The sequence below is a fragment of the Adiantum capillus-veneris genome, chromosome 1 (assembly GCF_014529385.1).
Source record: "Adiantum capillus-veneris isolate H3 chromosome 1, ASM1452938v2, whole genome shotgun sequence".
NCBI lineage: Eukaryota > Viridiplantae > Streptophyta > Polypodiopsida > Polypodiales > Pteridaceae > Adiantum > Adiantum capillus-veneris.
Genome location: NC_140931.1, coordinates 80,485,109 through 80,629,287, shown reverse-complemented (window position 1 = coordinate 80,629,287; position 144,179 = coordinate 80,485,109). Strand labels below are relative to the sequence as shown.

Below are 144,179 nucleotides of genomic sequence, written 5' to 3'. Positions count from 1 at the left end.
TGAAAGAAAATTAGCCAAGTCTACTAAGATGTCGGTTGATGGAAAACCTAACCATATTTTGATTTTCCAGCAAACGAGCATTTCCACCCTCGCAAAATCTTTCTGCTACAAGTCAAATCTGACCGAACTCTTCACCTTTTATTTAAAGACCTCAACATGGCGTCGAAAGTCAACAAATACAACGGGACTGGTTTCCACACTTGGCAGATCAAAGTTAAAGGCTATTTGATGCGCAAAAACCTATGGAACGTGGTCAAGCCTCTCGCAGCTGACGAATCTTGCACATCCGCTGCAGTTACAAGGACATTATCTGTTGAGCTACAAAGGAAAGACGAACAAGCTTTTGGTATCATTCTAACCTCCTTAGAAGACGATTTCATTCATTATTTGGACAATGTCGATTCTTCAAGTGCTGCCTGGATAGAGTTAGAGAAGCTTTTCAATGCCAAAGCTAAGTATTCAAAAATGAGTTTAAAAATGGAATTATATTCCATCCGCATGCGTGAAGATGAAAAAATTACAACTTTAGCTAATAGACTGAAGAGTATTAAAACTCAACTTGTTTATGTCGAAGCTCCAGTACCAGAGGAAGATCTCATAGCCATTTTGTTAAAAAGTTTGACTGACAAATTTCATCAGATTGTTACTCTTTTAAAAGAGAAAGATCCGTTGCCCTCCTTGGATGGTATCATCAATTCATTGCAGGAAGAAGAACGCAGGGTACCTAGTACCAATTCTACTATTTTTCCCAGTGCATATACAGTCTCGAATGCCGTATCCCCCACCAGTTGTTCAGATACTTCCAGTGCATATGCAGTCACTAAATGTGTTGCTACAGCAGCTTCATCTCAACCATTCAATAGAACCAGATCTTGTGCCATTTGTGGGCGCAACAATCATCAGACGAAAGACTGTTTCAAGAAGAATCCTTGTGTTCACTGTGGTAAAACAAATCATCCGTCAAATAGGTGCTTTCAAAAGGGTAAAACTCAAATTCATGTGGTTGAGGGAGACACTGAATCTCCAATATATTCTGTTGACGAGGAAACTTTTTAGATCAACTCTTTTCATGTTGTTTAGTCAAAATAAATTGTACGGGCTATAGACATTGCCACACATGAGTGGTAAGACCTCCCAATTTATCAGTTTTTGTTCTCAAGTCCTATTTTTGTCCTACTTCTCATGATGTTACTGGGTACACCTTAAACCCAAGGTTTGGCAGTGAACCAAAAACTCCATTTTTCGTAGCTAACTTTTTTTGACCTAGACCCTATCTGTTCAAGGGGGGGTTACTGACCTAGCACCAGGTTATGGATACACCAAAAATCCTTGGTTGTGAGAAAACCTAAAACTCACGGTTGACGAGTACAGCAAAAAATCGAGGTATCATGAGTTGCTTGTACAGTTCGGGCTTGAGGGGGGGATTGTTGGGTTCAAGCCCTTTGTCGGTCAGCCCGTGAGAACAAGTCTCAAGGCATGCAGCTATAGAACATCAGTTAGTGGAGTTTGCATGAGCAAAAGGTGTGGTTGATATCACCTTTCAAAACTATGTAAAGACTTCTGTTTAAGGGAATTAAGTGTAGCGTGTTATTTTGCTTTGGCTTGTGTCGACTTCTTCTTCTTCTTCTCTCTCTCTCTCTCTCTCTCTCTCTCTCTCTCTCTCTCTCTCTCTCTCTCTCTCTCTCTCTCTCTCTCCTGCACGCTCTGCACCACCATGGCTCCCTAGCCTCCTTCACAACAAGAAGGGGGGAATGTTTGCTGACATCCATCATTCACTTGCTCCCCTCTTAACCTTCCTCCCTGACCTCTCAATCTCCCAATCTTAGGAAATGTATATATATAGCCCTATACTCAAGAAAACAAAAATCAAAAAGTAAAAGAGCAAGAGCCACCAAACAAAATCTTGAAACCTACAAATTCTAGTACATGACCCAAAAATCATAATAACATGTTATTCACAAGGACACGACCTTTTGGCATGACCCTTATAATATTTGCACAGTAACCAAAATCTATTTGTGTGTACAGATATGGCTAGTACTTTAGAGTCATCCACTCCTACCTTGGGTGAGATGTACCCTCTTTACTTTTCACAAGTGTTTCACATAGTCTACCCGGTGCTTGCCTGTGAATGGGATTTGGTAGATACACTAGCATGAGGGAAAAATTTTGAGGAATTATAATGGATGATATGTCTCTTGAACATGACTGGTCCCTACTTAGTAGAGAACTTCTCTCTGATTGCACAAGCTTACCCTTTTTAGCAAGATGACTATACATGCCTAGTGACATTCTTAGTGAACATATGTGCATCTAACAATGAGGAAGATTTACATGATTACATGGATGGCACGTATGGTCTCACTAAGATGGCTTTATTTTTCTTGATGTTGACGAGGATAGGGGTTTAGACTTAGGACTACCCGTCCATCTATATATTATCCTATTCCCTTGACCCTCTAGGGGGGTGCAAATACTTAGGTTAGGGTTCTTTATGTTGTTTTGATTTTGTTGAATAAAGGTTGGTGCCTCTTCCCATGATGTGCCTCCTAGAGGTATTCCTTGTGTTTTCTAGTGTGTACAAGAAAGTATTGCAGTAGTTGGAATTTTGAACTTCATGCAATCTTTGTCTAATTCACTCTTCGAATCGAGCGCGATCATCAACACGAACAGGTGTTTCTTGTCCATTATCATTGCCTCTTGTCTTTGTTAGCATCCATGTTTTTCTACTTTAATTGTGATTGGTAGCACAATATTCAGCACATTTTCTTAGTATTGAACATTAGATTCATTATAATTTTATATCATAGTCCCTTGTCTAGGTTTATGAATCAAGAAGTCTGACTAAGCTAGTTTGACCAAGATAGACATTAGAGATCTTCTTTTAATACCATGGGAAATGCCTTCCTAATTGTCAATGGTTACTTTAGGTTCTTAATCCGATATTATGAAGGATTATGTGCAATGTACTAGTGCTTTCTAGTGGGCTTAATTCCTCTTGATTTTTAGCTTAAGTATAAAGGGAGTTTACTATTGTGATGAACCTGGGGAGGGTAATAGTGTCAATAAGACCCCCCAAAGTTACAAAATTAAAATGCAGTGAAAAACAAACAAACAAGAAAACAAAGGCCAAAAATGTAAAATCTTAAGCTGGAAGATAGATCTCAGCCTGATTTGGTACTTCACTCACATGTATTGCCTATGGTACTAGAGCCCTAGAGGTTCCCAGCATGGGTGCTTTTCCTTGAGAAGAAAAAAGCCCACGGCATACAAAATAAGCACACATGTCAAAAATTGAATCAATGTGGAGAACACTTGGGGGGTCAAACAAAGGGAATAATTAAGGGGATGATTTCATATGCAACTCCTTTTATCATAGCTTAACTAGAAGGTCTTCTAGGTATAGCCTCTAGTCAGTCCTCAGACATGAAATACTTTGCTCTCACAATTATACAGCTTAATTGACCAGAGAGAATTGAGAAGCTTGCCCATGGTATTAATAGTTGACCTCTAGTGCCTCTCAATTGTTAAACTAGAGACTCTAGACTTGTTTATTTTTTGACCTTTACAAGTGCTTATACGTTTGATTATATTACAGTTTAATGTTTACTGTTGAAAAATTATTTAATATTATGTTACCAATCAATCTATGTGCCTATTAAGTGCATATTATTTTTAATTACATATGTTCTATAAGAGAAACTATTGTTCCATTTTTTATTGATTTTGCAATGTTTAAAGAAAGCTAAATACATTCAATCTCAGATGCTCTTCCACCTCGATGAACGGGCTTCACCTCACTAGCTTCCGAGGACGAAATCTACATTAGGAAGGGGAGCATGTTAACTGCTTACGGACACCCTATCACCTTTGACGGATGCCTTATCACTTTATTTGAGTCATGGACCGGATTTTTCGGTCCTATAGGTGCTTAAGTGATCGCCGATGAGAGGTGCACCACTTATCTTATTTTTGTATTATTTTTGCTATGACCAGCCAGATTCATATAAAAGGTCCAATTTGACCTAAAATCCTCATTCTGGAGGTGCATGCTAAAGAAGTTCTCTTGCTCTACCTCTACCTTCTTCTCCATCGTGTGCTCACGTGTGTGTGTGTGTGTGTGTGTGTGTGTGTGTGTGTGTGTGTGTGTGTGTGTGTGTGTGTGTGCGCGCACGCTTGAGAGAGAGAGAGAGAGAGAGAGAGAGAGAGAGAGAGTGATCGAGCATTGCAACGGCATCAACGGTGGCGAGGTGGTTGAGCGCGACGGCGACGACGGTGGCTCCTTCTTTGCGGCACGGAATTCTTCACGACGGCAAGCATAGAGTGGTAAGTGACACACCATTGGCCCCTTTGAGCTTACTAGGATAGTCTAGTTGTGTGCTTACAGCCATTTGTGGCTCGGACATAGTGTTCGGTAAGTCCCCAACCTCCGACACGTGCGGTAGAAACGCACATGTGGTGGCAGAGGAATGAGATGGGAGAGAGAGTGACCAAGGGAGATTGTATGGATTACCATTCATATAAGCAGTGGAGAACCTGCACACCTCACCATTCAGAGCAAAAGAAAGAAACAACCATATAATATACAAGGATTTTATTGCCAATGAGAGGCATAACAAAGAAAGTAGGTTACAAAAAGGGAAAAGGTATAATGGGTGGAGGAGGTCAAGAGAGAATGGAGGAGACCATGGGATGCATCGTCAATAGATGGGAGTTGATGGTAAGGAGTAACGTGAGAGTGGCCTTCAGTCTTGTCGATATTGAATGTTGATTCCTCCATTGTAAGCGCAAGAGGGTGTGTGTGTTGATGGTGATGGAAGGGTAGAGTGTGCACTATGTTTTACATGCTTTATAGCTCGTCCTATGTGTGTGCATCATGTGTTGCATTCCCTCAATGAGTATCGTGTGTGTGTGTGTGTGTGTGTGTGTGTGTGTGTGTGTGTGTGTGTGTGTGTGTGTGTGTGTGTGTGTGTAAGTATGAAAAATCCCTTCATAATTGAACCATACTTAGATAATTGTATTAAATAATATATTAAATAACAATATTTTAAAACAAAATGTCATAAAGCTCAATTAATATTTCATATACAGCAATACAACATTCTGTATCTAATGGATAATACAGTTATTTAGATCAGAAATTTGATCTCTGATCATTACAAATTGATATCTTAATGTTGTATCTCTGTGTGTCCACCCTATGGAATGAGCTTCCACTACATCTACATGGAGAAGGATCCAGCCTGTTACCTCCATCTATACAAAAACACTCAGTTAGAACTGGCTATGTTTGTGCGTTTTGCAGGTGTTGACACTGGATCCAGTTGTCATCCATATCACACCTGTAGACCTAGTTTACCGCTTACCCTTAGGATTGACTGTTAAGTTGAGAATATAAGTAATGTAACCTCTAATTGTAGAGTCATGTGTATCCCAATATTCACCAAGTAGACTCAAAGTAGTGCTAGTAACTACTACCATGCATGATACATAAATTGACCTAATTCTCCGTAGGTACCTATCTATGTGTTTGTATGCCAAAAACAAGGGGTTTATCATTTAAGAGTGTTTACAGCCTACTAGATGTTATGCATCCCATGGCAACAAGTGATATTTTATAGTCATGATTATGAAAACAATTTTAAATTTATGAATTACATAAACCCCGAATCTATCTCCAGCCCCTATCAGTCTCAGAGTTTCAAGAAGCTTACTTTCAGCATTTGTCTTACAAACAATATAAGCAATTCTATCAAAAATCAGACAGCATTTCGTTTCTATTCTTAACGATTTTTCAAAAATTTCAGCAATCGCCATCTTCAAGGAGACCCTCATGGGAGGTTTAGGCATTCAACAACATAGATGTTATTCCTTTATCTCATACCATGGCAAAAAAAACCTCATGTTTTACCAGTTTCGAGTTGTAACTTCCACTTTAAACGTCAAACCTTTTTTTGTACGATTATAGACCAGAAATCTTCTTTAAAGACTACAAGTTCAATGAGATACAAATGTTCATGTTCAACCAATTTCAATATACTATTTATGTTCACTATGCTAATGGTTAATGAGAAATAGAACCATTAGCTGCACAACCCAATGAAAGCAAGGCTACTAGAGCAATTTAACCAATGTTTGGACAGAGTCTTGATCGTATACCAGGCAATTTTCCAAAAAAATAGTATATGCCATCTCACAAAGAGCCCCTCCATAAGAGTTTTGAAGCTTCGACTTAACTCAGTCCAACATGATTGTTTTAGGAGCAAAAGTACCAATTAGGTCTATACGAAGAACAAAGTATCAAGATTTGCAACTGTACACCAATTTTTGATGAGCTATCTCTCCCAGCTTAAAAAATACCAACATAACATCCTCTATTCCAAATGCATGAGCACATGCTTACCAATTACCACAAGGTTTGAGACATGGTTTATGAAGTCTTATCATCACCCGTACGCTACCAATCTCAAAGTCCATAAGGTGTTTACTGATAGCTTGCAAAAACCATAATTATTATACAGAATACATTATATGTATGTTGACTTCTTATTATTATGCTGCCTAAACCATTGTTTTTGGTTACAAAATGATCAAAGTACCGAATTATCACAACAATTCTAAGTAGGTGAAAACACCTACCTGATGTATTTTCCCCTAAGAGCATCTCCCATGGCAACTAGTGTGAGTGTTATGCCAAAGACCATGATGATACTCCAATACGATCAATCATTCCTTAGGTGAACGAGCTTCAATAAGGGTGGAATTCCTTGATGATCATGCCTGGAAGTGTGTGTGTGTGTGTGTGTGTGTGTGTGTGTGCGTGTGTGTGCGTGTGTGGTCAGTAACCTTATGTGCAAGGAGCCAGGGTGGGCTTGACATGTACGGCATGTGAAAAAATTCGAGGTCCTGCACTATTCCTATCCAAGGCAAGTGGCGAAATACTATGTTGGGTTCATAGTGTTTTTAAATGTCATTCTAGATGACCACCGGGACCTAGCGGAGAAGGCAGAGAGTAGTCAGCCTCGAGTCAATGGCGACGAGTTGGTGAATCCACAAAATGTTGTTTTACTTGTATCAGAAGGTGTTCAGCTACAAGAGGAATCCTTGCCAACAAATATGCTCCCTATCATCCCCATCGGTAATCATCATAATGTAATGCTTAATGACATCATGGAACTATTGACTTCAGAGAGAATTGTTGCCTTGATATAGTTGCTCAAAATCTACTAGAGGATGGCAGTATAATCGACCTTGATGATGATAAGTACTCTATCATGGATGCTCATGTAATAAGAGCTGAGTTTTTGGAGCAAATAGAGGTATAAGCAATGATTTACAAGGATGTAGTTGCATGTGCCATGACGCTCCCAATAGAGTCAGAGTTCAAGGTGATACATGAAAGGGTTGGAATCACAGAGTTGGGGAGAACTACCTCATCAACGACGGTGTAGCTAAAATTGTTCTGTGCTACAAAGAGCACACTACAAGGTTGTATGGGCTCTCGATGGTGTAGCTAAAGTTTTTCGGTGCTATAAAGAGCACACTACATGGTTGTATGGGCTCTCAAAGGCATGCTAAAGTGGTTGAGCAGCTATGAAGATCAAGAACAGACGAGGAGCAGTGGATATGTATACTTTATGTGGTTTTTAGAGCCAAAATTCTCATCCAAGGTTCCTATCAAAAGAGGATAGTTGAAGTGAAAAGTGCAAAATGGGACTGCTAAAGTTGATCCTTAGTATGCTCTACAGGCTAGTCTAGACGGCTCCTCAGACGGAGCTACAGTGTGAAAGTTGGGAGCTTGAAGTTCAAAGAGGTTTGCAAATCCATACTAGACTAATCAATTGTAGATGGTGGGTCAAAGATGAAGTGAATGCATGGGCTTGAAGTGCTTGTTTTATGATGCATGTCGATCTTTTCGAATGGGCAATCGGAGTTCAAACGGCCAAGATATGAGCGGTTGAAATTTTATCGAGAGCGAGTTCTACTGTGGATTGGTTGCCTTGATCGATGTTCCATTTGGGGGGTTTTTAGCCTTTCCTAGGTTTGTATGGAAGTTATGCGGTATGTGAAGGCCATAGAAATCAAGGGCATGTCAATCAAACTTTGGGTCATGAAAATTTTGGAGGTTGACGTCAATGGTAGATGCAAGGCGGGTGGTGCCAAATGATTTTTGGCAATTTTGGTGGCCTCAGTTGGAGGGCTCAAGAAAGTCAAAATGCGGAAAGGGCTAGCAGGTTTGAGGCTTGGCATGGCTTTTTGACTTGACCAGGCCAATGAGCAAGTAATAGCTAGGCTATGAAAATGGAGTGGAAAAAAACTTTTGTATATATGTATGTATTGTGGGGTTTTAAGGGCTTGTGAGCTTGGAGCTTGTGGCAGGTTCTGGCATCTCCACGGAGGAGTCTCTGATTGCTCATATTTGAAGGTGAAGTGGTTTCCGAGCTGTTAAAGGAAAACAGGTGGTGTTAAAGATGGTGTGGTTGGGTTTTCCAATTTTCAGTGGGGTGGAAGATGCAAAAACCTGGTTGTAGGATTTCGGTATGTTCGTAGAGAGAAGGTTGTCAAGAGATGAAGGTGCAATTCAAGATTTTTTGCTCTTGGTTCATGGAAAAGCAAAGAGATGGTACGACAGATTGCGTGATGAAGAAAAGACGGATTGAGTGACTTTAGAAGCAACTTTTTGACGCTAATATATGCCAGATGTGCAGCTACATGAAGTAAAGCAAAATTTGGATGGCCTAAAGAAATTCTTAGATGGGGATTTTCAAGTGTTCGGGTGGAAATTTGAAGCTCTTTGGGGTCAGCGTGATAGAGGTAACTGCTGCACAATATGGTGATTTTTTGAAGTTGAGAAAATTCATGGATTGCTCGCATGAGGTTTGAGATAAGGTCTAAGTGGATGGGTCTGTGATGTATGTTGAAGCGGTTAATTTGGCAAGAGACCAAACCATGAAGATTTTGAAGAAACGGCAAGCTAGGTAGGGTATGCCAAGTGCGGTGGTGGCTAGGCAAGTCGATGCAGTGGAAGTGAGCCAAGGTTGGCGCAAAGGGATGTGCCGGTGAAGAGGAGCCAAGGGTTCTATGGCTGCAAAGAGATGGAGTGGTTTCTATGCCCAAGATGTGAGTTAGGGAAGTTCCTACTGTGAATGAAGTGTAAGCGATTCTAGATTGGGTAGAAGAAGATGCATGGGCAAATCCAAGTATAGTTGGTCAATCTCCATTGATGTGTTCTAGGAATCAGAAAGTGAGTGTTTTAGATGATTTGCAGTGGTGAAGCTAGAGGAAATCCATGATCTTGAGATAGAAGAAAAGGTTGAAGCAAATGATATCAGTTCTATGGATCCAGATACACCTTGAGAAATCAATTCATCCTACTTGAGGTACGAGAAATGTGATCTTTTGCATGTAGATAAGGATGTGAAAGACATATTTAAGGAGCAAGAAGAAGTGCATACCAATGTGCTAGGTAAAATCCAAGTGGAGTAATGTGGGCCTACAAGGATGGACATGCAGGTAAAGATATTGTGTGGTGCCATGTTGATGGCTATGCTTGTGAAGGTTTCTATGGAATGTGCCACAGTGTTGTAGCATGTATGGAGTTCTGCCATGAAAGATAGAGCAAACTTGGCTAAGGAAGAAGGCCAGGGTAGTGCCATAGAGTTTGAGTCTCTCTCTCCTTTGGCTAGAAATGAAGTTGAAGAGCAGGTAGATGGAGTCGACAAGGTAGAGGTGTTGGTTGACCTTCATGAGCCGGTTGATGAAGAAGGGCTTGATGATGCTCGGATTGAGTGCATTACAGATGTGGAGGCAAGCATGGATCCAAAGGTGGAGGAGTTTCCAATGCAGCATGTATGCTCCATTTTTCATGAGAGCAATTCCATGATGTGGCTTTTGTTTCAAAAGAGGTACATGAGTCATGGTTGAAAGGTATGCTTGTGAGTGCAGCAGTGCAATGGATTATCCGATGGATATGGGGTTCTCTAGAGGAGATCTTTGCTTTATATGGTTAGGAGGGACAGATGTGTTGGTGGAGTCAAATGTGTTTATTGGATAGGATGGTGTGTACGATGGTGCTCGTTTTGAAGCACAAAGGAGTCCATGTGATATTCAGAGAGGTGCAAAAGTGTTATTGGCTTATTGTGTCCATGGATGGCTATGTGCTTTGGTACGACACTCTTTGAGATTTTTGCATATGAATGGAAGCAAGCAAAGCCAAGTGGTTGATCCAAGAGGTTATACTATGCAGGGGTTTGGTCAACCCACTTGAGGATTGGCAATAGTATGTAGGAGTAGGGCTTTGTACATATGATAGTTGTTTTTTGGTTTGCTCATAGTGTTTACTAGTTCTGCAGTTTCTAGGCGAATAAAGGCTTTTAGTGGTTGAACATGAATGTTCAACAAGGGGATTGTTCAATGATGGTGCAGCTAAATTTGGTTGGTGCTACAAAGAGCACAATGCAAGGTTTTGTTGGCTCTCAAGGGCATGCCAAAGTGGTTGAGCAGATGAAGATCAAGAGCAGGTGAGGAGCAGTGGATATGTATGCTTCATGTGGTTTTCAGGGCCAAAATGCTCAACCAAGTTTCCTATCAGAGGAGGATGGGTGAAGTGTGCAAAGTGAAAAAATGGGAGTGCCAAAGGTGTCACTTAGTGTGGCCTACATGGTGGTCCATACGATTTCTCAAAGGGAGCTACGATGTGCAAGTTACGACGGCTAGAAGTTTGAAGCAATTTGTATGTCCATACCAGATTAGGCGGTTGTAGATGGGAGGTTAGAGCTATGAGTGAATGGGTCTAAAATGCTACTCTTACAGTGCATGTCGGTCCTTTTGGATCATCAATCGGAGTTCAAATAGCCAAGATATGATCCGTTGAAGTTTCATAGATGTCACTTATGTGTCGGTTTGTTTGCCTCAGCAGAAGTGCCATCTGGAGCTTCTGTAGCCTGCCATGGTTTTTATGGAAGCTATGTAGCATGCGAAGGCCATAGGAATTGACAGCACATCAATCAACTTCTGAATCGCAAAGATATTAAAGCCTGAAGTCGGTGTCAATTGTCATCAGTATGGTGACAAGTGATTTTTGGTAGTTTTGGTGGCCTCGGTTTAGGGGCTTTGCTAGGATGCTTATGGCCTAAATCGAGAAAAGTGAAAAGTTCATCGGGCTTTGCTTCTTCATGATCAAGGAATGGTTTCATTTCAAAAGTGGTACAAAAAGGTGATTTGTTTTTGGAATCTGTGGGAGATATTGTGGAGCTAGTGGAGTTGGACCACCCTGAGCTACCACGTGTTGGCTAAAAGTCCCATATATTGGTGCATGGGATCAAGGAGCCAAGTATGTGTGCTGGAAGTGACCTATTGTATAAGCAATGTGATGGAGAGAGAGGCGTGACTTTTAGCTCATTGGCTATGGCATATGTGCTCATGGGCGCTAACTTGCACACAGCGGTAGTGCCAATGGCCTTGTTTGTTGTTGGCGGTAGTTTAAGGCAATTTTTTTGTTGCTGGCAAAGTTGTTCAGTAGTGTACTGATGTGGCAAGCCTATAGGGTGTAATGGAAATGGCCTATGAACTTTGCAAATAGTGGAATTAAGATAACTAGAGTGAGCATTTTTGTGAGACTACTTTGAGAACATAGATGATGAACTTCATTAACGCTAGCAACATAGCCATAGTACTTAATTAACTTGGCATGAACAATACTTTTGCAAGAGAGAGTGTTTAGAGAACTTGACAATAGTTGAGGACTGGACTTATGTGGAGTTGGTCCCCCCTCCAATAGGATTTTGTATTATAGATTCTCCCATCAAGAGAGACTTGAGAGATTCTCCCATCAAGAGAGACTTGTTCCTTGTGACCTAGGTGATGCAATGAATATGGAAAGCTACGAGCATAACATAGACTTTGTAGAAAGCATTAACCATCCCCAGCCTCGGTGCCAAGGCCTCAAACACCTAGAGAGATAGCGGGGAATGAGGATAGGGAAGAGGAAGAAGAAACATTCATAGAAGAAACAAATAGTTCCTCACTTATCATCACTCTTCGTGCTTAGCATACATAGGTGTATTTGCAGCCTCATGTGAGCCTGGCATGATAGTCATGGGTATGAGAGTAGTGAAGAGAAGGATATGCAGTGAGGCAGGTTGAAAATTGTGAGGGCAGAGCCTACAAGGAGGGATGATGTAGGCAGCGAGGCAAGATCTGTATATATAATTATAGCTTTGTGTGTGCACTCACACAAGCTTGTGGATGGGTGTGTGTGTGTGTGTGTGTGCGCGCGCGCGCGTGCGCGCACGCATCCGAATCCATTGTGAGAATGGGATTACCTTATTTGAGAGCGAGTGCTTACGTGAGTGTCCCCTCAAGTAAGGCCAATTGTACACGAGTATGCAAGCATGCACAAACCAGAGCAGGCATGCATGCAGCTTTGAAGAATAGATAGCAGTGGGAGGGGCAACTTTTTACAATGCAAGGAGGCCAAGGAGTGTAGGTATACCTTAAATTCTACTAAGTGGGAAAACTAAGTAATGCTAGAGGGATTTTGAGCTAGAAATAGACTTGTTGAGTGTAACCACTTGCCACACTTTGTACACCAGCTAACAATGTACAAATGTGTGTGTGTGGGTCCCCACAAAGGCAAGCCACCAATTTTCTAAATGTGGGTCATACTTTCAAGGCACCACCAACTTTGTTGGCTTACCTGTATACAATGTTTTTCCAATTAGAGAAATCCAAAGCAAGTCACGAAAGAGAGGAAGCGACAGCGTCTGATGGTGAGCTTAGAAAGTTTTGGATCTTCTTTTGTATTTTCAGACTCGAGAAAATCCAAATTTTTATGTTTAGGTCGATATGTGAAGATAGTCTAAGGTTTATGTGGATAAGAAAGTGTTGGTATCAAGTAGTCTAAAATGCTCGGATGCACACGGGTGGGTTAGAGCATTATAGCTATCTCAAGAAGGCGGGAACCAATGGTCTCTTGCATATATAAGTGTCTATTAGCAGACTTTGAGGTGGAGGTAAAGGCACCCTATACTCAGAGGGCCACTAAAATGTATGATAATATGGCCACTATCTGCTATCTGGAATGTGTGTGTGTGTGTGTGTGTGTGTGTGTGTGTGTGTGTGTGTGTGTGTGTGTGTGTGTGTGTGTGTGTGTGTGTGTGTGTGTGTGGTTATTGTCTAGTCATATAGAATCCAACTCTGCTTTTTTGGGGGGAACAAGAGGAACAACGCCAAAGAAGATATGTAAAATAGATTTTTTCGGTTTAGATGAAGATGGAGTGCCAGCAAGGGTTGAGAGGGCTTCTTGCTCTTGTGGATCAAGGAGATCTAAAAGAGGGTTGATCACATTTTCAGCTTGTCTTATTTCTAAAGGCAAGATACGGATGTTATTAATAAAATATAATTTGTTTACAATAGTAGGAAGGGATGAGAAATAAAAGTCCAAGTTAGAACTATCATGAGTATGAATGAAAGGAACATTAAGTAGAAAATTCTCAAATAGAGAGAGAAGGCTAGAAGGGTCTTTCCTAGAAGAAGCAAGAAGAGAAATCCAATCATTAATACAGGCAATGTTTAGCATAGATAAGGAACCACTAGCTAAAGCCTCCGATCCAAATTCTAGAAGACATTTATGAAACTCAAGTGCCTTAAAACACGAGAGAATACATTGTGTGGTTGTAGGTAGAATAGGTATTCTCTGATTGCTAGTATATCCCAGTTTGGTTAGGGAGGAGATCCATTCTACCTGATAAGAGTAAATATTTATTAGTATTTTGTACATCACTTGGATATTAGTATAATTTAATTATATAGGATCACTTGACCAAGAGTGATCAGGGAAACAGTATGGTGTGTGTGTGTTTATTATAAAAATCCCCTTTGATAAACAAACTGTATAATTTAATTAAACTAAACACCAATACACTAAAACAATATAGATATATGTATCAATGTCTTCATTCATAACAATGCTCAAAAGTACATCATTTTGATACAAAGGTTGTGGCGACGAATCCTCTACAGAGTAAGACTGAAGTTTATACCTGCCACCATCCAACAATACAGATGTATTAACACACATAAACATTGTGGGTAGATAGGTACAAGGCAACATAAGCCGCTTGTTATCACTGGCAATCCCATAAAACATCCACCGCACACTCAATTGTTAGTAGAACATTAGTTATTTAGGGTAATGTACAACATTTTTGGCTTTTCGGGCAAGAAATGGTCTAGTCATATACAAGGTTATGCCATTTGTATCGTGAATAACTACCAAGGGGTTTGGTTCCTGTTTGTTACGTTCTAAAAATGTTTTCTCATTGGTAATTGCCATCCTGACAGGATCAGTACACACACGCATTCTAGTAATACTTTTGTAATTGCATTCCATGTCCTTACCTTGAACCTGAAATACATATCTATTTATGAGATATTGGCAACAAATGGAAAGTGTAACATAGTTAAAAAAATTAGTCCCACTTACCATACCATAATGAGTATGTCAACCCTATTTGAGTTTTGGGTGAGAAGCCTACTTTTTTTTATGTGTGTTAAACAATTAGTTATAATACCTATCACAATGACATGGTAAAAGATTTTTCTTTTTTATGAGATTTAAAGAAATCCTTGATAAAGAGACATGTAATTAGTATGCAAAAAAAAGACCAGAATTCATAAGTCATCTACTGCCATATACATTTTAATATGAATCCACATACACCATCCACAAAATGCTACTATCATAACGACGCAATTTCAATAAAAGTTATTCAATTCCAGTAAAGTTATTGTCAAAACAAATCTTGTACCATGCCAAAAATCTGAAAATTTTGCCAGCATTTTGTTTGTTTCTTGAGTCTATTTCAAAAGAAACCGTATATCAACATTATGCCATCACGTATACTGTCCGATTTGAAAAGGACATATCTTTTTACTGACCCATCAAGTACCATTCAGTAGGTTCTTTATCTATCCCTAAGTATACCATGTTCGGAGTTTTAAAGGTACTTAAATTATGCCCGAGATAACATGCTATTTACGTTATCCACAATAATTGTGTTATGCTCTCAAACCACATTATTTACCTAATCCTTAGAATAATGCAATACAACATTACAATTTTACAATGTGTTTGGGTTAGAAACAAAAGATAAGCATTTTTGTATGCTTTGAAAAAAAACCAGTATAACAAAGCAGAATGAGGCAAAAATAGCATCAATGTACCTAAGTTTACTTAACCATTGAATCTAAATAATCCCAGTAGGTATGACAACCTACCTGATTAGTTGACGACGTATGTTAATGCAAAGTAGGATGCAGTACAGCCTTTCGTTGCTAAATCAGCAGGGGTACTACGTCTTCCCGAGAGATAAGGATCTCAAGTAGACAAAAAACCTTGCGACTGCTGATGTATGTGAGTGTGAGTGAGTGTGTGTACTCTAGCTTATTGATTAGGAGTACTCTCGTTGCCACAGCCGACATACAAAGCGGCAGAGTTATATCCTACAGCAAAGGTAAGCTTGCGAGTGTGGTTAAGTATGAAAAATCCCCTCATAATTGAACCATACTTAGACAATTGTATTAGATAATATATTAAATTACAATATCTTAAAACAAGATGTCATAAATCATTTCATATACACCAATACAACATTGTGTATTTAATGGATAATACAATCATTTAGATCAACAATTCGATCTTTGATCACTACAATATAATATCTTAATGTTGTATCTTATGTGCCCATGCTTTGGGATGAGCTTCCACTACATCTACATGTAGAAGGATCCAGCTGGTACATTGAACGATCTTCCGTTACTGCTGCAGTTTTCGTTGTAATCCCAAGGAAAGAATCTCTTACCTGTCACCATCCAAGAAACACAAGCCCGTCAGAACTGGCATTACTTGGAAAGACAGGTGTCAACGGCTCCCTCCCCTTGTTATTGGTGTCAAAAATTACAGCAAAAACTAACAACATAACATAAATCGAATATTATGTTAAAAAGATTGAGCAATTTATTTCCGATACTGTTTTACATCTTTTAATTCTAGGAAAAATTGGACAGCATCTCCTTTGTAAATTGGATCAGTTTTCAAAATGTCCAGTCTAATGCCATCTCCTCTGAGACCCCCACTTGAGGATTAAGGCTCTTTTAACCATCATTGGATTAATTTCAAAGCAATTTACAACCCTTTGTTTCAAAAATTATGCATTTATTCATCGAGAAAGGATAGCATGAAACAACCCTGTGAATTCACCACTATATACGTACCTTTACCAAAAGTGAGCTCCTGCACAAAAGTACAATTTAAGAAAATTGGTTTTTACTAGTATCTGCAGTAAGTCGTATTGCATCCTTCTTTAACCATGTTTACAACTATGCATCTGTTCTTACTAGCCTTGAACACAAGATAAGTTAGTTCCAAGCTAATAAAGCTGGGTAAGGTAGCCTTGAAATGATTCCCTGCTTCTGGTATTAAAGATCTCTAAAAAGAAAAAATTGGGCAGCATCTCCTTTCTAAAACAGACAATATTTCAAGTTTCCAATCAATGCCATCTCTGCTGAGACCCTCACATGAGGTTTAAGGCTCTAGCAACCAATACATATGTGTTATTTTCTAGTCAAAAAAATCCAGCATGCCAAACTTGGTCATGCCAAATTCTGAAGTCTACAAACAATTCTCTTTATGATGCAGTAAACTAGCCATGTATGTTCAATCATCAGTTAGACCAGTCTTGAAGAGTCAACAAAGCCCAATGGTCATACCTATTATGCTAATGCTAATCATTCCACTTCCATACATTTATTATTACTATTGTCAAGTCCCAAGAGCAAGTAAATATCTCTGACCACTATATACTTACCTTCATCAAGAGTGTGTTCCTGCATAAAAAGATAGAAGTAAACGAGCTTTATGTCCAAGACACGTTTATGTAAAATTATTGTTGCTGGAATTTCAATCAGCAATAGGGTAGCACTTAACATTAACCCAAATCTCTCCATCTTGAGTCCTATATATATCACTATTGAAGTCCCAGAATATTGGAGTTTTATCTATGCGATACCACCGATTCTCAATTCGAAACTACATCCAGCCAAAGTGTACCGTCTAAAAGTTAGAACCACTGAATAATCATATCAAAAGTATGAGATATACACTAGGTATATATCGTATGGTTAGTATGTTTCGGCATTTTTCTACTCTGTTTTACGACTTACATACGATTCTGGATGCCATTACTTAAAGTATTGTATGTAGGTCATAGCATGTATAAAAACCAAGTAGTGACATCAAAGCAGACATCATAAAAATGTCCTATGCAAGCATGAATGAATATAGATCCAATTAATCAGTTAAAAACCATTTACCGCAAAAGGTTTACTAATATCAGTATCCATTATAAATTGCATGTAAATTAGCCATGAAACCCAATCTTAAGCGCAGCTTTTAAGCTCAAATTTAACCAAAGTTTGACTGAGTAGGTGCAACGGCACCTACCTGTACCGTTTTCGTCAATAGAACAGTCGATTGTATTGTCCCGAGTAGTCCATGGAGTTACTGATAGTTGTTGAGTTGCAGATGCCAGTGATCACTAATGCAGGTATGGATACTCCATAGAATAGAAGACTAAGAATGATATGTCCAGCATGCCTAGTATGAGGCTCGTTTCCCAAGCTAGATTCAGAAAGTGTGTGTGTGTGTGCGTGTCCATGATAAGGTCCGAGTGTGAGAGTGTGTGTGTGTGTGTGTGTGTGTGTGTGTGTGTAGCGCCCTGTGATAGCCACGCAGAAGAAGCGAACGATGGAGCATAAGCATACCTGTATACAGAGAGCCTCCCAATGAGCAATAACCGTGAGTGATTCAGATGGAGATAAGGTGTGTGGGGAGAGAGAGATCCTTTGTTGTGCGTGTGTGTGCATGCGTGTATACGGACGCTCGCTCACACGATAGAACGAGACCCATAAGGGTTTGTGAGTATGCAAAGAAATCCAACGAGTTCATATAAATGAACCTTGATACAAAAAATAGAGGGTCCATTATGAAGCACCCACCTTTGTTGACTGGGGATAAGGATTGCCTGGGGATGGCTTGATACTTATCTGCGCAAGATAACGTGTGTGAGGTAGCGATCTTCCAGTGCATGTGAGTAGAGGGGAGGCTTTTGAGAGCAAGCTCCAAATAAAGGGAGAAGTACCCGTCAGATGCAAACCGACAATAGACAAGGGAATGTTCATGCATGTGTTCCACCGCCTTTAAAAGCTCCTACACCACCCACATGAGATTAGGTGTGAAGAGGGTCACTGAAAATCCATTTAAAGCATGTATGCCAACCATGGCAAGGAGTGAGCAAATTATATTTACCTATTGTTATCCACCCACCAGAAAGCTAGGTAGGTGAAGCTAGATTGATGAACCGTACCAAGGTGAGGGAGGTCAACCAAGGATGCCTTCATACAAAGATCAACCAGGGATGCCTTCCCGCAGTATTCTTGATGAGGTGGATTCAAAACCTTAGCCAAAAGATTAACAATGTATCAGTGGATATGTAGATCCAATGGTTTTATTATGATCCTAAAACACACACATTATTATTAACTAGGTAGTGACTCGAGCAGGGCCGAAATAGAGAATAGTATCTATATTTAATAAGCAAGGTGTGTGTGGGTGTGGTAGAGATTTGGTACCATGAGCAATAACATGTGGTCTTCTCTTGAGACTCGGTGAAACTTTTCTAGAGAATAGCAGCTCTAGGTTGGCACACCAGAAAGGGAAGCTGTCAGCTAAGGGTCAACCAAAAACATGCCAGCTAGATAAGTGTGTGTGTGTGTGTGTGTGGGAGAGTATACCTCCCAAGCTAGTCCCCCTCCCTTCTTTGGTCGACCCCCTCTTCTAGCACAAGCCTGCACCTGATTCGACCTCCTCAAGCCTGCTGGCCAATTACATGATTAGTGCATATAAGAAGAAGATACTAGAAAGGTTTGCAATGCAAAAGGTTTCTACATCTTTGGTTGGTCACTTTAAACTAACCAAGGTTATGTGTCCAAAGACACAAGAGGAGATGGCCTATATGTCTAAAGTGTCATATGCTACAGTGGTAGGTTCTCTTATGTATGCTATGGTCTAGACAAGGCCAGACATTGCACATGCAGTGGGAGTTGTAAGTAGGTTCATGGACAACCCATGGAAAGAGCACTGGCAAGCTGTGAAGTGGATACTTAGGTATTTGAAAGGGACAACAATAAATGCTTTGTATTTTGGAAGAACTGATATTTTTCTTCAAGGGTATGCTGATGCAGATATGGCAGGTGACAAAGATACTCAAAGGAGCACTACTTAGCTATGTCTTCACAATTGGAGGCACAGCAGTAAGTTGGGCTTCAAAACTGTAGAAACTGGTCTCACTTTCTACCACAAAATCAGAGTATGTAGCAATGACAGAGGCAAGCAAAGAAATTTTGTGGCTTCACAGATTCTTAGAAGAGCTTGGATTCAAACAAGACAATTGTGTCTTGTACAGTGGTAGCCAAAGAGCTATCCATCTTGCAAAGAACTCGGTCTTTCATTCAATGACAAAGCACACTGAGGTGAGATATCACTTCATACGCACTCTTTTGGAAGAGGGATAGCTAAAGCTAGGAAAGGTGCATACAAGTGAAAATATCTTGTAGACATGTTTACAAAGGTGGTCAACAAGGAGAAGTTGATCTTTTGCTCATCTTCAATTGGCATTCGAGGATAAGAAGTTAGGATGGAAAGCAGTCATAGGTTTGGTTTGGAGATCGGTCTCCAAGTGGGATATTGCTAAGTATGGAGTCTGATTTACCCCTTGTAACTTTCTGTATTAAAAACTCACATTTGTAAGGCCCCCGTTATGAGGAGAAGCCATCGTGCATGAAGAAAAATCACTTGCCAAAAACCAAAATTTTCACGGCCAGTCTCGAGCAAAGCTCCAAACTGACTTCGCCGAAATATTATGGCCGGACGGCGGTCGGAAAGTGGTCAAAAAACGGCCATTCGGTTGGCCGGTTGGCCAGTGGGCTGGTAGTCAATGGCCGGGGTCGGTGGCCAATTTCAAAAGCGGACTTGTCTTCTCAAGGGCGGCCACACATGGGCGGATTGGAGGGTCCAATTTGGACTTATCAACACAAGGGCGGCTACACACGATTGCCTCTCATGAGAGAGGGAAGCCCTTTTGGCCTATAAAAGGAGGCCTCTTTTGCACAAGAAAACGGCTTGTGAAGCATTGTGGTGCATTGTGAAGTTGATGTGAGGTGATGAGAGTGAAGCAAGGGGGGATCTCCAAAAGGTATAATCCCATTGTAACTTACTTCTTGTTTGAAGTACTAAAGCCATTGAGTGGTTGCTTTCCCGTGGACATAGCCCACATTGGATGAACCACGTACATCGTGTGCTCTCTCTCTCTCTCTCTCTCTCTCTCTCTCTCTCTCTCGTGTGTGAAAATTATCTCTCTCCATTAAGTAATCTACTCAATCATCTACTTAGCTACGTCATATTTCCTAGCAAAAGGGACGGCTTTGACATGGTTCCAACCACTGAACAAAGATGATTTTCCAAACATGGTACAACTCCTATAAGAATTCACAGAGGAGTGCTCCAAAAGGGAGATCAAGCACAACACGGTATCACACATCTATGTTTTCAGACAAAAAGTGAACTAGAAAGTGAAGGAATCTTTGCTTCCCTTCAAACAGTACATAGGGAGATGTCCTGTGAGATAGCTACCGCAAGATGAGAATATCAATTTTCTTCATAGAGGGATTGAGAAATGAGACTCTCAAGAAGGACTTGCATTTAAAAGCATGCACAATGTTTGATCAAGTAACTATAGAAGCTCTATATCTAGGTGACAATTGTACGGCCTACGGAGAGGTGATTGAAGATATAAACAATGCGACTAGTAGCACCTCTTCCCCAAAGAGCAAATTTGCAACAAAGTGAGATGTTCAACCTTCTAGGGAGCCAAGCATTGATCAAGTGGTCAAGGCGGTGATTAGAAGAATAAACCAGGGCTACAAATTGAACCCAAATTTATGACAATCTCAAATGAGAAGGTGTGATACTTGTGGAGGGGATCGTCCCACCCCATGGTGTAACACTCAACTTGAACCGTAACGTATGCTAGGGCAACAATTGCCTCTTATGAATGATGGTAGAGTATTAGTCAACTATACTCAACCAGCATATGTGCCACAACCAATGAAAAATCTTACTCCATGAACAAAAACACCTTAATGTTCATAGCCAATCAAGAGTATGATTCAAAGACCATTCTTACTAGGCAAGAATATCCATTTGTGGTACCACGAGCTAAGCAACAGCCAGGGTCATGCTATGAGTGTGGAGGCAACCATTGGCCAAGAGATTGTCCTCATCAGGCAAAGAATGTAGGGATCTGAAGATACTGTCTCGAATGTGGTCTTACGCACTTGATTCTTAATTGTCCAAAACACCCAAACAACAAGGGGAAGAAAAAATTAATGTTGTACGAGTAATGCCTTCTTCAAGAAAATCCAAGGTAGAACCCACAATTTCTATCAAGGTGATGACTCGAGCTCAAGCACAAGAAGCTCCAATAGTGCACTCAGCCTATTCAGATGAAAGTTGAGAGCATATTAGTGAGGACGGGAAGAAAATTGTGGAAAGATAAAAAAGACAAAATGAAAGCAAAAAGGTTGAAAGAGAAAACAGCTCTAGAAACCGAGCTGCAACAAGCCAAAGAGATGTTGAAACAAAAAAAGGAGAACAAGGAACGAGAGGAAAAAGAAAAATCTCCAAAATTTTATCAGGAGGTTCAGTCTTGGTTGAAAAGTTAATGAGCAATTAGATGCCATGTTGCAAGCTTACAAAGCTAGACTGAAACGCATTCAGACATTAGAACAAAGATTGTCGATGTATCTACATCCAGAAGTTGAAACCAAACGAATGCAAATGTGCAAACAGCTCATAGAGACAACTCAAGCTCTAATGTAGCCAAAAATATTAAATGTTCTCAACAAGTAGTGCATGTACCTAAAAAGGAGGACGAGAGCGTGCATAAAGAAAAAAAAAGAGCAAACCAACTAAATCAAGGAATGCAAATCCATTTGATACGAGGGTAGTGGCAAACACTACGGATGAGGTGAAGTCTCATGAGATGCAATTAGTACCTAAAGTGGACAAGCCATGGCCACAATCCTTTTGGGAAACAAAATGAATGGATGGTAGTGCCATGTTACAGTCAGGTCCTATCCTTGAGATCAACATGGATTACAAGTTCTATCTTGGAGATATACGATCTTTATACGGGGACACCGAGTTTATAGCATTTGAAGAAAGAAAACCACACTCTTTACAGACTTTTCCATCCTTCAAGAAGAACATGAAACGAAATGGAGGTTAGAGTGATACCATCCTAGTGGAAAGCCACACCAAAAATGATGGGTTCTAAAAGCTTGCATGAATTGATATCTTCTCATCTAGAATGCAAGACTACTCTCAGAGTTGCTAAGGATTAAACCGCATCTATGGGGCTAAATGGGAAAAAATTGAAAAGAATGGGAGTGAGAATTCCTCATCAAGACATCCCCTTAGATAACAACATGGGATAAAACACACTTCGAGAGACCAAAAACAAAGCCTATAGCAGTGAATAAGGTAGGTGACTATTGTGAAGGTGAAGAAGAGAACACCACTTTACCACTAGAGTACAAAGGGGTAAAAATAGCAGTCATACTTGATAGTGAGGCTAGAATAGTCATTGTTATAAAGGGAATCTTGGAGAAATGGGGAAGACCAGCTATGAGCAAAATGTGCATGAAGTTGAAACTAGCATACATAGATGTGGAGAGACCCCTAAGGATGCTGGAAAGAATTATTGTATCCTCTTGCGGAATAGAGTATGAGCACACTTTTGCTATAGTTGACTTTTGAAAAGGCAACAAATTTGAGGTTATTTGGCCATTCATGCATCAGCTCAAAATGGTTCAAAGATTGGGGTTATGACCACCTCTACTTGTGACATAAGGGTGTCACAACAAGGGTCAGCACAAAGGACCATAGTTACATAGATGTAAATCAAAGCCTAGTACAAGACTTCGATGTAACTACAAATTCTAGAACATAATTGCCTACTTGGATGATGAAGCCATCACATGTTTGGATGTGTAAAGTGTCAGAATGTGGAAGCTTGAGAAAGGAAGATTGTATCTTAGAGCAATTGATAGAAGATGAGTACTATGGAAAGGAGCCATTTTTGGAGGAGTTATTTGAACCCTTGGATGGGAGAAGATATTGGCGACTCTAGATGTGTACATAAATGAAATAACTCTTACGACATTTTGCAATGAGAATAGCTATGACATAGCTCCCTGTTTTACAATAAAGGTATTGAAAGAAGCTAATGAAAATTCTGAGTGTGAAAGCAAAAAACGTGAGGCAAGCAGGTATGTCATGGATCGCCATGCAAAAGAACAAACAAAGGAAGAAGCGTGACTACGAGAATATGTCATTATTGGCATACCTAAAGATTTGACAATAGTTGTTTCAAAGAAATTGACTCCTGAAAAAACACAATTGAAATCAAATGAAGAAGCAATGGTTCCAAGTTTCACATTAAATGCTCAAGATCAGTAGAAGAACAAGAATCAGGCAGAAGATCGATTATCTTCTACAATGATCATATTCAGCATATGTGGAGAAACAGGACTTAGAATCACATGTTTAGCTATGATCGATTCTTATACAACAAAGTATGTAATGACTTATAGCATGTGGACAATGATGTGAAAGCGATCAATCACAGAGCTAGAAGAGACAATGTACATAAGTTCCAAAATGCCAATTCCTAGCTTTGATGTGATAGAAGTCGTTCTCAAGTTAAGTATTGGAGAGTTCAAGGGCACTTTCTACATAATCGACTCCCATCACATCAAAGAGAGATTGGTCTTGACTAAAACCTGGACAAACGTCTTCCTTCGACAACAACAAAAAGCTTCAACAACAACACCATCAAAAGCCTCAGAATCTATGCAAAGAAGAAGCATCCAACCATCACGGAAAAAAAATAAATCTAAGGTAAACGCCGAAGTAGATCAACCTCGCAAGTTTGATTTACCTTCAACAAATCTCCATCAAACTTCCCATGAAGCCTCTACATCAAAATCCACACCATCGACAATGTAATGGAAACCTAAGAAAAAGGTCTATCAACCAAAGTTTCCATCACAAAAAAGCCTCCAAAAGAAGCCGAAGAGAGTCAACCAAGCGTTGGTATCCAAAGATCACATCAAAGTCAAAGATCCGATTTTCATACATAAAGCACAAGTTCAACCTCAACAACAAAAGGTAATGGGGTGGATAGCATCAAATGTGTCAATCCTTGCTCAAGGCTACTTCCAAGGAAACACCAATGTTTGGGCCAAAAATCCTAAAGTAATAGCGTGAACCTACTTACCTCAAGCACAGAGTTCTACAAAGAGAAAGCCGAGCTATCAATGGAAGACAGCCACCTCAACATGGAGAAAGAACAACCACAAGAGGTAGAAGCAAAGAGCAAAGAAACAATCAATGTAGCAAGTATGGATACCAAAGTCAAACTTCAACCAAGCTACCCAACACAGACAGGTGCAGCAGCGGATGATCCCAATCTGGCTACTCAAAGCACAAGGATTTAATGAATGTAACTCTCAAATTTGGTTACCAAAGATAGTAGCTTGACCTAGTATAACCAAGATCGATCATGTAGCACAAGGCTCCACCCAACAACAAGCATTTGTAGCAACTAGCAGAGTGAGATATGAGTAGAGAAACTTCTACATCAAAAACACTTCTTAGAAACGTGGAAGCTATTGCAACATCCTTTGATATCACATGTGCTACATCTATTTATTGAAGCACCGATCAACTCCATCTTTTACACCATATGCTTTTGTTTGATAAATTTTTCATATGCATATAGAGTGTCCCATAATTGGCACTTGCATTATGCACTCTTTCTTTGTTTCTCCCAGGCACTCACCTTGCATGACAGGTACTTAAACTCTAGCTGCTTAACTCCAATAAAAGTGTATACCAAAGGCACTTTTTTCCCATCGGGTTTTTTTTTCATTTGGTCATCCAGGTTTCATACCCTATTCTAGAAACTCTCAACACTATCTTCTTATATATATTCCTTCTACATAATCAATAAGGAAATGGCTACCCATCATAATCATCAACGAATCAGAGAACAACTGTAGGTCTCCACTACTTGTCAAGTGTAAGTCTTACCAACAAAAACGCTTCATCAACCAATGGCCAATTGGCGAATAACATACAAAGACAACAGACAAACAATGACAACTTTAGCAAGAGAGCTATTAACAAAAAACATAAGGAGCTCAACAGTACTTAAGTTAGTGAAGTATTGTAGGATACCAAGAGCAGGTCCATCATCAAGTCAATGACAACGGCAAACACATCAAACACCATCTTCATGGCCAAAAGTGACAGCAAATAGAAAAATGAGCAACAAGATGCAAAGTTGTCTTGACATTTGACGTCCTACACACACATCAACTAGAACACAATATATATGAATCACTCAAGGAAGGGGGAAGCGACATCAACAACAAAGTACTTTCAAAGCTAAAGACCAGTGTTGAGGACATAACTGCAGAAAACCCTAACAACACAATTTCACAAAGTCGTATCAAGGGAGGACACGAGCTAGGAAGGGGGGAATGTTGGCAGATTGGCTAAACGGGCCCACTTGGCCAAACACTAGCCGAACACCACTTGTACTTTGTTATTTTTTCAAGCTAGTGTAAAAGAGAACACATACAAGATGGTTGTTTGTCAGATGTAAAAAATTTTGTAGAATACACAAAATTCTTCAAAGGAGGGTCAAAAGTCCAACCGAAAGTCAGTCCATTTAACCTGTATGTACTGCCAAACCCTTGTTGAAAATCATAGTGTATTAAACATTTTGGTGTAAATAGATCAACAATGTGATTCGTAAAATGGCAATAAACAATTCGCTTCTTTAGATAATCTTCTTTGCACAGAAACATCTTTCCAGAAGTAGTTCGATTGATCTAAAAGAGCAATATAATCAAGAGTTAAACATTTTCTTGATAGGGAGATTCTTTCCTCTTCCTTTGACATAGCTTCTAGCTTTATTACGTCCTTCAGAGTACCCAGGTGTAGAAGAGGGGGATAAAAAGGAGGTGATAGAGTGTGAAGCGAAACTAGTTAGCAGAGGTCTTTTAAGGGTGGGAGACTCCTTTGCATCAAGTGAAGGTTTGAGAAGGGATAAAATATGTTTGATCCCTTTAGAAGCACTAAGATTTGAAAGTAAATGACTAGGTGCATCTAATTTCAACTCCTTTAGAGCCTCATACATGAAATTCCTGAAGTGAAGATATGCAATTTGGGCTCGCACAACTTCCTTAGCTTGATCACCAAGCCATGAACAAATCATAGGTAGAAAATGCTCCTCTGTGTGTGATGGGAAGAGGTCCTTCATTTCCTTAAATGGCAATTTGCCTAGGAGGGAGGAAAGGAAAACATTTAGAGAATTTCGAAACCATATCAAGTAGAGATGTTTCACTTGACAAGCTGAGTCCTTGTTGAAAGCATTTAACTGCTTCCAAAGCCGCGTCATCCCTATAGAAAAGGCCTTTTGGAGCCTTAGCAGGATCAAACAATTTAGTGGTAGCAAAACAAGAAGTAAGGCCACAAAGTTTCCTGATAAAGTTGGATAGGTCGGCTCCCTTAGACGAGAACTGTAACAGATCCGATTTATGACTCATTTATTTGCATCTCTGAAATTCAAGCAAGACTAGTTGAAGCTATCTCCTTCTTAATAATTCGACTTTTCAACCCGACACGTAAGCTTTCGCTGCCCCACGTAGCGGATTTTCCAATGCGGTAAGCTGCCAAGGAGAACCTCGAGGCAATTGCGTGCGAACACCTCTGAATCGGCACTTACACCTACGGCAGACAACTCGCAATGCAGGAAGCAATGAAGAAGACCGGCGAGCAGCAGCCTTCGACGACGGTATGCAATCTGCCAAACATGCGTGATCTTTTAGGACAAGATAATCACATCTTGCATGCATAGAGTCATGAAACGTTTACATTGGGTGGACTCATGTCAAGTGCTGTGCAGCGAAGTGCGCGATTGCTAGAAGTTTGGATGAGTCTTCTTAGCTTTTTGAAGTCTTTCTTGAGCTCTGACTTGTTTGTAAACTTATCAAGATGAACGAGAAGGAGCTATGTTTTCTACGATTGATGGTGAGGTGAAGTCGTGACGTGAAATATAAATTTAAGTTGCAGCTTTAGCTTATAGATACCTTTTAGGCAGTTCATGACTCTATATGCAAATTGTAATCATCTTGTTTGAAAAAAGAGCCTCAATGTCAATAATCATTATAGTTGTTGCAATTATTGATAATTCAGATAAAAGGGCTTTTATAGATGTGTTTGGTGGGTATGGTGAAGGGAGTTCGAATGTGAAGTTTGGGATACCTTTGTTGATATAACATGATGTACAAAAAACTTGCTGGTAATTGAAAGGCCTGACTTTGTGAGAGGTTACCTGTTGTTGCTTCATTTAGGGCACTGGCATGTTCATTGTTTGTTTGTGATGACCGCTCATCTTACATGGCACAGAGACTTTTGGTTCCAATTGGTTATTGAGAAGGATTAGTGGATGGGCAACAATTTGTCTAGGGGACATCCACACTAAGGAGCACTAGCATGGCAAAGCTTTTTTTGGCATGCTTGGTGCCTCAAGGTTGCCTTGCCACTACTGAGTAGCAAGCTCTTCTCTTGTAGTTCTGTCTAGTGCTCGTTTTGGTCTAATCAAGGTTAATGATCCTGGTCCAGTGCTCGGCCAAGCAAGCCAACATGGCCTAAGTTGGTTGTCACAAATTGCTGACGTGTCAAGCTATTGAAGACCTGAACCAACCTGCAGATTGCGACCAAGGGGCCTAAACCCTAGAAGCTGCAGAGTTCCCACGAGGGCAATTTATACCAACTGATGGGACCCGGTCCAATGGGGCCCAAGTTCCTAAGGTTAATTATAAAATAAAGCAGGACCACACACACTAAAATCATTGTGTGGAGAATTGCTGACGTGGCAACAATTGTATGGTAGTCCCGGATTTCGCATTGATAAAACTTACAGACAAGTTCCACTTTCTGTGCTGCAGCCTGCCACGTGGCAACAATATGGATTTCCGCGTTTGGCATTGCAAGATGATGCCGTGGTAGTGTACGGAATTCTCTGCTGGCAGCTTTTGGGTCAGATGCTTTTGGACCAGACGCTTTTAGAAGTACCGCTTTTCATGTAAACTACTTTTGGGCATAGGGACTTTAAATATGTGCCATGGGCTCATTCTCTTGCACGCTTCTGCATAGAAGTGCAAAGGACGGAGTACGGGCGTTGTACGGAGTTGAAGCAATATAAAGAAATACCGAAAGGGGCACCAAGGTTTGGGGCCAGCGCTCTCTTGGGGTGGAACTTCATCACTCCGCGTCTCGTGTGTCATGCATCTCTTTTAGTTCCGTTGTTATTTGAAGTGCTTAAAGTTGTTCAGTCTGTTCTTTTCCGTTGGCACGTGCTGCCTCCTGTTACACTGGTCTATTGCACCCTCCCAATGCGGGGGTTCTTCGAAGGCATAAATGGTTTTCCAGTTTTGGAACCCTCTTGCATAAATGGTTTGTATACGCGTTTCGATAGATGTTATTACACTACGGTGGGCATGTGGCATGACAAGAAAGTAGGTCTAGGTTACGGGAATCCAATGAGCCATTTCCATTCCACGCATCGATCGGATTCCCGGGTGGCAGATGTGCGACAATTTCACCCAAACTGGAACCCCCTGACCTAATTTATCAATAAATCATTATTATGATTTATTTGTTGGGTCTGGTGGATAGTTTTCCCTAACTAAGCCTAAGGGAGTAATAACTCAAAAATCAGCCCTATAAAAGAGACCAAGCTGCCAGCATTTTCATCAGATTGGAGTAGCGCCAGAATTTTGCCAATGTTTTTGCGAACAGATCAGCCTCAGCGTTTTTGCAGCCCATCAGCCAGCGTTTTCAGATTCCCACCCTAGCGTTTGCAGTCTGTAGCAGATCAGCTAGCGTTTATCGTCAGAACACGGCTCGGATCTGCTCTCGTAGTTTCCATGACGTGGTCCGGTACTTCGGCAGCCATTGAGCCGCCCATCGGCCATTCCCTCGCTTTCATCAAGTGCTCACATTGCTGTCCCTCATCGCTGTCATCGAGATCTACGTTTTCAGCCCTGCTTTACGCGACAGATCTGTTGTGTGTTTCGTCACAGATTTGGGTTTTCGCAGCCAGTTTTCAGCCCTTCATTCCTCTCAATCGGGAGCGCAAATCAGCCCTAGATCTACCCTTGGTGGCCATCCGCAATCTCACATCGAGAAGGATCCAAAGGAGCATCAAATTTGCCCCGGAGGTGCCTCGTCTTGAGGAGTTACCACATCGAAAGTCATCATTCGAGTTAGTAGAGTCTGCACTTGAGGTATTGCATTGTGTGTACATTCCATTTACGCAATCTAAAGCAAATACCATATCGGCAACGGTGTGGGGGGCCCTTGAGAGGGTTGGTTGGGATCCCATCGAGTGTCGCTCTCTTCGTCTCTCTCTTTCTCTCTCCTTGCATTCTCTCATTCCCTCTCTTCGGGAAAACTAAAAGGAACCATCATTCAAGCAAATAGGAATCACTAAGCAAGGAAAGAAAGAAAGGATTTTGTGAAAGTGTAAAACTAGATCTTCACTATTTCAATTCTGTTGCACTTGACATTAGTATCAGATCTTCGAAGATTTTGCACTAATCCGCTAATCCCTAAAAAGTTTATTCTCTCTCATGTTTTTGGTTGTGTTGGTAGCCCTTTGGTGTATACTCCTCCCACTCTTGGAACGGTAGGCCTACCATTGTGTGTAGATTCGTAGCGTCGGAAAATAGCAACCAATTGTATACCGTGTGTTGCATGTGGGGTGTGCTGACGAGGGGGTAGATAAGTCTCCCAAAAATTAGTCTGCGACTATCCTTGAACCAAGAGGAGAAATTGTTGCATGGTCAGGGCTTGTAGCGGTATGGAGACCTCCGCCAATCAAGAACGCGAGCAAGTTCCACCTATGGATCCCCCATGAGCCCTCCCCTACCCCTCCCTTTTTGCCACCAAATCTCATGGATGCTATGATGCGCATGATGATGTGGCATGACGAAGCTCGACGACAACAGCGTTTGGAAGCGGAGGAGGCACGTTGTGTCGAGCGTACGGAAGCGGCGGAGTGAGAGGAACGTCGATTGGCGGATAAAGCTGAAGCTCGTAGACAGGAGTGCGAGATAGATGTTGAGGCTCATCAACGGGAGCGTGCGGAAGCGGCGGAACGGTGAGGAACGTCGCTTGGTGGCCGACGTCGAGGCATGTAGGCAAGAAAGGGCAACCATGCATGATGTCGTTACCACCGTGGTGGTGCAATCCGATTCTTTAGAGCTTGATTATGAAAAGCTTGCCATGACCATTGCGGAGGTGACAATTGCTACACAGACAATCAATGAACCAATTCTTGAGAAGATCACGTTCAATAAGTATGACAATAAGATGGACGCTATTGTCATTTATTCTTGGTTGCATCAATTTACATCTTATTTTGCGGTTGTTAAAAAGTCTGATAATAGCAAAGTTCTCTTGGCTTCCATGCATCTCACGGGTGATGCCATCACTTGGAAGGATTAGTGGATGGAGAAGCAGGAGGAAGCCCACAAGGCTGCCATTCCGAGTCTCTCCTCGTTTCCCCTCTCGAGCTTAGTTGGGAGGAGTTCGAGGAGGATCTCAAGGCTCGCTTCTTACCTCCACAATACTTGAAGCGATTGAAAGAGGATTTTTGGGCTTTATCTCAACAAGGTAAACTTGTGATGTCGTATGCTAACCGCGTGTCGTCGTTAGGTGGACAATTGCGGAAATTGGATGAGAAAAGGTGTCAGGTGTAGCGGAAGTGTTTATGGATTTAGCTCGGATCTAGTACTCTGCACAAACACAAGGGACACTTTACTTTACTTGAAAGAACTGAACTGAACTGAAGGAAAGAGAGAGATAAGAGAGCGAAAAGAGACGACACAGGGATGTCGGGTCCCAACCCTCAAGGGCCCCCTTGCTGTGCTAGCAAAGTAAGTACTTTCTTTATTCTTGCACAATGCTGATACGATGATGCTAAATGCTAAGAGGTACTGATGCTAAGGGTACTAATGGTGTGTACTGGCTACTGATGGGTCTATGGATGATGTCGACAACGAGGTACTACTGGGGTCTATCTCGATGACGATGACGACGACGACGCTGCCGGTCGGGTGCCTGCCTCCTTGTGTCCCTACTTCTTCTGCTTCTTGCTACTAACGCTAGACCTTACTTTATAGGTACTTGCAACTGGTTGAGCAAGCTCCCTTCAGCCCTCACGATTCTGAAAAATAAATAAGTTACTAATAAAATAAACAACTTATTAGAGATGGTTCACATGTTGTCACAAAACTGGGTTCACATGGTGAAAAATGCTCATGCTGTGCAAGAGAGGGTATGCAACTGTGACCAGCCTGTTAGAGGCTCACAAAGGTGTCAAGCTTAGTCCTAAGCTACTGGATCATGCTAGACTGTGGCAGAACATGTCCACGTAGCGCAAGTGAAGTGCGCACGTGACATCCCCCCTGTTGAAGGTGAGGCACAACTGTTGAACTTCTATCTGTACTTCTGATGCTGACTGGTTCTGATGCATGTGGATGCATAACCAATGAAGATTCCTCCATACGGGTGGGTACTACAGATGTAGATATGGTGCGACATAACACCTAGCATACGAGTTATCAGGTAGCCTTATTATTGTCGTAGAATAGAAGCCTTTGTGCTGACTCTGCCTTGCGAGCAAGTACGAGTGGGTGAAGATGAAAGGTAAGGGTGTAACAGACTTGGACACTCCAAGTCAAGAATCTACCACGACAGCACAAATAACCACTTCAAAACAGTTCACAGTTCACAATTGATTCGACACTGAAAGACTGGCGTCCCTTTCGGTATTTCTTTTTGTATTAATCTGAGTTCAAAGTACAAGAGTGCGGGTAGGCACTCACACTCAGACTCTGCGTCCAGATGCTCTGAGTTGTGAGTGGCCTACCCACTTATTTAAAGAGTACAAGGGTTGCCAAAAGCAGAGCCCCAAAAGCTGAAAATCAAAAGCTTAAGTAAAAGCTTTGAAAAATAAAGCAAAAGTTCTTTCTCTCTCTTTCTTTCAATAAAGCAAAGAGCCTTTTCTTCTCTCTCTCTCTTGCTTGAATGAAATAAAGCAAAGTGGCTTTCTCTCTCTCTTGCTTGAATGAAATAAAGCAAAGTGGCTTTCTCTCTTTTCCCATTGCGTGGAAAAGCAATGCCAAAAGCTGAAATGAAAAACAGTCCACGCAAAAGCAAAAGCAAAAGCAATGCCAAAAAATCACGCTGGTGTCCGTACTATAGGCCACGTGTCAGCCTGCCACGTCAACAAATCAAGGTTAGGGGTTAGAGTTAGGACAGAATTAGGATTTATGATTTTAGGGTTAGGGTTTTAGTAGAATTAGGGTTTCGGGCAGAATTAGGTTTTTTGATTTTAGGGTTAGGGTTTCAGCAGAATTAGGGTTTTGGGCAAAATTAGGGTTTTTGATTTTAGGGTTAGGGTTTTAGTAGAATTAGGGTTTCGGGCAGCCACGTCATCACTTTGTGACATACCCCCCTCTTGAAAGCATTGTAATCGCTCTCGATTACGCCTACAGAACAGACAGAAGCCATAAACTATCTTAGCAGACATTGACTGTTAGTATCTACGCACTAGGAACACACATCTAGCACATGTACCAATCGACAGTCATAGCACACGACATCACAGGACATCACTAGACATCACAGGACATCACTAGACATCACAGGACATCACATGAAAAATCAACATTAATTCGTATCTTAGACCATGGTTTATTGGCAATGTAGCTAGCAATTGCATCTAGATCCAGTCGGGACCTTATTGATGTCCGATTGACTAACCCCTATTGCAACCATGTCTATTTGAGATCAATTAAACCTAAATACTGCAGCCATTTCATGTATCAGTTCCTGCACTTACAAACAAGTTAAGAACAAATCAGTTTCATATTCCGGGATTCCATTTCATAAAGTCATCCAGCAGAATGCTGTCAGCTCTCAGTATCCTTGAACTCAAAGAGACATCAGTGACTCTAGTATTAAGAAATCGAGGTATCTGTTGACAAAGGAGCGGAGTAACTCCCTCTTGTGCAAACCCACTGCACCAAATCTCCGGCCAAGCTGAATTCTGGGTTCCATTTGGAGTAGACTATGCTAAACCAAAAGCTTCAAGGTAAAGATTCACATTCCGAGGAATATTTGCTAGGTCTTCCTCCTCAATTCGCTTCGCATCCAATGCGAAGTAGGTCTTGAATTTAACCAAGAACCGTCAGTTCGCTTTAACTTCTTACTTTCTTTCTGTGCCAATTTCTGTTCTGGAACAAGTATCTGCTCGTTTTCGTCCAATTCGAGTTGTTCATCGCCTTCAAAAGGCTTCAAGAGACTCACATTAAAAACATTGTGAATCCTCCAAGTATTCTGGCAGCTTCAGTCCAAAGGAGACATCTTTTATCTTTTTGGAAAATCTGGAAAGGTCCACACTATCTCATGCTAAGCTTTCAAAGAAGCTGCTCCTTTCTCTTTTTTTTCTTTCTCAGGCATGCCTTCCCATAAAGTAAGAGCACCAAATCATTCTCCTTCAATTTCAAATCGCGGCGATGGCGAACTTCTGCCTTTTTTATCTTTCTTGAAATTTCTGCAAAGCCTTCCGGACCAAGTCCCTCGTGAACTGGTCAGCTTCAAAGAAAAATCTTATGTTTCGCGCTAAGGAAGGGTAGAACCTTCGTAGCAAATACAAAAATCTCAAATGGCATCTTCCCCAGCAAAGAGTCAAACGTGTTTCTGTAGGCATATTCCATCAAAGGTAAAACCTTTCCCAAGTAATCTTCTGATCCAACCAAGAAGACTTCAACAAAGCCAGTACCACTCAATTTGCAATCTCTGATTGCCCGTCAGTCTGTGGGTGGAACGATGACGAGAACTACAACCACGTGCCTATGTTCTCCCAAATAGCCGTCCAAAACAAACTCGTGAACCTGGGGTCCTGTTGGAGACAATCGTCTCAAGCATGCCATGTAATCTGAAGACCTGGGCAATAAACAATCGTGCCCATGCTGTGTTCTTGGGAGATGAAATCCATTGGAATACTTTCCCAAGGCGGGTGGGTATGGGTAAAAAGACTATAACAATCCTTGTGCTTTATGCCTGTCAAACTTGACCTTCTAGCATACCAAGCAACTGCGCACAAACTCGTCCACATTCTTCTCGAGTCTCGGCCAAAAGACGTATCTCTCTACCCCTTTCAAGGTGGTAGCAATGCCGTGGTGACCCGTAAATTGCAGACTGTGGCATTCAGTTAGAACCTTTTCTCTCAACGGTTGCGTAACGCACAACATGGTTTTCCTCATCTAGTAGCCATTCCAAATGGAATAGTCCGCTACTGTCTCCCCTTCCTGTATTCAATTGAATACATGTGCAAGATCTGTTCTGTGGCGTACTGACCGACCATATCCTCGAAGTTCCTATGATGTATCGCGGAAATAGCCAGAACCAACGGCTTTCGGGACAAAGTATTTGCCACCAATTTCTTCTGTCCCTGCACATGGACAATCCGGAAGTAAATTGTGACAAGATGTTTGCCCACCGCATCTGCTTTTCCGATAGTTACTTCCATGACAAGAAGTAGCATAAACTCCCATTATCTGTGAAAAACCGTAAAATCGGCTCCGAGTAGGTAATGTCGCCACTGAATAAGAGCTTGGATAGCCACCAAAATCTCTCTCTCACATATTTGTACTGTCAATTTCGGCCTTGAAAACAATCGGCTTTCATAGGCAATGACATTGGCCTTTTTGCATTAAGACTGCATCCAGACTACGACCACAAGTATCACAATATACTTCAAACGACTTCTGCAAATCTGGCAAAGTCAAAAATTGGTCCTGTAGTCAAATTCTGTATCAATTCTTGAAAGGCAGTCACTACTGTGGGTCCCCACAAGAAAGGGACTCCTTTCTGTGTCAAGATATGCAAAGGGGAAGCAACCTCTACAAACTTTCGAATGAACCGCCTGTAGTACGAACACAGTCCCAAGAAGCTTCCAACTTCCTGGACATTCTTCAAATTGGGCCAATCACAGATAGTCTCTATCTTGGCCAGATCCATTTGCACTCCTGCTGCAAACTGGTCCTGTAGTCAAATTCTGTTTCAATTCCTAAAAGGCAGTCACTATTGTGGGTCCCCACGAGAAAGGGACTCCTTTGTGTGTCAAGATATGCAAAGGGGAAGCAACCTCTACAAACTTTCGAATGAACTGCCTGTAGTACGAACACAGTCCCAAGAAGCTTCCAACTTCCTGGACATTCTTCAAATTGGGCCAATCACGGATAGTCTCTATCTTGGCCAGATTCATTTGCACTCCTGCTGCTGAGACAAAGTGTCCCAAAAAGTGTATCTCTGGTAGGAGAAATTCACTTTTCTTTGCATTAATCACTAACTTGTGATCTCGTAATGCCTGAAAGACCTGAAGCAGATGATCTCTATGTTCTGCCTCATTCTTGGAGAAAAGAAAGATATCGTCAAAGAAAGTGCCAACAAATAGCCTGTACTCTCGAAAAATCCTGTCCATCCTGATGATATCCACTCTTCAAATCAAGCCTGCTAAAACACGAGGATCCCTGTAATCTGTCGAGTATATCATCGATCCTAGAAATCGGAAATGTGTTCTTAATGGTGATTTTGTTGAGAGCGCTATAATTGATGCACATTCTCCAAGATCCGTCTTTTTTTTTTTTTTCAAAACCAACAACATTGGAGTGCAATACGGTGAAATACTAGGCTGGACAAGACCCTTTTCCAAGAGGTCTTTCACTTGGTTCGTAATCTCTTCATTTTATGCTCGGCTCACACGGTAAGGTGGCCGGTTCGGTGGTGTGCTTCCAGGTATCAGATCAATGGTATGATCTTCAGGATGAGCAGGTCGTAACTCGCCTGGCAGGCCCTCTGAAAAGCAATCGGCATGAGTGTGGAGAAAATCTTGGCGTTCTTTTGTTCAAGTCAAAACATATTCGACCTTTATCCATCGTTCAGTTCTCTCCCCAAAAAAAATGAGTAAAGAAATTGAAGTTCATCAAGTACAATCTCTGAGTCCTTCATTTGTCAAAGTCGCTTTCTCGGCCCGGTAGTCAACCACGGCATTGTTCTTGTGGTACCAAGGGATTTTGAGTAGAACGCCACTCCGCGTGCCGTGAACACCCCTGTCATTGCAAACGAAGTTTGCCAATGCTCGGTGTAATGGCAACATCCCGTCCGGGTACCGCTCGAACTACCTCCACCTGTGGACTCAGCCTGTCGGGCGTAATTTTAAATCGAGCCGCCAATTCAAGAAGTTGGCCTTGGCTCCCTCAAAAGAGCTACCTGATCTTTCCCTTTGCCCGAAAAGCGGCAAAGTTATACTTCCATTCATTTGATTCGGTTCGGGTGCCACGCAATGTGGTACCAATTCTGCTTGTTATCTGCCTTTTCTGCCACGTCTCTCAGCTGCTTTAGAACTTTCTGGCCTTTCTTCATCCTGTTCATTCGGTGCCTTGTTAGGGCACTTCGCGGAGATATGTTCAGCTTCCCCGCATCCAAAGCACTTCCCCTCCCTGATGAAGCGAGCTCGCTCCTGAGGGGTAAGGTTGGGTCGTGCATCATTTTTTTTCTGGGTTGCTCTTCCTCTTTCTACTTTCATTTGTCGAAGTCTTTGCGGCTCTTTCTGTCATGATCTCATCGGTGGGGTAGGTCAAACTGCCAGAGTGAATGGCAAAACCCCGCTTTGCATGACTTATCAACTCCTGAATAGAAGCTAACTTCTTTTCCAAGCAGTGATCTCGGATCTTTGTAGGAAGACCCAAGGTAAACCGCTCAATCTGCTCCTTGACCGAGATCTTCTTAAATGAAGAGGCGGGTAGAAAAGAGCTCCAGAATCTCTCGCAATAAGTGTCCACTGTGTCCTTCTTGGTCGTCCGAAGATGGTTCCAAGCAGTTCGAATATCCCGTTCATACTCTCAAGTCAACCAAGAAGAAATAAAAAGCCTCTTGAATTTCAGCCATTTAACTGTGTAACAAACTGTTGACGTGTCAAAGCCTAAAGAATAGAGTCAACTTACAGAAGCCGGTTGAGGGGCCTAAACCCTAAGAAGAACAAGTAACAGAAGAAGTCCTACCAACTTATGGGGACCCCGTTCGATGGGGCCCCAAGGGACATAAAGGAAGAAAAATAAAGCAGCATCCGGACACACGCAAAAACTGATGATGTGGCAGATTTTCGAAAATTACGTTGGCATGATGACGTGGCAGGCTGTACGGATTTGCGCAGGTTGCTGACGTGGCAGGCTGTACGGATTTTCGTAAATTACGCTGGCAGCTTTTGGCATTGCTTTTTGGACCAGAAGCTTTTGAGTTTTGAAGGCTTTTCACTATAACTGCTTTTCAGGCCAAGGGCCTTTAAATATGAGTTTAGGGCTCATTCTCTGGCATCTTCCTGGAGAAGGTGCAGAGTTTGGAGTACCGGCTTGTACAGTGTTGATGCAATATAAAGAAATACTGAAAGGGGCGCCAAGGTTTGGGGCCAATACTCGCGTGTCGTCTCTTTCTTTCAGTACAGTTGTTATTGAAGTGCTAAACATATGCTCTTTTCTATCAGCACGTGGTACCCGTTTTGTGACAGTGGTATCAGAGCATCAGGCGTGTGCTTTTTTGAAAGCATACCGGTCCTACAAAAGAGCAGTATCAAAGTGTCAGGCGTGTGCTTTTCTGAAAGCATACCGGTCCTACAAAAGAGCAGACAGAGCTATTGAATTTTGATTTGAGGTATCTTTGCCCTCTAACCCGGACTTATCAGCCACTCCCACCCTTACTTCATCGCGCATCGGGCGCGCTCCCGTCTTCACCGCTTATGTCTTACAGGGCATAAGCCATTAAGATGACTTGCAAGAGAAGGATCCAAGATTTGTTTCGAGTCACTGTTTGTCTCAGAAGGAGAGCCATGCAGATGTTGATGTCTACAGTTACCAAGCCGCACACTTCCAAGGACTTGGCAAGCTTTCAAGAAAATTTTTGCCCGAAGTTATATGGTTTCTGATATCTTCCTTCGGAGTGCAACTTCTGGCAGAGTGGGGTATCTTGAAATGCTTGCCATGGAAACCCTAGCAGATTATATCTTGAAATTTCTCGACATCTCTCAGTAGATGTCTCTTCTCGAGTTGATAACCTTGGTGGTTCAGTGCGATTGCTATCTTGGGACTACCATCGCCGCCAAAGAAACACTGTCTGTCCAAGAGCTGATGGACCATGCTGTGCTCAGCTACGACCTTATGGAAGAAACCTAACCCTAATTTTTGGTGCAGGTTTCAAGATGGAAAGTCAGTCGACTTTTCGAGCTCGATTGATGTCGAGATTGCTTTTTATGCTTGAAATCTATTTGAGAACTCGTTTGGTGATCCTGTTTGGAATTTGTTTGAAATGTATGGTATCTGTTTTGAACCTGTTTTGGTGCCGATTTGAATTGTTCGACTCTGGTTTGATACTGGTTTCAATGATTGGTGATTTTAAATACTGTTTTGGTATTGTTTGAACCTCGGAACGACGTAGGTCGATGCCTGGGGAGTGTTTGGTTGTATGCTTGAACCTCCAAGCAACGCAGACTGCGGTCTGGGGAGCGTTTGGTTGTACAGTCCTCTGAGCTCATGGCCCGGACCTTTTTAGGCTATTTGCGGGGGGAGTGACGAGGTAGTCGTTTAGTAGCTTCATACCGCAGACTGTTTGTCTCGGGGGAGTGCTCAGTGGCGGCGTTTGTTGTGTCTTGTAACATGCATATGTGAGCATTTGTGTTGCATTGTGATATGCCAATTACGGAATATTCCTAATTGGATGAGATTTCTTGGGTATGTAATTTTAGTGCATCAAGACACCCGTGGAAGATCAGTACGGTCTCGGTGTGCTGGCTAATTTTACTACACCGGAATATCAAGAGTTTCGATCTGGACGAAAGGAGAAGCTAACTCCTTGATCAAAACAGCCGAGAGGAGAAGCTAACTCCTTGATAAAAAAAGAGCAGAAAGGAGAAGCTAACTCCGTAATAAAAAGAGCAAATTGATTGTCCCTCAGAATTTTTTTTTTGAGCTAACTTGAGTTGTTTTGCAGATATGCTGTAATTGCGGACGATTACTCTCTTTCAAGAAGGGGAGATGTAACAAATTGCTATCCGTGTCAAAGCCTAATAAATGGAGTCAACTTACAGAAGCCGGCCGAGGGGCCTAAACCCTAAGAAGAACAAGTAATAGAAGAAGAAGTCCTACCAACTTATGGAGACCCCGTTCGTTGGGGCCCCAAGGGACATAAAGGAAGAAAAATAAAGCAGCATCCGGACACACGCAAAAACTGATGACGTGGCAGAGTTCTGAAAATTACGCTGGCATGATGACGTGGCAATCTGTACGGATTTCCGCGTTTTGCGCTAGTTGATGACGTGGCAGGTTGTACGGATTTCCGTAAATTACGTTGGCAGCTTTTGGCATTGCTTTTTGGACCAGAAGCTTTTGAGTTTTGAAGGCTTTTCACTATAACTGCTTTTTAGGCCAAGGGTCTTTAAATATGAGGTTAGGGCTCATTCTTTGGCATGCTTCTTGGAGAAGGTGCAGAGTCTGGAGTATCGGCTTGTACAATGTTGATGCAATATAAAGAAATACAAAAAGGGGTGCCAAGTTTTGGGGCCAATACTCTCTGGGGTGGAATTCCGCCACTCTGTGTCGTTTCTCTCTTTCAGTTCAATTGTTATTGAAGTGCTAAAAGTTTGTTCTTTTCTATTGGCATGTGGTGCCCGTCTTGTGACAGTGGTGCTGTCTTTCTTAATAGAAGCGTGGACCACCAAGTTCGAGCATTTCCCTTAAAGTAAGAGGTAGCTCTCCGAATCTTAGAGTGCTTTGAGTAATGCCCTCCCGCGAAAGCGATGTCAAACTGCTGTACAAAAGACAAAGCCTTCGAAGCATCTCTATAACCAGAAAATGTGTCAAATTTAATTGACTGTCCACCTTCCTTAAACTCTTGGACTTTCTTGATTTTGTCTTCCAGAAAGTCAAACTGGTTGGCTTTGTAAAAATTCTTTTTCTTTGCATAAAAGTTGATGTCGTCAGAGTCTGAACTGTCTGTAGATGAGTTCTCTGTAGAACTGTCACTCACGGGGCGAGATTTTGGCTTCTTTTCCTTTTTCTTGCCCTTCCGAAGCATTGCTTCTTGCTTCGCTTTTTTGCCTTTTCTATCTTCTTCTCAAATCAGATGAGCTAGAAGAATTGTCAGAAGAAGAAGAAGAAGAACTGGGCACTCCTTCGAATCGAACACGCTTCTTCTGTTTCTTTGCCTTTTCAAAAGTCGTCTGATTTTCCAAATAACCCGGGAAGTCAGTGCCTTTCTTCTACTTTTTGCCGTGCTTTTTTGCTTTGTTCTGTGCGTCAAAAAGCTGAGCAATTCGTGCATCCACCACCTCTTTTAATTCCTTCTCTGTGTGCTTCTTGGGAACAGGAGGTTTCTTGAGAGCGGGTTTTGGGGGTGGTGTTGTGGTTTTCTGCCCCACTGCGTATGCACCTCCTCCAAAGAGGTCTTGCTCATATATTTTGCCATTTTCGGGTCCTTGGCAAAATTAAGGAACATCTTTGTTGCATCGCCGATCAACTGTCGGTGCTCCATCTCTTAACGCTCCGCCTGAGTAGGCTGAGGCGGGCCATACTCCTTGCTTGAATCTTCGTTGTTATCCCTTCTCGCATCTCCGGATGCAATGATTCTTGCCAGAAGCCATAGGTGCCGCGGAAAAAAAATTGGGATCGGATTTCCCGTAGAAGAGAAATCGGCCATGCTCTGATACCACTATAACAGACTTGGACACTCCAAGTCAAGAATCTACCACGACAGCACAAATAACCACTTCAAAATAGTTCACAGTTCACAATTGATTTGACACTGGCCCGGCGGAATTCCGTGCCTAGAGGTATTGGCCCGAAAGACTTGCGTCCCTTTCGGTATTTCTTTTTGTATTAATCTGAGTTCAAAGTACAAGAGTCCGGGTAGGCGCTCACACTCAGACTCTGCATCCAGATGCTCTGAGTTGTGAGTGGCCTACCCACTTATTTAAAGAGTACAAGGGTTGCCAAAAGCAGAGCCCCAAAAGCTGAAAATCAAAAGCTTAAGTAAAAGCTTTGAAAAATAAAGCAAAAGTTATTTCTCTCTCTTTCTTTTAATAAAGCAAAGAGCCTTTTCTTCTCTCTCTCTCTCTCTCTCTTGCTTAAATGAAATAAAGCAAAGAGGCTTTCTCTCTTTTCCCATTGCGTGGAAAAGCAATGCCAAAAGCTGAAATAAAAAACAGCCCACGCAAAAGCAAAAGCAAAAGCAATGCCAAAAATCTGCCCAGCTTTCCGTAAATCACGCTGGTGTCCGTACAGCAGGCCACGTGTCAGCTCGCCATGTCAGCAAATCAAGGTTAGGGTTAGGGTTAGGGCAGAATTAGGTTTTTTGATTTTAGGGTTAGGGTTTCAGCAAAATTAGGATTTCTGATTTTAGGGTTAGGGTTTTAGCAGAATTAGGGTTTCGGGCAGCCACGTCATCACTTTGTGACAAAGGGTGCTCGGAGGTAATTCGAAGGGTTTCTTGTCGACGGAAGTGGATGCACGCTACATGCGAATGCGAATGCAGAAGAGGTTAGGGATCCTGTGACCTGTCTCCAACTCCTTCCATGTCCGCATAAGAGGCAAGTAGATCCTGGTACTCAAGATTTGAATTGTTGTGTATTCGATGTTGATCTTCCTTCAAAGACATGGCAATGAAGATGGAGCTAATTGTGAGAGTGCGCGTATGTGGAAGCATGAGAGAGAGAGAGAGAGAGAGAGAGAGAGAGAGAGAGAGAGAGAGAGAGAGAGAGAGCAAACGCTAGTGTAGGGAAAGGGGGGGCGATGAGCCCCCCTGACTACCAGAGCATAAGACTTGTCAATACAACGTATGATCTATATCTGTGATGTGTACCCCCCCTGCCCCCAAATATATGAGTGTCCAAGTGGGCGGCCGGCCCCAAACTCGAGTAGCCGGACAAGGTACAACCTAGACTATGGGTGGCCAACCCGGCAACACTAGTTGTACAAGGAAGTGCCCTAGACCTGTGTGAAGCAGCAGAGTGGTGTAAAAATAACACCCGCTCTCAACACGTGATGTTGAACAAACCGCGTGAAACCGAAGGTGTGAGGCAAAGGATGAAGATGTCTGCTACGATGTTGAATGAAGGAAACTCCGTGAGTGTAGCAGCAGTCTGGGGTGTCCCAACCTTCAAGAGATCTCCATGGTAAAGTGCCATCACGAGCAGTGTAGCAAACTGCTGTACTCCGCCGACACAGGGTGAAAAGACTGTGGGAAGGTCCCGAACTGAGTGTGAAAACAACTGCTTGTCGTGAAAGAAGTGCCAATAGACCTGCAAGTGTCCTGCCCAAAAGGAGCTGGTGTGTGTAGTCAAAACTTCTGGAGAAAATGGGGAAGCCCAGGAACCGTCATGAGAATGACCGGAAGCCTGTCAATCTTGTAATCCAGTGTGGCCAAGTGGCTAAGCTGTGTAAAACTTTGGGAAGGCAAGATGTAGCTATCTGCACCGTAAACGTCCTCCGAAACAAGGAAAGCCAGACTAAGCAATCAGCACTGTAGAAGCTACCGTAAGCTGCAACAGTCATCGTGAGACCGCACGGATCACCACCGGATGGTGTCCTATTAATAGGTAGGGTAATCCAAGATGAGGGGAAAGCTAGACTCAACAGTCTGCGCTATGAAGGGCCTCTTAGAAGAGGTGTGGTGAGACCAAGCTGTCTGCACCGTAATCAGCCTGTATGAAGAAGGGAAGCCAAACTGAGCAGTCTGCACTGTGAAGATCCTCTGAGAAGAGAAAAGGCCAGACAAATCTGTCTGCGCCATCTTGCCTGTATCTCCTGCCTCCAATCCTCTGGTGTCAACCAAAACAGAATCCACACAACACCACCAAACCGCGTCTCGGTGTTGCTCTCAATGTGGACGAGTTGGGAGTGGCCTACTGCCTAGGTCCGGGGATAAGTCTGCTGGAAGGTTACCGAGGGTGAGTGTAAGCAACTCAGAAGGTAGCAATCCAAATGATTAGGAGTGTAGAAGAGCAACTGCACTACCATCCAAGCCAAAAGCTCCGGGTGACTCCGGATGATGTCCCATAATGATGCCTGATCTCCCGCATTGTGCAGGTAAACTCTCCAAGAGAGTCCAAAGTATTGAAGTCCCACTCCAGTCTGTAGATCCAAGCAATGAACCTGTCCAAGAAGAGATCCAAGATCCTCTTCGTAGATGCTCCTGTGTAAGCAAGTGATTTGATGTGTCGAGGTCAAGTGGTAACACCCAAGATGGTGGTGTTTTCTCTGGGAATGTTGGAATCCCATATGCCATGAGCATGGCCATATCTTGTGTGAACTCCTTTGAAGAGTGCATAGGTGTGTCCATAGCAAACCACAAGTCACCACCCCCTCTAGAGTGCACAACCCCCAAATGATGGCTGGAATGAACGGATCTTCCAAGGATTGTACGCCCGTTGATGCTCAAGTCTATGTCGAAGATACCGTGTACTGCAGCAGTCACCGAGAGACCGCATGGGCCAAAGAGCTACGTCGAGGAGCCAAAGCAGCGGTCATCTATGGCAACCCCACATCAAGAAACCGGGGTATTTCTGACAGGTTTAGTGAAGGTTTTGTCAAGGTCAATTCTGTGCTTTCCCAAGATCATCATTCCTCTACACACCCTCCCCATCGACCTATGGACATTGTCTCCGACCAACTGCATGATGCCTAGGTAACATTTTTTCTCAATCGGATAAAGAGAAGCCAAAACAAGGCGACTTCTTGTTGCCCTCCCAAGGTATGGTGGTCTTTTTGTTTACCAGTTCTCTTTGTTCGTAAGAGAACAAACTCATTTCAATTTTTTATGAATTTCAGGGCACTCAAGACAAGGATGGTCAAATTCCGGAAGCCGAGACCTCACATGGCCGTTCCTTTGGAGCGTCTACAGCAGGCACAACGAGTTTCCAAAGTGGACCCAACGAGTTGCTGCCACAAGGGTGGACTTCCAAGGAGCAATCCAAAAGAGGAACCGCTACAGATCATTGTTCCCGTCGAAGTCATTAAGCCAAAGCGTTTTCCAATGCTTCAATTTTAATTTGGCAATAAGAAGGAAGCAAAGCAACATTTCCTCAAATTCAAGGATCAAGGGACACATGAGCATCTTGGTTGGACGAGGAGTCGACTACCCAGATTTGCTAGACTCATACAAGGAGCCTATGCAGATCGGTATCTGTACCTCACCTTAAGCTGGAGGAAATGTCACGTGTACATGGCTCTATGTGCCACATAGACATGCTTCATTGACTTCTAGAGCCAGTTTTTCCCTTCTTCCTAGATCGGAGTTTCTAGAAGGCTAGGAGGATTAATATCGGCAATTTTGTGAGCCTGTTCGCAAGACGTGCATGTCCGAACAAATCCATCAGATTAGGTTTTCCAGTTTTAGAACCCTCGTGCATAAATGTTTTGTATACGCGTATTGATAGATGTTATTGCACTATGGTGGGCATCTGGCTTGACTATGTGCCAATATCTGTTCAGGAACAAGAATCTCATCTAATTCTTCCACTTCGGGCTGTTCCTCATCGAGCATATTCTCTGGCACATCACCAACAAAGGACCTTAGAAGGCTGACATGAAAAGCATTATGTATTTTCCAGCCTTTTGGTAGCTTCAACCTGTAAGATACATTTCTGATCTTTTTTGAAATTTGAAAAGAACCATAATATCGCATGAGCTTTGGAAACAAACGTTCCTTGCCTCTTCTTTTTATTAACCTGACCTTTTCAAAGCGCAAAAGTACCCAATCACCAAGTGAAAATACAAGTTCACGACGATGACGATCAACAGCTTTCTTTTGCTTAATCTGAGTCTTCTCAAGAGCAATATTTATCTTCCTGTATGCTTCATCCATATCTTGCACATACTTGTCTGCCTCAAATATCTTATCCTTGGTTTGCAAAATGGATGGGACTTTCTTCCCTCCTTCCACTATCTCAAATGATGCCTTGCCGGTTGACGTATGCACAGTGTTATTGTAAGCATATTCAACCAATGGGAGATGGTGTTACCAAGTTGCCTTGACACATAAACATTTGAGCAGATATAGGACAATAGAATTTGCCTCTTCTGATTGTCCATCAGTTTGTGGATGAAAGGAAGATGGGAAGTTTAGCGTAGTGCCCATGTTCTCAAACAATGCCTTCCAGAAAAGACTCATCATATGTGGATCATTGTCACTGACAATTGACGGAGGCATCCCGTGATACTTAAAGATATTGCTCATGAGTATCTTGACCATGTGTTCTGGCTTTATCTTCTTCCTAATAGGAATGAAATGGGCCTGCTTACTGTACCTACAAATGATAGTCCAAATCTCATCATTGCCTGTTTGCATTCTTTGGAAGATCAAAGATAAAGTCTATCGCTATGCTTTTCCATGGCCTATCAGGGATCGACAATGGCTGCAACAATTCCGATTGCTTTTGCTTGTCAAATTTGACTTTTTGGCATACTAAGCATGATGTTACAAATGTGTCAACATCTTGACGCAAAGCTGGCCAATAGAAGAATGCCTCAACCCCTTTCATTGTCACATCAATTCCACTATGCCCAACATATGGTGGAGCATGACTTTCCATCAAAACCTTTGGCCGCAACTGTTTAGTAACGCATAACTTTCCATGCATCATGAGAAAGTCATTCTTAAGCATATAGTGCTCATGATGTTGCTTATCATCAAGCTGATCGTAGATCCTTGCAAAATTTGAATCTTCAGTATATTGTGTCTTCATTTTGTCTAGTTCACAATGATACGGAATTGACACTATTGAAATTTGGGGCTTGCGTGACAACGCATTAGCCACCACGTTCTTTTCCCCTCGCACATGCACAATTTGAAAATGAAACATTGATAAGATGTTTGCCCATCACATGTGTTTCTCAAACAACTTTGTTGTGTGAGAAAGTATCGCAAGGTTTGATGATCTATTTGGACAACAAAATCAGCCCCTAGTAGATAACATTTCCAACTATTGAGAGCGTGAATTACTGCCAGCAATTCTTTCTCATAAACTTGCTAGTTCCTTTCGGTCTTTAAAAGACTTCTGCTCTCATATGCAACCACTCGGCCATTCTGCATTAGAAGTGCACCAAGACTGTGGCCACATGCATCACACTGCAATCACAAAAGGTTTCAAAAGATCTGGCAAAATGATTACCAGATCTGAAGTCAGCTTCTCTTTCAAATGTGTGAAGGCTAAAATTTCCATGGTTGTCCACTTGAAAGTAACTCCTTTCCTTTGCAGTGCATGGAGTGGAGAAGCAATCTCATCAAAATTTCGGATAAACCTCCTGTAATAGGAACATAAGTCTAGAAAGCTTCAAATGTCATGTACGGACTTCAAGTCAAGCCATGACCTAATTGCTTCCACTTTGGTGGGATCCATGCGTACCCCATCCTTTGAAACAATGTGCCCAAGGAACTGTATCTCTTCCAAAAAGAATTCACTCTTTTTTGCAGTAATGAGTAGCATGTTCTTGTGTAGGTCAAGTGATCCTATGCTTCTCTTCGGACTTTTGAGTAGACAATCATGTCATCAAAGAAGGTACCCAGGAAGTTTCTATGTGGTCTAAAAATTATGTCCATCATGCTATTAAACGTGGCAGGAGCATTTGTGAGACCAAATGGCATGACAAGAAACTCATAGAGACCAAATGATGTCTTGAACCCAGTCTTATGGACATCTTTAGGTACCCATTCTTTAGGTCTATCCTTGGTCTTATGGTACCCACTCTTTAGGTCTATCCTTGGTCTTAGGTACCCACTCTTTAGGTCTATCCTTGAAAACAATGACGCTCCCTCGAGACGATCAAGAATGTCATTTATCCTCGGTATGGGGAACCTGTTCTTGATGGTATTTTTATTCAAGGCGCGATAGTCAATGCACATGCGCTTTATCCATCCTTCTTCTGCACTAGGAGTATAGACGAACACAAAGGGGATGAACTGGGCTGAATCAACCCCTTCTCTAAAAGCTCGTTGACCTGACTCATAATCTCTTTCTGTTGGGCTGCATAACCTTGTACGGTGGTCTATTCGGTGGACTAGAACCTAGCACAAGATCTATGGTATGAGCCTCAGGTCTCTTAGGAGGTAACCCCCCTGGCAAAGAGTCCGAAAAACAATCATTGAAACCACTCAAAAAAGTTGACCTGTCTTTATCCAAGGTAGACAAATTAGATACAACTTCATATACTTCTTTTGCAAAGATCAAGTACGCAGAAAGATGATTCTTTATTATAGATGAAATAGCAGAAGTAGAACCAATTGGAACGGACTCGCCTTTAAGCTTTACATCAAGGACATGAGTCTTTCCTCTATGTACAAGGGTAATTTTTTGGTTGTAAGTATCCACCATAGTATGCAACTTGTAACGCCATGGGATACTTAATAACACATCACAGTCCTCAAGTGCCATAATATGAAACTCTTCAGCATCCACATAACTTTGAATGTGCAAACGAAGCTTCCCCAAAATGGGAGTAACAGGCTCTGAATGACCTGGGCATGCCAAACCTGTTGCACTTGTCATACCCATTTCCTTTGCACGAATACCTAGCTTTGATGCCAATTCTGGTGATATGAAATTTGCACAGGCTCCTGGATCAAAGAAAACTAGCACTGTTTAGTCTCTAACTTTGCCCCAAGCTTTGCATAGTTTTGTGGCATTTATGTTTGGCTGGTCACCAACCAAATCTTGGACAAGTCTTGCACTCGGCTTTGGCTTCTTTCCTTTATGCTCCAATTTGTCATCCTTATACTTCTTCTGTGGGCATTCATTAGCAAAATGTCCCTCCTCTTCACAAATGTAGCATTTCTTGGCCTCTCTTAGAGCTTTCCTTTCTTCAAAAGATTTACAAAAAAAATGCCTTTTCTGTCCTTGTCCTCGCCCAAAAGAAGATTTAGATTGCTTCTTGGATGTGTCAGCTTCATTAGTGGAAGGTTTCTTTGTGGGAGGTACAGAAGGCTTTGCTGTAGCATTGCCCTTAGCTAAAAACCGTTTACATTGTAAGCCATGCCGGTGCAAAAAATTGTTTGAATTGGACCCACGTTGGGGCTTGACTCTGATTCAACAATGCGGTCCACCATTGAAGCGCATTCCCTTTCAAGAAAGTGTCAACCTTGGGTATCTTCGAAGACTCATTCTAACACTCGCATCACCTGTTTTACCTGTCATATCTGCATTTTGGGCATATGAGTGCGAAAAACCAGCCATACCAAATTGTGTTCCAGGCACTCTAAATTGACCATAGGCACCCTGAAAACCTGGTCGGACACCCATGTTCATGTACGTATGATTACCCATGCCTGTTTGCATTGTCCCGAACACATTCCTTGGCATATAACCTGTGGAAGGTCCATCCATAGCTTGGAACACTGAACCACCTCCAAAATAACCAGGATACGTAGTAGGTAAGGGAACGGTCTGGCGCATAGCCTGTTCATTACTCCCTTGACCATTCACAAACAGTTCTTGTCCAGCTAAAGCAAATTGCTTGGGATTAATGGACACTGCTGATTGCTCAACCACATGGGCTTTCCCTCGAGCATCACGAGTCCTTTGTGCATTGGAAATCTCCTTTTCCTGCTACTCAGTCATGCCCTGTGTCGGAGCGTGAAAACCTGTGCCGGAGCCTATAATTCTTGTGTAGGAGTCTGCAAGAACTCCTTCATCCTTGGGTTGTTAGCCAACTGTTGAAACATTCCATGCAACTACGCAGTTGAGCTCTCAACAACTTGTTTTCTTCTTGAAGAGTTGAAGGAACTTTCTCTGTGCCGCGTGAGGAAGATCCCTCTTCAGGTACTTGGTCTCTTTTCTCTGCCATAACGACAAGCTCCGTGTTGCTTTCACTCACAACAATCCACACTGCACTTTTTGAGCAAAAAGTGACTATCCCGTCGATGGAACCATATAACCGGCCTGTACATAGTAGAGGGCGGTACTATTTCAGTTACCTGTTAACTTTACATAGAGCACTGGGAAGAAAAGAGAACACGATTGCGTCTAGCGACTAGTTGGGAACTGAAGAGGTTGGAGATTGGTTTACGGTGTGGACAGTCGTCGCAATTGCCTCAGCCCATAAGGACTTAGGTAAATCTCGATGCTCAAGCATGGTCCGTGCCATTTGTACCATTGTCCTATTCTTCCGCTCCACAACTCCATTCTCTGAAGGTGAAATGGTATTCGCAAGCTCTCGCTTGATACCATGGTCCGAACAAAACTGAATAAAAGCATTTAAAGTAAACTCCCCACCTTTGTCCGATCAAATTATCTTCAACACTTTGATTGCTTTCCTTCTCCACAAAAGTACGCCAGTTCTTGAAAAATTGCACGTCGAGACATCAGGGTGCAATACGTGCTACACAAGAGGGGAGCCACTCCATTCCTCTGTCACAAATTGCCAAGAATGAGAATAAATGAACCAATTTGTCTTCAACATTTTGGGGGTGTTGACTGCATTGACAATACTCTACCGAGTGACTTTATATGATATGCACATAGATTGTTTTACCATGATACGTGACGTTATGGTTGGACTTTCTTAAAGTTGATTCATGTACTCTTGAAAATGTGTTTTCATTTGAGTATATGCGTGAGATGAAATGTATGCAACATTTTATCTCGATTCACCGGTTATGTGATCTGAATCTTGAAATGACGAAATAAAGTACATAAAGACAACCGTTAGAGATCAGAGCGATCTGGATGTCATTGATAAATAATTCATAACGACTACGATTCATGTCTTAGATCTTGATAGGGATAATGGCGAATGTGATTGTGATTTCAGTGACCGGTGTTCTTTGGGCTAATGCATGGTTTGAGTGGTGAAATTGCATGTATGCATCAGTGCCTACCGAGCTGGTTTACTCTTTACAATGTATTTTGCAAGCATAATCGAGGACGATTTTTCTTCTCATAGGGGAGGGGGGGGGGGTATGTCACAAGGTGATGACGATGCTACACCCGACCCAAATGGAGAGAAAAGTAACTCTATGGACGGGCTTGTTGAGATAGCACTTGAAAAACGCGTCGCCACGAATTGCGGGCTAATGACGTGGCAGTGTGGCGTGCTTTTTCAGCATGAGTTATGAAAGCAGTTAACTCGCAAAGCTTTTTGGGCCATTGTTTTTAAACAGATATGTTTAAGGCCATGTGTCTCTCAATGTGAGCCTAGCGGGTCACTTCTAGCATATCAGTGCATGATTGCACTAGTTGCAGAGTGTCTCCCTGGCAGTTGTACTCTGTGATTTTTATTGGCACCTGACTTATGGGCCAGCGCATTTGGGAGTGGAACTCCGCCACTCCATCTCTCTCCAAAGTTCAATTGTTATCAGTTTTTTAAGTTCAATCATGTCTTTGCTGTGGATTTTCGCCTTACCAGTGGCTTGCTGGTTACAACTTACAATACCACAAAGGGTCAACACTTCATTCCACCTAGAAGTCCTTGCGCACTCCTCCCCCGCCCCCTCCTCACCTTTCCCCTTGCCTAATGCATCTCCTTCCAGACTTGCTTGTTCTTCCTCTTGCTTTTGCTACACCTTTACCTAATCTTGCTTGATAGGCCTTGCTATAGAAGTTTGTGTGAATTGGTGTAAATGTGTAAATAGTATTCATAGTAGTTAATGTGTAAATAGGATATTATGGAAAAATTACTCCATAAGTTATTTCTTAAAAAAAAAGGATAAACGTAGAAGGTTATGCGAAACACATTTGTGAAATCAAAACCCCATTTTTTGTAAAGCATGCATGCAATCTCTCCCTCAAGATAGAGCACTTGAAAATTGTATGACAAAAAGAAAAACACAGATAGAGCACTAACCTTATGAGTAATGTCTTCACTTGAAAATTGTATGACAAAAAGCAAAACACAAGTTAAAATTTTTGTACTAAGCAAACTTAAAAAAATTATAAAAAACATAGATAGTTCATGGTTTGCGTGAGTGCCATACGGAAGTATGGTGGAGAGTCGGCACAGTGTCTCTTCAAAATTATAAGAAATGGAAGCCGTGCCCCTGCCCCTTAGTCCATTTCCCACAACATAGTCATGGTATTGAAGAACACGTTAACGAACATGAATTTCTCTTATATAATTTGATATTCAAGTCCATGCCAGGGCCATGTGAATTTCTCTCTTGTAATTTCGTATTCAAAAAACAAAGTTTGAACAATGATTTTTTCTTTTGTTTTTAAACAGGAGAAGATCAAGCTGTATTCTTTTTGTCGCAGCTCATGCTCGTGGCGGGTCAGAATTGCTCTTGCTTACAAAGGTTTTTATCACCCCTCATGTAGTGCATATTATTACTCAAGGCATTCTTTTGCTTTATTAGATCTCGAGGCTAAGAGTTTGGTTCCTAGGCAAATACTCAACAGTACAAAATATAGCTGTGAAAGCATAAGCGTACTTGAAATTGTGTCAGTCTTAGTGTCTAGCAGTCAGTACGAAGCCTTGCATATTTCAGCCAAATTTGGCATTTTATAATGGGCTTCTTGTTCATTATAAGAATGAGAAAACGAGTGTGGCTTTAAAGCAGTTGGGGCAATAGTTTCCATTAGAGGGGTTGGATGCTCTGATTGGCTATTTATTCATAAATTGAAGTGGGCAGCATTCAGTAAGTTGTCAAATCTATACTAAGTGGTTCTTTCCTTGCAGGAATACCCTATGAGTACGTCGCGGTTGATTTAGCCAGTGGAGAACAATTTAGTGAAGGTTTTCATTTTATTCATTGTCGTGAATTGTGCAAATTTTGTTTCTATTTCATAGTTCGCTCACGTTTAGGCAAATATGATTTGTTGTAGATTTCAAAAAGCTAAATGCATTTTCCACAGTTCCAGTGCTGGTCGACAATGACATAGTCATTGCAGACTCATTCGCTATATTGGAGGTGTGTATAATGTACAAAGAAAGATTTGTTGTTTGTTTTCTGAGTGAAGCTTCTAGTACATTAGTGCTTGTGAACGCACACATTCTCTCTCTCTCTCTCTCTCTCTCTCTCTCTCTCTCTCTCTCCCCCCCCCCCCCCCCCCCGGCCGGGCCCCGCGAGAGCTATGGAGGTCATTGAGGCCATACTGCAAAGACCCTCGATAGAGCTCATGGGATAATCACCATTGTATACTTCATGAGCCTCATATGATTTACCCCTTCCCATATGGTTTGAGATGATGTATTGTGTGATGCTGATGATGAGGATGTAGGCTTACATACCTACCACTCTAAGTACTTGCATTCATTTTACTTTTATGTTCCCCAGACATTGGACTAGAGTCACATATTGATGTAACCTTTTGGTCTCCTAGGTCATTTTGGCCTTTTGAAGACATAAATATAACATCTCTCTCTCTCTCTCTCTCTCTCTCTCTCTCTCTCTCTCTCTCTCTCTCTCTCTCTCTCTCTCTCTCTCTCTCTAAGCGCCCCATGCTATTATAGAGTGCTTTTTTTTATGCATTTACTTCGTAAAACTTGGAAATTATATAGCAAACACCAAAGAGATAATAGATAGACAATGAGGGTTGAAGGACACCCCCCCCCCCCGCCCCCCCGCCCCTAAATTAAAAAAAAAACCCCACCCGAAGAATGTATTTTTTGCTCAATCCAAGTTCCTTAGGATTTGAGCTCAGTTACAATCGACCTGAGAGCGAGTTTAGGTAGACTGAAACTCACAGATCGTGCAAGATGTGCATGAGTGCACATGCATTAAAAAAAATTACAAACATAAGTAGAGTTTAGGTAGACTGAAACTCACAGATCATGCAAGATGTACATGAGTGCACATGCATAAAAAAAAACTACAAACATAAGTAGAGCCTCCCAATTTGTACAAAATCAGCTCATCCTTGTGATATAGTAGTGGTTCATCTTTGTGGTTGCATCCATGCTGAGAGGGAGAGCTCATGGCTTCAAGAGAAAGCTGAATTTTTCAGATTTTTAGGTCTGCTGCTGTAAAAAAAGCAAGGTAGAGAGAGAGAGAGAGAGAGAGAGAGAGAGAGAGAGAGAGGGAGAGAGAGATTGATTTTTTAACGTCTATGAAAGGCCGAAGTTGGCCTATGAGACAAATCAAAGTACATGAGGTGGGTGTCCTCTATGTATCCGTAAAGGATAAAAGGTACAAAAGTAAAGGTGACTATCCTGTATGATGACTGGGGCAGGAAAGTGATACAAGGGTGTGGATGGAGCTCCAAAACTGAGGAAAAGATGCAATCCTATATGCTGGGATAGAATGTACAATCATAAGATGAAATGCTATCCTATCTCTAGCTCCATCCAATATCATAATCAGGGTGTAGTACAAGATGCATGGGCGGGTAGGGTGTGAACAGTCCTCGTAAGATGGCTGCTGGATCTGCAAAAGCTTGGAGGCATCTCTTCACTAAAGATCTATAGTAGTGCTCCTGGATCTCCTGGATCTCGTTGAGAGAGAGAGAGAGAGAGAGAGAGAGAGAGAGAGAGAGAGAGAGAGAGAGAGAGAGAGAAAATGTAGATGTAGAGGGAAAAGGTAGTGGAGGCATAGAGGCTTCTTGGGCTGATGTTGGACGAAGAGATGGTGAAATGAGGGTACAAGAGGTGTATTTATAGGTGAGGTTTCCTCATGAACATGTGTGTAGCCTTGAGACAAGTGTCCAACCATATATGAAAAGGGTGAAGCATCACATGCGAAAAGGATGAGCATCACATGTTAAAAAAGGCAATACCTCTCAGAAAGGGTGAAGCATGTGTGAAAAGTGTCTTCTTTCCTTTTGAAGCTTTTGTGACAAGTGTCCTTCAACTCGTCCATTTTCTCGAGTTGCTTGGCGAGAGGGACAGCCTTTCTTGCGAACTCCCCTTTTGGTGCAAACGTCTCCTGTTGCAGCAGTTCCTCGTGGACTGACGAGCTTTGACATTCGTCGTAGATGGGACTTCTTTGCCTACGAATTTACATGGTTTCTTGGCGACCCTTCACCAGACTTTGAGGCAACTTGCTTTAGAGTTCATGTCTAGTTCCTTGCAGCTAGAGGGATAGAGGCCCTGGACACAACGGTTGGCTTCTCTTTTCCCCTATATGGCAGGGACCAGTCTAAGTAGACTTTGAACTCAGTGATAGAGTGGCTACAGGCATAGGCCCTCGAGTTCTCTCACCATATGGGAGACTTGTGGGTTGCAGACCTGGTACAGACTTTGTGGTCGTTGGCAAAGTTCTCAATGACACCTCCAGACTCGACAGAATGTAGACACATTGTGGTACACCTCTTTGCTGACACGCAGAGCCCACCATGCTATATATACATACATGAGGATTCCTGGACAAAGGAGGTTGCCCTGCGCACGGCACGCTCTTCTTGGGCCTGGGCTAGACATTCTTTGCAGTCAAGCCTATCTTGGGGACGCTCGGATGCGGATTATTCCCCATCCAAGCCAGCCTCGAAGATAGCGTGGCTAGCTGCTACTGCAGCATCATTTCTTTCTCATTCTCCATGAGGATTGTCTCATGGAACGTGCAGGCATTAGGTGGGGCCCAGTTTCAGCATCAGGAGCTTCAGTGATGCCTTGTGGGCGGAGAGATTAATCTTCTTATGTTGCAGGAGCATCATCTTTGTGAGAGTCGCATTAGAGGACGTGGTCAGCTTTTGCGTGGGCGATATGAGACATTTTGGTCACTGCATTTGGACCTGGTGGTATCCAGGGAGGGGTATGTATAACTATTGCGGACTCTTGGCAGCAGGCCATTTTGGGCAGAGGTATTATTGTGCCTGGCAGGGCCTAGTGGATTACTATGCAAGTTCAGGGCTGCCTCATGGGATTCCTGAACATCTATGCGGCTAATGTGGCAAGTGCGCGTGCATACTTTTGGTCTCACATTGTAGTGTCTTTGCCGCATGCAGAGCAATAGTGCATTGGGGGTGACTTCAACATGCTGGAGGACCCCTGTGATAGGATTGGAGGTAGTCATGCTACTGTGCACTGGGTTGAGTTGGCAGCTTGGGAGAGGCTATGTATGACTTTGAGGGTTTCGGATGTTTGGTAGCACTCTGGCTTTGTGAGGCCCCCAGACAGCTTGGCCTGCTCTCGCTCGGACCACAAAGTGGGAGGAGTGAATCTATCTTGGATAGATCGCTTCTACGCCACAGACCACATCTGTGACTTGGATGGACAGTTTGCATTTTGGCTGGGACATCTTTTTTGGACCATGCACCAGTGATCCTCACTCTGACAGATAGACAGAGGAGGGGGAGCACGATGCTACGCATCCCTAAGAGAATCTTGTTGGACTCAGAGCTCAAAGAGCGAGTAGTGACTCTTTGGACAGAGGGCTTGGACACGAAGGATTCTCTTGCTGACAGAGTGGCCTATGAACTTACTCAGCTTAGTCGTTTCTTTCTTCAGGAGTCTACGGCTTGCCTAGCTACAGCGAAGCAGGAGGAGCAACGTCTCTGACGCGGCGTTGCTTCTTTGCAGAGGATGCATGAGCAGCACGGAGACAGTCCTTTGTTGGAGGAGCAGTTGCAGCAAGCTCGCCAGGAGCTAACCAACATAGAGGAGAGGTGCCATGAGTTTGCTTTTCATCGACAGGCGTCTCAGTCTCAGTGGACCGAGGTGGGTGACAGAGTGATTGGGGCGTTCTTGGAGCCGGTGGGACCTCGTAGTATCAGCTAGTTGAGGATACCTGACGGGTCACTGGCTTCCGAGCCAGAAAATATGCGTGCAGTTGCTACTAACTTTTACGTGGACCTGCTGTTAGCAGAGACTCAATTAGAGCATTAGGATGCATGCAGAGAGCACGTTTTGGCACAGATGCCTTGTCTTGTGACTGAGGAGATGCGTCAAAGGTTTGAGCTGCCTCTTCAGTTAGAGGAGCTCCATACGGCCCTTAGAGCACTTCCCCGAGGTAGTTGTCCTGGTGAGGATGGTTTGACTCCCAGTTTTTTCTTGGAGTACTGGAACTTGCTTGGCTCAGACCTTTGTAGCGCTTTCAGTACATCTTGCACACAGGAGAGATGCCTGACAGCATGAGTGAGACCTTGATCTACCTCATCCCCAAGGAGGGTGGCTCCTTGGATGAGATTCGGCAGTGGCGGCCCATCACCATCCTCAACTTAGCCTACAAAATTCTAGCCAAGGCTCTGAGTTTGAGGATTCAGCCACTTCTAGAGAGCATTATACATGGGACTAGACAGGTTTTGTCAAGGAGCGTAGTATCCTTGACAACATCTTCACTTTTTGGGAGGCGTTTGCTCTCGCGCGCCTCCGATGTGAGGATCTGATGATACTTCTTCTCGATTTTGAGAAGGCCTACGACATAGTTGACGACTTGGACTTCTTGGAGGGCACTCTATACAGGATAGGTTTCTCAGATGCTTGGATTATAGGTGTGTCAGCCCTCTATAGATGTGCACACAGTCAGGTGCTTTTGGTAGGATGCAGAGGAGACCGTTTCATACTCACATGCTCGGTTAGACAGGGCTGTCCTCTAGCCTCCTTCCTGTTTCTGTGCTATGCTGAGGCGATGAGCAGATTCTTGGTTTCACAGCAGGTTGGTTTGCGTGGCTTAGCGCTCCCTATTTGGGGCGATGAGCTACTGGATGCTGAGTTTGCAGATGACTCAGCATAGCACAGAAACAGGAAGGAGGCTAGAGGATAGCCCTGTGAGCAGGCTCTAGCATGCATCAGGTGCATTGATCAAGTGGAGGAAAATAGTGGCTTTCTGGGTTGGCAATGCTCCTACGCCTAATTGGTTGCCAAGTGAGGGTTTTAGATGGACTCCCCCAGGGACTGTAGTTCGCTACTTGGGCTATCAGGTTGACCTGGACTTGTCTCCTGAGCAGCAAATTGCTCCCCTCCTCGTGTCCATCAGGAGGAAGTTGTTACATTGGTGTTCGGCACGACTCTCTTTGGCAGGCAGAGTTGTAGTGGCCAATCAGGTGGTGTTGGCTACTATGTGATACATTACATCTTGCTGGATCTTTTCGAGCTCCTACATCAGCCAGGTAGAGAGGTTGATCAGAAACTTTCTTGTGAGGGCGCGACACTCAGATAGCCCGGGCCAAAGTAGCCTGGTAGGTCATCACTCTACCTTGTTCTCGGGGGGGGGGGGGTTGGTGATCGTAGACCCAACACAGCTGAGCAGAGCCCTTCTTGGGAAGGTTTTTTGTCAGAGAACTCCTTCCAGGGGAGGAGCCTTGGAAGGAGTTTTTATTTCAGAGGCTTAGAGCTTGAGTGCCTCAGGCAGAAGGCCCCTAGAGACCTTCCATCAGATGGATCTTTACAAAGATGCGCAGAGTCCGTCTAAGCAGGAGACTGGAGGATCATTTTGTTGTGAGCCTGCTTCGCTCTTGGGAGTAGTACCAGCCCACTTGCACAGAGGAGCGCTTGAGACAGCCCCTTGTTTGTAACCCCATGGTCAACACTCAGAGAGGCCACTTGATTGGTAGTAGGCCTCATGTTTCTTGAGGTCCCATGGCAGAGGATCCAACACGCACTCTAGGTGAATGGCTACAGTTCTCAGGTTTGTTAGAGGAGTTACAGAGCATCCAACTGCTGTAGGGCATGAGAGGGGTGCAGAGCATGCGTCAGGACATCACAAAGGCAGTAACAGTTGATTGGCTCACACGTCTAGAGAGAGCAGCTCCCCAGATGGATGGGGCGTTCACGCGACGGGAGTTCCTCATCGCAATTCGAGCTTGCTCAGAGATTGTACCCTCCATGTTCTGTAACAAACTGCTGACGTGTTAAAGCCTAAAGAATGGAGCCAACTTATAGATGTGGCCGAGGGGCCTAAACCCTAAGAAGAACAAGTAACAGAAGAAGTCCTACCAACTTATGGGGACCCCGTCCGATGGGGCTCCTGTAACAAACTGCTGGCGTGTCGACCTATTGAAGAACGGAGCTACCGGCAGAGGGGCCTAAACCCTTAGAAGAACAAGTAACAGAAGAAGTGTCACAAAGTGATGACGTGGTTGCCCGAGAGCAAAAACCCTAACCCTAATTTCTGCCAAAAACCCTAACTGCTGAAACCCTAATTCTGGAAAACCTAACCCTAAAATTGTAGAAACCCTAACCCTAACCCTAAAGGTAGCAGGGAGATTTTCGTGATTTACGCTGGCAGCTTTTGGCATTGCTTTTTGGACCAGAAGCTTTTGAGTTTAAAAGCTTTTCATGTAAACTGCTTTTTAGGCCAAGGGCCTTCAAATATGAGGCTAGGGCTCGTTCTCTGGCATGCTTCTTGGAGAAGGTGCAGAGTCTGGAGTACCGGCTTGTACTATGTTGATGCAATATAAAGAAATACTGAAAGGGGCAAAGGTTTGGGGCCAATACTCTCTGGGGTGGAATTTCGCCACTTCGTGTCACGTGTCGTCTCTCTCTCTCTCTCTCTTTCAGTTCAGTTGTTATTGAAGTGCTAAAAGTGTGTTCAGTCTGTTCTTTTGTATTGACACGTGGTGCCCGCCTTGTGACAATGGTATCAGAGCATCAGACGTGTGCTTTTCTGAAAGCATACGGGTCCTACAAAAGAGCAGACAGAGCTATATTGGATTTTATTTGAGATATCTTGGCCCTCCAACCCGGACTTATCTCCAACCCGATTGGATTTTATTTGAGGTATCTTGGCCCTCCAACCCGGACTTATCTCCAACCCGGACTTATTAGCCACTCACACCCTTACTTTATCACGCATCGGGCGCGCTCCCGTCTTCACCGCTCATGTCTTAGAGGGCATAAGCCAATTAAGATCACTTGCAAGAGAAGGATCCAGATTTGTTTCAAGTCACTGTTTTTCTCAGAAACAGTGCCATGCAGGTGTTGATGTCTACAGCTACCAAGCAGCATACTCCAAGTACTTGGCAAGCTTTCAAGAAAATTTTTGCCCAAAGTTATATTGTTTCTGACATCTTCCTTTGGAGTGCAACTTCTGGCAGAGTGGGGTATCCTGAAATGTTTGCCATGGAAACCCTAGCAGATTATAACTTGAAATTTCTCGACATCTCTTAGTAGATGTCTCTTCACGAGCAGATAACCTTGGAGGTTTACTGTGATTGCTATCTTCGGACTACCATCGCCGCGAAAGCAACAATGTTTTGTCCAAGAGCTGACGGACCATGCTGTGCTCGGCTACAACCTTATGGAAAAAACCTAACTCTAATTTTTGGTGCAGGTTTCATGATGGAAAGTCAGTCAACTTTTCCAGCTCGACTGATGTCGAGATTGCTTTTGAAGTTTGAGATCTGTTTGAGAACTTGTTTGGTGATCCTGTTTGGAATTTGTTTGAAATGGATGCTATCTGTTTTAAACCTATCTTGGTGCCGATTTGAAATGTTTGACTCTGGTTTCAATACTGGTTTCAATGATTGGTGATTTTACTCCCAGGTGGAGAAGTGAGAAATACTGTTTTGGTATTGTTTGAACCTCGGAACGATGCAGGCCGATGCCTGGGGAGCGTTTCGTTGTATGTTTGCAAACCTCCGAACGATTCAAGCCGATGCTTGGGGAGCGTTTGGTTGTATGCTTGTAAAATAATTGTTGTTGTGACTCCCGGCCCGGACTTGGATGGTTATGCGGGAGGAGTATTAAGAAGTCTGAGCAGTGGTTACTCTCAGCACCTCCAAATGACGCAGGCTGCGGTCTGAGGGGCGTTTGGTTGTAAAAGGCCTCTATATCTCCCGGCGCGGACCTTTTTAGGTTATGCGGGAGGAGTGATGAGAGAGTCGTTGAATATCTCCTGGCCCAGACCTTGTTAGGTTATGCGGGAGGAGTGTTCATCGGCGGCTTTATGTTTCTATGTCTTGTAACATGCATATGTAAGCATTTGTGTTGCATTGTGATGTGCCAACCACTGAATATTCCTAATTGGATGAGATTGCTTGGGTATGTAATTTTAGTGCATCAATACACCCGTGGAAGATCAGTACGGTCTGGGTGTGATGGCTAGTTTTACTACACCGGAATATCAAGAGTTCCGATGTGGACAAAAGGAGAAGCTAACTCCTTGATCAAAACAGCTGAAAGGAGAAGCTAACTCCTTGATTAAAAGAGCAAAAAGGAGTATTTTTTGAGCTAATTTGAGTTGTTTTGCAGATATGCTGTAATCGAGGATGATTAATCTCTTTCAAGAAGGGGAGATGTAACAAACTGCTGACATGTCGACCTATTGAAGAACGGAGCTACCGGTTGAGGGGCCTAAACCCTAAGAAGGACAAGTAACAGAAGAAGTGTCACAAAGTGATGACATGGTTGCCCGAGAGTAGAAACCCTAACCCTAATTTCTACCAAAAACCCTAACTGTTGAAACCCTAATTCTGGAAACCCTAACCCTAAAACTTGCAAACCCTATTTTTGGAAACCCTAACCCTAAAACTTGCAAACCCTAATTTTGGAAATCCTAACCCTAACCCTAAGGGCAGAAACCCTAACCCTAATTTCTACCAAAAACCCTAACTGCTGAAACCCTAATTTTGGAAACCCTAACCCTAAAACTTGCAAACCCTATTTTTGGAAACCCTAACCCTAAAACTTGCAAACCCTAATTTTGGAAATCCTAACCCTAACCCTAAGGGCAGTAGAGAGATTTCCGTGATGTTGTCTTAATGATTTAAGAAAATCACAATTGAATTGAGTAAAACCCAATTCATTTATCATAGGCATCTTGCTAAGGGAATCTACTACCACATTATATTTCCCTTTGCGATACCTAAGCTCACAATCAAACTCTTGTAAGAGTTCAGTCCATCTAGCCTTACGACTCTTCAATTCTGTTTGATTGGAAAGCCACTTATGCTTTACTGATGAAACACTATCATAACCTTAGCACCATGTAAATAGTGCTTCCGTTTCTTTAATGCACGGACAATAGCATACAACTCCCTCTCATATACTGAGTAATTTTGTTGTGCACGAATCAACTCTTTACTTTCAAATGCACGATCTATCAATTGACTAGCTACTTTTATGAAGTTGATGAATAGTGTTTTATGGCACTATGTAGGCAAATTTGTAGTAGCTTTCTTGATGATATCCTCATCTATAGTCATTCTCGAGAAGAGCATCTAAAACATCTCAGAATAGTGTTCTAATTGCTCAGAGAAAATTCTTTTTATGCAAAGAAATCCAAATGTGAATTCTTTGCCGAAGAAGTGAAATATCTAGGTCATATCATTTCTAAAGATGGAATTAGGATGGATCCAGAAAAAGTTCAAGCTATTTTGCAATGGCCTGAAGCTAAGAACCTAGAAGAGCTGCAGATCTTCTTAGGAATGTTTGGATTTTATCGTAGATTCATCAAGGATTATGCCAAGATAGCAATCCCCATGATTGACCAACTCAAGGAAAGGGAAAAACCTTTGAGTGGGGGAAAATCAAAAGAAAAGTATGCAAAAAATAAAGGTAGCAATAGCTACAATTGCAATTTTATACATAGTGGATCCCAATAAACCTTTTGTGGTTGAGACAGATGCTAGTAATTTTGTTGTGGGTGCAGTTCTAACTCAAGAGGGCTAACCAATAGCATTTGAAAGTAAACAGTTAGATCGTGCACAACAAAATTACTCAGTATATGAGAGGGAGTTGTATGCTATTGTCCATGTATCAAAGAAACGGAAGCACTATTTACATGGTGCTAAGGTTAGGATAGTGTTTCATTAGGAAAGCATCAAGTGGCTTTCCAATCAAATAGAATTGAAGGGTCGTAAGGCCAGATGGGCTGAACTCTTACAAGAGTTTGAGCTTAGGTATCGCGAAGGAATGTGGTAGTAGATTCCCTTAGCAGGATGCCTATGATAAATGAATTGAATTCAATATTGATTTGCTTAAATCATGGAATCTTTCCTAAAGCCTTGAGACTCATCCACAATTTGTAGGCTTTTGGCCCCAATGACATACTAGTGGTTGGTACTCAGGTGGGGTATTTTTTAACATATGTAGGTCTTGCCATTTCTGCAATGAAGTGTAGATAGCATCTTTGTTTTTATCCTTTCCTTCACCATTAAATTGAGGAGGTTTCATGTCTTTGAGGATAGGGTTGTCTCTAGGTCTCGAGTGGGTATCAAGAGAAGGTATAGCAGTGTCTTTATGCATGGTTCAATCGTCCCTGGAGGTGGAGCTTGGAGGACATGCTTCGATCAGGTGGCACAAAAGATCGTGTCATCGGCTGCTTTTTCTTCTGTATGTACTCAACCAATTTGGTCATTTGATCTTTGAGACCATTCAGAGCAGCCAGGAAAGTTTGTAATTACATTTCATTGCTTTTTACCCAAGGTACTATCAATTCATGCTGCTCACGAGATGGCACATCCCACTCTTCCCCTATGTCCTCAATCCCATACATATTTTGGTCTTGATTGGTGTTGGTCTCAGGTTGCTTTTGATTTTGGGTTTTTCCATTTCAATAGTTTTTGAAAGCAAAACTCACTTAAAGCTTTGAAAAAGACGAGAAAAAATAAGCTAAAAAATATTTGCACAAATGTACAAAACACTCCCTGAGAGTGAGGGCAATCTCCAGACAAACGTCATGAATGTCCAAGTATTGCCGAGGTAGTTGACCTTTGAAATTTCGTCGCCGCACTGCAAGCCTTCCCCTTATCCCTTGATACTTGAGTGGGTTTAGTGCCCAGTTTTGGTCGCAGCCAAATATACTCCCACTAGCTCTTTTTGTGTGGTATACGAACGCAGCAACTACGAGGGAACAAGCCATTATGGATACTTTAGTAGGAACTGGCCTTCATGTAGCATTTTAAGGAAAAAAAAACTATCAGCAGCTAATCAATGGTGAGCTGAAGTGACACAGTAGCTTCGACATATGATCGATAGTGAGCTGGTGGTGGAAAAAGCTTCCTCAGGGGCACACAATAATGAGCTCGACCAACTGCTTCTGCAGGAAGGTGAAGCTCGCTAGTGGGATAGCCAAGGCGGCACTATGGAGGGGCAGTAGTATGTCAGATCGCAGCCTGTTATGGCGAGCCAGAGAGAGATAAGGAAAATATATTGCTTGCCCTTTTTGGTGTAACTGTAGGCACTATAGCCGGCTAAGTGGGCGAGAGCTGAGACGAGAGTGAGAAAGGCAGGATCGATGTGCAATGATACTAGTCAAACGTAACCGGAAATCCTTGGGCGTCATGTGCCTCTCTTGAAGAGCTCTAGAGAGAGCTCACTGCATAGGAGCAGTGCTAATGAGTTATCACCCAACCATAGGAGTCCTCTCTATAAAAGACTGGGCACTGGCCATTCACACTTGGCTAGACAAGACTCAAGGCTTTGGTGTGCCGGCCTACACACCCATATGGCCATCCTAGGCCTCCTAAGATCCCGTGTGGACTTCACTCCCAAGCTATGCATGAGCAGTGTGCATAACGAGTGTAGAATACATAACCAGAGAGAGAGAGAGAGAGAGAGAGAGAGAGAGAGAGAGAGAGAGAGAGAGAGAGAGAGAGAGAGAGAGAGAGAGAGAGAGAGATTTTTTACGTCTATTTCAGGCCGAAATCAGCCTATGAGACAAATCAAAGATACATGGTGTGTATGTCATCCGTCTATCGGAAAGACAAATGAAATAAAACTGATACAAAACTGAACTGAATTGGAAATAAGTAGTGATGTACTGGAGATGGTGGTGATATATCCAGGGGATATTTGAGGGGGGATAGAGCTCTATCTCTGGGGGTATATGCATGTCTATATACTCAGGGTAGTACCATCATGAGAGTGCATCAAGCTATCTAGCTCCATCGTATACTAATGGGGGGGTGTAATATGTGGTACATAAACGGGTCTGGTGCCAAGGCTGCCCGGATGAAAGCTGCAAGGTCGGCCCTCATTTGAGCCACTCGCTCTTCAGTGGCACGACGCTCTTGGGCCCGGATCTCCTCGATTTCTCGGTGGTGGAGGCTCGCACCCGTGTTATAACCGGCGTGTACAACGTAGAGGGCGGTACTATTTTAATTACCTGTTAACTTTACACAGAGCACTGAGAAGGGAAGAGAACACAGTTGCGTCCAGCGACTAGAATGTCACTGCGCACACGAGACCGACACCCTATAGGCCCCAAAGGCTGGCGCCCCTTTCGGTATTTCTTTATTCAAATTAAGGTAGACGATCCGACCACTTCGCACAAGCTTTCACAAAGCTGTCCAAACCTGGCGAGGGCTGAAAACGCAGGTTTTCGACCTGATTTTGGCAGCATAACGGCGCAAAAACCCCTGTAGGTCAAAAGCACCTGTCTAGGATGGATTCCCTCGCCATCTGGAAGCTTTCTGGTGAGTTGTCACAGAAATTCAGCGGGCTGTAATTCCCTGTTTTTCACTGCCGGGTGTCCAAAAGCCTGTGCGCGCATCCCAAGGCTCTCACGAGGCTCCCCCAGTGTTCCCTTGCAGTTTAGGTGCGAAACCCTAAACCTGCAGAAAAACACAGCAGGCTGTAATTCGCTGTTTCGGATCGTTTTTAGCGGAGCGAACACGCCTACGCGTGTCCCAAGGGCTCCCGCACGCAATGGGACAGTTCCCCTGTGAATTGGACGAGTTTTCACGCAAGAAAACTCTCCGAACTCGCAATTTCTCGCGATGGAACTGTGCGTACGTGTGGGGGATTAGCAATTAGCTAATCTGGTTCCTGTTCAAAAGGCTCTTGCCTTGGCAAACGTGCATAAACCCCCAGAACTGTACATGTTCAACTGAGTAGCCCAACTAGTGGGGCATTACCATATGTGCCAAAGGGGAGAGAGAGATGCACGAGAGAAAATCATCGCGCTACATGAGACAGAGGAGAAGGCAAGCTTTCCATTAAAGCTGTAGACTTGCACCCACTACTCACACACACACTGTAGCTCACTTATGAGTCAAATCAGCCTCCTCTCTCAAATTGGGCGCCCCCTCTTGCTGATGGAAGTGGAAAACTGCACCAGGAGCCGCCATGTGTCCAGTTTACCCCTTTTGAGTCAAGTCTCTAGTTCCCACTGACTTATAAAGTTGTAAGTGACTTTCCGAGTGGCCCAGATTTCATTTGGCGCACACAGGCTTCCATACTCATCAGAATTCAGTGCTAACTGGCCCGACCAGTCCCAAACTGACCGACCCAGACTCCCGCTGTGAGAAACCTATTCGGCCACAGCCGTTTCACACTGGCCATGCAATGTCCACTTGCACCTTTTCAAGGGTTCCGGGGAAAACAAGTAAAAATAAAATAAATAAAAATATCTAGTACTTATTTACGGAAGGCAACAGGAAAAATACACCTCCTGGTGACACACCCCACCCTTGAAATACTGCAAGCGACCTCGCTTGCATGCCAATAATACATGCGGTATCTGTTGATATCACACATATTCTATGATGGGAATCCAAGATATACATGCTTCCGGAAATGTAGCGTTGGACGATTAAACAATCCCACCAACCTGGCTACGACACGTATATCAAGCATAGAAGCCTTCTAGTGTACTCTGAAGCACAAACTTCTCTAGCTAAATTTTGTATGGAAAGAGTAGATACAATTGCTTAACTACTCTCTTGAGCATCATGAACCATGCTCTTGCCTTGCTCCAAAAAGTCTACATCAAGTCACTGTGGGTTCCATCTGAAAGGCTTCAAGATACAATTGCAATAGCTGAGGTGAATCAACCAATTCAGACTCTTCCATCCATTTGGCATCCAACGATGGATAGTTCTTGAACTTCACCAAATAGCGTCTTGCAACCTTTCCTCTAACCTTTCTTTCTTTATGTGCCAATATTTGTTCAGGAACAAGGATTTCATCCAATTCTTCCACTTCGGGTTGTTCCTCATCAAGCAAATTCTCTGGCACATCGCCAACAAAGGGTCTTAGAAGGCTGACATGAAAAGCATTATGTATTTTCCAGCCTTCTGGTAGCTTTAACCTGTAAGCTACATTGTTGATCTTTTCTAAAATCTGAAAAGGACCATAATATCGCATACTGAGCTTAGGAAACAAGCGTTCCTTGCCTTTCCTTTTCCTTAACCTGGCCTTTTCAAAGCGCAAAAGCACCCAATCACCAAGTGAAAATATAAGTTCACGACGGTGAGGATCAACAGCTTTCTTTTGCTTAGCCTGAGTCTTCTCAAGAGCAATCTTTATCTTCCTGTATGTTTCATCCATATCTTGCACATACTTGTCTGCCTCAAAAATCTTGTCCTTAGTTTGCAAAATGGGCGGGACTTTCTTCCCTGCTTCCACTATCTCAAATGGTGCCTTACCTGTTGATGTATGCACAGTGTTATTGTAAGCATATTCAACCAATGGAAGATGGTGTTCCCAAGTTGCCTTGTGCTCTGACACATAACATTTGAGCAAGTCCAGAACAGTAGAATTTGCCTCTTCTGACTGTCCATCAGTTTGCGGATGAAACGAAGAAGAGAACTTTAGCGTAGTGCCCATGTTCTCAAACAATGCCTTCCAGAAAAGACTCGTCATATGTGGATCCCTATCACTGACAATTGACTGAGGCATCCCGTGATATTTAAAGATATTGCTCATGAATATCTTGACCATGTGTTCTGGCTTTATCTTCTTCCTCACAGGAATGAAATGGGCCTGCTTATTGAACCTACAAATGATAGTCCAAATCCCATCATTACCTGTTTGCGTCCTTGGAAGATCAAAGATAAAGTCCATTGCTATGCTTTCCCATGGCCTATCTGGGATCGGCAATGGCTGCAGCAATCCCAGTTGCTTTTGTTTGTCAAATTTGACTTTTTGGCATATTAAGCATGATCTTACAAATGTGTCAACATCTTGACGCAAAGCTGGCCAATAGAAGAATGCCTCAACCCCTTTCACTGTCGCATCAATTCCACGATGCCCAGCATAAGGTGGAGCATGACTTTCCATCAAAATCTTGGGCCGTAACTGTTTAGTAACGCATAACTTTCCATGCATCATGAGAAAGTCATTCTTAAGCATATAGTGCTCATGATGTTGCCCATCAACAAGCTGGTCATAGATCCTTGCAAAATCTGAATCTTCAGCATATTGTGTCTTCATTTCGTCTAGTTCACAATGGTACGGAATTGACACTGCTGAAATTTGGGGCTTTCGTGACAACGCATCAGACACCACGTTCTTTTTCCCTTGCACATGCACAATCTGAAAATGGAACATTGACAAGATGTTTGCCCATCGCATGTGCTTCTCAGACAACTTCGTCTGTGTGAGAAAATATCGCAAGGTTTGATGATCCGTTTGGACAACAAAATCAGCCCCTAGCAGATAGTGTTTCCAACTAGTGAGAGCATGAATTATTGCCAGCAATTCTTTCTCATAGACTTGCAAGTTCCTTTCAGTCTTCAAAAGAATTCTGCTCTCATATGCGACTACTCGGCCATTCTGCATTAGAACTGCACCAAGACTATGGCCACACGCATCACACTGAACCACAAAAGGTTTCGAAAGATCTGGCAAAATGATTACCGGATCTGAAGTCAGCTTCTCTTTCAAGTGTTTGAACGCTAAAATTTCCTTAGCTGTCCACTTGTTGTAGTGCATGGAGTGGAGAAGCAATCTCAGCAAAATTTCGGATGAACCTCCTGTAGTAGGAACATAAGCCTAGAAAGCTTCGAATGTCATGTATGGACTTCAAGTCTGGCCATGATCTAATTGCTTCCACTTTAGCGGGATCCATGCGTACCCCATCCTTTGAAACAATGTGCCCAAGGAAGTGAATCTCTTGCAAAAAGAATTCACTCTTCTTCGCATTAATGAGTAGCCTGTTCTTACGTAACTCATTGAAAACTGCAGTCGAGTGATCCCTATGCTCCTCTTCAGACTTCGAATAGACAATCATGTCATCAAAGAAGGTACCGACGAAGTTTCTATGTGGTCTAAAAATTCTGTCCATCATTCTATTAAACGTTGCAGGAGCATTTGTGAGACGAAATGGCATAACAAGAAACTCATAGAGACCAAATGTTGTCCTGAACGCAGTCTTATGGACATCTTTTGGCCTAATGCGTATCTGATGGTACCCACTCTTTATGTCTATCCTTGTAAACAATGACGCTCCCTCAAGCCGATCAAGAATGTCATCTATCCTCGGTATGGGGAACCTGTTCTTGATAGTATTCTTATTCAAGGCGCGATAGTCAATGCACATGTGCCATGAACCATCCTTCTTCTGCACTAAGAGTACAGGCGAACAAAAAGGGGATGAACTGGGCTGAATCAGCCCCTTCTCTAAAAGCTCGTTGACCTGACTCATAATCTCTTTCTGTTGGGCTGCACTAACCCTGTATGGTGGTCTATTCGGTGGACTAGAACCTGGCACAAGATCTATAGTACGATCCTCAGGTCTCTCAAGAGGTAACTCCCCTGGCAAAGAGTCCGAAAAACAATCACTGAAACCACTCAAAAAAGTTGACCTGTCTTTATCTAAAGTAGACAAATTAGATACAACTTGAGGTACTTCTTTTGCAAAGATCAAGTACGCAGAAAGATGATTTTTTATTACAGATGAAATAGCAGAAGCAGAAACAATTGGAACAGACTCGCCTTTAAGCTTTACATCAAGGACATGAGTCTTTCCTCTATGTACAAGGGTAATCTTTTTGTTGTAAGTATCCACCATAGCATGCAACCTGTAACACCATGGGATACCCAGTAACACATCACAGCCCTCAAGTGGCATAATATGAAATTCTTCCGCATCCACATAGCTCTGAATGTGCAGACGAAGCTTCCCCAAAATGGGAGTAACGGGCTCTGAATGACCTGGGCATGCCAAACCTGCTTCCCCTGTCATACCGATCTCCTCTGCACGAATGCCCAGCTTTGATGCCAATTCTGGTGATATGAAATTTGCACGGGCTCCTGGATCAAAGAAAACCAGCACTGTCTGGTCTCTAACTTTGCCCCAAGCTCTGCACAACTCCGTGGCATCTGTGTTTGGCTGGTCTCCAACCAAATCTGGAACAAGTCGTGCACTTGGCTTTGGCTTCTTCCCATTATGGTCTGACTTGTCATCCTTATCCTGTGACTTCTTCTATGGGCATTCATTCGCAAAATGTCCTTCCTGTTCACAAATGTAGCATTTCTTGGCCTCCCTAAGAGCTTTCCGTTCTTCATAAGTTTTGCCAGAAAAATGCCTCTTTTGTCCTTGTCCTCCTCCCGAAGAAGACTTAGGCTGCTTCTTGGACGTATCACCTTCTTCAGTGGAGGGCTTCTTTGTGGGAGGCTCAGAAGGCTTTGCTGCAACATTGGCCTTGGCTGAAAACTGTTTGCCGTGGGACCCTTTCTTGTGGCTATTAAATCCATCGGAATCTCCCTTTGACAGATTGCTGGCCACTCTTGCATTCTCTATCAACTGAAACATATTCATGACAGTAGTCTTTGTGCAATAGTCCCCGATTTTCTTGGGCAATCCGCAACAGTACTTCTCAATTTGTTATGACAATGGCACAAACCTGTAAGAGGTGACTGGCAACAATGCGGCCCAAAACTGTTTATTGTACTCTTCCAGATTCGCACACTGTTTAGCATTCAACTCGTGCCATTCTGTCATCACATCCACTTCAAAAGTGTTTGTCAACCATGCAGGCGCAAAAAGCTGTTTGAATTGGACCCACGTTGTTGAGGCTTGACCCTGGTTCAACAATGTGGTCCACCATTGAAGCGCATTCCCTTCCAAGAAAGTGGCAGCCTTGCGTATCTTTGAAGATTCCGTGAAGTTTCCTCCAGCATAAGCTGCATCGAACTGCTGTATGAAGGTCAAAGCCTTCAATTGATCCTCAGTTCCTCTGAAAGTTTCAAACTTCACTCCTTGCCCACCTTCCTTGTAATCCTTAAGCTGACTCAAAGGAGCCACATTATCATAAACAGGTGCCTGTAACAATGGTGCTCCATGAGTGTTCATTCCAGCACTCGCATCAACTATTTTCCCTGTCATATCTGCATTTTGTACGTATGGCTGTGAAAAACCAGCCATACCAAATTGTGTTCCAGGCACTTGAAACTGGCCATAGGCACCCTGAAAACCTGGTTGGACACCCATGCTCGCGTACATAGGGTTACCCATGCCTGTTTGCATTGTCCCGAACACATTCCCTGGCATATAACCTGTGGAAGGTCCAGCGATAGCTTGAAACACTGAACCACCTCCAAAATAACCAGGATAAGTATTAGGTAATGGAAGTGTCTGACGCATAGCGTGTTCATTACTCCCTTGACCATTCACAAACGGTTCCTGTCCAGCTAAAGCAAGTTGCTTTGGATCATTGGACACCGCTAGTTGCTCAACCACATGGGCTTTCCCTCGAGCATCATGAGTCCTCTGCGCATTGGAAATCTCCTTTTCCTGCAACGGCTCAGTCGTGCCCTGTGTAGTAGGCTGAAAACCCTGTGTCGGAGCCTGTAAGAACTCCTGCATCCTTGGGTTGTTAGCCAACTGCTGAAACATGTCCATGCAGCAACGCTGTTGAGTTCTAAACAATCTGTCCTCTTCTTGAAGAGTTGAAGGAACTTTCTCCGTGCCATGTGAGGAAGATCCCTCTTCAGGTACTTGGTCTCTCTTCTCTGCCATATCGACAAGCTCTGTGTTGCTTTCACCCACAACAATCCACGCTGCACTTTTTGAAGAAAAAGTGACTATCCCGTCGATGGAACCATATAACCGGCTTGTACAACGTAGAGGGCGGTACTATTTCAATTACCTGTTAACTTTACACAGAGCACTGAGAAGGGAAGAGAACACAGTTGCGTCCAGCGACTAGAATGTCACTGCGCACACGAGACCGACACCCTATAGGCCCCAAAGACTGGCGCCCCTTTCGGTATTTCTTTATTCAAATTAAGATAGATGATCCGACCACTTCGCACAAGCTTTCACAAAGCTGTCCAAACCTGGCGAGGGCTGAAAACGCAGGTTTTCGACCTGATTTTGGCAGCATAACAGCGCAAAAACCCTTGTAGGTAAAAAGCACCTGTCTAGGATGGATTCCCTCGCTATCTGGAAGCTTTCTGGTGAGTTGTCACAGAAATTCAGCGGGCTGTAATTCCCTGCTTTTCACTACCGGGTGCCCAAAAGCCTGTACGCGCATCCCAAGGCTCTCACGAGGCTCCCCCCGTGTTCCCTTGCAGTTTAGGTGCGAAACCCTAAACCTGCAGAAAAACACAGCAGGCTGTAATTCGCTGTTTCGGATCGTTTTTAGCGGAGCGAACACGCCTACGCGTGTCCCAAGGGCTCCCGCACGCAATGGGACAGTTCCCCTGTGAATTGGACGAGTTTTCACGCGAGAAAACTCTCCGAACTCGCAATTTCTGGCGATGGAACTGTGCGTACGTGTGGGGGATTAGCAATTAGCTAATCCGGTTCCTGTTCAGAAGGCTCTTGCCTTGGAAAACGTGCATAAACCCCCATAACTGTACATGTTCAACTGAGTAGCCCAACTAGTGGGGCATTACCATATGTGCCAAAGGGGAGAGAGATGCACGAGAGAAAATCATCGCGCTACATGAGACAGAGGAGAAGGCAAGCTTTCCATTAAAGCTGTAGACTTGCACCCACTACTCACACACACACTGTAGCTCACTTATGAGTCAAATCAGCTTCCTCTCTCAAATTGGGCGCCCCCTCTTGCTGATGGAAGTGGAAAACTGCACCAGGAGCCGCCATGTGTCCAGTTTACCCCTTTTGAGTTAATTCTCTAGTTCCCACTGACTTATAAAGTTGTAAGTGACTTTCCGAGTGGCCTAGATTTCATTTGGCGCACACAGGCTTCCATACTCATCAGAATTCAGCGCTAACTGGCCCGACCAGTCCCAGACTGATCGACCCAGACTTCCGCTGTGAGAAACCTATTCGGCCACAGCCGTTTCACACTGGCCATGCAATGTCCACTTGCACCTTTTCAAGGGTTCCGGGGAAAACAAGTAAAAATAAAAATAAATAAAAATATCTAGTACTTATTTACGGAAGGCAACGGGAAAAATACACCTCCTGGTGACACGTGTAGCCAGTGACTCGTGGTTGTCGTCTAGCTCGGCTCGCCTCGGCCTGTGGGAGTGTCACTCCCATGTGAGTGTCGGATGAGGGGGGGGGGGGGGGGGGGGGCTGTAACTCTTTGAAAGAAGTTTTTGAGTTGCAACTGTCTATCCTCTATCTGTGTAGCTGTAGCTGCGTGTGTCTGTAGTAGTGTGTCCCAATGGCTCTGTATCTCTAATAAGAAACGCCCTAGCTGTCTCTGATCTTGAGAGTCCATGATCTCTCGGAGAGTGGGCTGCCCTCTGAATAAGGCCTCATACTTGCCTTTGATCTCAGTATATGCGCTGCATCGACACACAAAATGCTCCTCGCTCTCTACCTCCTATGTGCATGCTCTGCAGACTCGCTCCTCTCTGGGACACCAATGTGTCTCCCAGTCTCAATCTCTACCCTGTGTGATGCCACTCTCAACTGACCAATCGCCACCCGTGAGCTATGTGGCATGTATGTGTCCATGTAGCGTAGTCTCTGTATGAACCTATCAGGCAGTATAGTAAGGAATTGGTCTTTGTAGTCTGACATCTTCGTCCCAAAGCCTGGTGACTCCCAGACTCTCCTGGTGTATAGCTGCCAGAGGTCCCGTCTCAACACCAAGTTCCTCTCACTGCAAGAGAGGTGAACATAGGGTGAGTCAAGGTCGTACTGGAAGGGTGGTAGACTCTCCATATGAAGACTGTGTGCCACAAACCATGCTCTCACTTGTGTGTGTGTGTGTGTGTGTGTGTGTGTGTGTGTGTGAGAGAGAGAGAGAGAGAGAGAGAGAGAGAGAGAGAGAGAGAAGGCGAACCCTACCCCTGCTGCTCGAACCCTAACTCTGCCCCCTGCTGCGCGATTCTGCTTGCCTGCGCGAACCCTAACTCTGCCCCTTGCTGCGCGATTCTGCCTGCCTGCGCGAACCCTAACTCTGCCCCTTGCTGCGCGATTCTGCCTACCTGCGCGAAACTTCACTGTGGCTGCGCGCGAATCTGCTGCCTGCGCGTGGCGAAGCTGTTGCCGCCAGCCCGAAACCTTAATTGCGCGACTTGCCGCTTGCCCGAAACCCTAACTGTGCGAAACCATAACTGCCCGAAACCCTAATTGTGCGAAACCCTAACTGTGGGCTGCGCGCATTTGCCTACTGCCTGCGAGAGAGAGAGAGAGAGAGAGAGAGAGAGAGAGAGAGAGAGAGAGAGAGAGAGAGAGAGAGAGAGAGAGAGAGAGTGAGAGTCCAAGCTTCACTATGGGTCCTGCTTTTATCATTTGCCAGTCTCGCCCATTCTTCATGGCAGCTTTGCTGGTCTTGAGTGCTCCTCATGGCGCTCCATCACCACTTGCCTGTCGCGTGGATTGCACTGGCGACCTATTGACACGCATTGACTCCAAAGTACAACACTTGGCTCAACATGCCTTAGTTGGCCGGATGATTGGACAGTCTCCACCCCGATCTTCTATCCGTGATTGGTGTCAGACTGCATTGGGCACTACTCAGGGACGGATCTCGGAGCTTACACTCCTTGGCAGAGGCATATTCATGGTACGTCTTTCACATGCCGTCACCACCTCAGCTCTCCTGGCTCGCTCTCCGATACTCTCTGATCGCAGGATGATATACTTGACGAGGTGGTATCCCGAGTTTTCCACTAAGGAGTTTGACAGTCGACACCTTATTCCCAGATTCCCTCTGACGCTCTCCTTCCCGGATATGCCGCTCCATTTTATCGATGAACATCTCCTCCAGATGATTGCTGCTCATTTTGGCACGGTAGTTCTAGGATCTTGCATCTTCTCATCTGGCCCACCTCGCATTCAGGTCTTGGTGTTTGGGGATACTTCATTACCAGATAGAGTTACTGTGGCTGTGCGCGATCGAGACTACTCTCTCCGTATGGTAGTCACTGGCCGCCCAAGACAGTGCTTACGCTGTCACGAGATGGGACACTTGGCGCGAGATTGCCCCACCTTGCCACGACATCGGCGGCAACAACAGCCGGCCCACGGCAGTCATGCTCAGCCACGTGGTCAGCGTCAACAGCCGGTTCCTCCTTCTTTCCCATCTACTACTCAAGGACCTCAACAGCCTACAGGCGCTCCTCGAGCTCCTGTCCTCCATGTTCCTCCCTCCGCTTCAGCTCCCACTAAGGTAGCATGGCAGATAGTGGGTCGTAATCATTTCTTCCGTCCTCGTCAGCAACCAACAACGCAGCCAGCTCCCAGTGTTACCTCTCCTGCTCCCTCTCAAGTTTCCACCACCCCCTTACACCCTGCATCTCCTCGCCATTCTTCTTCTTCGCGACAGGATCACTTGCCTCTGCTACCAGCTCCTCCTTCACCTGCAGTTCCCCCGCCCGCTCCTTCCCCTCTTCCTGAGGTCCCTGTTCCCATGCAGATGGATCATTCACCGCTACTACCTCTCCCTTCTCCTCCTCTTCCTCTCGCCCTTACTCTCCCCCCTCCGCCTTCTGGTCCTCCCCCTCCCTCAGCAGCTCATACCTACGTCTCACGCAGTTTTCTCAGCTCTTGCCCTCTTTCCTGGGGCACTCATCGGGCTGAGATGTGCGGTGACTCAGAAGGGCCATTGCGGGTGCAGCTCTATCTTATGCATCACAAGACAGGTTGTGTTCCCTCTTTAATAGGCAGTCGCTCTCAGCCTACCCATTCCTTTTTCCTTCCATTCCACGCTACTCAAGAATGGACCGAGGATCAGGTTCTACATTTTGTGCACGCACAGACTATGGCTCAGCTTCATTTATGGTTGTCTACTTCCGCTCCTGATGTTTTGTCTCCTCACTACCCTTCATGTATTGGTGCTATGGAGTGGAGTGATGTTTATGCTTGCTATTCATTTCCTATGGTCATTCATGTATCTTGAGATGTGGTGCTTCCTATGTCTATGCGCATTTGGGGTGTCAAAGCTGCAGCATCGGTAATGTAATGTAAACAAGCTGAGGTACGCAGTTGGTGCAATGAGACACCATATCTTAGAGAGGGCTTGCGGGTAGCTTTCCTACCGCCTGAAGCTTACCCCTTGGATGGCCCAGCTGCCTCCAAGAAGATGCGCAGTTAGTCAGATGCTATTCAAACTCTTTCATGCAGTCTATGGATTTACATGTAGTTTCTTGGAATGCTAATGGTTTATAGACTTCTCGGGTAAAAGGTTCCCGTAAGCTTTTACTACGCAGAGATTTACACACTCATGTAGTGGGCACTGTGGATATATTGCTAGTACAGGAGCATAAGATTGCCACTCCCTTCGGCAATCTCATGCCCTCGGGCGCCTGCACTTTTTGGGAGCCTGCTCTGGGCCTTCATGGACAGAGTTGCGGTGTATGCATCTCAGTGGGATCACGTTACTTGGCCTCAGTCCAGCAGCATGGCACCTTGCTGGTAGGGTAGTTTATGTTTCTATTCAGATTCGGGAATCTATCATTGGTTTTACGTCAGTCTATGCACCCACTACTCCTCGGGAGAGGGCTACATTTTGGTCCTCTTTGGCTGCTGTTCTACCTGCTGTAGACTCTTGGTTGTTGGAGGTGACTTCAACAACGTTGAGAGCGACTCTGATTAATGAGCCATCACACCTCCAGTTCTATCATCCATCTCGCCCGATGAGCAGCCAGCTTGGGATCGATTTCTTCTAGCTATTCAAGGTGTTGACGCCTGGCACATACCCTCTTTTGGTCATCACCCTGCTACACTTCATTACTCTTGGGGGTCTCAGAGACAGCAGGGGAGATTATTAGAGCGACTTGATCGTTTTTACATTGGCCCTTGGGCAGCAGCTCTAGGCGGATTCACTACTATATGGAGAGGGACCAGCCTCTCAGATCATTTACCCATCTCATTGTTTATCTCCTTCACTAGATCCTCTGTACAGAGACGAGGCTGCCGCATCCCTGATAGTGTTCTCACCATCCCAGTATTGCAGCAGCAGATTCGTGACTTATGGTCCACGGATGCTTCTTATTGTGGACCCCTTGGAGAGTTTCTTGCTCATTGCATTACTCAGTCTAGTATTTACTGCCGTGATCAGATCGCTATTATTCATCGTCAGTTCAGAGTACGGGACTCTGATCTTCACATCCCTCTAGGTTCCACTCAGCGCTTGCTTGAGGAGTGGCCTCAGGATGCATACCTCGTTGCTAGACAGACAGAGCTCACAAAGGAGATTCGTCGCGTACAGGATGCTAGGTCTGAGTTCACTCGTCATGCTTCAGTATCTCATTGGATAGCTAAAGCTGATCGAATGAATAAAGACTTCTTCGCTGCGCATAAAGAGCGCCCTCTTGGCACCACCCTTCGGACTTTGTGCCATGCTCAGGGGACACTACATATGCATCCTGATGTTCTACTTGATATGTGTGCAGATTATTTTGAGACATTGTTCACTGCTGATGTATGCACTACTGAGGTTTTACTTGCCCGTGAGCAGATCTGGCATCACACGAGACACCGTTGTATAGACACTATGGAAGAGATCTTGTTGGCACCCTTCACGCTTGCAGAGCTCCATGCTGCTATAGAGAGTCTTGATCCATCCTCCTGTCCAGGAGAGGATGGCCTCACTAGAGCTTTCTTTTTGACATATTGGGATGTATTGCATATACCACTGCTTCGCGGTTGTCAGGACATCTTTGCATCAGGATATATGCATCCGGATCTTTGTTCAGGTATCATATCTCTTATTCCGAAGGGGGGTGACACCACTCTGCTCCGACAGTGGAGACCTATTACCCTACTCCCTTCGGTCTATAAGATATTAGCGTTAATGATCAGCCATCGCTTGCGGCCGTTCTTACCAGATATTATTCATACTTCTCAGACAGGCTTTGTCATGGATCGATGCATCCTGGATAATATCTTCACTTTTTATGAGGCAATAGAGTGGGCCAGATCATCTGCTAAGCCTCTCACTTTTTTCATCCTTGACTTCGAGAAAGCATACGATCGTGTTGAGTGGGACTTTCTTGAAGGAACTTTAGCCAAGATGGGTTTCCCTTCGAGATGGATCTCAAGCATTTCCGCTCTCTTCAGGACTGCCAGCAGTGTTGGTGGTCGTATCAGTCGCAGTTTTGAGCTTTCTGGATCTGTCCGTCAGGGATGTCCTCTAGCATCATATTTGTATCTGTTTGTAGGAGAGACTATGTCCGACTCTCTTCGTGCTCAGAGTCATGCATTTTGTGGCTTGACCATGCCAGTGCCTACAACTCCAGACCTTATCGATCAGGAGTTTGTTGATGACACTATGCTCATGTTACGCTATTTGCTAGCTGCTCTTGATGCTATGCGGGAGGCCCTGGAGGTTTTTTGCATTGCTAGTGGCGCACGCATTAATTGGCATAAATCCTATGGGTTACTGGTTGGCAGTGATGACATACCTACTTGGGGGGTAGCTAATGGTTTCACATGGCTGCGACCGGGTCAGACATGCAGATATCTGGGCTTTCAGGTTGGATTCGATGTTACCTCACAGCAGCAGTTTGCACCCGTACTACAGTCTATTCGCAGGAAGCTATGCCATTGGTCTTCACGTCATCTGTCGTTGGCTGGCCGTCCATTGGTCGCCAACCATGTCGTTCTGGCTACAGTATGGTATACGGCTTCTTGATGGATGTTACATTCTGGTGTGATAGCTCCGCTCTGCCGCTTAGTGCGGAACTTTTTATGGAGTGGCACAAATGAGACTACTGATACCCGTGCTCGAGTTCGCTGGTCCACGATTATTCGTCCTAGGTTAGAGGGAGGCCTTGGCATTATTGATCCAGAGTTACAGAGCTGCGCCCTTCTTATCAAGCTTATTGTTCGGGGTCTTTTTCCCAGACAAGAACCTTGGAAGATGCTTCTTCAGGCCGCTCTTTGCGCAGTGACTCCACGACTCGGCACTAGAGATGGTCATACTTGGCAGACAGGGTATCGTTTTCTCTTTACTGATGCCCCCTTGTCCACCGCCTCCCTCTCACCCTTCATTCGATCGCTCCTTCAGATTTGTGTTTCCATGCGACGGGCTATCATACGCTCACCTCCCTCATGTCGTGAGGAGATTGAGCGCCAGCCTCTCATTTGGAATGCTGCAGTTCTTGATTCTTCGGTTGATCCACCCCGTCAGCTTGGAGAGAGGACTCACATTGATTGGGCTGCCTGGGACACTGGCCCTGCTGCCTCTATGCGGTTGTTTCATGAGACACGTATGCTGGATGCTGATTTTGTGGTAGAACATTATGACATTGGTCGCGGGGTGACAGATAGACTGCCTGAGATTGATTCCGCCGTTCCTTCACAGTGGGATGCAGTCATGAGAGGCACGGTTCAGATGCCTCCCCATCGTGGCTGGGAAGGCCTCTTTGCTCAGGGCACTCTCTTATTAGCTCGTTTAGACACCATGCTATTCACAGTTGATACTGACTAGTCTCAGGGGATTCATGCTAGATTGACATATGATGCCACCTCTCCGCACCTTGCCCTTCCCGGAGCTCGATGGGAGGCCATCAGAGTAGTTGGCTCCCGCGGGAAGCGTCGTTGTGTTGACCCTCGTTTCGCTTTCGCTGATGCTGCACTTTGGAGGCTTTGGGTGTGGGAGGGTCGTGCCCTATCTCAGCTTTATTGGGACAGGCGAGTGGCATTGGCCTCACTCTGACCCCACCGGTGCACCTGTATCCTTCTTTGAGTACACTGTCAAGATTGGACGGTTAGCATTGATGAGACAGTAGCCAGAGCAGCCCACTCGTATGCGTTTCTGGTTACATTCAGGCCTCTCCCATGCCTATTTGCAACAGTTTTGGTCCGCCATCTGGGATTTACATGCGGCTCGTCGTATTTCTTTTTTCATGTGGATGATTGCACATGCGGGACTTCCAGTTGGGACTTGCCTAGCTACTATGGGTCATGATCCGTTATGTACTCGCTGTCCTTTGCGACTACTTGAGTCACCTGCACAGTGTCTTTGGTCATGCGCAGCTTCCCATGTAGTGTGGCTTGCAGTTTGCTTTCTACTTAGCAGAGCAGGTGTTCAGCATGGATTTCTTACTTGGGGATCTGTCTCATGGTTGATGCCGATGCCCGGCCCCCATCTTTTCTACGAGGGCTCAGACACAGATCCAGCCTTTATGCTCACATCGGTTGGTTATCGGCGAGGTACTTTGGCTATGCTACCACAGATTGCTTGGCAGGGGGATTCTCAGACACGTACTGAAGTTTTTTCAGTCATCACTAGTATTACACTATGGAATGTTTGGAGAGCTCGTTGTCTCCACAGCTCCTTCAGGATACCCTCACTACCATTTGGCTGGACATCATTCATACCCTGATTTGGCAGTGGGATTCTTCCTCAGGCACATCTCGAGCAGCCGAGGCTCGCCGATTTGCCTTTCTTCGGCGTTGGGCACGATCCCCACTCTTCTTCACACTTACAGGTGGCCAGATTACGTGGCATTATGCCCCTCCTCGGTGGTTTCTCCTCCACTCATCACACCGACCACCATGAGATTGTTCTAGTCGAGTTGTCACTATAGTGGCTCTCCTCCTTACATTCAGCTTGTACACCCCACGTGATAGGCTATTTTGGCATCCGCTGGGGATTATATTGTACTCAGTAATATACAGCCCTGACTTTTTCCCAAAAAAAAAAGAGAGAGATTCACCGCCCAACAAAGAACATACACACACACACACACACATAGTGCCACCCGCCCCTGCTTTGTGACTCCTTAGCCGCCGTCAACTTGCGTGGGAAATTCCCTGCTTTCGTTGATACCTTGCCTTCAATTCTTATCTCAATTCATTAAGGTCTAATTAGGGGAGTTCCCACGTTATTGACGCGACTTTTGAGCCACGACCCCTATCTGTGTGTCCGTGTCTGTGTGCCCAAGTGTAGGATATGTCACAGGATCCAGCCACTACTAGAGAGCATTATACATGAGATACGGACATGCTTTGTTAGGGAGCGCAACATCCTTGACAACATCTTCACTTTCTGGGAGGCGTCTGCCCTTGCATGCCTCAGAGGAGAGGATCTTGGGGGTACTCCTCCTCGATTTTGAGAAGGCATCTGAGAGAGTTTCATCTTGGGCCAAAGTCTCGTGGCAGGTCATTACTTTACCTTGCTTTTGACCTAGCACGACAGAGTACAGCCCTCCTTGGGAAGCTTGTGATCAGAGGCCTTCTTCCAATGATAAAGCCTTGGAAGGAGCTCGGATTAGTGCCCGAGTCCCTCATACTGCCCATGGATCCTTTCCATACGATGGATTTTCACAGAGATGCACAGAGTAGACTTGAGTACGAGCTGGGAGGACCGCTTTGCAACGAGCCTACTTAGGGCCTGGGAGCAGCTGCGGAGTGGCCTTGAGCAACATCAGCCCACATCCACTGAGGAGCGCTTGAGAGAGCCGCTTGTTTGGAATCGTATGGTCTGCACCTAGCGAGGCCACATGGTTGGTAGCATACCTCATGTTTCTTGGGGTCCCATGGCAGAGAGGTGAGCCCGCTCTCTTGGGGATTGGCTTTAGTTTACAGGATTTTCTGAGGAGATCCAGAGCATCTAGCTTTGGGACATGAGGGGGGCACAAAGCATGTGTCAAGATATTGCAAAGGCTATACCAGTGGAGTGGCTCACCTCTCTAGTGCCGACGGCTCCGCGTTGGATGGGGACCTTCACATGCCTGAAGGTCCTCATTGCGGTTAGGGCTTGCTCAAACATAGGTTCTTTGAGATTTAGGGAGAGGGTTGTCTTCACAGCGTTGCTGTTGAGGCACCAGAGGTGACTGTGTTGCTTTCAGAGGATTCGAGTGGTGGGCATCAGTAGGAGGACTTGTGTCATCGACGCCGACTCGATCGACCTGGAGTTATGACACTCGCGGCTCTAGGCTTGGGAGAGCCGCCCTTTAACATGGTTGCAGTGGGACCCAGGGGAGTGGTTTTGGCGAGACCCCTTTGCTTCTGCCGATCGCCAGGTGACCCCTTTTTTCCAGTACACAGCTCGACTGGGCCGACACATACTGATAGCACAGAGAGAGGCCCGTCCAGCCGCATCGACTCTCTAGCAGGAGGAGGGGCTCATGTCTGAGTTCTTGGCAGGGTTCTGGGAGCTCCTATGGGATATCAGACAATCGAGGAGAGTCACCATGTTTCAGTGGCTAGTTGCGCATCAAGCTACTGCGATTGGGAGTTGGTTGGTATACAACGGCTTCTCGACAGCATGTGCTACTTGTGACCACCCACTTGAGACCCAACGTCACTGTCCGCCGTGGGACTGCCCCACAACACAACAGGTTTGTCTACGGATCCTTCGGCTGATGCCTGTGCTGTCTACAGCCAGTCAGTACACCTGGGGGGTTGAAACGTGGTCCACACTCACGGGCCCTGCACTCAGTTTTGAGATGGCTTCAGTCAACAGGATGATAGTGATCCAGGAGGGCTATCCTCACTCCAGCCTGCCACAGAGCTTATCCCTCAGGAGTGGAGCAGTGAGAGGGAGAGGTGTTGGGAGCTCATTTGCGGCCTGACACTGTGATTCATTTGGCCAGCCCAATGTTTTTGTATTTTCGAAGCTCACCCTATTCCTCTGACGAAGACTGTTCGCGACATCTGACTAGAGTTAGTCCATACACAGAGGGGCCAGTTTGAGAGACTTCAGGGCAACTCAGATCGCATGAGGGAGCGCCACGAGGCCTTCTTGTGACTGTGGCACCCATAACCCTTCGGCAGTACGGTGCACCATTGTGGCTTTTTCCTCCTCCCATTTCCTGAGCTAGCCCTCATTGTACATATCTTGTTTTTTCATTGGGAGAGTCTCCCCACATGCTGATGTAGCCGTCTCTAGTAGGGGCAAATTGTAGCATAGTTACCCAGAACGGGAAATCGCAACGTGGAACGGCAACTGGTATGGAATACCATTCCCTGTTTCGGACACTCACGTCTGAAACACGGAATTGGGATTCGGAACGAGAAACTAGATTGGGAACGGGGAACGACGACCTGAAAAGGGCCATTCCCTGTAACTATGGATTGTTTCAAGCCACGGAAGAAGAGAGCCACTCTGCAGATCTCGGTTGAGGGGCCTAAACCCTAAGAATAAGCAGGCAAAGAAAAAGAAGTTCTTACGAACTTATGGGACCCCGTCCGATGGGACCCAAGTGACACAAGAGAATAAAATAAAGCAGGGCCCACACACAAATACAAAGACTTGCAAAGAAACTGATGACGTGAGAGTTGTACGGACAACCCAAATTTGTTGATTGCTGACGTGGCATATTTGTACGGATTTCTGTGTTTCATGTTGATTTTGCTGACGTGGCAGCCTATACGGATTTCCGTGATTTATGCTGGCTGATTTTCAGTGCCAGCTTTTGGGCCAGTTGCTTTTGAGTTTGATTACTTTTCATGTAAACTGCTTTTGGGCCTAGGGCCTTTAAATATGAGGCTAGGGCTTGTTCTCTGACACCCTTCTCGGAGAAGGTGCATAGCGTGGAGTACCGGCTTGTATTGTGTTGATGCAATATAAAGAAATACCGAAAGGGGTGCCAAGGTTTGGGGCCAATACTCTCTGAGGTGGAATTCCGTCACTCCGTGTCGCGTGTCGTCTCTCTCTTTTAGTTTCAGTTGTTGTTGAAGTGCTAAAAGTCTGTTCAGTCTGTTCATTTCTATTGGTACGTGGTGCTCGCCTTGTGACATTGGTATCAGAGCTTCAGGCGTGTGCTTTTCTCAAAGCATACCGATCCTACCAAAGAGCAGACAGAGCAAACCGGCGCTTCGAAAGTCTATAGGAATTTGATTTGAAGTATCTTGGTGCCCCGACCCCGGACTTATTAGCCACTCCCACCCTTACTTCATCGCGCATCGGGCGCGCTCTTGTTTACACCGCTCATGTCTTACAAGGCATAAGCCATAAGGATCACTTGCAAGACAAGGATCCAAGATTTGTTTTGAGCTGCTGTTTTTCTCAGAAGCAATGCCATACAGAGGGTGACGTCTATAGCTACCAAGCCACTCACTCCAAGGACTTGGCAAGCTTTCAAGAAAATTTTTGCCCGAAGCTATTTAGTTTCTAGCAGCTTCTGGTAGAGTGGGGTATTCTGAAATGCTTGCCATGGAAACCCTAGTAGATTATAACTTGAAATTTCTTGGAACATCTTTCAATAGGTGTCTCTTCCCGAGTTGATAACCTTGGAGGTCCAGTGTGATTGCTATGTCTTGGGACTACCATCACCGCTAGAGGAACATTGTCTGTCCAAGAGCTGCTGGACCATATTGTGGTAAGGAACCTAACCCTACTTTTTTTGGTGCAGGTTTCAGGATGGAAAGTCAGTCGACTTTTTGAGCTCGGTTGATGTCGAGCTGATTGAACTGTTTGACTTTGGTTTTAATACTGGCGCTGACTGCTGACGTGGCAGAATTGTACGGATTTCCGTGTTTCACGCTGACAGTACTGATGTGATAGCCTCTATGGATTTCGGTGATTTATGTTGGCTGATTTTCAGCGCCAGCTTTGGCCAGTTGCTTTTGAGTTTGAATATTTTTCATGTAAACTGCTTTTGGGCCTAGGGCCTTTAAATATGAGGCTAGGGCTCGTTCTCTATGTTTGTGTAATAGACTTGGACACTCCAAGTCAAGAATCAATCACGACAACACCAAATAACCACTTCAAAACAGTTCACAGATCACAATAGATTTGCACTGGCCCGGCGGAGTTCCGTGCCTAGAGATGTTGGCCCCAAAGACTGGCGCCCCTTTTGGTATTTCTTTTTGTATTAATCAATGTTCAAAGTACAAGAGAGCGGTTAGGGTTTCACTCTTAGACTCTGCGTCCAGATACTCTGCAGAGCGAACCCAAAACCACTTATTTAAAGTTTACAAGGGATGCCAAAAGCAGAGCCCCAAAAGCTTCAAAATAAAAGCAAACTCTATTCCTCTCACAAGCCCTCTCTAGGGCTTTAATAAAAATAAAGCAATGCAGTTCTCTCTCTCTCTCATGCTCAAATTGCGTCACCAAAAGCTGAAAATCAGTGCCACAATTTCCGGAGATTTCCGTACAATGCAACGTCATCATGCCAGCGTATTTCACAAAAAAATCAGCTGCTGCTTTTTAGGGTTAGGGTTAGGGTTTAGGACAGGTTTTAGGGTTAGGGTTAGGGTTTTTGGCCGATTTTAGGGTTTGCAAAATTAGGGTTTTCAGCAGCAATCAGGGTTAGGGTTTCCCCCATGCTCTCAGGCAGACACGTCATCACTTTGTGACATACCCCCCTCTTGAAAGCATTGTAATCGCCCTCGATTACGCCTGCAAAATAGACAGAAGCCATAAACCGTCTTGGAACACACATCTAGCACAGTACCGATCGACAGTCACATCATGCAACATCACAGGACATCACATGACATTCAACATTCATTCAGATCTTAGACCATGATTTATCGGCAATGTAGCTAGCAATCGCATCTAGATCCACTCGGGACGTCATCGATGTCCGATTGACTAACCCCTATTGCAACCATGTCTATTTGAGATTAATCAGACCAAAATGCTGCAGTCATTTCGTCTATCAGTTCCTGCACTTAAAAGAAGTCAAGAACAAATCAGTATCGTAATGAGGAATTCCATTTAAAGTCATACAGCAGGATACTCTCAGCTTTCAGTATCCCTGAAGCTCAAAGAGACATCAGTGACTCTAGTATCTAAATCAAGGCATCTGTTGGCAAAGGAGCGGAGTGACTCCCCTCTTGTGCATCCCACTGCACCAGATCTCCGGCCAAGCTGAATTCTGGGTTCCATTTGGAGTAGACTATGCTAAACCAAAAGCATCGAGGTAAGGTTTCACAATCTGAAGAGTATCTGTTAGGTCCTCCTCTTCCATCCACTTCGCATCCAATGTAGGATAGTTCTTGAACTTAACCAAGAATCGCCTTCCGACTTTACCTTTATTCTTCGTATCTTTATGTGCCAAAATCTGTTCAGGAACAAGGATCTCCTCGTTTTCTTCCACTTCAGGTTGCTCATCAGGCTCCCCATCATCAGGCACATCACCTTTAAAAGGTTTCAAGAGACTTACATGAAATGCATTGTGAATCCTCCAAGTATCTGGCAATTTCAGTCGGAAGGACACATCATTTATCTTTTCAGTGATCTGGAAAGGGCCGTAATATTGCATACTAAGCTTTGGAAAAAGCCTCTCCTTTCCCTTTTTCTTTCTCAGGCATGCCTTCTCAAAACGTAAGAGCACCCAATCATCCTCCTTCAATTTCAAATCGCGTCGATGGCGACCCGGTGCCTTTTTCTCTCGTTCTTGAGACTTCTGCAAAGTCTCGCGAACCTTGGCAAAAGCCGTATCTAAGTCTCGCGTAGATTCGTCCGCTTCAAAATTCTTATCTTTCGTGCTTAGGAAGGGTGGAACCTTCGCAGCACCTTCAACAATCTCAAATGGCGCCTTCCCCGTCGAAGAGTGTATCGTGTTATTGTAGGCAAATTCCACCAAAGGTAAGTATTTTTCCCATTGAGTAAATCTGATCTGAGATATAAGACCTTAATAAAACAGGAATCACTGAATTGGCAATCTCAGATTGCCCGTCAATCTGCAGGTGGAACAATGACGAGAACTGCAACCGCGTGCCAATGTTCTCCCAAATTTCCTTCCAAAACAAACTCATAAATCTGGGGTCTCTGTCGGAGACAATCGTCTCAGGCATGCTATGTAATCTGAATATCTGGGCCACAAACAGTCTCGCTAAATGATCCGGCTTGATTGTTTTCTTCACTGGAATGAAATGAGCGTGTTTGCTAAATCTATCAATAACAGTCCAGATACCATCGTGACCACTCTGTGTTCGTGGGAGATCAAAAATGAAATCCATTGCAATTCTTTCTCAGGGGCGGGTGGGTATGGGTAAAGACTGTAACAATCCCTGTGCTTTATGCTTGTCAAACTTGACCTTCTTGCATACCAAGCAACTGCGCACAAACTCTTCCACATCCTTCTTGAGTCTCGGCCAAAAGAAGTATCTCTCTACCCCTTTCGTGGTGGTAGCAATGCCCCGGTGGCATTCAATCATAACCTTTTCCCTCAACGGCTGTGTAACGCATAACATGGTTTTTCTCATCAAGTAGCCTTTCCGAATGGAGTATCCTGCTACTGTCTCCCCATCCCGTATCCGTGTGAAAACGTATGCAAAATCTGTATTTGTGGCATACTGATCGACCATATCCTCGAAGCTCCTGTGGTGTATCGCGGAAATAGCCAGAACCAACGGCTTCCAAGACAAAGCATCTGCCACCACATTCTTTTGTCCCTGAACATGGACAATGTGGAAGTGAAACTGTGATAAGATGTTCGCCCACCGCATCTGCTTTTCTGAAAGCTGCTTCTGTGACAAGAAGTAGCGTAAACTATGATGGTCTGTAAAGACAGTAAAATCCGCTCCGAGTAGGTAATTCCGCCACTAAGTAAGAGCATAGATTACCACCAAAAGCTCTTTCTCATAAATCTGTGCTGTCATCTCCGGCCTTGAGAACAATCGGCTCTCGTAAGCTATGACATGGCCGTCTTGCATTAAGACCACACCCAGACTACGACCACAAGCATCACAATATACTTCAAATGACTTTTGCAAGTCCGGCAAAGTCAAAACAGGTCCTGTAGTCAATTTCTCTTCCAATGTCTGAAAGGCAGTCACCTCTGTGGGTCCCCACGAGAAAGGGACTCCTTTCTGTGTCAAAATATGCAAGGGGAAGCAACCTCTGCAAACTTTCGAATGAACCGCCTGTTGTACGAACACAGTCCAAAGAAGCTTCTAACTTCATGGTCATTCTTCAAATCGGGCCAATCACGTATAGTCTCTATCTTGGCCGGATCCATTTGCACTCCTGCTACTGAGACAATGTGTCCCAAAAAGTGTATTCTTTGGTAGGAAAAATTCACTTCTCTTTGCATTAATCACCAACTTGTGATCTCGTAATGCCTGAAAGACCTGAAGCAGATGATCTCTGTGTTCTGCCTCATTCTTGGAGAAAACAATGATATCGTCAAAAGAAAGTGCCAACAAATAGCCTATGCTCTTGAAAAATCCTGTCCATCATCCGGTTAAATGTCGCAGGAGCATTGGTTAAGCCAAACGGCATCACCAAAAACTCAAATAACCCAAAAGTCGTCCAAAAAGTTGTCTTGTAGACGTCTCCCGGTGCGATTCTGATCTGATGATATCCACTCTTCAAATCAATCCTGCTAAAGCACGAGGATCCCTGTAATCTATCGAGTATATCATCGACCCTAGGAATCGGGAATCTGTTCTTGATCGTGATTTTGTTGAGAGCTCTATAATCGATGCACATTCTCCAAGGTCTGTCTTTCTTCAAAACCAACAACACTCGAGAGCAATACGGTGAAGTACTAGGCTGGACAAGACCCTTTTCCAAGAGGTCTTTCACTTGGTTCATAATCTCTTCATTCTGTGCTCGGCTCACACGGTAAGGTTGCCGGTTCGGTGGTGTGCTTCCAGGTATCAGATCAATGGTATGATCTTCAGGACGAGTAGGTGGTAACTCTCCTGGAAGGCTTTCTGAGAAGCAATCGGCATGAGAGTGTAGGTTCTTTATCAAGTTTAGATATATTTGTTCTATCCTCATCACTCAACTCTTTCATAAAGATCGAGTAAACAAACAAACTGGATTCATTAATTTAGAAATGGCCGAAGCCGATACAATAGGGACACACTCGCCCATTAGTTTAATATCAAGTACAATGGTGATAATCGACCACGGCGTTGTTCTTGTGGTACCAGGGAATCCCTAAGAGAACATCACAACATTCCAAAGGCATTATGAAGAAGTCCTCATGCCCCAAATACCCCTGACAATGCAACCAAAGTTTGCCAATGACAGGTGTAATGAACACGTCCCTGCCTAGTGCCGCTAGAACAGCCTCCGCAAGTGGGCCCATTCGATCGGGAGTGATCTCGAGCCGCACCGCCAATTCCGGTGAATTGAAGTTGGCCTTGGCTCCTCCATCAAAGAAGATCAGGGCCTCTAGGTCGTTCACTTTGCCCCAAGCTCGACAAAGTTCAGTACTCTCGTCCATAGTGTTGGGATCGGCACCCGCACAATCTGGAACCAGTCCCGTTTTCATCTTGCCTTTTCTTACATGTTCCTCAGTTGCTCTCGAACTCTCAGGCCTTTCGTCGTCCTTGTCGTTCGTTCTTTGTGTGCCTTTTTAGGGCACTTCGCGGAGATATGTCCAAATTCTTCGCATCCAAAGCACATCCCCTCCCTGATGAAGCGAGCTCTCTCCTGAGGAGTAAGCTTGGGTCGTGCATCCTTCTTTTCTGGGTTGCTCTTTCTCTTTCTACTTTCATTCGCTGAAGTCTGTTCGGCTCGTCGTGTCGTGACCTCATCGGTGGGGTAGGTCAGACTGCCAGAGTGAATGGCAAAGCCCCTTTTCGCATGACTCATCAACTCCTGGATAGAAGCAGACTTCTGGTCCAAGCAGTGATCTCGGATCTCTGTAGGTAGACCCAAGGTAAAACGCTCAATCTGTTCTTTGAACAAGATCTTCTTGAATGAAGAGGCGGGTAGAAAAGAGCTCCAGAATCTCTCACAGTAAGCATCCACTGTATCTCTCTTGGTCATCCGAAGATGGTTCCAAGCAGCTCGTATATCGCATTCATACTCTTGCGTCAACCAAGAAGCTTCTTAAATTTCAGCCATTTAACTGGCGCAGTCTTATTTAAAAGAAGCGTGGACCACCAAGTCCGAGCATTCCCCTTAAAGTAAGAGGCAGCTCTTTGAATCTTGGAGTGCTCTGAATAGCGTCCTCCCGCGAAAGCGATGTCAAACTGTTGTATAAAAGACAAAGCCTTCGAAGCATCTGTATATCCTGAAAAAGTATCAAATATGATGGCATGTCCACCTTCCTTAAACTCTCGGACTTTCTTGCTTTTATCTTCCAAAAAGTCATACTGGTTGGCTTTATAAAAATTCTTCTTGTTCACATAAAAGTTGCCGTCATCAGAGTTGAACTGTGTAACAGACTTGGACACTCCAAGTCAAGAATCAACCACGACAGCACCAAATAACCACTTCAAAACAAGTCACAGATCACAAAAGATGTACACTGGCCCGGCGGAGTTCCGTGCCTAGGGATATTGGCCCCAAAGACTGGCGCCCCTTTCGGTATTTCTTTTTGTATTAATCAATCATCAAAGAACAAGAGAGCGGTTAGGGTTTCACTCTCAGACTCTGCGTCCAGATGCTATGAGAAGTGAGGCCCTCACCACTAATTTAAAGATTACAAGGGATGCTCAAAAGCAGAGTCCCAAAAGCTTTTAAAATAAAAAGCATCAGTTCTCTCTCTCTCTCTCTTAGAGAGTCTTTTCTCTTTTTTTATAAAAAAAGGAAAATTCGCGTCGCTCATCATTTTTCAAAAATAAATAAATAAATAAATAAATTTCAAAGCCTCCGTGATTTCCGGAAATTAGGCAAAAATTAGGGTTTGCAGGAATTTTAGGGTTTTTGGCAGAAATTAGGGTTTTTGTTGTCCGCCACGTCATCACTTTGTGACATACCCCCCTCTTGAAAGCATTGTAATCGACCGCGATTACGCCTACAAAACCGACAAAAGCCATAAACCGTCTTAGCAGACACTGACTGTTAGTACCTACGTACTAGGAACACACATCTAGCACATGTACAAAATCGACAGTCACATCACACGACATCACAGGACATCACATGACATTCAACATTCATTCGGATCTTAGACCATGATTTATTGGCAATGTAGCTAGCAATCACATCTAGGTCCAATCGGGACCTCATCTATGTTCGATTGACTAACCCCTATTGCAACCATGTCTATTCGAGATCAATCAGACCAAAATGCTGCAGTCATTTCGTCTATCAGTTCCTGCACTCACAAGAAGTCAAGAACAAATCAGTATCATTATCAGGAATTGCATTTCATAAAGTCATCCAGCAGAATACTGTCAGCTCTCAGTATCCCTGAAGCTCAAAGAGACATCAGTGACTTTAGTATCAAAATCGAGGCATCTGTTGACCAAGGAGCGGAGTAACTCCCCTCTTGTGCAAACCCACTGCACCAGATCTTCGGCCAAGCTGAGTTTCTGGGTTCCGTTTGGAGTAGACTATGCTAAACCAAAACATCGAGGTAAAGTTTCACAATCCGAGGAGTATCTGCTAGGTCCTCCTCCTCCATCCACTTCGCATCAAATGCAGGAAAGTTCTTGAATTTAACCAAGAACCGCCTTCGGACTTTACCTTTCTTCATATCCGTATGTGCCAAAATCTGTTCAAGAACAAGGGTCTCCTCGTTTTCTTCCACTGCGGGTTGCTCATCAGGCTCCCCATCATCAGGCACATCACCCTTAACAGGGTTCAAGAGACTCACATGCAATGCATTGTGAATCCTCCAAGTATTTGGCAGTTTCATTCGGAAGGAGACATCATTTATCTTTTCAGTAATCTGGAAAGGTCCGTAATATCACATACTAAGCTTTGGAAAAAGCCTCTCCTTTCCCTTTTTCTTTCTTAGGCGTGCCTTCTCAAAAGTAAGAGCACCCAATCATCCTCCTTCAGTTTCAAGTCGCGACGATGGCGATCCGCTGCCTTTTTCTGTCGTTCTTGAGACTCCTGCAAAGTCTCGTGAACCTTGGCAAAAGCCGTATCCAAATCTCACGAATATTCATCCGCTTCAAATATCTAATCTTTCGTGCTCAGGAAGGATGGAACCTTCGCAGCACTTTCAACAATCTCACATGGCGTCTTCCACGTCGAAGAGTGTATCGTGTTACTGTAGGCAAATTCCACCAAAGATAAGTTCTTTTTCCATTGAGTCTTCTGATCCGAGATACAAGACTTCAATAAATCTAAAATCACTGAATTGGCAATCTCAAATTGCCCGTCAGTCTACAAGTGGAACGATGACGAGAACTGCAACCGCGTGCCAATGTTCTCGCAAATTGCCTTCGAAAACAAACTCATAAATCTGGGGTCTCTGTCAGAGACAATCGTCTCAGACTGCCATGTAATCGTAAAATCATCGTGATCATTCTGTGTTCTCGGGAGATCAAAAATGAAATCCATTTTAATACTTTTCCAGGGGCGGGTGAGTATGGGTAAAGGCTTTATGTGCCTTATGCCTGTCAAAATTGACCTTCTGGCATACCAAGCAACTGCGCACAAACTCTTCCACATCCTTTTTGAGTCTCGGCCCAAAGAAGTATCTCTCTACCCCCTTCATGGTGGTAGCAATGCCGCGGTGACCCGTAAAAGGTGGACAGTGGAATTCAGTCATATCCTTATCCCTCAACGGGTGTGTAATGCACAACATAGTCTTTCTCATCAAGTAGCCTTCCCGAAGGGAGTATCCAGCTACTGTCTCCCCATCCCGTATCTGTGTGAAAAATATCTACAAAATCTGTATCTGTGGCATACCGATCAACCATATCCTCGAAGGTCCTATGATGTATCGCGGAAATAGCCAGAACCAACGGTTTCCGAGACAAAGCATCTGCCACCACATTCTTGTGTCCCTGCACATGGAAAATCTGGATGTGAAACTGTGACAAGATCTTCGCCCACCGCATCTGCTTTTCCGAAAGCTGCTTCTGTGACAAGAAGTAGCGCTAACTCTGATGGTCTGTAAAGACAGTAAAATCCGCTCCGAGTAGGTAATGCCGTCACTGAGTAAGAGCATGGATAACCGCCAAAAGCTCTTTCTCATAGATCTGTGCTGTCATCTCCAGCCTAGAGAACAAACGGCTCTCGTAAGCTATGACATGGCCTTCTTGCATCAAGACCGCACCCAGACTACGACCACAAGCATCACAATATACTTCAAATGACTTCTACAAGTCCGGCAAAGTCAAAATAGGTCCCGTAGTCAATTTCTCTTTCAATGTCCGAAAGGCAGTCACCTCTGTGGGTCCCCACGAAAAAGGTACTCCTTTCTGTGTCAAGGTATGCAAAGGGGAAGCAACCTCTGCAAAATTTCGTATGAACCGCCTGTAATACGAACACAGTCCCAAGTAGCTTCTAACTTCATGGACATTCCTCAAATCGGGCCAATCACGGATAGTCTCTATCTTGGCCGGATCCATTTGCACTCCTGCTACTGACAGAATGTGTCCAAAAAAGTGTATCTCTCGTAGGAAAAATTCACTTTTCTTTGCATTAATCACTAACTTGTGATCTCGTAATGCTTGAAAGACTTGAAGCAGATGATCTCTGTGTTCTGCCTCATTCTTGGAGAAAACTATGATGTCGTCAAAGAAATTGCCAACAAATAACCTGTACTCTCGAAAAATCCTGTCCATCATCCGGTTGAATGTCGCAGGAGCATTGGTTAAGCCAAAAGGCTTACCAAAAACTCAAATAACCCAAAAGTCGTCCGAAAAGCTGTCTTGTAGATGTCTCCCGGCACTATCCTGATCTGATGATATTCACTCTTCAAGTCAATCCTGCTAAAGCACGAGGATCCCTGTAACCTGTCGAGTATATCATCGATCCTAGGAATCGGAAATCTGTTCTTGATGGTGATTTCGTTGAGAGTGCTATAATCGATGCACATTCTCCAAGATCCGTCTTTCTTCAAAACCAACAACACTGGAGAGCAATACGGTGAAGTACTAGGTTGGACAAGACCCTTTTGCCAAGAGGTCTTTCACTGGGTTCATAATCTTTTCATTCTGTACTTGGCTCACATGGTAAGGTGGCCGATTCGGTGGCGTGCTTCTAGATATCAGATCAATGGTTTGATCATTGATCTTCAGGCCCTCTGAAAAGCAATCGGCATGAGTGTGGAGAAAAATCTTGGCGTTCTTTTGATCAGGTCAAAACATATTCAACCTTTATCCATCGTTCAGTTCTCTCCCAAAAGAATGAGTAAGAAACTGAAGTTCATCAAGTACAATCTCTAAGCCCTTCATTTATCAAAGTCGCTTTCTCGGCCCGGTAGTCAACCACGGCGTAGTTCTTGTGGTACCAAGGGATTCTGAGTAGAACGTCACTCGCGTGCCCTGAACACCCCTGTCATTGCAAACGAAGTTTGCCAATGCTCGGTGTAATGGCAAATCCCATCCGGGTGCCAGTCGAACTACCTCCGCCTGTGGCATCAATCTGTCGGGCGTAATTCCAAATCAAGCCGCCAATTCCAAGTGAAAAGAAGTTGGCCTTGGCTCCTTCAAAAGAGCTTCCTGAGCCTTCACTTTGCCCCAAAAGCGGCAAAGTTTGTACTTTCATTCATTAGATTCGGTGGAAGTCCCACGCCATGTGGTACCAGTTCTGCTTTTCTATCTGCCTTTTCTTCCACGTTCCTCAGCTGCTCTCGAACTCTAAGGCCTGTCGTCGTCTTTATCATTCTGTTCTTTTGTGCCTTTTTAGGGCACTTCGTGGAGATATGTCCATGTTCCCCGCATCCAAGGCACTTCCCCTCTCTGATGAAGCGAGCTCTCCTGAGGAGTAAGCTTGGGTAGTGCATCCTTTTTCTCTGGGTTGCTCTTTTTCTTTCTACTTTCATTCCCAGAAGTCTGTTCGGCTCGTTGTGTCATGGCCTCATCTGTGGGGTAGGTCAGACTGCCAGAGTGAATGGCAAAGCCCCGCTTCGCATGACTCATCAACTCCTGAATAGAAGCTGACTTCTGTTCCAAGCAGTGATCTCGAATCTCTGTAGGTAGACCCAAGGTAAACCGCTCAATCTGTTCTCTGAACGAGATCTTCTTGAATGAAGAGGCGGGTAGAAAAGAGCTCCAGAATCGTTCACAATAAGCATTGATTGTATCTTTCTTGGTCATCCGCAGATGGTTCCAAGCAGCTCGTATATCTCGTTCATATTCTTGCGTCAACCAAGAAGAAATAAAAAGCTTTTTAAATTTCAGCCATTTAACTGGCTTAGTCTTGTTTAAAAGAAGCGTGGACCACCAAGTACGAGCATTCCTCTTAAAGTAAGAGGCAGCTCTCCGAATCTTGGAGTGCTCTGAATAGCGTCCTCCCGCGAAAGCGATGTCAAACTGCTGTATAAAAGACAAAGCCTTCGAAGCATCTGAGTATCCTGAAAAAGTATCAAACTTGATCGAGTGGCCACCTTCCTTAAACTCACGGACTTTCTTGCTTTTATCTTTGAGAAAGTCATACTGGTTAGCTTTGTAAAAATTCTTCTTGTTCGCATAAAACTTTCCGTCATCGGAATTTGAGCTGTCTGTAGACGAGTCCTCAGTAGAACTGTCAGTCTCTGGGCGAGACTTAGACTTCCTTGCCTTTTTCTTGCCCTTTCCGAAGCGTTGTTTCTTGCTTCGCTTTTTGCTTTTCCTGTCTTCTTCGCTGGAGTCTGAAGAGCTAGAAGAACTGTCGGAAGAAGAAGAACTGGGTAGGCCTTCAAACTTGACGCGCTTCTTCAGTTTCTTTGCCTTGTCGAAAGTCGACCGACGACCCAAATATCCCGGGAAGTCAGTGCCTTTCTTCTGCTTTTCTGCCATGATTTTTGCCTTTCTTTTGCGCGTCGAAAAGCTGATCAATCCGTGCATCAACCATGTTCTCTAGTTCCTTCTCCGTATATTTCTTGGAGGTAGAAGGTTTCTTGAGAGCGGGTTTCGGGAGTGGTGTTGTGGTTCTTTGCCACTCCATCTGTACCTCTTTCAAAGAGGTCTGGTTCATATATTTTGCCATCTTCGGGTCCTTGGCAAAATTGAGCATCATCTTTGTTGCATCGCCGATCAACTGGCGACGCTCCATCTCTCGCCGCTCCGCCTGAGTAGGCCAAGGCGGGCCATACTCTTTGCCGGAATCTTCGTTGTGATCCCTGCCCGCATCTCCAAATGCAGAGGGAGTCGACTGATCCTTGCATGAAGCCATAGGTGCCACGGAAAAAAATTGGGGATCGGATTTCCCGTAGAAGAGAAATCGACCGTGCTCTGATACCACTGTAACAGACTTGGACACTCCAAGTGAAGAATCAACTGCGATAGCACCAAATAACCACTTCAAAACAAGTCACAGATCACAATAGATGTACATTGGCCTGGCGGAGTTCCGTGCCTAGAGATATTGGCCCCAAAGACTGGCACCCCTTTCGGTATTTCTTTTTGTATTAATCAATCATCAAAGTACAAGAGAGCGGTTAGGGTTTCACTCTCAGACCCTGCGTCCAGATGCTCTGAGAAGTGAGGCCCTCACCACTAATTTAAAGATTACAAGGGATGCCCAAAAGCAGAGCCCCAAAAGCTTTTAAAATAAAAAGCACCAGTTCTCTCTCTCTCTCTTAGAGAGTCTTTTCTCTTTTTTTATAAAAAAAAACAAAATTTGCGTCGCTCATCATTTTTCAAAATTTTTTTTTTTTTTTTTCAAAGCCTCCGCGATTTCCGGAAATTAGGGTTTTTGGCAGACATTAGGGTTTGCAAGAATTTTAGGGTTTCTGGCAGAAATTAGGGTTTCTGCTGTCCGCCACATCATCACTTTGTGACAAACTGTCTGTAGATGAGTCCTCTGTAGAACTGTCAGTCACTGGGCGAAATTTAGGCTTGTTTGCCTTTTTCTTGCCCTTTCAGAAGCATTGTTTCTTGCTTCGCTTTTTGCCTTTTCTGTCTTCTTTGCTCGAGTCAGAAGAGCTAGAAGAACTGTAAGAAGAAGAAGAAGAAGAAGAAGAAGAAGAAGTGGGTACTCCTTCAAATCAAACACGCTTCTTCTTTGCCTTTCCAAATGTCGACCGACGACCCAAATAACCCGGGAAGTTAGTGCCTTTCTCCTACTTTTTGCCGTGCTTTTTAGCTTTGTTCTGGACGTCAAAAAGCTGAGCAATCCGTGCATCAACCACCTCTTCTAATTCCTTCTCTGTATACTTCTTGGGAATAGGAGGTTTCTTGAGAGCGGATTTCGGGGGTGGTGTTGTGGTTCTCTGCCACTCCGTATGCACCTCCTCCAAAGAGGTCTTGCTCATATACTTTGCCATCTTCGGGTCCTTGGCAAAATTGAGCATCATCTTTGTTGCATCGTTGATCAATTGCCGGCGCTCCATCTCTCGATGCTCCGCCTAAGTAGGCCGAGGCGGGCCATACTCTTCTCGTGAATCTTCGTTGTGGTCTCTTCTCGCATCTGCGGATGCAGAAGGAGTCGACTGATCCTTGTCTGAAGCCATAGGTGCCGCGGAAAAAAAATTGGGATCGGATTTCCCGTAGAAGAGAAATCGGTCGTGCTCCGATAGCACTGTAACTGACTTGGACACTCCAAGTCAAGAATCAATCACGACAGCACCAAATAACCACTTCAAAACAGTTCACAGATCACAATAGATTTGCACTGGCTCGGCGGAGTTCCGTGCCTAGAGATGTTGGCCCCAAAGACTGGCGTTCCTTTCGGTATTTCTTTTTGTATTAATCAATGTTCAAAGTATAAGAGAGCAGTTAGGGTTTCAGTCTCAGACTCTGCGTCCAGATGCTCTGCAGAGTGAACCCAAAACCACTTATTTAAAGTTTACAAGGGATGCCAAAGACAGAGCCCCAAAAGCTTCAAAATAAAAGCAAACTCTGTTTCTCTCACAAGCCCTCTCTAGGGCTTTAATAAAAATAAAGCAATGCAGCTCTCTCTCTCTCTCTCTCTCATGCTCAAATTGCGTCGCCAAAAGCTGAAAATCAGCGCCGCAATTTCCGGAGATTTTCGTACGATGCCATGCCATCATGCAAGCACATTTCACGGAAAAATCAGCTGCTGCTTTTTAGGGTTAAGGTTAGAGTTTAGGACAGGTTTTAGGGTTAGGGTTTTTGGCAGATTTTAGGGTTTGCAGGTTTTAGGGTTGGGGTTTGTAGAATTAGGGTTTTCAGCAGCAATCAGGGTTAGGGTTTCCCCCATGCTCTTGTGCAGACACGTCATCACTTTGTGACAGTTTGCATGGAGTGAGTGTCTACAGAACAATGGATTTTATGTCTGTTTTGCAGGCATAATTGAGGGTGATTACTCTTCATTTTCTTTTGGAAAGGTAGGGGCAGGGGGTGTTTTTTTTTGGGGGGGGGAGTGGGAGATGTCACAAACTGATGACCTGGCATGCTTGCTGCACACTGGAAGTGAACCGAGAAGAGAAGAGTAGTGCCAGACCTGAATCAGAAGGCCCAAGTTAAAGCGTATCAGCTTGTAGAACACAGCTGCAGTCTGCATGGAATGCCAACGTGTCATGCTTATGTGATGTTGTGTAGATTAGGGCCGATGTGGCTGCTCTATGCTCGGACTTACTTTTGGGGCGACAGCCATGAAAGCAGATGATTTTTGGAGTTTTTGGGTGCCAGCTTAAGTTATCAGATCATTTTGGTGCTTTTAATGTACTTGTAAAGACAACTTATGGTTTTTGAAGTTGTTTTTGGGGTTGTTGGGCTGCTGCCTATAAAAGAGAGGCCACGGGTACCTTTAGTCCTTAGATTGCGACTTTGTGGATGACTTCAAGGAAGTGTGTGTGCACTTTGACAGTCGTCAATAATCAAGGAAATGCCACTAGGGGCGCCTAGTCGAGCTGCCAATAATCTTCGAAGGGGAACGTTTCCTCTTCAGTGTCGACTAGTCTTCAAGTGTTCAAGTGAAAAGTATTCTAGCTTGCTGGTTTCACCTAGATGTGAATTGTGAATGGTTAGGAGAAGCACAGTATTGTTATGAAACACTCAGAGATTTGACAGAAATATCTGACCATCTTTTCACAATCTTTAACAGTTTGCCATTCCTTTGATATAGCTTTTTGAGACAGTAACTGCTTCCAATGATTTAAACATGGCTGGTAGACAGGTAATAGAGGTTTCCTTCATTGTGTTTTTCGGTCAGGTACAATGACATGAAGCAAGTTGGGCAGCCAGATAGGTGACAGTAGAACCTTGCCAGCCTTATGTTTTATTATTTTTGAATTTCATGGTCTATCCTTTAGTCTAGTCCATCATGTACAAGCTCCTTTTAGACTTTGCATTGTTGCAAATAACTAATTATTCATCAACATCCTGTCTGCTTTCTCTATTTGAGAAAGCATGTAGTTGGACACATCTCTGCTCTTTAAGACACATAACTTTATGTATAATTTCACAAGCCCATCCCTAAAAACCATAAAAAAGGCAGTGCTCATGGAAACTTTAGTCTTCTTACTTCTCCTCTAAAAGCGTTAAAAGCAGCATTTTGTTTCTGCACAGGAGAGAAATGTGGAGGAAATAACCTCATGAGCTTTATGTCATTGCCTAACATTCTTTTATCTTGTTAGATATTCCTTGTTCAGTAACTCTTGTGAGGTGTAAGAGGATGTTGTTTTGTGCTTTTTTTGGATCAATATCTACTCTGCTCCCGCTCCCTTCTTTTCTTTTATACATAAAATCTTTTTATGTTGGCATCTAGTCTACACTCACTATTGACGCCATTAGTGGGACCCAGTAGTATTTAGTCTACAATATGCATGTTGGAGTTTGTCTTGTGGATAACTCATGGGAATATTAAGAGTCTATAACCTGCACTCTCATTTAGAGTTGAATCTGGACTTCTCCTGAATTCATCCAGGGATAGGCTAAATGCTAGAATTTTTGCCTCACTTAATGACCTAAACAGGGGTGAAGTTGGACTCTGATTGAATATGGACTTTTCCATGGTTTATCTAGGTTTAGGCTAAATTCCACATTTGTTGCCTTATGCAATGACCTAAACAGGTGAATGTTTTATTAGTCTAGGTTGTTCCAGGACATTGCTGTACATGGTGTGCTTGACTCCACTGCTTAAGTCTATAGTTTGTCTTAACCCTCTCCAAAGTGATTTTATTTCTGGTTAAAATTCCTGTCTCAAAAATGTTTACATTCTTTTGCAGTATCTTGAAGAAAAGTATCCTGAGCCATCTTTGTTTCCAGCTGACATTAGGAAAAAAGCATTGGTTCGACAGGTACAACAAATTTCTGAATCAGAGATTGTATGATCAAAGAATTATATTTTTCTAAATCTGTTGCAGAGCTTGTTTGACCTATGCAGGGCTCTAAACTTGTTGATTTGCCTAATAATATGGCAGGAGCTTAAAAGTTTGTGAAGCAGGTTGCGTTTATGATCCAGATTTCCTTTTTGCTTCTGGACACTCTCTATCTGAGCAAAGCTAATTTTAGATGGAGGGCTCATAAAGTTTTACCCTGTTTAAAATCTGTGAGTTTAAGTTTCTGGAAGTCTGGGGAGAAACATCAAACGTTTAAGCTACCAACTAGGTGACTGATCGATGTACATGAGAGTGTCCCCTGCCTATCCAGAGAAGAGGGCAAAAGTACAAAACAAAAGTGCTACAAAATAAGGGCCAATTTAGACTCACACGAATGGAGAGGCAGCCAACTGTGTTCTATGCACGAACCTGGCACTATCTGAAAAGCTAGAGGTATAATTCCTTCCCACGTGGGGTCACAGGTTCAGCTCCTCCCCACTTTTGTTGCGCTGAAAGGTATGCGGAACTCTATGTCAGGCCACCTGTTTCCTGGTGGACCCGGAAATAAACTCCCTGTTTTGCACAATGGGATTTCGCCAACGCACGTGCTCACCCATGTCAATTGTGTCCTGCCTAAGAAAGTGGAAGGTGGGGTAGTACGCGAGAGAGAGAGAGAGAGAGAGAGAGAGAGAGAGAGAGAGAGAGAGAGAGAGAGAGAGAGAGAGAGAGAGAGAGAGAGAGAGAGAGAGAGAGAGAGAGAGAGAGAGAGAGAGAGAGAGAGAGAAAATGAAATGAAATGATATATTAACGTCTACAAGAGGCCAAAATGACCTATGAGACCAACTGATTACAATGATGAGTCTAGTACCAAGTCTGGGTACAAACAAGAAAACTACAAACAAAGAACTGATAGGAGTGCTACCGACTCCTATGGGTGGCTGGTAGGCTGAGCAATGGTATCATGCCATAAAGGTACAAAGTGGGGATAAGTGTCACCATGATACAATGTAGCAATAGCATGAAGCCTATCCCGATCGACATTCTGGGTGGCGTGCTAGAATCCTGTGGATCCTCTGCCGCAATCTCCGCCGGTGCTGCGTGGCTCCCCTCCTCAGTCGCGGTCGTCTCGATCTCCCTAACTCTATAGCTCGATCAATGAGAGTACCGCTGATGTGTGTATGGGTGGGAACCGAGCTCTCTGGTGGTGGTGTCCCCTCTGACTCTGTGGTACTCAGACTGAAGAAATTTGAGATGCGTCTCTGGGACTGTCTCTGTCTTTGCCCATTCAATAGAGCGTCTCTATGTCTCTGAATCTCAAGTAGGAATAATCCGAGACATCTTTGATCCTGATATCTCATGACTCTGTCTAACGAGTCAAAACCATCTCTGAATAGACAATGAAAGCGTCCCCGTATCTCATAGTAGACTGTGCAGCGACATATGTAGTGAAACTCTGTCTCTGGCTTTGCATGGCATAACTGACATATCCTACTATCTGCTGGTATGCCTCTGAATCTACCTGTCTCAATCCCAAGCTGGTGTGAAGATGTGCGAATCTGGCCAATAGCACATCGTAACCTATGAGATAGATGTGTGTCCATGTAACTGGGCCGTGTGACAAATCCGTCTGTCGTGAGTTGAAGAAGATGTTCTCTATAGAAAACCCTCTTCGTACCCAACTCCCGTGATGGTTCTATCCATGTCCTCTTGCTATCAAGCTGGATAAGATCCTGCCGAATGAGTCTAGTAGTCTCCATCCGTGTAAGAGCCAAGGATGGTGCATCAAGAGAATACTGGAAAGGGGGCAGCCTGTCCATGCTGAAACCATGAGTTCATCTGTGCAGACCAACATGATGTATCTCCCTGTAATGCCAGCTGTCTGGATGACTCGAGAGCAACCCTGGCATACCTAAAGTATCAAAGAGCCATAACTTTGTCCGAGGTTCCTGGAATTGAACCAGCGAACACATCCTCTCCAAGCCTCCCAAGGCCGTATAAGCTCTAGTCAGTCTAGTCTCTGTTGTTCTTCCCAAAGAAAACCTCGGCCCAGTGAAGACAACCCCAAGGTAAGTGTATGCATCTGTATACTCTACAATCTCCTGACCATATGTGAAAGTCGGTGCTGATCTCCTAATCCACTGTGGTGTGGTGTTAAACACCATAACCTTGGTTTAAGGTTTACAGACAATCCACTATCCTCTGCAAAATTGTGTAATGCATCCAATTGTCGCTGCATACCCTCTAGTGAGTCAGAGATCAACACAATATCATGAGCATATAACAACAATGGGATCCACGTCCCCGCCAGTTGGGCACCTCTATCACCCTCTCTGTCAATGTAATCAGACACGTCATCAACATACATACCAAATAGAGTAGGAGACAATGGGCAACCCTGTTTCACCCCAATGGTGGAGTGAACTAAATCAGATATCCCCTCCGTGGTGCGTATATGTCCCATCACTGCTCTATATAGAGCCATAATCCCCCAAATCAACACTTTGGGAACCCCCATCTCTTGCAGTCTGCCCATCAATCGAGCTCTTGGTACCATGTCAAATGCTTTGTGGAAATCCACAAAGCTACAATAAATCCGTCTCCCATGTGATCTGCCCTCCTCAATGATGGCTCTGAGTGTCAGAACATGATCAAGAGTGGAGAAACCCCTCCTAAAACCGGCTTGGCCCTTTGCTCGTACACCCTTACCCTCTGCCCAATTACTCAACTGCTGCTCAAGAATAAATGCATACAACCGTGCCAATGTGTGCTCAACCATAATAGTGCGGTAATTCCCAGGCTACAGAGATCACCTGCCTTGAAGACAGGCACAATAGTAGACAACCTCCAAGTCTCCGGTAACCCCTCACACATGGCACGATTGAACAACATTGCAAGAACCTCTACCAGCATATCTCTAGCATGTATAAAGTGCTCTGCTACTAGACCATCATGATCATATGCCGTGCTGGTCCTCATCTTGTCAATGGCTCTCTTTACCATCTCAGTGGTAAAGAAGGTGCTGGTAGGTGGGCATGGCTCTGTAGGATCTGGAAGTGGTTCCTGTCCAGGAACTATATATAACGATGTCGCATACTTGCCCCGCACATCAGGAGAAGTAATCATTGGGGGAGGGGAGTGCTCATGAAAGAATCACCATGCCTCTCCTGAGTCTCTACTCAAGAACAACTGATACAAGTCTCGCTCCATGTGGGCCAAATAAGCTCATTTTTTCCGTCGCACAAGGCGTCGGGAAGCAATTTGAGATTGTCTGTAAGTGATGACTCCTAAAAGAAGATCTCTTTGGAGCTGGGCTCTCACCTCTCTGCACTCCTCATCATACCAACTTTCTGGGGCATGTTCCCAGAATGTGTTGCTAATTGGACTATTTTCTTATTTTTAATGATTAATTTCTTTTTTAGGATATTTTATTATGTGCACTAAGAACTGTTAAAAGATTGTAGCTACAGGAACTGCTATCAGGAACGGACAACTCTGATGTGTCATTTGATGGGTGACGGTAAACATCGCGAAGGAGTTTCCGTACGTTCGATGGAAAGGGCCGGGTTACGAGTGCCCCTGATGCGTCACATGATGGGTGACGGGTGCATCAGTAAGGGGGCATTCCGTAGGCTAAGGAGGAAATCCGAACTGAGTAAGAAAATACACGTAAGAACGCAAGCACAAGAATAAAGATGGGTTCAATGAAGCTTTTTACGAAAAGCAGAAACAATCGCGGGAAGGCAGACGCTTTCCCGCGAGGAATCTATGTTTGCATTGCATTCGTGCATGTGGTTGCATCCAGGGACGCCTGGGAAGTGTTGTGAAATGCATTGGTTTTTACTTATAAGGTTTTATTGAGTTTTTGGGCAGGTTCATACCAATTTTAAAATATGCCGGCCGCCCACTTAATGAGTGGGCAGCCACTTAGAAGATAAAGCAACAAAACCAGCCAGCGAATTCTCTCTCCCTATTTCGGGTAGAACAGCGCAAAAAAAAAAAAAAAAACGGCTGCGATCTCTACGCGAGCAGCTATTCGTGCCGTGGCCAGGGAGCTATAAAAGCACCACATGCCCTCACTCAAAGAGGGGTACCAAGGCGTCGGGAAGCAATTTGAGATTGTCTGTAAGTGATGACTCCTAAAAGAAGATCTCTTTGGAGCTGGGCTCTCACCTCTCTGCACTCCTCATCATACCAACTTTCTGGGGCATGTTCCCAGAATGTGTTGCTAATTGGACTATTTTCTTATTTTTAATGATTAATTTCTTTTTTAGGATATTTTATTATGTGCACTAAGAACTGTTAAAAGATTGTAGCTACAGGAACTGCTATCAGGAACGGACAACTCTAATGTGTCATTTGATGGGTGACGGTAAACATCGCGAAGGAGTTTCCGTACGTTCAGTGGAAAGGGCCAGGTTACGAGTGCCCCTGATGCGTCACATGATGGGTGACGGGTGCATCAGTAAGGGGGCATTCCGTAGGCTAAGGAGGAAATCCGAACTGAGTAAGAAAATACGCGTAAGAACGCAAGCACAAGAATAAAGATGGGTTCAATGAAGCTTTTTACGAAAAGCAAAAACAATCGCGGGAAGGCAGATGCTTTCCCGCGAGGAATCTATGTTTGCATTGCATTCGTGCATGTGGTTGCATCCAGGGACGCCTGGGAAGTGTTGTGAAATGCATTGGTTTTTACTTATAAGGTTTTATTGAGTTTTTGGGCAGGTTCATACCAATTTTAAAATATGCCGGCCGCCCACTTAATGAGTGGGCAGCCACTTAGAAGATAAAGCAACAAAACCAGCCAGCGAATTCTCTCTCCCTATTTCGGGTAGAACAGCGCAAAAAAAAAAAAAAAAAACGGCCGCGATCTCTACGCGAGCAGCTATTCGTGCCGTGGCCAGGGAGCTATAAAAGCACCACATGCCCTCACTCAAAGAGGGGTACCAACGTTAGCAAGAGAAGACTCTACCGCAAGAGATCGCGAGACTACGAAGCACGGAAGTCGCTTTTTCCCGCGCAAGAGCGACAGGTATCTATTGTGGATTCGCCATACGAATTGTTGTCGCGTGTTTGTGTGGTTTGTTTTGCAGGAATCTCCCGTCTTACGGGAAGTACGGCTTCACGCTTAAGTCCCTTACGGGAAAGTACGGCTTCGCGCCTAAGTCCCTTACGGGAAGGAACGGCCTTGTGCCCAAGCCCTTTACGGGAAAGCACGACCTTCGGGTCTAAGATTACAGAACGGAGGGGTTTCCTCGGGTTCTCGTGCTTGTATAAGAATTCTCCCTAAATAAAAGAATACTCTTAACGGGGGGGGGACCAGCCCATCTTCTGGTCCCCAATACTGTGTCGATCTTCTCCCTTCTCTCATGTTTTCAAAGAATTATAATTTTCAGATTTTCTAAGTGCTCATGTACGCTCCCGTCTTGTGACAGTGGTATCAAAGCCCGGACTCCTCTCTTTCTCTGCAAAGAAGGACGATTCCGGGAAGAACGGGAAGAACCATGTCGAGCCAAGGGAGAAGCGTTGAAGAGGAGCTTCAACAAGTGCAAGCTCAGCTTGCGGAGTTGCAACAAATTTTACTGTTGCCAAACGTCCAAAAGTTTTTGGGCGGAATGAAGAAAACGAATGGAACTGATGCAGTCAAGCATCCAGACAACACTGTTGGCGTGAGACCATAGGAGGCAAGAGAAGAAGAACGTGCCGATGTGCACAAAGGATCTTCGGATCGGAATGAACGGCCTACTTTAAGGAATGGCCAGGAAAAAGCGCTCTCTTTGCTAGACGAGAGCAAGGACATCTCTATCTCATCTCCATCTTACTCTCCTGATTATACTTCTACTTCTCGATCATCTCGTCAGAAGAAGGAAGCCGCTACTAATGCCACTACCCTACATCAACCTAAAGATAAACCTCGATTCAAGAAGCATGGTGCAAGTCTCAACATCGCATGAGAGTCTTCAAATCGGGCGACAAGGACATCAAGTTCGAAACCTACAACGGACGGAGAGACATCTCCAAAGCACTGTCCTTCATCAGACAGTTTGAAGTCGCCTTTACCAATGGGCACTTCACAGAAAAATCCAAATTACGCCATGTGGGGATGCACCTCAAGGAAACGGCAAGTAATTGGTGGTTAGCCAAGATTCTGGAAGTTTCTTAGGCCAGAACTTGGGAGAGATTCAAATCTGAATTTTATGAACAGTTTCTTCCGCCTGACTTCGAGCAGGACATACGGAAGGAATGGGACTGGCTCGCCCAGAAGGAACATGAGAGAGTAACAACCTATGTGGACAAGTATTGGTCGGTTCTTCTGAAGGTCACTCCCTTCATGAAGATTGCCGACGAGGAAAAGAAAAGAAAGTTCGAAGCGGGTCTCCAACCGCAGCTTCGAAAGAGTATGAAGGTGTATCCGCATGATACTCTTCAAAGGATGATGGAGTCAGCAATCATTGCTGAGGATTTGCACTCAACTGGGACGCCCAAAAAAATGGAGCATAGCACTTACCGTGCGAGACAAAGAGGGGTCTACGATGACCAAGAGGGCCAAGGAAGAAAACGTCCTTCATCTAGGGACCATGATCATTCTAAGAAGCCAGAGGGCAATGGCAAGCGAACTAAGTATCTTTCTCCTACTCAACTTCACACCTTCAGAGAGGAAGGAAGATGCTTCTACTGTGGCGAGAAAGGACATATGAAACCGGATTGCCCGCTAAAGTAGCAACGGCAAGAACAAGCCTCTACGAGGCAAGATAAAGCAAGGAAGGAACCCGCTCCACCAAGCTCGAACTAAATTCCAGATGTTCAAGGAAACACAGAAATGGAGAAAGGGAAGCGTCTTCAATTTATTGAAAAGTACAAAGATTGTTTCACAGAAACACTTCCTTATGAACTCCCTCCGGTACGCCCGGAAGATCACCGCATAGATCTCATACCGGGTAGCTCGCCTCCCAATCAACCCCCTTAACGGGTGAGTCTTGCTCAGCAAGAGGAAATTCTGAAGCAAGTCAACGAGCTTCTAGAAAAAGGGTTAGTACGGCCCAGTGCTTCACCCTACTGCTCTCCAGTTCTACTGGTGCGGAAGAAAGATGGCACGTTTCGAATGTGCATAGACTATCGGTCTTTAAACAAGATCACAATCAAGAATCGCTTTCCGATCCCTCGGATTGATGATATACTTGATAAGTTGCAGGGTGCAAGTGTCTTTAGTCGCATAGACTTAAAGAGTGGGTATCATCAGATACGGATCGCCCCTGAAGATGTCCATAAGACTGCTTTCCGCACAACCTTTGGACTGTATGAATTTTTGGTAATGCCTTTCGGCTTGACCAATGCTCCTGCGACATTCAATCGCATGATGGACCGCATTTTCAGCCCGTATCGAGCTTTTATGGGAGTATTCTTTGACGACATACTCATCTTCTCTAAGTCAGAAGAGGAACATCGGAAGCACTTGGACTTAGTGTTTCAAGAATTGCGAAAGCATGAGTTGCATGTGAATGCAAAGAAGAGCGAGTTCTTTCTCTCTGAGATACACTATCTCGGCCATATAGTCTCCCACAATAAAGTGAGTATGGATCCTGCCAAGATCCGAGTGGTAGAAGATTGGCCTATTCCCACTACAGTACATGATGTACGTAGCTTTCTGGGATTATGTTCATATTATCGAAGGTTTGTCCGAGGATTTGCTCATGTAGCGGGACCACTTCATGATTTGACAAAGAAGAAGATTCCTTTCAGATGGGGATCGAGACAACAAGGAGCTTTTGATCGGCTCAAGTACTTGCTAAGCCATGGACCTATTTTGATAGTGCCTGACTTAAGGAAACCATTGAGGTTCACTGCGATGCTTCAGGCGATTGCATCGGAGCAGTGTTGAACCAGGAAGGCCATGCAGTGGCCTACGAAAGCAGACGGCTTAAGGATGCAGAGTTGCATGCATCAAATCTACGAAAAGGAACTCACGGCTGTGATTCACTCCTTATCCAACTGGAAGCACTATCTTCTAGGAGCGGATTTTGTGATCAAGACTGATCACCAGAGTTTGCGGTATTTTCTTACGCAAAGGAAACTATCTGAGAAGCAGATGAGGTGGGCAAACTTTTTGTCTATGTTTCACTTCCAGATCCTTCACACGGCTGGGAGTAAGAATGTAATCACAGACGCACTGTCTAGGCGGCCAAGGGTGAACGCTATCACTTCGGTGTATCACCAAGAATTAGAAGCACTACCGGATTTATATCCGAATGATCCAGACTTCTCCACCATCTGGGGAAATGGAGAGAATGAGTTTCCCTATTCCATTCGGGACGGTTATCTCTACCACCATCAGGCCATATGTGTGGCGGAACCATTAAGAAAGAAGATCATGGATGAAGCACACCTTCGCCTTATGCGGGTCATCGGGGTATTCTCCCTACAACCTTAGCAATGGAAAGATATTTCTTTTGGCCTAGCCTTAAAGCAGACATTGATAAGTATGTCAGGGAATGTTTGGTTTGCCAAAAAGTGAAGTATGATCGGCATAAGACGCCTGGGTTGCTACAACCTTTGCCTGTGCCTAATGAACCTTGGGAAAGTATTGCCATGGACTTCATCATGGACCTCCCTAGAACTCAGACTGGAAATGACGCGATCTGGACCATTGTGGACAGGTTTAGCAAGCAAGCACACTTTATACGAGTCAAGAAAACGATCAAATAAGATCATATGGCTAGGGTCTTTCTAGCACAGATCTTTAAGCATCATGGAATGCCTAAGTCTATTGTGAGTGATCGAGATCCTCGCATGACAGAAAATTTTTGGCGTGCCTTGATGGATAATCTTGGTACAAAGCTGAATTTTTCATCTGCCTATCATCCTCAAACGGACGGGCAAAGTGAGATAGCCAATTCCACAGTATTGGATATGTTAAAAGCTTATGTGTTAGACCGGCAATCTGACTAGGAGAAATATTTGCCTCTTGTCGAGTATGCGTATAACAATACCATACACTCATCGACGGGGAAAGCACCTTTTGAGATTCTCTATGGTAAGCCTTTGCTTCCACCCATCCTTTTAACTAAGGATAAGATCTTTGCAGCAGATGAGTTTGTCTGGGATTTGGACACCGCCTACGGGCAAGTCAGGAGAGCTATTCTACGCTCTCAGGAAAAGCATAAGAAAGCTGCAGACAAGCACAGAAAGAATCTAGACTTAACAGTCGGACAGTTAGTCTTACTCAAGTTTGAGAAGGCAAGACTTAAGAAACAAGCGTCTCATAAGGGGAAGGTGGTAAAACTTTCTACCCGTTACTATGGGCCGTTTAAGATCACTGAGCGAGTGAATGATGTCACCTTCCGAATAGAGCTACCGCTTAATTGGAAGATCCATAATGCTTTCCATGTCAGTTTACTCCGGCCGTATGTGGGACCGCCTCCAAGCCAGCCTAGTGCTGAGGAACCTCCTGAGGTTGAGGAAACAGAAGAAATACTCCAACCGGAGTAGATAGTAAGTCATCAGGAGCGGCCTCTCAAATCCGGAAAGATAACACGGAAGTATTTGGTTAAGTTTAAGAACTACTCGAATCTAGATGCTCAGTGGATGACGCAGGAGGAATTAGCAGCTTATCCCGAGATACTGGGGGTATATGTCCAAGCACTACAGTTGAGGTCAACTGTTTAGAAGCCAGAGGGATGTTGCTAATTGGACTATTTTCTTATTTTTAATGATTAATTTCTGTTTTAGGATATTTTATTATGTGCACTAAGAACTGTTAAAAGATTGTACCTACAGAAACTGCCATCAGGAACGGACAACTGTGATGTGTTATTTGATGGGTGATGGTAAACATCACGAAGGAGTTTCCGTACGTTCGGTGGAAAGGGCCGGGTTACGAGTGCCCCTGATGCGTCACATGATGGGTGACGGGTGCATCAGTAAGGGGGCATTCCGTAGGCTAAGGAGGAAATCCGAACTGAGTAAGAAAATACGCGTAAGAACGCAAGCACAAGAATAAAGATGGGTTCAATGAAGCTTTTTACGAAAAGCAGAAACAATCGCGGGAAGGCAGACGCTTTCCCGCGAGGAATCTATGTTTGCATTGCATTCGTGCATGTGGTTGCATCTAGGGACGCCTGGGAAGTGTTGTGAAATGCATTGGTTTTTACTAATAAGGTTTTATTGAGTTTTTGGGCAGGTTCATACCAATTTTAAAATATGCCGGCCGCCCACTTAATGAGTGGGCAGCCACTTAGAAGATAAAGCAACAAAACCAGCCAGTGAATTCTCTCTCCCTATTTCGGGTAGAACAGCGCAAAAAAAAAAAAAAAAAAAAAAAAAACGGCCGCGATCTCTACGCGAGCAGCTATTCGTGCCGTGGCCAGGGAGCTATAAAAGCACCACATGCCCTCACTCAAAGAGGGGTACCAACGTTAGCAAGAGAAGACTCTGCCGCAAGAGATCGCGAGACTACGAAGCACGGAAGTCGCTTTTTCCCGCGCAAGAGCGACAGGTATCTATTGTGGATTCGCCATACGAATTGTTGTCGCGTGTTTGTGTGGTTTGTTTTGCAGGAATCTCCCGTCTTACGGGAAGGCCCTTAACGGGAAGTACGGCTTCACGCCTAAGTCCCTTACGGGAAAGTACGGCTTCGCGCCTAAGTCCCTTACGGGAAGGAACGGCCTTGTGCCCAAGCCCTTTACGGGAAAGCACGACCTTCGGGTCTAAGATTACAGAACGGAGGGGTTTCCTCGGGTTCTCGTGCTTGTATAAGAATTCTCCCTAAATAAAAGAATACTCTTAACGGGAGGGGGACCAGCCCATCTTCTGGTCCCCAATACTGTGTCGATCTTCTCCCTTCTCTCATGTTTTCAAAGAATTATAATTTTCAGATTTTCTAAGTGCTCGTGTACGCTCCCGTCTTGTAACAGAATGTCGCCTCCGATCTAGCTGAGTGTGTGGGTATGCCTCTGATGCTGCACCATGCAATGTCTCAGTCAGTAAAGTGGTGCACTCGTGCACTGAGAGACCAAGACTAGCTGTGCATAGACGGCTATAGATCTCCTCTGTATAAACGGAGTCAGTCTCTAGTGTAAATGTATAACGGGTATGTGACCTGCCTCCTGATGTCTGGGCTGTACTATACTGAAATGAAACGGACAATGTCAAAAGAGCATGATCCACTGCTACACCCACTGGTCTGGCTCCCACCATGAAATCCTGAATACAAGGAATAAAGCTCGGCTGTGCCATAACATAGTCCACTGTACTGGCTCCGTGTCTGTGTGGAAAGCATGTAAAGCCGGCTGCTCCAGGAAATCGCTGTAAGCCATTAAGTATGGCTAACCCATGTGTGGTGGTCATCTCCGTGAGGTATCTCCTATACTCCGTCTGCTCTCTATCATGTGAGCATCTGTCAAGCCCCAAATCATCCACATCCAACTCTCTAAGCATCTCATCTGAAGTGTCGTAGAAGACTTGAGAGTAGCCCGTTCGGGCATTGAAGTCCCCTAGGAGGATGATATCACCATCCCTAGAAAACTACCATATATCATCATTTAGTATAGAGAAAGGCGATTGGACTTTCGAGCATCTTGACATTCTTTATCAAACCACCTTTTGCGTGATCTATCTTTGTTGATACCATGGACATGCTTTATGGCAAAGCATTCTTCGGCACAAGAACAAATAACTTTCTGAAAAGCTTCCCATTTAGTTTCCAATGGTGCGTCATATTGAAGCTTTGTCATCCATAACTTTTGCTCAACCATTTCAATGTACATTGGTGCCCGTTTGAAATCCATACATAGTGATAATTTCTCTTTCCTTTGGCTGAGATTATCATGCTTAGTTGCTTCTCTACATGAAAGGTCAATACATAAGGTCCGATGATCGGATTCCGGGCTTAAAACTCTTTATGCGATACATGATGGCTTCAAAGAGTAGCATATAGTAAATCACATTGTCCCCATTATGTTTCCTACATGTAAATCCATTGGTTCCACTCCACAAAGATACACCATTGGCAATGAGCATACCCGTGCTATTACACATGTGTAAAAGTAACTTTCCATAGTGATCCGGCTCTCTCTCATCCATTGAAGTACGATCATACAAGTGAACTTCCTGCAACTGCCTTGAAATGTATGGCATACTAAATTGTTGAGTATCATGTTGCAATGTTTTTGTGCGAGCATTCATATCTCCAAATGCAATAACATCACCTTTGCCTTTGAAGTAAGCAATGTCCTCTTCTAAATCAAAAAATGGATGATCTCTATCCATACAAGCATAAAAGGGGGAATCACGGTGAGGAATGTAGCAACTAGCTACAAAAATGGGTATTTTTTTTGGTGTCATAATTTTTAGCCATACATAATGTTTATACTTGTCATCTTTCACAATTGATACAAAATCTACCAATCCTTTCTTAACCATACATGCTACCCCTTTTTGCCCTCTTTGTTGCTTGAGATTCTTTGACCACATCAATGAATGTACATTGTAATCCTCCAAACCGTTAATCTTTTGTGTATCATGCTTCCAAGTTTCAGCAAGAAGTACAACATCGGCTTTGCTTGCAAGTTCATCAATGCCAACCCCCGCATTCCATGGGTATCCATTACAATTTCAAAAGCATATTTTCAATTGCACCTCGGTCTCGTAGGTCACACATCCCTATTTGCTCAAGGGACTGACCTCCTCCTTGGGCACATTTTCTTCATGAGAGATCTCCTTGTTTTTCTTATTCTTTTCATCATATGCCTTGCGACACATATTTTATTGCTTAATAGTGCGATCTTCACATACAAAACATTTTGTATCCCTCAAATAGATCCAACTATTATCAACGATAATCTTTCGTTTGGTCTCATCCGGCATGGTGCGTACAATTGGCCGCTCTCCCGAGCGAGGAGCTCCTTGCTTCCCTACTCTATGTGCTCCATAGACCATAACTCCGGACATGCCAAAGTGGGTTTTGAAGAGATCTTCGATAACAATGGCAAGAGAAGGAGGTGTCTCTAACTTCTCTTCGGGAATTTCACGAATAACAATGTTCTTGGAACGTCGCTCCCGTTTCTTCAACTCCTTCACATCGACATTCTCAACATTCTTTGTTTGAACCATAGCTTGCATGAGTGAGGAATTAGGAACCACATTGTTACCACATACATCAGCCCAAGACTTGTTTGTGCATACGTTTTTCATGTCGCATATATCCCGGCCGATGGTGTGAAATTTCTCCTCTTTCAATATATGGTCATGCTCTACTTTGCTCATGCGCTCCTTAAAAGCATTCAAGTCTACAAGAGAGCGTTTACATTCCTTGACTTCCTATTCAAGTTGCATCAAACGTATTGTTTGCATCTCAAGTGTCCTCTTGAGATTTTCATTCTCAACCACAAGTACCCTTAGTGTGTCATTCCCCATTGCAAGTGCTCGTAAGTCTTCGCCTTGTTTGTTTACGGTCTCTTGCAACGATACCAAGTATGCCATGATCATGGTTTCCGATGTCGTTGGTTGGGTGGTTGTGTTGCTATCTAGGAGATTTTGAGTCATTTTCCACAATGGTTGCGGACCTTGTTGAAGAAGAAGAACCCTTGCGAGTGCCAGAAGACATTGTATGTAAAATAAGAGATGAGAGTCAACTTTCTTGAACATGTTTACTTCGTAAATGCTGCTACAGAAACGCCTTCCATAACCTTGAAAATTTATGTCTATACATCAATGCGTAGGGGGCGTCGTGCTTTTCGATTGAGGCTATAGATCACCCAAATCGGAGTTCGGATGAAGAAGTTATGATCAAAAGAGTGAACTGTTGTCTACTAAGTCAAAAAACGGCTGCGTTTTTTGTTGAAGGTGAGAGAGAGAGAGAGAAAGAAAGAAAGAAAGAAAGCTTTATTAACGTCTACTAGAGGCCGAACTCGACCTATGAGACAAAATCGATGTACAACTGTCAATGCCCTCTGGGTGACCAGAAAAAGGACAAAATATAACATGAAATAAAATAAAATATACTGAACTAGTAGGATAGGAGTGATGAGTGGAGTGGGGTGGGAGATGGAGCACTAGCACTAAGGGTATGTGAAATATATGCGTAGGAGTGTACAAGAATGCAATCCAAACTAGCTAGCTCCATCCAGTCCCATAATGAGGATGTAATATGTGATACATAGGCGATGGCGAAGTAAAAATCCCCTCTAGCATGATCTCCGGATGTAGATGTAAATAAGCAATCTGCTCCTGGATATGGCGCTGATGACGAGCCCGAATCTCTGTAATCTCCCTCTCATGTAGTACAGGTGTCTGGTAACCAGATGCTCTCGGTCTCCGTCTGGCTCGGAGGTCCTCAGCTCGCTGAAGGGTAACCCCCTCCTGTGTCGGCATATGCACTGTAGTAGATCTCTGAAAGAAGTCAGTGAGCTAGAGCTGCCATCTCTCCCTCCCTGTAATAGGATCCTGTAGTAGCATCTCCCTATGACGCTGTATCTCCGTCAAGAACTGGCCAAATTGGCGTTGGTCTGTAGACTCCATGATCTGGTGTAGTGTGGGGTGTCCATTGAACAAGGAAGTGTATCCGTCTCTGATGTCACTGTATGCTCTGCACCTGCATACGTAATGCTCCTTGCTCTCAACCTCCTCTTGACATAGTCTGCAGATCCTCTCTGCTCTAATGACCCGTGCCGCTCTGCCTGCCTCAATCTCAAGCTGGTGTGATGATACTTTGAGTTGGCCAATCGCCACTCGGGCACTGTGGGGCATGTATACATCCATATATCTGGGCCTCTGGATAAACCCATCCTCGGAGATGCTCAAAAAGGAGTCTCTGTAGTATAGCATCTTCGTGGGCAGAGGCTGGTGGGGTGTGATCCAGGTCCGTGTCGTGTATCGCTGTAATATTCAGTACCACCTGGAATAGAGCCTCTACTAGCATGGGCGGGGCAGCAAACTCTGCTTTGATAATGTCATGTGGTACTGAAGGTTTACTGCGAATCACCCGTGAGAACATCAAGATCTGTGGTCTCTCAATCTGTGTCCAAAAGGAAGTAGAGAGCCCAGGTGCCCAAACTGCCGTTGCATACATCAATGCTGGTGTGACCAAAGTATCAAAAAGCCACCCCTTTGTGGGGGGTTCCTGAAAGTGTGCTTGATGACACTGTCGCTCAAGCATGGCCAGAGCAGCATATCCTCGTGTCAATCTATCCCTCGCTGCTCTTGTCATAGAGAAGCGTCCCGCTGTGCTAGCAAATGTGATACCCAAGTATACGTATGAATCCACCACCTCAATCTGGCCTCTTGTAAGGGTGAAGATCTCCTGTCGTCTAATGTGTCCAGATGTGTGAAATATCATAACCTTGGTTTTCCCAAGGTTCACTGACAGCCCTCTCTGTGTACAGAAATCATCTAGAGCCTGTAGGTGTAACTGGAGTCCTGCCTGTGACTCAGACACTAGAATGATGTCATCAGCATATAGCATAACATGGACAAGTGTACCTGAGATGTCAACTCCTCCTCCTCCTCTGTGTATGATGAAGTCAGCTACCTTGTCGATGTAGAGCCCAAAGAGAGTGGGAGATAGTGGGCATTCTTGCTTCACACCAATAGTGCTAGCAAGGGTCTCAGATAGACCTCCTGGACAGCGTACTCGACCCAGTACCTTCTCATACAATGCATAGATGCCCCATATCATCTCCGTGGGTATCCCTAAAGACTGAAGCCGATGAGAGAGAGAGAGAGAGTGTAACAAACTTGGACACTCCAAGTCAAGAATCAACCGTGACAGCACCAAATAACCACTTCAAAACAATTCACAGATCACAATAGATTTGCACTGGCCCGGCGGAGTTCCGTGCCTAGAGATATTGGCCCCAAAGACTGGCGCCCCTTTCGGTATTTCTTTTTGTATTAATCAATCATCAAAGTACAAGAGAGCGGTTAGGGTTTCACTCTCAGACTCTGCGTCCAGATGCTCTGAGAAGTGAGGCCCTCACCACTAATTTAAAGGTTACAAGGGATGCCCAAAAGCAGAGCCCCAAAAGCTTTTAAAATCAAAAGCATCAGTTCTCTCTCTCTCTTAGAGAGTCTTTTCTCTTTTTTTTTTAATAAAAAAAAGCAAAAGCAAAATTCGCGTCGCTCATCATTTTCCAAAAAAAAAAAAAAAATAATTTATAATAATCCGCCTCCGCGATTTTCGGAATTTAGGGTTTTTGACAAAAATTAGGGTTTGCAGGAATTTTAGGGTTTCTGGCAGAAATTGGGGTTTTTGCTGTCCGCCACGTCATCACTTTGTGACATACCCCCCTCTTGAAAGCATTGTAATCGACCGCGATTACGCCTGCAAAACCGACAAAAGCCATAAACCGTCTTAGCAGACACTGACTGTTAGTACCTACGTACTAGGAACACACATCTAGCACATGTACAAAATCGACAGTCACATCACATGACATCACAGGTCATCACCAGACATCACAGGACATCACATGACATTCAACATTCATTCGGATCTTAGACCATGATTTATCGGCAATGTAGCTAGCAATCACATCTAGGTCCAATCGGGACCTCATCGATGTCCGATTGACTAACCCCTATTGCAACCATGTCTATTCGAGATCAATCAGACCAAAATGTTGCAGTCATTTCGTCTATCAGTTCCTGCACTCACAAGAAGTCAAGAACAAATCAGTATCATAATCAGGAATTCCATTTCATAAAGTCATCCAGCAGAATACTGTCAGCTCTCAGTATCCTTGAAGCTCAAAGAGACATCAGTGACTTTAGTATCAAAATCGAGGCATCTGTTGACAAAGGAGTGGAGTAACTCCCCTCTTGTGCATCCCACTGCACCAGATCTTCGGCCAAGCTGAATTCTGGGTTCCATTTGGAGTAGACTATGCTAAACCAAAAGCATCGAGGTAAAGTTTCACAATCTGAGGAGTATCTGCTAGGTCCTCCTCCTCCATCCACTTCGCATCAAGTGCAGGATAATTCTTGAACTTAACCAAGAACCGCCTTCGAACTTTACCCTTATTCTTCGTATCCTTATGTGCCAAAATTTGTTCAGGAACAAGGATCTCCTCGTTTTCTTCCACTTCGGGTTGCTCATCAGGCTCCCCATCATCAGGCACATCACCTTTAAAAGGTTTCAAGAGATTCACATGAAATGCATTGTGAATCCTCCAAGTATCTGGCAGTTTCAATCGGAAGGAGACTTCATTTATCTTTTCAGTAATCTGGAAAGGGCCGTAGTATCGCATACTAAGCTTTGGAAAAAGCCTCTCCTTTCCCTTGTTCTTTCGTAGGCGTGCCTTCTCAAAACGTAAGAGCACCCAATCATCCTCCTTCAATTTCATGTCGCGACGACGGCGATCCGCTGCCTTTTTCTGTCGTTCTTGAGACTTCTGCAAAGTCTCGCGAACCTTGGCAAAAGCCGTATCCAGATCTCGCGTATATTTATCCGCTTCAAAGATCTTATCTTTCGTGCTCAGGAAGGGTGGAACCTTCACAGCACCTTCAACAATCTCAAATGGCGCCTTACCCGTCGACGAGTGTATCGTGTTATTGTAGGCAAATTCCACCAGAGGTAAATATCTTTCCCATTGAGTCTTCTGATCTGAGATATAAGACTTCAATAAATCTAGAACCACTGAATTGGCAATCTCGGATTGCCCATCAGTCTGCGGGTGGAACGATGACGAGAACTGTAACCGCGTGCCAATGTTCTCCCAGATTGCCTTCCAAAACAAACTCGTAAATCTGGGGTCTCTGTCGGAGACAATTGTCTCAGGCATGCCATGTAATCTGAAAATCTGGGCCACAAACAGTCTCGCTAAGTGATCCGGCTTGACTGTTTTCTTCACTGGAATGAAATGAGCGTGTTTGCTAAATCTGTCAATAACAGTCTAGATACCATCGTGACCACTCTATGTTCTCGTGAGATCAAAAATGAAATCCATCGCTATACTTTCCCAGGGGCGGGTGGGTATGGGTAAAGGCTGTAACAATCCCTGTGCTTTATGCCTATTAAACTTAACCTTCTGGCATACCAAGCAACTGCGCACAAACTCTTCCACATCTTTCTTGAGTCTCGGCCAAAAGAAATATCTCTCTACCCCTTTCATGGTGGTAGCAATGCCGCGGTGACCCGTAAAAGGTGGACAATGGCATTCAGTCATAACCTTTTCCCTCAACGGCTGTGTAACGCACAACATAGTCTTTTTCATCAAGTAGCCTTCCCGAAGGGAGTATCCAGCTACTATCTCCCCCTCCCGTATCCGTGTGAAAATATCTGCAAAATCTGTATTTGTGGCATACTGATCGACCATATCCTCGAAGCTCCTATGATGTATCGCGGAAATAGCCAGAACCAACGGTTTCCGAGACAAAGCATCTGCCACCACATTCTTCTGTCCCTGCACATGGACAATCTGGAAGTGGAACTGTGACAAGATGTTCGCCCACCGCATCTGTTTTTCCGAAAGCTGCTTCTGTGACAAGAAGTAGCGCAAACTCTGATGGTCTGTAAAGACAGTAAAATCCGCTCCGAGTAGGTAATGCCGCCACTGAGTAAGAGCATGGATAACCGCCAAAAGCTCTTTCTCATAGATCTGTGCTGTCATCTCCGGCCTAGAGAACAAACAGCTCTCGTAAGCTATGACATGGCCTTCTTGCATCAAGACCGCACCCAGACTACGACCACAAGCATCACAATATACTTCGAATGACTTCTGCAAGTCCGGCAAAGTCAAAATAGGTCCCGTAGTCAATTTCTCTTTCAATGTCTGAAAGGCAGTCACCTCTGTGGGTCCCCACGAAAAAGGTACTCCTTTCTGTGTCAAGATATGCAAAGGGGAAGCAACCTCTGCAAACTTTCGTATGAACCGCCTGTAGTACGAACACAGTCCCAAGAAGCTTCTAACTTCATGGACATTCCTCAAATCGGGCCAATCACGGATATTCTCTATCTTGGCCGGGTCCATTCGCACTCCTGCTACTGACACAATGTGTCCCAAAAAGTGTATCTCTCATTCTTGGAGAAAACTATGATGTCGTCAAAGAAATTGCCAACAAATAACCTGTACTCTCGAAAAATCCTGTCCATCATCCGGTTGAATGTCGCAGGAGCATTGGTTAAGCCAAAAGGCTTACCAAAAACTCAAATAACCCAAAAGTCGTCCGAAAAGCTGTCTTGTAGATGTCTCCCGGCACTATCCTGATCTGATGATATCCACTCTTCAAGTCAATCCTGCTAAAGCACAAAGATCCCTGTAACCTGTCGAGTATATCATCGATCCTAGGAATCGGAAATCTGTTCTTGATGGTGATTTCGTTGAGAGTGCTATAATCGATGCACATTCTCCAAGATCCGTCTTTCTTCAAAACCAACAACACTGGAGAGCAATACGGTGAAGTACTAGGTTGGACAAGACCCTTTTGCCAAGAGGTCTTTCACTGGGTTCATAATCTTTTCATTCTGTACTTGGCTCACATGGTAAGGTGGCCGATTCGGTGGCGTGCTTCCAGATATCAGATCAATGGTATGATCTTCAAGCCCTCTCAAAAGCAATCGGCATGAGCGTGGAGAAAAAATAAAATAAAATCTTGGCGTTCTTTTCTTCAGGTCAAAACATATTCAACCTTTTATCCATCGTTCAGTTCTCCCAAAAGAATGAGTAAGAAAACTGAAGTTCATCAAGTACAATCTCTAAGCCCTTCATTTATCAAAGTCGCTTTCTCGGCCCGGTAGTCAACCACGGCGTAGTTCTTGTGGTACCAAGGGATCCCGAGTAGAACGTCACTCGCGTGCCCTGAACACCCCTGTCATTGCAAACAAAGTTTGCCAATGCTCGGTGTAATGGCAACATCCCATCCGGGTGCCAGTCGAACTACTTCCGCCTGTGGCGTCAGTCTGTCGGGCGTAGTTCCAAATCGAGCCGCCAATTCCAAGTGAAAAGAAGTTGGCCTTGGCTCCTTCAAAAGAGCTTCCTGATCCTTCACTTTGCCCCAAAAAAAAACGGCAAAGTTTGTACTTTCATTCATTTGATTCGGTGCAAGTCCCACGCCGTGTGGTACCAGTTCTGCTTTTCTATCTGCCTTTTCTGCCACATTCCTCAGCTGCTCTCGAACTCTCAGACCTGTCGTCGTCTTTATCATTCTGTTCTTTCTGTGCCTTATCAGGGCACTTTGCGGAAATATGTCCATGTTTCCCGCATCCAAAGCACTTCCCCTCTCTGATGAAGCGAGCTCTCTCCTCAGGAGTAAGCTTGGGTCGTGCATCCTTTTTTTTTCTCTAGGTTGCTCTTTTTCATTCTACTTTCATTCCCAGAAGTCTGTTCGGCTCGTTGTGTCATGGCCTCATCTGTGGGGTAGGTCAGACTGCCAGAGTGAATGGCAAAGCCCCGCTTCGCATGACTCATCAACTCCTGAATAGAAGCTGACTTCTGTTCCAAGCAGTGATCTCGGATCTCTGTAGGTAGACCCAAGGTAAACCGCTCAATCTGTTCTCTGAACGAGATCTTCTTGAATGAAGAGGCGGGTAGAAAAGAGCTCCAGAATCTCTCACAATAAGCATTGATTGCATCTTTCTTGATCATCCGAAGATGGTTCCAAGCAGCTCGTATATCTCGCTCAAACTCTTGAGTCAACCAAGAAGAAATAAAAAGCCTCTTGAATTTCAGCCATGTAACTGGCACAGTCTTGCTTAATAGAAGCGTGGACCACCAAGTACGAGCATTCCCCTCAGAGTAAGAGGCAGCTCTCCGAATCTTGGAGTGCTCTGAATAGCGTCCTCCCGCGAAAGCGATGTCAAACTGCTGTATAAAAGACAAAGCCTTCGAAGCATCTGAGTATCCTAAAAAGTATCAAACTTGATCGAGTGGCCACCTTCCTTAAACTCTCGGACTTTCTTGCTTTTATCTTCGAGAAAGTCATACTGGTTGGCTTTGTAAAAAAAAATTCTTCTTGTTCGCATAAAACTTTCCGTCATCGGAGTCTGAGCTGTAAGTAGACGAGTCCTCAGTAGAACTGTCAATCTCTGGGCGAGATGTAGCCTTCTTTGCCTTTTTCTTGCCCTTTCCGAAGCTCTGTGTCTTGCTTCACTTTTTGCTTTTTTTTCTGTCTTCTTCGCTCTAATCCGAGGAGCTAGAAGAACTGTTAGAAGAAGAAGAAGAAGAACTGGGTACTCCTTCAAATCGAACACGCTTCTTCTGTTTCTTTGCTTTGTCGAATGTCGATTGACGACCCAAATATCCCGGGAAGTCAGTACCTTTGTTCTGCTTTTTGCCGTGCTTTTTGCCTTTCTTTTGCACGTCGAAAAGCTGAGCAATCCGTGCATCAACCACGTTCTCCAGTTCCTTCTTCGTAGATTTCTTGGAGACAGAAGGTTTCTTGAGAGCGGGTTTCGGGAGTGGTGTTGTGGTTCTCTGCCACTCCATCTGTACCTCTTCCAAAGAGGTCTGGTTCATATATTTTGCCATCTTCGGGTCCTTGTCAAAATTGAGCATCATCATTGTTGCCTCGCTGATCAACTGGCAACGCTCTATCTCTCGCCGCTCCGCCTAAGTAGGCCAAGGCGGGCCTTACTCTCTGCCAGAATCTTCGTTGTGATCCCAGCCCGCATCTCCAGATGCAGAGGGAGTCGACTGATCATTGCCTGAAGCCATAGGTGCCGCGGAAAAAAAAATTCGGGGATCGGATTTCCCGTAGAAGAGAAATCGGCCATGCTCTGATACCACTGTAACAAACTTGGACACTCCAAGTCAAGAATCAACCGTGACAGCACCAAATAACCACTTCAAAACAATTCACAGATCACAATAGATTTGCACTGGCCCGGCGGAGTTCCGTGCCTAGAGGTATTGGCCCCAAAGACTGGCGCCCCTTTCGGTATTTCTTTTTGTATTAATCAATCATCAAAGTACAAGAGAGCGGTTAGGGTTTCACTCTCAGACTCTGCGTCCAGATGCTCTGAGAAGTGAGGCCCTCACCACTAATTTAAAGGTTACAAGGGATGCCCAAAAGCAGAGCCCCAAAAGCTTTTAAAATCAAAAGCATCAGTTCTCTCTCTCTCTTAGAGAGTCTTTTCTCTTTTTTTTTTAATAAAAAAAAAAGCAAAAGCAAAATTCGCGTCGCTCATCATTTTCCAAAAAAAAAAAAAAAAATTTATTTATTATTTTATTTTTTTTAATAATCCGCCTCCGCGATTTCCGGAATTTAGGGTTTTTGGCAAAAATTAGGGTTTGCAGGAATTTTAGGGTTTCTGGCAGAAATTGGGGTTTTTGTTGTCCGCCACGTCATCACTTTGTGACAGAGAGAGAGAGAGAGAGAGAGAGAGAGAGAGAGAGAGAGAGAGAGAGAGAGATTGCTAGAGATTGCTGTAACAGGTAGTGAACCATATTGTGGCCTCTATACAGCCATTACAAAATCTTACAGTTTTGGTAAATTTCTAGCTGGAAATGGAAAACTGAATGCTACTTTATTTGTACATGTTCTGTTTTTTAATGGGTGATCATTTCAAATCAGAAAAGAATAGAGGCACTGGGGGGCCCAGAGGAACGGTTGAAATGGGCCCAACATTTCATTAAGAGTGGTTTTGAAGCTTTGGAGTTACTTCTAACAGCAGAAGCAGGGAAATATTGTTTTGGTGAGGAGTTTACAATGGTACGTTTCAAAGATTTCTAGCTTGCATTTTTCGCAACAAATACAAATCATAAAATGCTAATGGTCATCATCTCTTGTGCTACAGGCAGACATTGTTTTGGTACCTCAATTAGGTAATGCAGAGAGATTTCAGGTGGACATGGTAAGACTCAACTTGTCCATATTTTCTGTCAGCATAATTTCCTTGTTTGTGCTTTGAAGTCTAGCTTCTTTATTACTGCTTATTCTTGCACTTAACCAAAGCTGCTCAACTTGGCAGCTTTTCTGTGAGATTATATTTTGTTTACAAGTGTGGCACAATCTCTTTCTTAATAAGTTTCTTGAAACATCAGTTGCCCGGGACTTTAAATGTTTCTCAGTCCCTGCATGTGAACTACTGTTTTGGCCTTTTTCTCATGTAGCTAAAGTCCTTTTCTTTAATAACATAAATTCTATTAATAAAGAAAACACCCCTGGGTGGCAAGGGGAGACTCCCATGATACCAACAGTGAGATAACACAATACTCAGAGGGCTACATCATACAATGGGAGGTGGAAAGAGCCACACTAGTGGCCTGAATTGCAAGTAAAGGGTGCCACCCTTCATCAATTGGACGATTGAGTTGGCCTTGCACTAGAGTTGCATTGGTAGTCAACCCCAGAACCTGAAGTAATTGGAGTGCCCAACTGGTCGTGTGTCAGGCACAATCACTGTGCGGTATCAAGAGAGAGAAAAATATCTGTATCTCTAGGATCGTAGAGGATCATGACTCGTTGGTTCTTCAAGGATCCGCAACCCTTGAGAAGCTGTCATTTGCCCTTCTCCGGTTCCCTTGAACATCGGGAATGGAGTTAGAACTGGGTGGAGAGGGTTCCTTCTTTGCTTGGTCGTTCTTCGAAGGGCCTTGTTCATGCCGCTGCTATCGAACAAGGGGAGTCGGCTTCATGTCTCCTTTTTCTCCACAATAAAAACACCTTCCTTCTTCTTTGAAGGCCTAAAGCTATGTCGACAAAAGATATTTGTTTCTCTTGTTGGTGCCCTTTGGCTTCTTAGATTGGTCAATTTCTCCAAAAGAGCGCCTCCTGTTATTTCCTCTAGTCTCTTCATACACTGTTTTTTGCATTGCATGGTGGGTACTCTGTTCCATCTGCCTTGGAGACCTAGCGGAATGCAAATCTTCAACTATGATTGCTAACTCCATCATTCTATGAAGAATACCATGAGGGTACACCTTATGCTCTTCAAAATCTTCAACTATGATTACTAACTCCATCATTCTATGAAGAATACCATGAGGGTACACCTTATGCTCTTCAACTATGATTGCTAGCTCCATCATTCTATGAAGAATACCATGAGGGTACACCTTATGCTCTTCAAAATTGGGGGTTCAAGTCCTCCTTCAAACTTCCTCATCTTTTTCTCGTCAGAGATCTTCATAAAGGGTGTGACCTTTAATAGAATCGACCAAATCTTGTCCACATAGTCAGTGACTTTCTCATGCTCCTACGTAACCCAGTCTCATGCCTTCCGAATGTCCTCAAAGTGTCACATGCACATGGCTCTGTGTGCCACGTGGACATGCTTCATCGACTTCCAGAGCCAATTTTCCCCTTCTTCCTAAATAGGAGTGTCTAGAATCCTAGGAGTTCATAGGATCTACATGTCCGGAGAAGTCCATTAGATTAGGTTTTCCAGTTTTGGAACCCTCTTACATAAATGGTTTGTGTACGCGTTTTGACAGATGTTATTACACTGCGGTGGGCATCGACGTGCATGTAGTTTTAGGTTAGAGGAATCCAACGAGCCATTCCCCGCGTCGATCGGATTTCCAGGTGGGCAGATGTGCGACAGTTTCGCCCAAACTGACACCCCCAGACCTAACTTATTTAATCAATCAATTTATTGATTTATTTGTTGGGTGTGGTGGGGGACGGATTGCCCTACCTAAGCCTAAATTAATTCATAAGTGCAATTTCAGCCCTATAAAGGGAGCTGTAGATCATCACTTGGAGCAAGTAGTTCTAGGTTATCAAACCACCCCTAGCGTTTTCAACTAGCAGCAGAGCAGAGCAGAGCGAGAGTTTTACAAAACAAGCCCTAGCGTTTTGCAGCAGTACAACCCTAGCATTTCTCCCGCAAGCGGATCAGCCTAGCATTAGCAGTTTTCAGCCCAACAGCCCAGCTTTTTCAGATTTCAGCCAACTCCCTCGCCGGCAATCGGCTCAAATCTAAACTCACGATCATCCCTTTGCGGTCCGGTACTTCTGCAGCACATCGAACCTCCCCTCGACCATTTCCTCGCCGGCATCGAGTGCTCCATTGCTGTCCATGATTGGCCTCGTCAAGGTCTACGTTTTCAGCCCTTCATTCCGTTCATATCGGGAGTGCAAATCAGCCCCTTGGTGGCCATCCGCAATCCCCAATCGAGAAGGATCCATCGAATCAGCTTCGGAGGTGTCTCATCTTTAGGAGTTACGGATGTGATTGTCATCATTTAAGTCAGTAAAATCTGCACTTAAGGTAGTGCATTGTGTGTACATTCCATTTACGCAATCAAAAGCAAATACCACATCGGCAACGGTGTGGGGGGCCCTTGAGAGGGTTGGTTGGGACCCCATCGGGTGTTGCTCTCTTCTTCTCTCTCTTCTCTCTCCCTCTACCATCATTCAAGCTAAAGGCAGTTGCTAATGCAAGGAAAAGAAGTAAAGGATTTGTGGAAGTGTAAAACTAGATCTTCACCATTGCAATTTCACTGCACCTGATACAGTCGAGAGGAAGGAAATGCTCATAAAACTCTAGATTTGAATTCTGTCCAAGTCCTAGCTTGGGTTCCCTCAAGAATCTTGGTTAGCCAGCAATTGCTTGCCATTTCCTTAAGTGCTTACATATTTCAACTTTGAATTTTCGGTGAAGTTGCCTTTGGCAAAGGCATCGTCAAACTATCAGATGAAGGATAGAGGCTTCATAAAATCTTGACATCCAATGTTACTGTCAAATTTTACATTTGAAGACTCTCCTTTTACTGTGGTGCTTGCAGCGTATATCTTTTTGAGCTTGTATTTATGTCTTATGTAGAGAGGTAAGCAGTGTGTTTAGAAGGAGCTTAATGAGAAGTAGATATTGTACGAGTACCAGAGGCGGTATAATCAGGTGAATATGATGGAGAAGAGATGGATATATCTTTACTATCATGAGAGAGAGAGAGAGAGAGAGAGATTCACAAACTGTTGTGACATGTCCAGTCACTAAAGAACGGAGCCAACCTACAGATGGGGCCTAAACTCTAAGAAGCAGCAGCAGAAGAAGTTTTACCAACTTATGAAGTCTTGTCGAGTGGCCTCGTTCTAATGACGAGTTCCCGCCAACTTGCGGCAATGGGGCCCAAGGGACCTAAAGAGATTAAGTAAAGCGTAGAAGCAGATCACGTGGCAACCTGTACGGAATTTGCGCTGACATGATGACGTAGCAGGTGTACGGATTTCCGCAGTTCGTGCTATCAGCTTTGGGCAACAGCTTTTGAGGCCAGATGCTTTTGAGTTGGATGCTTTTCATGTAACTGCTTTTCATAGGCCAAGGGCCTTTAAATATGTGCAAAGGGCTTAGTCGCACTCTTCCGGCTGAAGGTGCAGAGCGCGAGTAACGGCATTGTACTGAGTTCAAGCAGTTTAAAGAAATACCGAAAGGGGCGCCAACGTTTGGGGCCAGTGTTCTCTTGGGGTGGAATTCCGCCACTTCCCTTGTCGTGCACTCTCTCTCTCTTTTTATTCAGTTGTTATTTGAAGTGCTTAAAGTTGTTTAGTCTGCTCTTTTCCGTTGGCACATAGTGCCCCTCCCACACACACACACACACACACACAAATGAAATGAAATGTTATATTGATGTCTTCAAAAGGTCAAAATGACCTGTGAGACCAGACCGTTACAATGTGATGGGTCTGATACAAAGTCAGAGTAACAAAATGAAATGACAAAATGATAAAATATAAAATACTATGAAATCCTAAACTGGTAGGTGTGAACTAAGTAGCTAGCCGAGATAGCTAAATCACAAGTCACAAGAGATCCAGCATTGGTCGCTTGTGGATCTCATCAATCTCCTCCATGGTCAGCAGTCTGACCGGACGTCGTGCATGTCGAGCCAAAGTGATCCAAATCCTCTTATGTAGCCTCCGTCGATGTTGTGTAGTCCTCCGCAGTCGTGGGCGTCTGGATCTCCCCAACTCAGTCGCTCGGTCGATCAATGTGCCTCTGGTGTGAGGCGACAAGATCTGCTGTGGTAGTAGCTCCTCCTTGTGTCCTGTGTCTGCTCTAAAGAAGTCTGTGATGTGTCTCTGAGACTGGCTGGCCTCTCCTCTCATTAGGCTCTCTCTATGTCTGTGCAGCTCGAACAGAAACAAACCCAGGCATCTCTGATCCTCGTACCTCATGACTTTGGAGAGTGGTCCAAAGCCCTCTCTGAACAAGCAGTGGAAGCGGCCTCGTATCTCGTAGTAGACGGGGCAGTGGCATGTGTAGTGTAACTCTGTCTCGGGCTCCATGTCACACAGGGGGCATGTCGTGGGAATCTATCCTAAGAGACCTCAAAGATCTATCTGACACGAGAGAGAGAAATGAAATGAAATGAAATGTTATATTAACGTCTTCAAAAGGCCAGAGTGACCTATGAGACCAAACTGATACAAAAGTGGTGAATCTGTTACAATGTCTGAAAAGTGTGAAAGTGTGAAAATAAATGCAAAAAACTAAATACAAAGTATTAGATAAACTTCTTAGGAGCATTCTAGGTGTCTGGCTAGAATGCTTCTAATCCTTTGTTGTAGTCTCCTCCGGTGAAGTGTGCTTCTGCATCTCGGTCGTGGTCGTCTCGATTTCCTAAGCTCAATCGCCCTGTCAATGAGGGTGCCTTTAGTATGAATGTGGGTACTCCTTTGTGCTCGCTGCTGGCCTCTTGCTTCTCCTTCCATTCCTGCTTCTCTCGATCCGAAGAAATCTGTGATCTGCCTCTGAGGCTGTAGTGCTCTTTGTCTTCTCATTAGATTATCCCTGTGCCGATGTAGTTCCAGTAGGTACAGGCCTAAGCACCTTTGATCTTGGTATTGCATGACTCTGTCTAGAGGTCCAAAGCCTTCTTTAAATAGGCAATGGAAACGCCCATGTATCTCATAGTATACGGTGCAATGGCATATGTAGTGTAATTCTGTCTCCAGCTCCATTCCGCATAACTTGCAAATTCTGCTCTCAGGTGGGATTCCCCTAAATCTGCCAAATTCGATTTCCAGCTGGTGTGAGGATGTACGAATCTGACCAATAGCACATCTCAAACCATGAGACAGGTGGGTATCCATGTAGCTTGGGCGAATCACAAAACCATCTTCAGATAGCTGTAGGAAGTTTTCTTTGTAGTCGGCCATCTTCGTGCCCAATTCTTGTGTAGGGTCTACCCATGTCCTCTTAGTGTCCAACTATATAAGATCCTGGCGGATGATTTTATTAATCTCCGTTCGTGTGATTGCCAGTGATGGAGCCTCAAGAGAGTATTGGAAGGGGGGTAATCTTTCCATACTGAACCCGTGTCTCTGAAACCACGAGGACAGTTGTGCATACCAGCATGATGTATCTCCTTTCATTGCTAATTGTCGAGAGGATTCGAGGGCCAATCTAGCATATCAGCAATTATTTGTATCCCATAAACCATGTATAAAGGACATTGATCTGGTAAGAGCTTCAATTTCTATCGGAGGGGCAGCTAGTTCCGCTCGGGTAATCGCGTGTGGTACGGAGGCCTTGGCTCTAATCATTCGAGAAATCATAGATACCAAAGGTCTCTCCATTGACTTCCAATTATCCTGATCCACAGATGGTCCCCAAATCTGGACCCCATAAAGCATAGCCGAAGCCACCACAGTATCAAAGAGCCAAAGTTTTGTTCGTGGTTCCTGAAACTGCACTTGTGAACACATCCTCTCCAACCCTCCCAAGGCCGTAGAGGCTCTGGACAATCTAGCATCCGCTGCTTTCTTAAGAGTAAACTTCGGTCCTGTAAATACCACACCAAGGTATGTGTATGCATCTGTGTACTCTACTGTATCCTTGCCATATGCAAGTGTAGAGAGAGAGAGAGAGAGAGAGAGAGAGAGAGAGAGAGAGAGAGAGAGAGAGAGAGAGAGAGAGAGAGAGAGAGAGAGAGAGGATGAAATGAAATGATATATTAACGTCTTCAAAAGGCCAAAATGACCTAGGAGACCAATCTGTTACATATTGGTGAATTTGATACCATGGCTGAGTACAAAAAAAGAGATACTAAATCGAATCTAGAAGTGTTACTAGCTGTGGGGTATGTGTTAGCACCGATACAATGGGTGCCCAATACAAGAGAGAGATACAATGGGTGATGAATCCATCCTCATCTATACTCTGGATGTCGAGATAGTATGGCTCGAATCCTTTGTTGTAGTCTCCGTCGATGCGGTGAAGCTCCTCTCCTCAAAAGAGAGAGAGAGAGAGAGAGAGAGAGAGAGAGAGAGAGAGAGAGCGATCCTTGTCCTTGTTTTTATTCCTGTCATATCAAGCATTCTGCCCTCAAGATCCCTTGTGCACAGGGGTACTTTTCTTCTTGCTTCTTGTTTTCTTGAACAACAGTCCCTTGATGCTCGGCAACATCCTTTTCTTGCTTTTTGAGGCCATCCAAGACCTTTTGAACATCTAGCAAAGTGAGCAATTGTTGCAACTCTACAAGTTGAGCTCGTACTAGCTGAAACTCCTTTTCAACGGTTCGTCATGACACTTTTGTATCTCCTCAGAATCGTCCTTCGTAGAAAAAGAGGGGCGACATTGCTCTGATACCATTGTTGCAAATGGGAGCGCAGACAAATATCACTGGACTTAAATAGATGAACCAGACTGAGTGAGAACGGGGATAAAGAGATTATGAAGATCGGCATAGTACTTGGGACCAAAAGATGCCCCTTCTCCCATTAAAGAGATATGTTAAGTACTTGCACACACACATTCCAGGCGTCCGTGGATGCACTCACATACATAGATGCAATGCTGACATAGATTCCTAGGTGGAAAAGCAACTGTTTTTCTGGAAAACAACCAAAAAGCAACTTACTTTTTCAGAAAGCAACCACATTTCCTCAAAACTACTGAGAACCAAGTCAAGTGCTTGCAAGTTGCTGCTTGTGTGCAACTCTTACTCAGTTCCGAATCTACCCAGACTGGAATATTCCCTGCTAGGTGCTCCCGCCACCCACCATGTGACACACAGAGTTTTCATCACGTAGTCTCTCATTCACCGAACTTACGGGAAAACTCCTTAGCAATGCTCTATGTCACCCATCTTGTGATGGATCAGAGATGTCCATTCGGGATGGTTTCTCTGGAATGATGCACTGATTATCCAAACTCGGATGTACCCTTTCACCTAATAGTCCTAATGTGCACAAATCAAATAGTTCCTAATTTCAAGAAATTGAAATTGCTCAGAAAAATAAGAAAATACCTAAATTAGCAACATGCTCCCTCAAAGGTGTCTAGCTATCATTTGGTGATTTCATTTTGTAGCTTCTATCCTTTTACCGATAGATGGAGCACACACACCCTTGTATGTTTGATTTGTCTCATTGGGCAATTTCGGCCTTTAATAGAAATTTTAAAATCTTTAAAATTTTATCTCGTCGGATAGATCTTTAAGGTCTCTTGGGATGTTAAAATTCTCTTCTTCTTCTTCTTCTCTCTCTCTCTCTCTCTCTCTCTCTCTCTCTCTCTCTCTCTACCCCTGCCCACTATTTTCTTTTCAGTTCTTTGTACTTTTTGTACCCAGACCTGGTATTAAATTCACCACATGTAACCTTTTGGTCTCATAGGTCATTTTGACCTTTTGAAGACGTTAATATTACATTTCATTTCATTTCTCCAACTTTAAAATTCTCTTCTTCTTCTTCTTCTTCTTCTTCTTCTACACCTAGAAAGGCAGTGCCCACGTCCGTCTCCAGACTCCTCGTTACGTTAGATGGAGGTATGATTCTCCCCTTTGGCCATTGTCTAACATTCTTGAATTTAAATGTTAAGCGTCTTTTTTGTGAGTAAATTAGACATGTATGTTTCTTAGAAGGGAGTAAGGTGCAGTCTTGTCATTTCATAATTTCTGTGATTGTGAATCATGTAAGAGTTGACGAAGCTTTAGCATAACTCAATTGATTTCTAGCTGTTGGTCCACCTCGTTATGCCATCTTGCTTGCGGTACAAAAAGTATCATATTGTTGGATAGAGTGCTGATTTTTGTTCGCTGTTTTGTAGACGAACTTCCCATTACTGACAAAAATTGGTGAGGCTGTGAGTGCATTACCTTATGTGAAAGAGGCGTCACCACAAAACCAACCAGATTTTGTAACTTTTTAAGCTCTTCCCTGTGGGGTTAATTTCCCATTGCCTATCTATTTAGTACTTAATCTCAAAAAATTTGTTTATCATTTGTGCTTCTTTAATTACATATGAGCATTGTATCACTGTGCTTTGTATGCATAAATATCCCATATACTCAAGTAAGCCAGCTCGTTATCCATCTAGACAGTGCTGGATATTGAAGCAAAGTCCTTAAGGGCAAGATAAGGTTGAATATATATGAGCAATGTGAATCATTGGTCAGGACTCAAACTTGTAGAGGTGCTTTGACAGACCCATTTCATTCAGAACTTGATTGTATATGTTGAAAGCTACAGATGAAGAAATATATAGGTTCTCTATAGAAATGAGGAGCGATATTGGACTTGAAATTGCAATCTTCAGTGAAACTTAGTATATTGTTTTGCAGCTTGTATTGACTTGAAGCTCAGATAAACCTTTGTATGGCTGTTTGTGGGCATATTGTAACATCTATCTTTGAAGGATTGATGAATTTTGTATGGCTATATTGGTTTTATGAAAGTATTTTTCTTGGCGTAATTTGTTCGTTCACATCACTTGCAAAGAATAAAGGTGGAAAAAAAAATAACTCAAAATACATTGAAGTTAAGGAGAACTGATAACCATCTTCTGTATGGGTTAAAGCTTATCCGGGCACATGAGGCACTATAGTTTGAAGAGTGTTAGAACAATGTGTTGGATTGTTGCTTTTAAGGATTTTAGGTGTTTGAGCTTTTGGTGGTAACTTGAACATCAAATTGTAAATCCAACTTAGGTATCACATAAGATACAAATGCCATGTCTAATTTTTGACATCTATAGAAAATTTGTTGTTTTCAAAAAACATCCCACCATAAACATATAGGCAATTTCTGTGAGAATTTGTGAGCAACATGTTGTTTTCCTCTTCATTACTTTCATGTTTCCTCACAAGCAAAGAGGGCTCTTTGACATGAGGGTATCTTGATTACCAATGCATCTTGTTGTGCTACTCCTCATAGATAGTGGTTCTCTACTTATGATAAGTAGGTGTGGATATGTTTACTTGAGAAATGACTTTCCTTGACATACTTGGTGCATGAGACACGGCTCATTGTTCTCCATGTGTTCTCGGTAATGTGAGACATGGATCTAATCTCACCAAGAGTCTTATATCCATTGGGCAGCTTGCTCACTATAGCTATCATACATGCTTTGCGTGATTATAAAGTAACTTGCAAGAACAAATGATCCAAATAAACATGATGCATGTATGTATAATACACTTGAACATTTCACCATAATGAAACTTTGATCAGAATTCTCAAAAGACTTAAACCATTGAATAACGTACAATGCAGCTAGGCAAATAACACATGATGTAGGGTAGAAAAATTACCTTTTGAGTTGGCATCACAATTATCTACTTGGGCCAATGTTGCTTTGAAAACCTCCCTCCATGCATACAGGATGATAGAGCGATAAAAGCATTGAGATATATGACAAAAACTAAACGCAACATTTGTCGTCATTAAGTAGCAAGTGGTGAAAACCTACCTTGATACATTCGTGAATACATAGTGAGCAATAATAGCTTTGAGATATATAACAAAGTCTAAACATGGCAATTTCCTTCATTTGGTCGCAAGCAAGAGGTGAGGTAGCATTATTGATGATTCAAATCCAAAGAAAAAACCCTTGCAATCATCATCAATAATGATTGCATTAACCTCTTCTACCTTTATCCTCTTTTTTGCCATCATCATGCTTGCCCTTCTCCGTTTCCTCTTTACCACTTCCTCTCTCCCTTTGAGCTGTTTTTTACCTACGTCAATAGAGGATTGCAGTGAACTTGTCTTGTTCAACAAAAGTTTGTCTAATTTCCTCGGCTAACAAGCTACTAGCCACATTGGCAAAGTTTAGGATACTTTTAGGGTGTGCAAAATTGCTAATGGCAATAACAAGTACATACCATGATGCATTTAGAGACAGTATGGTTTGATTTTCACAAATTTAAGTTCCAACTTTTGAGTTTGCAACCAGCTGAAAATAGTAATAAAGAAGTTCAAATGAGGGGCAATAGTGCTACCTTCTTTCATTCTTAACCCAAAAAACTTCTTTATAAAGCAAACCTTGTTAGGAGTCTCTTTCTCATAAGTATCTCTTAGCTTTTCCATAAGTGTGGGGGTTTCCATTGATTGTAATACATACATTGATTCGGTAAAGTGAAAAATATAATCATAGATTTAGCGAATGCATCTAGCTCAATTCAATTCTTGACAGACATGGTAGCAATCCTAGTCCGCTAAACCATTCAAAAGATTCAAACGTTTCAATTGCTTCCTTTGGAAAAGAGCATCTTGATTCTTATTGTGTTTCGCAAACCAATGACATATTGCTACCATGAAACTTCTTAATGTCAAAGAATTTCATATCTTATGTAAACACTATCAAAATCAAGGGCATAAGGCTAAGGCGAGCACATGAGGAAAGATTTGCAATAACTTAGTAATATCTCAACTAAAACCCGCGATACAAATGTACATAAATCAAGTAGGTACATTACAATAATTTGACATAATTTTAGCATATTAAAAAAAAAGGCATAAATAGTAAGAAAACACCAATATATCTTTAAATATAGGGCATACATTCAATTTAGCCGCCTCAAAACATTGTGCTCATTTGTCTAGAATTTATTGCATTTTTCAACGATTTGGTACATTTATAGCATTTATGATCTTAATGGTACTATTGACAATTTCTCCTTATGTTATGTTTCTACTTCAAAATGTCTAGAAGCTCATACAATTAGTCAAAATCATTACAAGAACGTGGTGGAAAGGTTGTACTCTATTGTGGATCCCAAAGTGACCTACACATACTCTTACTTTCTAAAGAATAAGTGCCCAGTATCACACTCACCTCCTAAAGGAGTGGTGTACTAGAAATGACCCAATACATCAACTACTTCGAAAACGTTATGTAAATGAACGGCTCGTTGAAGTTGAATAATACTCTATATTTGGACCCACGAACGAAACCCTATCTAGTGAAAATGGTGCAAGAAAACTACTTCTATGGTGAAGATGGAGCAAGGAAACAACTATTGATATGAATATTTTGTGGAGGATATGTCTACAAAGTTTTAGGTAGCCTACAAGGAGAGATATTAAAGCACTGCAAGTGGGCCAAGTCTTGTAGTGACAAATGTTTTCATAGAGTATTTGAGACTTTGAGTTATATATCACAACATTTAGTGGGCATCTCATGGGCAAGAAAGATATCTGTTAAAAAACTTATGTAGCATGACCTAGTTACTGATATCACACATTTTTATTCGATATAAATTGCACATTTGCATGGTTAAATTCTGCGATGTGCTCCAACATGTGTGTGTAGTGCTCATTAAGTTTTCTCCCAAAGTGGAGGCATTTTATTGGATGCCCACTTTTTCCCTACAAGACCTGTGGATGCTCCAAAAACTAAGCTTAGGTTAGCCTTGTAAGTTGTAACTTGTAGTATCATGCCTATGTAATTTTGAAAAGGTTTTCCTTATTTCTTTCTTTTGGGGGAAATTAACCACTTGTTCAAACATTATGGAAGCTTTTCATGGATGCCCATATTGAAACTGATCAACTCATCAAGAATTAAAGAGAGGTGATTATGTAAACAATGTGAGCAAGGTCCTATTAAAGGACATTAGTTAGACCGTGTGTGTGTGTGTGTGTGTGTGTGTGTGTGTGTGTGTGTGTGTGTGTGTGTGTGTGTGTGTGTGTGTGTGTGTGTGTGTGTGTGTGTGTGTGTGTGTGTGTGTGTGTGTGTGTGTGTGTGAGAGAGAGAGAGAGAGAGAGAGAGAGAGAGGCGTGAGTTTAGAGTGAAAGGGTTGGTTGACACAGACTTTGCGTGTGCTATGTGTTGAAGCATAAAATGGATGGTAGCCATTACTTTTTGTTTTCTCCACTCATGTAGAGGTTGAGGAATTGCCATAGCTAGCTCTTGGGTTGGCTAGGCCCTCTAATTGATATTTTAGAGGGTTTGAGTTGATTCATGGAGAATGCTATGCTACTAATTTCACAACAAATTATACAACATTTTAAGATGATTTTAATGGTGCGCATATGGAAAATGACGCTCCATCATCTCAAGACTAGTGGTCAAACATGGCAAGTAGACCAAAGTCTTTGAGGATATGAAACAAATCCATGTAAGAAAATGTCAATATAATTAAAAATATTACTATCACATATTTGAATTTGCTTGCAAAAAGCGTATCACTACTACTTCATCAATGCCTACTACTAGCTTGTTTTCTTTCAAAAAGCATAGTACTTACTACTAACTTCAAAAGAGCCTTTTGTTACGACCCCGTTGGATGTGTGGGTGCGTAAGGACTCACGTTCGATACACAGGCATCTTTCAAATTTCAGTTGTACCTTTTTTTTTTTAAAGAACCTTTTGTCCTACTCTAGCATTGGGCACACTGCACATGTAAAACATGGGTAAAACCATGAGGTCCGATGCACAAGTGAGAGAGAGATACTTGCTTTGGAGCCACAACCACAAGAAGTTTTGGACAAATTCTCACAATAATTCCCACATTGTGACTTACCTCAACATTATGAGTTTTTGTGAGGGAGGCACCGCATACCTAGCTAGGTACAATTGGGGGCAGGGGACCGCCAGCCCTGTGGGGGGTCCGGGGGTCCCCTGCCCCCAATCGTACCTAGCTAGGTATGTGGTGCCTTTCATGATGTTATGCATTGTATGAAAAACACTGAAAAAGAATCCGCTTTTTTTGAGTTAACAGCTTTTTTTGAGAAAAGCCAAAGAGCTTCTTTGGCGCATTGCAATCAATGCAACGTGCAAGCATAACTTGCAATCAACACAGCCGACATGATGATCAAACACTTCAAGACAGTTCCCATTATCTGAGATTGTCCATCCTCACAATCGCTTGAGAGAGAGAGAGAGAGAGAGAGAGAGAGAGAGAGAGAGAGAGAGAGAGAGAGAGAGAGAGAGAGAGAGAGAGAGAGAAAGAGAGAGACATTCCTGGGGATGGCTCCCTCCACAACAAGAAAGAGAGGGCTGCATGTGACCCCACGTTTCCTTGATCTCCCAATGACTTCCATTCATTTTAATTGATTTGTCCCATGCTTTCTCTAGAATGAACAAAAGATAAACAACAGCATCTACTTTTCGTCGTAGAGTTTGCTCACAAATGTGTCACACATGTGACCTGTGTTAAAAACAAAACCGGGTACAATGTATTTTAATCGGCTAAAATCATAAAATCCCAGTTAGATTTTGAGCTTGCCTTGAAGAAAACCGATAAATTTACACAAGTTCTAGTGTAAATACCAGCAAAAGCTTCAAATTTCGACCTAAAAACGGATAGAATTTCAAGTTTGCCCTTATTTCCTTTGGTTACGAAAAATGTGTTTTTCTAGCAATGTGTTTCTTTCAACAAAAATCTCCTATCAAACGATGGTATTAGATCTACCATAAATGATGAATCACTACACGTTTGTCTTGATTTCTATCGGGTCATTTTTTTAAATTCATTAATTCACAAGATTCCTCCCAACCCCATCCTTACCTTCCATTGCCAACCTTGAAATTCATGTCTCCCAAGTGTATCAAGGGGCGGACTTTTCAAGCTTCCTATATAGGTTAATGAGTCTTCCTATATAGGTTAATGAGTCTAATTACTACATCAAGTGCCAGATTCCCAAGATTCCCAACGAAGATAAGGTTATTGTGCTCTTAAGTGTTATCAATTTTGACAACATTGTCACACTACTAGAACAAAAGGAGCCCACACTTTCTTTGCAACACGTCATCAATGCTTTAATTGAAGAAGAGAAAAAAACAAGCAAAGAAGACTTCAACCAATGGAGGAGATTTCATTGCATCATTATCTAAAACTACATCTTCAACAACTAGGATAAATAACAAGAAGTGTTACAAGTGTGACTAACAAGGGCATTTAAAAATTGCTACAAGTACAAGTTCTGTAGCAATTGCGGTATCAAAGATCATCCATCGACAAAATGCCACAGTAGCAACAACAGCAATAGAGACAAAGGCAAAGTCAACTTTGTATAGAATGAAGACAAAAAACGAAGATCAAGAGGATAAAAACTGTCTCCATGTATGTGCCACCCGTGATCATTAGAACAACTTTACTGATATGTTGTAGGGATATGGGGATCTTCCACCTTCTTATTTGAGCAGTGGATTCTTTAATATGAATGACACCAAATGTTGTAGGGATATGGATGGTCTTCCACTTTCTTGTTTTGAGGAGGGGATTCTTTAATTTGTGTGACACAATATCACCTTTAGTTTGTGTAGCTACGCAAGTCTATGTGACTATTAGCATATGTGGCAATGAGTTTCATCCAGTTTGCTTCAATATAATCCAAAAAAGGGGAAGATTGTTGAGATTATGGCCTTTGTCTTAAACCTCTCAAACTCAATGGTCACTACCTCTTGTACAGTCAATAGTCTAGTTGTCTTGTTAGCATGTGACAGCACCTGGCTTAGCACACATGGCATAGTGAGTTGCACAAGATTCCAAAGCTGCGCTCAGTCACCCCTATTATGTATATGCTCAGACACATTATCGAGATGTCTAAACAAGGCAAGTAGACACTCAATTTTTAGGTTTTTGGGCATTTCAGACGCATTGACAGTGTCAAAATCTTCAAATTATGGCACTAGTTAATAGTTTTGTGAATTGTTTTTAAATTTTAGTGATGATGAAAGCCATATTGAATGAGCGACGCCTATCTCTTGAAAATACACTCGCATTTAATGAAAAGGTGATCGTTTGCAAGGATCGTTGAATCAATGAATGAATAGGTGATACCTTTTTCATATTTTTGTTAATATCAACCTATTTTTCAATGTAATGTTGGCCCTTCTCTCATTGAAGGAGCTTTTATCTCTCTCTTGTAAAAGGCCATCCAAAAGACCTTCGAAATTTCTTAATGGCTTAGTCACCCCCATTCTATAGAGCCACTCTTGACCTTTGAGAGCTGCCCCTTGACCCTTGGGATAGATGCTTATGTTACCCTCAACAGGCATTAGAAGATTACAGATACTTTAAGAGGGCCACATTAAAGAGAAAGAAAAGAAAGCACATCCAAAGCGCAGCAATGCAAACAAAACATAACATAGAAAATATATTCTCCATGCAAACCAATGTCTGAGAGCACTCCCTCTAATGCTTTGATAACTCTTTTCGACTCACTCTCTAGCTTTAATGCCCATGCAAAACATATGTACAAATGAACCACTTTTTCAATTATTCGACAGAGTGCATGAAGTGTACAGATGTGAACTCTACCCAGAGGAATATCAAGCATTGGCCTAAAAGTTTTATCTTGAAGATGTTTGTTGGGAGCTCTATTCCATTGCACACTCTCAAGAGATTGTGCATCAGCCATGCAATATAAGCATGGATTTGCCACAGCTGCTCCGTGTGTTATGTTGTATACATACACTTAAGAGTCTTTAAGTCACCTGCCATGTGCCATTCCACTATATAGGCACCAAATCCTTCCACCGAAAGAATGACTCCGTTTCTTTGTTCATTGATGATAGAAGGAATTTGGGTTTGACTAAAAACCCAATCGAGGATTTCAAAATTTTCCTTATCAACCTGCAGTGAAAAACGAAAACACAAAATCAACAACAAACATGAGAACCCCACCGCACTCCTCTCGACTGATGTCAAAGAAGTGAACTGCATACCTTTGCAATGCTTCAAGATCAACGAAGAGGTTGTTGTGCTTGTTAAACTGTACCTTTCTACCGCCCTTGCCTAAGAACGTTACTTCAATATGGAATGGTGACCCACGTTTCTCAAACACCTCATCGTTTACATGCCGGTGAGCAACCTTTACATGTGATGGCTTTGGCAGCAATGTTCCTCTCTGTAGTTTATTTTGAGATTTTTTAGCTAATGCTTTGAAGAGTGCCCTGTATCCCATCTGCGAGATGCCACTCTCATCAAGTATTGCTTGCACTTCCATTGGTTCCAATTGATTCTCGTTCATGAAGGAGGTAAGGAGCCTCCCTTTCAACTTACAAAATTTTTTCTGAGTTATCATCTCTTCAACTACTTCTTTTGGAACTAGACGACTGTAATGCACTCCGGCATTGAAGCCTGCACCGTTCGAGTTTGGATGCAGTAAAGACCTGCCAAAAAATCCATGCATTATGATCATGTATAGAAAAGTGTATCCGTTTCTTAGTGAATCACATTGAAGATACAAAAGCAGAAACAAACTTTGAGTTACTTTAAAGCTTGTATCCATTTTTTCAGGCCACCACTACCAATCTTCATGTTCTCAATGTTGCACAGATCTCGTTCTCTTTTCCGACTACCAAGCACGGTGTTTTTCTCTTGCAAACTCGTGATCTTCTTCTCAAGGCCTTAGATTGTCTCTTTGTTTGATGAAATCTTCCGGAGCATGCTTCATTAAGTTTCTTCAGCTGCATGTTCTCCATCGCCAGGAAGTTTCTTTGCCTTTTCGCATTCAATCCTCTCATTTCCAAATGTTTGGTGTATCCCAATAGCCCATCCTTGCCATCGCCTGTGAAATATAAGAGGTTAGTGATATTAGCAAAGGGAGGTGGCGCATTTGTCGTAGGATCCTTTGGATAAATAGACCCATCGTTCCACAAATCCAAATGATGTTCTTTGTTTGTCCTTCTAAGTTCTTTCTCATGTTGAGATACGAAAGACTCCCTCCTACGTTTCTGCAACGGTGCGTACTCTTGCAATACATCAATATAAAGATGATGCTTTCTTTGAGTAAGTGTTAAAGATGAAGGGGTTGAGGATTGCAAGTTCAAATTGGTGTTTTCATCAGACAAAGAAGCGTTCTCCATTCCTAGAGTTGATAGAGAAATAGATTGACACTCAAAACTCATGAAATATCTCAGGTTTTGGGAGGAAAGACCATATCCTCATGTTTAGAGTTGATAGAGTTTGTGTGGCTTATGTTTCTGGAGGGAACGCTTGTAAGTTGGCATTTCAAATAATTAGTCATACGGTTAGTTGGATTCTTGACAAGAGAACGAAGGATAAGAATGATAAAGACGGTGGCTACCTACCAAAGAATGTCATTTTGGCTTTTTGTTGGCACAAAAAAGCATCACATAAAATGCACAATTTAACATTTTCATTTTCTCTCTCTAAGCCGACGTGGAACTTCTTACAGGGCCAAAAGTGAGTCCAACTTTCTCATAATGGAATCTTGAATTTTTGCTCGGTTTTTCTTAGCTCGGAAATATGTGCTTGAAGAATGGTAAAACTCGATGTTGAGAATGACACTCAAACCACACCACATAGGAAAACATGGGTCCATGCCGTATAAATATTCGCTTGGATTTTGGTTTGCTCAGAAAATATCGCTCGGTGTATGGTAAGACTCCAGTAAATGCAATTCTCACACAAACTAAAATTAGAATATTTTAACATAGGGATATAGCTAAAACGTTGTAATTACTTCATTCCCTTTTGTCTCATATGGCAAAGCTAACTATGCCAGAACTCAGTAGAAGGTAGATCATCTACATAGATAGAGTTCTCTTTCACAGAAGATATATACAAGGATTATAATGAGCCAAATTTTTGACCTTTAAGCATGATCAAGTGACCTTTTTTTGTCATCCAAGAACAATTTCCAAACAGTATAGCATATCCAAGGTCATCCAATTATCCTGCTAAATCCAAGCTCTTAGTTAGCTTTGGCACATGTCTACTAACACCTTGCAGCATAAACTCAATATCATTACACATAAGAAAATGCATATCTCCAATGCCACATATCTCAAGCCAATGAGAATCACCCAGCTTAATTGAACCATGTGTAGAAGCATAATTGGTGAACCACTCCTTGTGATGAAGAGTGACATGAAAACTGGCACCTGAGTCAATAATCAAATCTATGCATAGCATTCATCAAGAGCTAACAACACCTCTAGATTCAAATTAGAAGTGAAGACTAGTACATTTGACAAGTACGGCACATCATGATGAACATCAACATGTAGAGACTAAAGGATATTGAGCTCCTTTATTTTCACACTACTCTTAGGAGGTGCAAGACTCATGAAAATGGCTTTACCCTTCTCTCTTTGCAACAAACAAAAATCCTTTTTCATGTGTCCTTTCTTGTGACAATGGTAGCCTTCAATGTTCCTCATGTCACATCCACATGTCTTGCTACAAGTATTCTTGCGATCCTGAGAATGAACGGGATTGTTAATCATAGATGCCATGCATAGGATAATTGGCACCTATCAAGTGTAAGAACAACGCACTCGTAGTGTAAATCCTACCAAGAAAACTAGTAAAACCTATAGCTGTGTAGACATGTGAGCCTAGAAAACTGATGAAAATTGGTAACTTGTGAGCCATCTACGGCTAAGCATCGCATAACAAACCACAACAGGAATACATTAGAAAAATTTTGTAAAACAAGGCAATGACTAAACATCACATAACAAACCACAATAGGCATAAATCACAAAAATTGTGCAAAATAGAGCACAAAGGAGTCAAGTAGTAATTGTCAAGACGATGCCATAAAAATTGATAATCAATGTCGATGTATTGATGTCAAATTCGGTGACGATGTTGATGTCAAAGAGGTTGATGTTGAGAAACATTGTTGAATATCGATGCTGGTTTTTGCTGTCGCACGGAAATGCCTTAGCAATGTCGAGTGCTGAGAAGTTCGATGTACTCTTTGTGTCACTCTTCATTCCTAAGTTGTTGAAGCCATAAAGATTTGTCACCGACGCCGCAATTTTAAAAGATGATGTCGTTGCTCTAATTTCAAAAATTTGTGTGTGTGTGTGTGTGTGTGTGGGGGGGGGGGGGGGGGGGGGGGGGGGGTACTAATGTTGTGCACATTGCTACAAAAAGCAATCAAAAGTAGGTAAAATGGACACCACCATTACATGCAAAACATGCCAAAATCCCCAAAATGACTCCTGACTTGTGTAGACTTGAATCTGTGTGAGGAAATTAGGGTCAAATGTGTGTGTTTTGACCAAAAAATGCACCTGTGGAAACCTGCTTCTGCTAATCTACATGGGTTGAACAACCACAACAAAATGGTCTCAAACCTCAGCAAAATAAGCTCCTAAATGAGCTAAACACAAGCTAGAGATATTACCTCCACAATTCCATGCACGTCTACCAAGTTTTTGCTCCAAATCTTGTTGTAAGCACACACCAATGCACTTCAATGTGTGTGCAATCAAAGGATTGCACTCTATGTGAACACTCTCCTCTATAAGCTCTCAAGAATAGCTGCAAATGAGGTTTAAATAGTGCATGAAGCACTCACAATGATGAAGCTCTCTCATCAACAACCAATCGGCTCTAATACCACTTGTGAAGAGTGTGTGTGTGGATGGGTCTATGCTTAGCATGCCACGCAAGGAAGGAGAACACAAAGAGTTTTGGGTGGAGCTCTCAGCAAGGATTAGAATACCTCAACAATCCTTATGTGAACTATATTACCAATGAATAGAGATAAAGTTAGTGGTGTGGTTAGTGAGATGGGTGTCCCCTATCCAGTTGACCTGAACCCAAACATCTCTCTCTCTCTCTCTCTCTCTCTCTCTCTCTCTCTCTCTCTCTCTCTCTCTCTCTCTATGCTCCAAATTGTGGTGATGAGATTTGGAATGGAGAGCCCACATTGTAGCTAGGAGAGGAAGGTGTGTAGGTTTAATGGTCGATCATGTAGAATTGCCACGTGTCAATTGAATTAGCCCACATGCATGGATGCAAAAGATTCCCATGGGATATATATACAAAATCAAGCCCTCTTTCTTGGTAAATCAACTTGGAGTCTTCCCTTGGGTAAGCTCCACACGCTGCGGCTATGGTGGAGTATCTCTTCTTGCTTGCATGCGCTTGATGGGCATTGCCTTGGTGCTTACGGGCATCCATGGGTGGTGTGGTGGCTCTCAAGTGGCGGTGGCAATTATTGGTGGTATTGTGCAAGGCTTTTTTCCACCAAGGACCACACCCTAAACATTTTATTGAGGAGAAAACGCCCCCCACTTGCACTGTCACTAGTGCATCGGGAGGGGGAGTTTCACATGAGGACATGGGTGGTCCAAATTTCTCTCATGAAAGTGGTGGTTGGCGAGCTAAAGTGTGAGGGTCTGTTTCCATGTAGAGGTACTAAAAAGAGTCAAAGTGATGTGTGAACGAAGGACAAGACCTAAAAAAAGTAACCCCTTTTTACACATTTTGGGAAAAGGAGGGAATCATTTTGGAAGAACAAAGAAGGGAAGAGCTCTAAGAGAGACATTTTTTTTGTATGCTCCACGATATCCCATCATTGGCAAGAAGAAAACTTTCATTTTATTTCCTCTAGCACCATATCCCCATACCCTTTTTTCTTCTCTTCTCTTGTGCAATGGAGCTGGATATTTTGTGTGTGTGTGTGTGTGTGTGTGTGTGTGTGTGTGTGTGTGTGCGCGCGCACGCGCGCGCGTGCGTTTGCGTGTGTGCGTGTGTGTGTGTGTGTGTGAGAGAGAGAGAGAGAGAGAGAGAGAGAGCCCCAAGCCAATTATGGGTGCACGCACACACACACACACACACACATACACAGACGTTGTGCATGTGGTTGAGAATAGGGAAGCAATTGCGTTGATTGGCATGAAGTAAGTTGTGCTTTTGTGTGTGTGCAGTCAAAGTATTTGGTGTGTTTTTATGAGAGGATTGGGGTGTTGTGGTTCCATTTGAAGTATAAAGAGGTGAGTGTTTATTGTTGGATGTGTTTCTCAGTTCTCCCTTTTCATCTTTTGGCGCCCCCATTGAGGAGCATCCTATTGCTTCTTCGTCAAAGGAAAAAGAAATTTTTTGAAGCTACCGATGACACGGAGCTATGGGTTGACTTTCATGGGGGAAGAAAATTTAGACAAGCAAACTGTAGGTTTCAAATTTTATATGATGTCTTTGCAGATGCCAAATGAAGAAAAAATAATGTAGACGATCCCATTGGTGGTGCTCTGGAAGGCGAACCAAGGCAAGCATGGCCGGCTTTGTGAATGCAATTCCTATACGATAATTTCCATGTCAAACAGCCGCAAGTTTAACAGGACGATCAAGTAAGGAATATTGGGCTATGAAGCTTTGGCTTCTGCTCAACCACAAAGTCTGCGCGATGAAGCTCAAATGGAAAATCAAGCAAACCAAGGTATGTCGGTTGCTCCATAGCAGTGGATACGTATTGTTCAAGATTTATTAGTAGAGAAAATATAGGATTGCGATTAAGTATGGATGGAGGTCAACCAAGAGGCAAAAGAGGTAGAGCTAGGCCTTCGCATGCTTGATGCTACAATTTTGAAGAAGAGGGACACTATGATCCTAACTGCCCACACCAATCCAAAGAAACAGGAGGTATGTATCCACTTTTGGAAAAGATAGAGGATAGAGGCCTCTCAATTGTTCAAGAGAGAAGCGAGTTGACAATTTGACATCTCCTCCCCCTCCATGTAATGAACAAATTCCACATGTTAGCACCATCGAAGTTGACAAGTAGGATGTGAACATGTTGACCAATAAAAGGGCTCATGTAGAAAGAGAGATGGAGATGAACCTGCAACCTGCGACCAGGAGGCGATTAAAGGTCTTTGGGTACTGGTCCAGCATTGGAGACACAAAGAAAAGGAGAAAGTGGATGTAGGAAAAGAGAAAGTAGAAAGGAGCAAGAGTAGAAGATGGAGATGGAGAATTAAAGCCACAAAGAAAAGGAGAAAGTGGATGTAGGCAAAGAGCAAGTAGAAAGGAGCAAGAGTAGACGATGTTGCACAATAAAGTAAGTAGATTTCCAACTAGGACATAGTCCACTAATGTGCTCCCTCTCATTGATGGACTGGTTGAAAAGAAGATGCACATACATACCTACATAGATGGTGGTGTTCATGTGTCAGAATAGAG

At 43.7% G+C, this 144,179-nt stretch overlaps 1 protein-coding gene across 1 annotated transcript; it reads left to right on the top strand.

Moving 5' to 3' along the window:
- Nucleotides 1-26,858: 26,858 nt before the first annotated feature.
- Nucleotides 26,859-130,676, top strand: LOC147465046 (glutathione S-transferase 2-like). Its single transcript, XM_086517761.1, has 9 exons — nt 26,859-27,044; nt 51,583-51,655; nt 52,039-52,095; nt 52,185-52,270; nt 99,097-99,168; nt 121,551-121,604; nt 121,690-121,827; nt 121,913-121,969; nt 130,112-130,676. Exons 1-9 carry the CDS (start codon nt 26,997-26,999, stop codon nt 130,211-130,213), a joined length of 687 nt encoding a protein of 228 aa, XP_086373887.1. The 5' UTR covers nt 26,859-26,996; the 3' UTR covers nt 130,214-130,676.
- Nucleotides 130,677-144,179: the final 13,503 nt, after the last annotated feature.

Excerpts from the sequence above, each read along its gene's own strand:
- LOC147465046 (XM_086517761.1), top strand. The coding sequence starts at position 26,997 with ATGCAGGAAGCAATGAAGAAGACCGGCGAGCAGCAGCCTTCGACGACG. Across the intron at positions 51,656-52,038 it reads AATTGCTCTTGCTTACAAAG|GAATACCCTATGAGTACGTC; the intron begins GTTTTTATCACC and ends CTTTCCTTGCAG. Across the intron at positions 52,271-99,096 it reads ACTCATTCGCTATATTGGAG|TATCTTGAAGAAAAGTATCC; the intron begins GTGTGTATAATG and ends ATTCTTTTGCAG.